Genomic DNA, 109,325 nt, shown 5'->3' with positions numbered 1-109,325 from the left:
AATACCACTATGCTCATGCATAATGGGTTCAATTCAAAACTGACTTTTTGTAGAATGTGTTGCAGATGATGCTAGTGTAACAAGGTATTCAACAACCAGTAGGGTTCCAAGGGTTTTGTGCAAATGCCCCATGTCTCTACCAAATGTACTGCAAAATGTGCAATAAGGGACAAAAACAGCTAATGTGAAAACAAAAATCTAATAGCAACAGAACTTGCAGTGACATAACAGCAGTTAAGGACATTGTAATTTGACCTGTCAAGCTGTTTTTGTTGAGACGAAATGTGTGCGGTTAAAGCGTTCGAGTAAAGATCCAAGTTCATAAAATTTCCGAGATCCTCTGGAATTAACCCAGATATGTTATTACTAGCAGCTCCATGTCATTAAAAATTGAATTAGTATCTTTCAATGAATGTAAAAAACCCATTAGATATACAACCTTCTTCAAGTTTAAGATGGATTACAAACAAAGCCCAGTGAGAAAAGCAAGGAAAATCTGCGCCTTCAAATTATTTCTACTTTTTTTTTTTACCTGGAACGCTGCAGGTTCATCCCAAGTTTAACTCTGACATCCCATGAGCATGTGTTTATAAGAGCCCAAAAGAAGAAAAAGAAAACACGTCACTTTATTTTATTTTTAAATTATCAAGTCAAAATTTTATTATTGAATTTAACCAAATCGAACAGACCGTAGACATAAGAGACAACCTGTATAGTTACCTATAATTTTACTTTAACGTACGTGAGCAAATGAGGATTATCTCAAGCCCATTTTAACATGAAGATGTCCCAAGTTAACAGCACAAAAAACCAATCAAGGCTTTCAGGAAATAGTTTATTTGGTAAACCACCTCTTAGATTCCTTTTAAATTTAAAATTGATTAAATTGGTCCCTTTTAAAAAGATGAATAATTCAATCCATGTCAATTTCGGAAAGGAGCACTTAAGAATAAGAAATCATAATATTAAGGGTAAATCAATTTCGTTTAACTTTTGTGCATTTTTTCTTATTAAATTAAAAAAACATAATATTTAGTCACTTTCACTTTTATTTAATGAAGATAGTCACTGAGGTAATTGTCGTTAAAGTTTTAACGAATTACTGACATGACACCGTAAATATATAAAATTAAAAGAGTAAACTACATAAATGATCATTAATATTTGAGTAAATTTTTGTTTTCCTCACTGAAGTTTCAAAACTAACAAATTGATCACAAATTCAACCATGATACCTTCATCCTTTCGGCGTTATCAACCTCCAAAGCTTCATCATCCTTACACGAAGATCGAGTATATCGCTTATCAATCATAATCAAATCATATACTGCAATATTCTTCTCTTCACAACCATTTTTTCAAGGAGATCGGACTCTCGTCGCCAAATGGTTACAATTTCTATCATGGTTCATTCACAAGTTATGCTACATAATTCCCAAGACCAAACAAAATCAACACATGATTCTTTTCTTTCCAAAAAGCAAAATTTACATTGTTGGATGGCTCTTTCCATGAGTTTATCCACATTCCATAACAATGGATACATATTATATGAAGCAAACTCATGAGTTTAGATTAAAAGGTACAATTAATCGTACATGAACAACCCTAACTTTATTTAAGTTTTATACACTTTTCCTCACTGAACTTAAAAACATAATATTTGATTACTTTTGTTTTCATTTCATTAAGATGTGATCATGTTCATTTTTATTTAATTAAGACGTGATCACTTACCTTATTGACTTTTAAATGTTTAGTCACTGACGTTTGACAACCGTTAATGAGGAAATTAAATGAAAGTGACTATGTTTTAATTAAATAAAAACAAAAGATATCAAATATTATGTTTTTTCATTAAGTGGGGAAAATATACAAAACTAAAACGAAAATGATCAATCATGTAGTTTACCCTTTAATATTTGTATAAATAGTTTACTTTACACTTTTATTTGGAGTATTTTACTCCCTAACATTTCAATTTTTGGTTAAAACAGACATTGTTGAATAGAAATCGTTAGTTAATTAGTGTAATATTTTTACATATGTCCAATTGTTGATATGATAAATGTCACATCGTCACTTTAGTTACATGACACATGACACACATTATCATTTTAATGGCGTGACACATACCACATCATTATTTTGAATGATGTGACATATATCACATCATCATTTTAGATAATATGATGTATGTCATGTCATCACTTTAATGATCACTTTATTAAATGATCACTTTAAGATTTGTTTTTATGAAGAGTTGAAACGTGGGATAAACTATTCCAAAAATAATAATAAAATATAATGTTGATCATTTACATAAACGTTGAAGATATTTTTGTCATTATACCTTTAGTGATTATAATATACACTATTGTTGTCATGAAATACCAATGATTAGGCCTAACCGAACGTTCAACGAATCATTCGTGAATCTTTCGGCAGAAAGTTCTTTTATGATTGTTTATTTATTAAATGAAACGAACATGAACAAGATTCTATGATCGTTTAACTAAATGAACGAACACGAATAAAGTTCATTTATTTATTTACGTTCGTGAATTTCGATAATTCGTTCGTTGTGTTCGTTTGTGTTCATTCTTTACATTTGTTTATATTCGTTCATTTATGTTCATTCATTTATATTCAGCCCAATCTCAAGACCGTTGAAATAGTAAGAACTTAATAAATTTTGACCTTAAACTCAATAATATTTTAAAACCCAAATAATTTTAAAACCCAAATAAAAAAATACTCAAATCATTAAAGAAAATATAAATCCTAAAATTATTTGGAAAGAAAAAACTCTTTTCAAATATAATCTCAATTAATTTTGTTCGTTTATGTTCGTTCGTTCCCTTGTGTTCGTTTATCATTTTAATGAACGAACATGAACAAACTACATTTTTTAATGAACAAACATGAACAAAAAATTATTCGTTTAGTTATTTGTGTTTGTTTGTTTGTTTGGTCTGTTAAAGTTAAACGAACGAACATGACCATACCTTAATTCGTGTTCGTCCAGTTCATTTATAGGCCTACCAATGATGCGTGGCTAACGAAGACAATATGATGTATGTATGTATGTATGTATATGTTGTATGTGTAACACCCATAGATTGATGTGGGTGACCCGATCCGATCTGAGGTGTCACATTAGGGCCACCGGAATGACCCACAGTAAAAATCCCAAAAAATTTAAATTATGTTAAAAAGTGTAAAATCATACAAATATATAATCAAAATACAAGTTCAGAAAATCATTCATATACTACAAACAGAATTAAAATCATACACGTTTCAGACTCAGTTATAAAAATAGAATATAACCTACATGCCCCCTAATCACATGCATTGTACTCCACAAGAAATGCGGTGGAACTCCTTTATTGATGTGATAGCTGCACTGGTATGATTCTTTAACCTGAAATGGTGAGTAAAAGAGTGAGCTTTAGGAAACTCAATATATAGAACTACCAAGTGATGCTGAAGGACATGCAGATAAAAGGAACATCATAAACTTTTTTTATAGACTCAGTCGTCTACAGATTTCGTAACAAACTGAGTTTCTGTTATTTCATTTAGTAAAAGCCATGAAGATTTATGTTGATAGAACATTCAGAGTACCAAGTTTTCAGGAGATCGTAATAGGATATCTACTGTGTTCCAACCAAAACCAGTGTACAGGTGCAGATCTTTTTAAAACAGTAGCAATTTAAAATATTTTTAAAACCATAGTAATTAATTCTAACCGAACACCATTATGCAGTTCCCAGAAACTACATCCATAAGGACTTACCTAAGACACAAACAAAAGAGCCACCCTAAGGGAATGCCTTGGGGCCTATAGGCTACCCAATGGTCACCTTAGATCCGAGGATTTACCAGCTTGATCAGAGTTGAACCTCCATACTCTAGAATCCTACCCATACAATATCCAGTAGAAATCATATTTAACCATAATAGTAATATATGGATTGTGATCCAGTAAAATCTCATAAGTGTGACAATAAAATAAACCATATAATGTCCTCAACCCGTACACTATATATAGTCCCATATTTAACCATAATAGTAATATGGATGTGATCCAGTAAAATCTCATAAGTGTGACAATAAAATAAACCATATAATTATCCTCAACCCGTACACTATATATAGTCCCATGATTAACCCAAGGGAGTGTCTTAGGGACTGAGGGCCTATCGAAGAAAGTTTCTCGATGCCTCGGAGCCTACCCAAAGGTCACCTTAGGTCTGTAAGGATTACCAGCTTGATCAGAGCTGAACCTCCATACTCCAACCTACCCAGATAATGTCCCAATAAACAATTCAAGTAATAACCAATATATTTCATGATCCATAAATCAAGAACAATCATATTTTTTCGTGAACAAGAAACCAAATAACACATTTCTAGTAATCATGGTCATAAACCAGTAGATTCCATGATCCATAAATTAAGAACGATCATATTTTACAGTGAAAACAATAACCAGAGAACATATTTCAAGTAACAATAGTTCATAAACCAATAAATCAGTGATTTCGAAAAATAATGTTTGAAACAAGTAAAACATTTACATGTCACATAAGGAACACACTAGAGGATCCATATATCTTCGGAGGCATTTGGTATTTATTAGGTAGGGAACCATGAAACTTTTGTAATTTAATAGGATTTTAGAATTAAGATCATACATATTCATATATTTTCTTAGGTAATTGAGTATCAGGAAGGCATTCAGAATCTTTAACAATAAATTATTGAAGATTTAGACATAACAAAGTTCCCAATATTCAGGCAAATCAGGGGTATTTTAGACATTTGGTTCTTGGAGAATTCTATTAATTTAATCTAATAGGAGTAGAGCGATGATTTGTGGTATTTAAGAATATATATTGAATTATCAGGATTTCGAGTCCAATTGAACCAACGATGTAACACCCCCAACCCGTACCCGACCCGAATACGAGTCTGAGTGTCACATTGACTTTTCAAACTTTGACTCTTGTCAAAATTCAGAGAAAATTTAAAACTTTCATTAAAATAAAAGCAGTTTATTTACAAATTGACCAAAATAACCAAAATCAATCAGAGCATATTCAACTCAATCAATTAGTACATGCCAACTATTCAATTTAACCAAACACGTTTAATTCATCTATGTTCTGATATAAAATTTTGTAAGGAAGATGCTAACCTGTCTTGCTCTTCTTCTCGCTTCTGTAATCTACGTGTGAAACAATCACACGCTAAGTCTATGACTTAGTGAGGCATTACATTTATAAAAGAACTCTAATTATTTAAACATGCAAGAACATCATCTCATGATGTCATGCCAAAACAATTTAACATTTCATACAATGTAATATACACATATACATATCTCACACTATTTCCATTACTAACCTTATTCCATTATCCATATTTTTTCATTTATGTCTCACAATCATATACTCATATATTCATTCTTTAAGCCACGTATGATTCAATTAATCAAGCAATATACACATCATCTCATATATCATATAACACAATTCATATCACAAAAGCATATACTTTACATGTAATATACATATATTTATTGTTATCTCTTTGTTAGCCCATGTACATCTGTGAGAACTGTAGACATGTGAGTTTATTGAGGTATGCACTATGCTGTCACCACAACTCGTAATGGGTCCCACTAGGGGCTATGAAATTTTTATCCCGAAGGACCACTATGAAATCCCGTAGGATCACTGTATGTCCCGAAGGACCACGTAGACCCTCGACTCTTGGCATGCCAACTATACCTATAGCTCTCGTATCATATAACATGGTCATTTTCACTTATATCATTTCACATACACGTAGTCACATATCTTCTTTTCATATTCTCATAGGATCACATAGTTCATATCTTATACTTTGTTTTCTCATGTTCACATATATCATGTCATATGGATCATATCTTTCTCATGCATTAACATAGTTCAGTTTCACATATGTTCATATATATATATACATTACATAGCACATATTCTCATATCATTACATTCAAAAGCATGTTAACACATATAATCATGCATACATACAATTCATGTCATTCATATACATATAATCATATATTCCTGCATTCTAACATATGAAATAGACTTGTTGCAAGTCTTGTTTTCCATTTAGCACCATAAACTAACTAATATGCACTCACCTTGACCTCACTAGGTTCCAATCCATTTTTATAATTTCCTTTATTGCAATCGAATCATAACTTGATAATCGTTCTGGAACTTGTTCGTGCTCGATATCTATATAATCATACATTGATACATATTAGTATCCAATTAATATACACTAATCTATCATTTCTTAGACCAAAAGAAAGGTATAATTCTATTTTCCCTTGAAGTGCATCGATGCACTACTCATGCATCGATACACAATTCACCTTTGGTGTTTTCATTTTAAGGGGGTGCATCGATGCACTCCTTATGCATCGATGCACTAATTGCATTCGATGTTTCTATTTTTAATGGGTGCATCGATACACATTGAACAATTTCTGGAAATTTACCCTTGATGCATCGGTACATAATGACTGTGCACCGATGCACACTAGCCCATAATTCCAATTTATGCCCGAAAATCCACTCTTTTCAGCTTAATTACTTCATATATCATCCCCTTTCTTATTCTTAACTTACATACTCATATTCAACTCATTTCTATTCATTAATCACCTCTTAACATCAAAATCCTATTCTCCATATGTAATTCAAGAATTACACTAAATTTTCAACATGTTCCAAATTCAATTCTATTACTTCTAACTTCTTAATTAGACCCTTGACAAGTTAAATTCATACTTAGAACTTCAAAACCTTTTATAATAAAAGTTCATTTATAAACTCTTAATAGAATTTCCTTTCTAATTCTCACTTCTTGGTGTTTTAAACTTATATAGCTTTTCTTAAGCTTATATAACCCCTAAAGACTCAAATCCAACTTAAAAGAAATCAAGAAGTCAACAGCTAAATCAAACTTACCTTTGCTCTTGGCTTCCACGTGAAGAAGAAGAAAGGAGAAGAAGAGAACTCTGGAGAAATCTCTCCCTTTCCACGTAGTTCCCTTTTCTTATAAAAGAAGAATACAAATTTTACTTATCAATTGACCATTTTACTATCAATTGACCATTTTACCCTTTATTACTGACTGCTCCAGCTGATTTGATCAATAAAAATCATCATTGATCAATTATTGAGGCGACGAATAAACATTTCATGATATTTATTTCATTTTCACTTTGTACTAATATCCCAAAATGTCCATCGACTTGGGTTGTGCTCCATAACCTTAGAGGCAGTACATTATTTAGGTTCATTGGTGTTCTCATAATCTATCCAAAGACATTCACTTGATTCAATTCATAAAGGTATTTAGGCCATCTTAACATTTAAGGTTATTTTAGTTATTTCGTAGCCTGAGGACATTTTGATAATTCCTTTCAATCCATATAATATGCATTTTTTCTGATAATTTGTAAGTTATTCTTCACCAACAGGGGAAGTCTTGGTCTTTTACAGTACAATGACATTTTCTTAATTCTACCACATAGGGCTATTTTTGGTAATTTCTTATCTAAATATTCTCGGTATTTAACCTTTGAAGAAATTAATCAAAATTTATAGATCTTGAAGTCAATTCATTTATTAATGAATCACTAAACTTAGAATTATTTCCGTTCAATCTTCCAGTTTCTTATGCGAGCCATCTGAGTCTTATATAGCTTACTGCCTTTTTATCGAAATTTTGTTCGAGTCCAAAAATAATAAATTTTACCCAAAGGATCAATCATTTCATCGATGCATTTACCAATTATCAACAAGTTCCAGAAAGCATACAAGTAAAGTATTATCTCGATTTACGAGCCATACCGATCGACCATTTAATATCCATTCGATTACTCTCGAACTTGGATCCAATATCCAATAATTTCTCGGATACATATCAAACGAAATTACGTCAAAAACTAAACTTAATCAAAAAACCAATTTGAATCCAGAGATAAAACATTGAAAAATAGCTTACCGATTACGATTTTGAGAAAACAAACTTCGGATTCGGACTCAAAACGTCGAAAAACATAAAATATAACTTTTTGAAAAAATTGACTTTTCGGGTCAACGGTGAACGTTAAAAGTCAACAGGTTAAAGTCAATGGGTCAAAGTCAACAGGTTGAATCGGAGTTGACTCAGACAAGTTAACTCGGATGAGTTGAATCGAACGATTTGACTCAATTCTGGTTGACTCGATCGGGTCAAACAGACTTGGTTCAGATCAGGTTGGTCGATTTGAGCTGGTCTAGACCAAATGAATCGGTTATAGAAGAAACCAGAGCTGAAGGACGAGTTGATCGATTTGAGGTCGGGTTGATCGGCTGATTACTCCCTGTTTCAATACTTTCCATAATTGATCCAAATTAACATTAATAATCAGCCATAACAGTGTAAAACAATTGAAAAAGATAAATTGGTTTACCCTTAATGGTGAACGATGATTGCAACGACGATGAGTGACGAACCTAACTGGGTTTTGGTCAGAATTCCATGAAGAGTTCAACGACGACGGTTATGAGCTCAACGGACGGACGATTTGACCAGGTAAAGGTGAGTTTTTATTTTTCGACAGACATTCGATTGAAGATTTACGACGAATGACAAGCCTACACAATGAGTGGAGGGCAAGGCTAGGATTAGAATGAGGTGACACTGCCGTTGGTGACAGCGGTGACCCTCGACGGGTGAGTGGTGGCTGAGATTAACGTTAATTTTTTTAAAAAATATCTCTCCATTATTACTCCCAACGACCGCGCGTTTTGGTGCTTGGTGGCCTAGGTTGGGTCGTGAGACGGTGGCGAAGCCATCGATGGTGGCAATGCACTCCTTGACTGGCCAAACAATGGTGGTCAGTGAGGGAAGATATTGGTGCAACAAGGCACAATTTGAACTCCCAACTGGGAAGAAATTGATGAAGGTGATCCTCTTATTCATATAAAAAAATGAATCTTATATTTGTAAAGACAAGTGTTGAACTATATTTTGATATAACAATTAAGGCAAATTGATTTTGGACTTGAATTGAATTTATTCAAAGTTTTTCAAAAATAATTCAAAGTCCATTTAAAAGTGGAATTGAGCATAAAATGATTTTTTGGACAAAAAGTACCGATATTGTTCTTATAGTATCGATACCTCATGAACAACATCAATACTGTTCTTACAGTATCGATACCTCATGAACAATACCGATATTGTTCATATGGTATCGATACCAAAGGTAAGGGAAGTATCGATACTCATTAGGTTGTACCGATACTACCAACATTGCTCAAATTCCAAAATGCAAAAATAGTACTGATACCCAAAGGGGTATCGATACTACTCTATATAGTAGTATCGATACCATAGGTATACTATCGATACCATCAGACCCTAACGGCTAGTTGATTTAAAAATAACAAAGGCAGTACCGATACTCCCTTTACGAGTATCGATACCCTCTGTACTGGGTAGTTTTATTTTGCAGAGATTTCATCCCCAAAAGACTCCAAATCATCCCCAACGACTATAAATGGCCACAACTTCATTCTAACATATAAATACAAGTTGAGGACACTTGAAGAAGGGTTAGAACACCTATCCAAGCAATCAAACACAAGAGAAGAGTTTTCCAATCTTATATTATATCTCTTGTAAATATTTATGTTTTTAGTGAGCTTAAATTTGTAAACACCTACCTTAGAGAGGTTTCTTTGTTTACTTCTTTTATCCTTTTGTAAAAGGGGTTTGGTTCTAGTTTAGCCAAGTGAAAAACTAGGAAATGTAAAGATTATTTCTTTGCCCTTGAAAAAGAAAGAATAAATTAGTGAATTTGTTAGAAAATCCTAAAGTGAATAGCTTAGGTAGTTGATGTAGACTTAGTTGAGAAGTCGAACCACTATAAATCGCTGTGTAAAAAGTTTTTATCTTTTACTCTCCTTACCCCCTAAATAAATTCTTGCCAATTCACCCCCGTTCAACTTTTTCGGTTGTTAATCTGAGCTTCTGCAAATCCTAACAATTGGTATCAGAGCTTGACTCATTATAATGTTTAACCACCTTGAGACGGTCCTAGAAGAAGCTCTACCGATTCTCGACGTAACCGAAAAAAGAGATTGCTTCAACCTCTGGTGCCTATTACATTAAAGATTCACAACCAGTCAATAAGCCACCATACTTTAATGGAGTAAATTATGTCTATTGGAAGAATATGATGATGTTATTCATTCAAGCCAACGATCTAGGAGCTTGGAACTCAATTATGAAGGGTTGCTCCACTCCACCCGATAATATGGACGATTAGAGTGATAGAGAGAAGAAAAAGTTTCAGCTCAATGCTAAGGCTATGCACATCCTCTTTTGTGTATTAGGCCCCGATGAATATGGAAGAGTCTCATATTTTTCCAATACCGAAGAGATATGGGATAAGCTCTAAGTCACTCATGAAGGAACCGATGAAGTGAGGAAACCCAAGATAAGTCTTCTCAACCATAGCTACGAGAATTTCAAGATGAAACCCGATGAAGACATCAAAGCTATGACGGATAGATTTTTCGTTATTGTCAACGGTCTCAAGGGATTTAGAGAAGTAATCCCTAATGAGAAGCTTGTGAGGAAGATGATCTACTCTCTTCCAAAGTCTTGGCAATCGAAGAAGACATCGATCATTGAGGCAATGAATCTAAAGTCTCTCACTCTCGATGAGTTGATTGGTTCTCTTCTCACTTATGAGTTGATGGTGAAGGAAGATGAAGATGATGAAGAAAAGAATGACAAGAATAAAGAAGAAAAGAAAAATGAGGTAGGTTTTGCCTTCAAGTCCACCAATGAGAGCTATCAAGATTCAAATAAAGAGCTGGATGATGATGATGAAGAAGAAGAAGAGATGGCCAAGCTCTTCAAAAGATTCAAGAAATTCATGACTTCCAAGGAAGTGAAGCATGAATCGAGCAAAAAGAAGAGTCCCCCGGTGTACTTTGAATGTCAAAGAACGGGACATGTCAAGTATGAATGTCTATTTGGAATTTGAGACCATGAATTCTAAATACAAAAAATTAATTTCAAAATTTAAAGTTGAAAATGATTTGATTTTGAAAAACAAAGTTGATTTTGAAAATCAAAATGAAATTTGGAAAAATGATTTAGAAATTCAAAAATCAAAATCAATGATTTAGAAAAAGAAAATTTTGATTTAAAAGTTAAGCTTGAGAGCTTAACAAAAGAAAAATAATTAATTTCTCAAAACAACTCATTATGTTTAAAAATGGTAAAATGCTCACATTGCCATTTTCATGGTCATTTGGACATACTTGTCCTTTTAAGAAAGGAAAACGTTTTAAAATTAGACAAGTATGGGTTTTTAAGGGAACAATGGGCATTGAAATTAACGTCCAAGGATCCAAAGCAATTTGGATACCAAAATCTACTTAAATGTCTCTTGTAGGTGTGTGGGAGCAATGGTGGTGAAAATGAAGATATTCAAATGCTCTAGCCACACTTGAAAAGGAATGGGTAACCTCTAAGCTTAATGTTTTTGATTTTGATGATTTGGTTGCTCATTTAGTTTAAGCATGCATGAATTTTGATTTTAAATGATTTTATGTTTTCTATATCATGCACGTTAAAAAGGTGTTATGATGAATATTTTAAAGTTTTTAATGATTGTTCATAATTTTTAGTTTATCATAATGAATTTTGGTCAAAATTGGGTTTAAATGCTAATGATATCTCTCTAACAATTGATATCAAATTTCAAAATGCTTTGATTTTAATTTTTTTTAAGTATTTAAATGTTTATGCATGTAATTTAAAAAATGAAAATGATCTCTCTCTAACAATTGATATCAAAATTTTCAAATGCATAACATTTTTTGAAGGTTTTATGCATGTGCACTTAATTTCAACATTTGGTATGGCATAAAGATTATTTTAGACTTAGATACATTAAATTTCACGTTCTACTAATGTAACATCCTCCATGTCGGGTGAGTGATTAATTTGCAAAGTTTCAACATTTGGTGATTAAAGTAGAATAATTATATAGTTTAAAAAGTATGGTTAGTAAATATGAGATGGAGGTAAGGACCAAATGGTCATTTGTAAGGAAATTTTAATTAAAATAAAATGTTATGGGGTTATATGAGAACCCACGTGTGACATTAGGTTTCCAGAACCCTCCCATTTCTTCCTTATTTTCTTCTCTTCTTCTCTCAACGTGGAGCTTGCAAGTAAAGGTAAGAATCTGAACCTTGGTAGTTTCTTTGATTTTTAAGATTGGAATGAAAGTTTGGATGTTATATAAGCTAAAGGAAAGCTTATATGACATTAAAACAACAAGATAGTGTTTAGAGATAGATTTGGAAAACTGAATTTTAGATGAAATTTGATAGGAATGAGTTTTGAAGTTTGAATAAGATTTTTGACTTGTCAGAAGTTAACTAAGAAGTATGAGGTGTAGAATTCAAATTAGAACATTGGAATTTGGGTTGGATTCTTAAATTCTACATGGAGATTATTCTAGGTTTTAGAGGTATTTAATGGATAATAATTAGTTAAAGTAAGGTATGAAAGCTAAGAGTAGTAAAGAGAGTGAAATATGTATGTTGAGCTGAAATGGGATGATTTCCGAGCTCAAAATAGGATTTCTAGGTTAGGGAACGGTACCCATTCAAGGGGAACCGATACCCCCTCAACGAATATGAATTTCCAGAATACTAGAGGGGAATCGATACCCCCATGGGGAACCGATACCCCTCAACGATATGAAATTCCAGAATGCTAGAGGGGAACCGATACCCCAGGGGGGAACCGATTCCCCATGAAAAAAAAAGAGAAGAAAAGAAAGAAAGACTAAGCTATTAATTTCTTAAATTAATAAGCTATTAAAGCTTAATTGCAAGACATAGACATCTATCATCTTGAAAATTATGTTTATGTAGATACCGAGCCTACACAAGTTCGGGAACAATCTACCAGTAGGATCGATCGAGGAAAAGGCAAAGAAGTATAGGTGAGTGCATATGCATGATTATAGAAATATACTCCATTCTAGACTTGTGATAAGTCTAGATTTTATATCTTGGTACATGAGCATAGTCGGTATTATGAGACATGACATGAATTCATATAAAATGCATTATATGACATGACTATGTGGAAAAGTTATGAGCTATGTGAAAAGGTAAGAATTTACATGTCTACGCGATATAGACTACTTGAAATGTAAAAGCCCATGTTATGTAGATGAGAACTATAGGTATAGTTGGCATGCCAAGGGTAGAGGGTATACTCGGTTCTTTAGGACATATGTATATTCTTTGGAACCTGTGTGAAGTCTTGAAAGACACATACTTGATCCATAGTATATGTATATGATTCTTAAGGAATTCTATGTGGTCCTTATGGACATCATTATATGGCACTACGGTGCAATTCTACGGGGCACTTCGGTGCAATTCTACGGGGCACTTCGGTGCATTATACGAGCTGTGGTGACAGCATAGTGCACAACCTCACATTACTCAAATACCTTAGGTTCTCAATATGCATCATGGGCCAATAACTTATTAATACAGATTCATAAATGTTACAGTCATACGCTTACAGGTATGGGTATTGATGATGTATACTACATGTTAAGTACATGTTTGCATTTCATCATATGATCATGACTTTTCATTACAATTTCCTTATTATTATTGCCTCAAAGTCGATGACTTAGCGTGTGAGTTTCACACGTAGGATCCGAGGAAATAGACGAGACAGGTGAAGCAGCTGACAGTATTACTCCTGCAATCATCAGATCAGAAGCAACTTAATCAGTAGGTCATTTTGTATGTAAATGGCAGTTGGCATGTAATTAAAGAGTTAAGTTGTGTATGCTCTGAATATTTTGGTAAACTTATATTACAGTATGTATATTATTGTATTTTCTTAATATAAGTACAAATATTTTACTATTATTTGTTAAGAGTTGTGTTTTAAAGTCAATGTAGTATCTCTGACTCATATCCGGGTCGGGTATGGGTTGGGGGTGTTACAACTAATATGTTTGTTATTTTTGTTGAAATTCAATTTTGTTTAAGTGTCAAACTTTTAAAGTCAAATTTTTGTTTGGAGTGCACTTTTTGAGGGGGAGCTTTTGATTTTCAAATGATTTTAATGTCAAGTTTTTCACTTACTCTCCAAAGTTATTTTAGAACCTTAAAGTTGAAATATTTTTTATATAACAAAAATGGGGAGACGTATGATTTAAAAAAATTCAAATTCTTAATGAAAATGTGGGAGCTGAACATTTTCATACATTTTCCAACAATTGATATCTTTTTCATTAAACATTTTATTAAGGTGGAGTTTTGCCAAAAACAATTTTTCAAATATTTTGTTATATCAAAAAGGGGGAGATTGTTGAACTATATTTTGATATAACAATTAAGGCAAAATGTTTTTGGACTTGAATTGAATTTATTTAAAGTTTTTCAAAGTTTTAAAAAATAATTCAAAGTCATTTTAAAAGTGGAATTGAGCACAAAATGATTTTCTGGACAAGAAGTACCAATAATGTTCTTACAGTATCGATATCTCATGAACAGTACCGATACCAAAGGTAAGGAAAGTATCGATACTCATTAGGTTGTACCGATACTACCAGCATTGCTCAAATTCCATAATGCAAAAATGGTACTGATACCCAAAGGGGTATCGATACCATAGTTATACTATCGATACCATCAGGCCCTAACGGCTAGTAACGGCTAGTTGATTTAAAAATAACAAAGGCAGTACCGATACTCCCTTTAGGAGTATTGATACCCTCTATACTGGGTAATTTTATTTTACAGATATTTCATCCCCAAACGGCTCCAAATCATCCCCAACGGCTATAAATGACTACAAATTCATTCCAACATATAAATACAAGTTGAGGACACTTGAAGAAGGGTTAGAACACCCATCCAAGCAATCAAACACAAGAGAAGAGTTTTCCAATCTTATTTTATCTCTCTTGTAAATATTTTTGTTTTTAATGAGCTTAAATTTGTAAACACCTACCTTAGAGAGGTTTCTTTGTTTACTTCTTTTATCCTTTTGTAAAAGGGGTTTGGCTCTAGTTTAGCCAAGTGCAAAACTATGGAGTGTAAATGTTATCTCTTTTCCCTTAAAAAGAAAGAACAAATTAGTGAATTTGTTAGAAAATCCTAAGTGAGGAGCTTATGTAATGGAGGTAGACTTAGTTGAGAAGTCGAACCACTATAAATCGTTGTGCAAAAAAGTTTCTATCTTTTACTCTCCTTACTCCCTAAATAAATTCTTGTCAATTTACCCCCTTTCAACTTTTTCAGTTGTTAATTCGAACTTCCGTAAATCCTAACAACAAGAGATAGACAATTTCAGGGTTAGGTCCCTCAACTAACGTCAAGCTTGCAAAACAACCATCATACATCGAAATCCAACATTTTAGTCCTCAATTTCCCCCTCATTATGACTTTAATTTAATATTTTACGTTAATAAAAACTAACCCCTAAACTGGGGTGTGACAGTATGTCACTTATTCGACTCTATCATTTCCATGAACAATACGACGCATTGAAGAATGTGAATCTAATTATAGGTTTTGGTTTTATTATGTTGAAATTGTAGATATACTCTTTTAGTTGAGTATACTTTCTTTTCTAATGATATTTATAATTTTAAATATACATCATTAATAATCGTTATTAAAATGATACATTTATTTAATCATAACATCAATCAAGACCAATTAGAAATCAAACCGTTTTATTAATATAAATCCATAAATCAATTAAATGTTTAGGTTATTTTGAGTTTTGGTTGTTTGTATTTGATATTTTCAAGTTTAATTTGTTTTAAATTTAATTTTTAGAGAGATTTTGAAGTTGAGTGACTTTAATGATTAAAGATAATATATTTTTTTTGTTAAAACTAAAAAATATTTAAGAAATATATTTATCTTATTAATGATTAAGAAAGATTCTGAATGTAAACTACATGAACAACTTTAATTAAAATTTATTTAGTTAAAACTAATTTAAAAAACTAAAGAGATTTAATTTTTTAGTTAAAATTAATTTAAGTTTAAATTTATTTAAATTAAACATCGGAGGCTAAAAAAGTCTCAAAATTATGGGATTTAGTCTATCAAACCCTACATGAACAACTTTAATTGAAATTTATTTGGTTGTCTTGTTATATTTATTAAAATATTTATCTCTTGATTTTTATAAATTATTTTTATTTCTAAAAACATTGCATATATTTTAATTATATAAATATTTGCAATACATTTTATTTAAAATTTCATAAACACTATACAATTTTATAACATTTATTTGAATTTTTATTACATATTAAGTTATACATATTGTAACACCCTTAACACATATACATCAGTGTATACGAGTTAAAGATATGGCACACCAACCATATAAAACATTTTCCTTTTGAAAATGTTAAAATTTTGGTTCTTTGAAATTTTAAAATACATTTCTTTATTTTTAAAACTAATAATCACATAAAACCATAATGTAATATTTAAAAAGATAATTTAATACTTTACTATTTATTTATTTTATTTATAGTACTTAATATTACCTATATTAAAACTTAAATATTATGTTATAAATCGTTATATAACTAATATAAATATTAAAGCAACTAAAATCTCATTAATACACATGTCACTAACTACAAATAAAACAAAACAAGATGTCCTTAATGATTCTGGTGTCGGACTTGATTTCCCCAGAATGAACAAAACACGATGTCCTTATTAATTTCCCCGGAATGATGCTAGTACGCGTTCTACCTTGCTCGCTAGCTTAATACCTACGTGTGGACAATCACATACTAAGTTTTCTACTTAGTGAGACGACATAATAAAATAAATAAAACTGTTAACATATAGAACAAGTGATATCATAAAAAAACTATTATTAAAATTAAACATGTATAAATCCAATTACAATCAATAAAATTATTTGTGTATATGACAGTTATAAATTTAACTGTCAGTTCAAAACCTGTAATAAAAATTTTACTTAAACAGTCTGACAGTCAACAATACTGTGTAAAATCAATTTTGTACTACTCTATTTCAATTCTTATTATTGCTCACTGTATCATCATGAGAATATATGATACTCGAGTAAGTAAACGAGTGAGCGTGCTATTTGCATATCACTAACAGTTTACACTTTTAGTGCCAATAATAGTAATGCACAGGTACTGTAAAACAAAACATCATTATACCAGTAATCCGATATAGATTTCACAATGTCACAACTTCGTTAACCCACAGTGCACATATAATGCCAGTATCAATAATCAGTAAACAATAATCAGTAATCACTATATCTCATGGCATGCCATTTGTACTACTAATTCTCAATCTCATACAATGGGCATAATTCAAAATCATATATTGTTCTCCATATAAAACATCCATATAATCAAATATAAATAAAAATATCATAAAAATCAGTATTGGACAGTTCATACCCAAAATATTCACATGTTATAAAATAAACAATAATAAAATATTGTATTTTTAAAAAAACGAATTAAAAAAATATTTTTCTTTTCAGATCGATTGAGGTTGACACACTGCAAGTTGTCATCGTATCATTTTATATAAAAGTTAGTTGCACTCACTTGTTGCCTCACTAACTTTAATACTAATATCATTTTACATCGGGCTTTAATTCTCTCAAACGACTAAAACTTTAGGCGACGATGACAATAAGTGGACGATAACTTGGTGAACGATAGAGCAAGATTTGAGGATTCCATAAGACAACAAAAGAACGATCAATTAATTGAAACTTGACGATGGAAGGGATGTACGAAGGTGTTTGATCTGACAACGACAAACATAGTTTAAAATTTTAAGAATTTGATGATCAATAATTCATGTTGATTTTGATTCAATTCAGTTTATTTTAAATTTTGGATTAAATTTAACTATCGTATTTAAGTTTATGTCAAATAAATGGATTCAATGGTAACTTAATGATTTTCCAATTAATTTCTGGATGGCGACCAAGAGAAGAACGATCTTTAACAATTGATTCAGGATTCGACAAAGATACTCGGTCATTCCCGATGAAATTTTTTTTCTTCAAAAGGGGTACTTTGTATTAATCAAGAATTACAAAGTACACAACCCCAATGACCTCATTAAAAAACCTCCCTAAACCTATTTGGAGAAAAAAAAGTGAACCTTGGGGTAGAACAAACGATACAAACTCAATCAACCATTACATCATTTACAAACATAGAAACTAAAGACCCCTAATTGTTCACCTGTATCCACAAAATCTTTACCCTTGCCCATACACTCTTCACAGACCTGCATACAAAGATGGGAACAAGACAACCCGTACCCATAGCAATACAGCTAAACAGACCATAATCCCATTATGCAATTGCTACACTTAACATATAAAAAAAATGCAGTCCACGCGACTACATAAGCATCACCTAATCACTAAGATTCCGGGCACCTAACAAAATCTTGCACATAAGGAAATAACGACGGCCAAAGAAAGCTCGCCCATACCCCCATTTGAATTAAAACTTTAGTAAAGATTTGCTCCACTGAGAACACACTTCCATGGAATCTAGATTTATTTCTACATCGCCAGATGACCCAAATCAATCCAAAGAAACCTAGTTGCCACAGAAACCAAAATTTTTTCCTGACTTTTTGCATGAACCAAACTTCTAATAGCTGTTTAACATTCATAGGGATCACTAAATTCACTTTCCACACTTTACACCAACGTTGCCATACTCTCCAAACAATACCACATGTACATAATACATGATTAATCGATTCCGGCTCTTGATTACAGAAAAGACATCTCAGCTGATCGAGGTTCTTAACCCCTCTTTTTTCCAGCTCTACCATGACTGGAATTCTTTTATGCACAACTCTCCACACAAATGCTGATACTTTAGGGGGAGCCCATTTGAACCATACCAACCTTCATATATTATCTTTTACCATACTACCACATGCCAGCTTTAAACAATACGCTTTGGGAGTATACTTCCCATCGACTGCACCCAACCATTTCAATTGATCTCTTCTTTGACTATCAAACACAACATTGTTCAGGATCTGGATGAATTTCAACCATAATGATTTTTCCCATTCGAACAGTGGTCTCCTTAACTTAATCCTCCATAACCATGCTCAATTTTCCCATGTTCCAAACTCACTTATCTTGCCGAGCTTTCTAACCACAATTGCAAAAATTCTCGAAAACGTCTCTTTTAACGACACATGCTCAGTCCAGTAGTCAGTCCAAAAATCAATTCTTTTTCCATAACCCAAAACACATTTGAACTCCGAAATTAGATCCACCTTATGAGAACTCCCCGGGTTCACTATACTACGCCAGATCCAATAGAACTTTCTCTGATTGACTTCCCTCGGAATAATGGAAACAAGATCGTATTTATACTTAGCAACAATAATTTTTCTCCATAAGCTATCCACTTCAGCACTAAATCTCCAAATCCACTTATTTAGCAAGGCACGATTCCTTATTTTAACATCAAAAAATCCTAATCCACCATGTGATTTCGGGCCACAAATGTTTTTCCATTTAACCCAGTGAATGCTCCTAGCTGATTGGGACTTCCACAAGAATTGGCCATACACTTATTAATCTGCTCGGCAATTGAAACTGGGATAAGAAATATTGACATGTAATACACCGGAAGGTTAACCAAGACTGATTTTATCAAAGTGACTCTACCCGCAAAGGATAAAAATTTGCCTTTCCAGCTTTGCAATCGATTCCTGATTTTTTCCAATACTGGTTGCCACAAATTCTTCAATTTTTCCTTCTGACCAAGCGGCATACCCAAATAATTAGATGAAAAATCATCCACACCACAATAAATCAAATCAACCCACCTATTCACAATACTCTTCTCCACATTAATCCCACACATCTTAATCTTTTTCATATTTAATTTTAACCCAGCCGCAACTTCGAAAATTTTGAGAACCCGATTAAAGTTTAAAATCGACGTCTCTTTAGCTTTGGAAAAGATGAGAAGATCATCTACGAATTGAATATGAGATAATCTAACACCACCATCCCCCAATTTAACTCCTCCATAAAGACCAATATCAATTGACCTCTTGAACATAGCACTAAGAGCCTCCCCCACAATGTTAAATAGAAAAGGTGATAACGGATAACCTTGTCTAAGCCCCTTCTTGATTGAGAAATAATTGGACGGGCACCCATTTACTAACACCGAAATCAAAGGAGTCGAAATGCATATTTTTACCCAACTCCTCCATCTCCAACCAAAACCCATTTTCTTAAGGATCAAATCCAAAAAACCCCAATCAATGCTATCATACGCTTTACTGAAATCTGCCTTAATCAAAACAACACCTTTCTTACTCTTTAACAACCCATCAATCACCTCATTTGCTATTAAAATGCAGTTCAATATTTGCTTATTGGCCATAAAAGCAAATTGATTCTCCCCGATGACCTCAAAGGCGCAAGATCCCAATCTCTTGGCTAGAACTCTAGATACTATCTTATACAAACTTCCCACCAACGAAATCGGTATGAAATCCTTCGTATACAATGCCTCCACTTTCTTAGGAATGAGGTGAATAAAAGATTTATTAAACGATAAATCTTGAACTCTGCCCCAATAAAAATTATGCATGAATGTCATGACTTCCCCTTTTATAAACCCCCAAAACTTCTTAAAAAAATCCATATTGAACCCATCCGGCCCCGGGGCTCTTGACCCATCAGCCCCCTTAATAGATAACCACACCTCCTCCTCCGAAAAAGGTCGCTCAATAAACCGCCTAGAAGCAGAATTCAACCTCTTCATATTAATTCCAAATCTTTTAAGCGGGACGGTTAGCACTTCCTTATATCCAAAACTAAAGTGCTTAACAAAAGCCTTCTGAATTCCAACTTGACTTTTTAACACCGAATTCGAGATTTTTAGTTTAGATATCAAATTAATTCTGCCTGTGAAAAAAACTGGTATTTTTATCCCCATCTCTAAACCATTTCAATCTAGATTTTTGCAGCCACTCACGTTCTTCTTTCCTCACCACAGCCCACATCTTTGCCTTCAAAGAATATAACTCATTCTGCAATGCAGTGCTATTACCCTCAGCAATGGCTCTATTCTCTAAAATATCAATCCGCCTGTTAATCTCTCCCACCGAATAAGGGGCCTTCAACTTTGCTGCACTTTCCCGAACCCTGGTCGCCTCCTTTACTAACTCTAAAATCTGATTCATTCCCTTTCCTCTATTCCTTTCACATAATTCCTTAATTTTTCCAACAAGCTCCTAATCTTCCGCCCAATGATTAAACCACTTAAACGGACGATTGAACTTTTTAGCCTTCTTTTCCTTTAAAATAATAGGTCTATGATCGGATCAGCTTCTATGTAGGGTGGTTTGTGTAAGAAGAGGGAACAAGCTAACTATTTATGAGGAGACCAAGAACCTATCAAGCCTACTTGTCGCCACATTCCCTAAACCAAGTAAACTGACTACCCACGTTTGGAACTTCAACAAGATCCCAAGTAGAGATAAATTCGTCAAACATATTCATACCTCCTTGATGATCACAAACCCCTACTCTTTCATCTTCTGTTCGAACAATATTAAAATCACCACCCAATATAACCGGGGAATTCAAATCAATAATCACCGCATTCAAATTCTAAAAAAAACTATTTCCTCTCCCCTTGCACGTTTGGGCCATATACATTAACCAAACCTATATCCATATTGGACCTAACTAAACTACCCTTTATAGTTAAAATTCTCCTGAACATAACTTGATCTCTCATATCAAACATATTCGATTCCCACAACAAAATGAGACCACTAACAGCCCCTTCAGCAGGCGAACACAACATATTCCTAGACTTATTTCAGTACATTTTAGGTTCATTGGTGTTCTCATAGTCTATCCAAAGACATTCACTTGATTCAATTCATAAAGGTATTTAGGCCATCTTAACATTTAAGGTTATTTTAGTTATTCGTAGCCTGAGGACATTTTGATAATTCCTTTCAATCCAATATGCATTTTTCTGATAATTTGTAAGTTATTCTTCACCAACAGGGGAAGTCTTGGTCTTTTACAGTACAATGACATTTTCTTAATTCTACCACATAGGGCTATTTTTAGTAATTCTTATCTAAATATTCTCGGTATTTAACCTTTGAAGAATTAATCAAAATTTATAGATATTGAAGTCAATTCATTTATTAATGAATCACTAAACTTAATTATTTCTGTTATCACCCTTGACTTTCGACTGAGTAGAAATCTTCCGCTCTTCTTGCACTCTTTTTTTGCATACATTCTTCCTTCTAGCATTAATCATCTCATGGAAACACCTTTCTTCACTCGATTTGAAACATTCGACTTTGAAATTCGAGAAATTTTCGGAGAGATATACCCTCCGCTTGGTTCTGAGATTTTGACAGTCCCATCTTTCCCACTTTGGAAATAGCCATCCGAATCCACTAAATAGAAGGATGAAACTTCTTAATTAGCACATCCTGAAGCCTAGAACCATGAGATATGGACTGGTTCTCCCAACTCTATGATTGATCTCTATTAATTTCCAATAGCCCAATGCTCTCATCTACAAGCTGAAAACGGACCATACTGGCCATGATAGGAAATCGTGTAATCTCTCTTTCGAATCCCAAAATTTACATCTAGATCCACAGGGTTGACCTCTACAGCTCCCACTTGGCTCGTTCTATTACCAATACCTTCATCCTTTTCGACTCTCTGACTTGCATATTCAACTTGTTCCATCACCTGCCAACTTTTCACACACTCAGTCTCTACAACATTTTCTTCTTCGAAATCCTGATCTACCACCTCATATTCCAATCCTAAAAACCACTCTGATCCCCCCGCCAATGACCCATCTATAAAAGTATGAATATCCTTATGGGCTCTGTACGGATGTGATTTTGAAATCTTTCCATTTTATATGATGAGAACTTTCTCTGGAATAGAGGACTCAGATTGAACTTCCAACAGAAGCTTTTCAATATCAAATCTCTCCTGTTTCTGGTTTCATCATCTACCTTTAGAACTTTCCCCTATGAACTACCTAACTCCTTGAAAAATTTCACACTCCAAATCGACATAGGCACATCCTTTAACAACACCCATACCATAAAACTGACTTTTTCTCAAACCTTCCAGCAATTCTAAATCATCAAACCAATGGTAATCCAGTCTTCTCTGCACAACCAACATGACTGACGATCTCTTCCACTTTTGAATTAAATGATAACCAATAAGTCATGGCAAGGACTTACTTTCACCTCAAACCCTTTTGCTCTAAACGTTGTTTGAACAATATCAACATTATAACTATTATTTATTTTCCCAACCATACTGCAACCCATCCACAGTAAATCTTATTTGGGATGATATATTTGCACTCTCTTCAGCAACCTTAGGATAAGCATTCAACATTTTCCCGTCTGCTACTAACATGAAACACCCCCTTAGAATAATCTTCGCTCCTGGCTGTTTGAACATTTCTGTTCCATAGCTTTCTCCAACAGGCATCTTCTTCCCTCCCAACACTTCTTTGAATGATCTTGCATCTCTAATGGTTAGTTTCCAAACTTTCTTGACATTATTAACTAGACCCCCTCTCTGATAATAACTATCAGCCACTCTATCATGAAATACCCTAATCTTGAAACCATCCAAAATCCTCCCATCAGCTCTAATCACTGCATTATTTGCTTCCAATTTCTTATTGTATCTGACGAACGCAAAAGTGGAACTCGCATCTAACATTTTCCTGCTATTATAAGCAATGAACACATCTTGAACATCACCATACACCCGAAACGCATCCTTAAGAGTTTGGACCTGAATCCTTTTACTAACATTGCTAACAAAGATCGAAAAGATATTTGGCTCCCTTCTGGTCTTCCAAGCACTTCCATTGACAAAGAAATCGACCGAGAGCAAATGTATAATTATTTCCTATAGGATGACTGATGTTAGACCTCCTTCCCGGTGAAAGAATTTGATTTGATTAATCATATATATATATATATATATATATATATATATATATATAATTATAATTATATATATATATAAATAAATTATAATATATATATTTAACGAATTATATTATTTATATAAATTAAACAAAACTTAATTTAGATGTTATTTTTATTACAAATAAAATATTAAATTTTTAAGTAAAGTTAAGATATTCAATTTTTAATTTTATGATTGGAATAATTAGGTTAGAGAGTACTCCTTCAAAGCATTTGATCTGAATTAATCGATCAATAAATAATGATTAATCTAAAAAATCTAATTATATATATATATATATAATATATATATATATATATATATATATTATATATATATATATATATATTCTTATATATTCTCTTCTAGACTTTTTATATATATTGAATTAACTATGACATTTAATTTATTAATTGACTAATCGGATTTTGTAGAGATTCACTATAGGAGAGACATTTCTAACTCGATTTGTTTCATTCACAATCGTATTTGATCTTATGACATTACTTAAAAAATTCAATATCTCATCCAATATACTAACTGATTTTAAAATATTAATAAGATGTCAATAGCTATTAATTTTTTTAAAAATCAGTTAACAGAAATTGGATTCCATCCATAATCAAAGTAAGCATTGGAAATTTGCAGTGTCAGTGAGCTGTTCCAGTGGCCCCTTTATTATTGATGGCTTGTTACTACTGCACAAATAACGGGTCTTGTTTTCCTTGTAGAAGATCTGCCGTTACTAATGCTCTTTTCGGGCCCCACTGATCAGTTCGTACCTTTTTTATAGCCAAATAGTAGAATTGACTGTCGGCAGACTCTTTTTCGGAACTTGGATTGTCGGTACACTTAATAAACAGTAGTCACTATTTTTATGGATCCTACATTCCTGCATTTTTTAAGAGATGTTTAAATAAATACAGTTTAATATAAAGTTAAAAAAAATGTTAACATAAATATTATATTTTTTAATATTTTTAGTAGAGGTTATTTAAAATATTATTTTTATCAAAATATTAATATCGGACGTTATTTAAAATAATATTTTTTTACCAAAAATGTTAATATCAAAAATATTATTTTAAGTAGCGAAATTAATATTTCCAGTAGAAAAAATAACATTTTAAGTATCGCTCTACCGGAAATGTTAAAAAAATTAACATGTTCAAAGTGCATTTCATTAGCCTTATATAAGGATGTCGTACAGTAGAACTACCCATTTCTAAGATTTATTTCCTCATCATAACTTACTATTATTATGTTATATATAGATATGGGCTAAAAGTATAATTTCTTTATGTATGAAAAACAATGAGTTAATTTTAACTTTTAATTTTCTTTCATCTAATAATATTAAGGAGTATAAAATTAAATGTTTTATAATAAGTGTAAGTAGGTCGTAACGATATATATATATATATATATACCGTATTTTTAACACATGTTTGTCTAATTAGTGAGTACCTTATAAAACTCACATAAGGAAAGCCAACATTGTATGTACAGTGTCGAAACGGTTGTTCTTAAAAACAAAATTTAATTTTAAAATCTAATTTTTAAAAGATTTCGTCTCGAATAATTTGGTGATCTTTTAATAATAAAACGTGGTTTGAGGAGTCGTAAACTCACATAAGGAAAGCCAACATTGTATGTACAGTGTCGAACGGTTGTTCTTAAAAACAAAATTTAATTTTTAAAATCTAATTTTAAAAGATTTCGTCTCGAATAATTTGGTGATCTTTTAATAATAAAACGTGGTTTGAGGAGTCGTCACCAATATTAATTAGGGTGTGATTGGGCACCAAAAAATATTTGTCATTTTAATAAACAATATTAGTTTTAATTAAAACAACAAATTTTTTGTATGCGTTACCAACATTTGAGTTCGGGAGTCGGTTATGGCGCGGGGAATGATTAGCACCCCCATAACGCCCTAAATCGATACCTAGTCGATTAATAGTTGTCTTTGCAATGAAATTTATGAATTCAAATTTAATTTAATTTAATGCCATACAAATAATATTCTTTGAATTTTAGGACGAAACACAATATTTAATTATTTCATATTGAGAAGAATCAACCTCTCATACCTTAAATAGTCGATTCCTACTCCAATCGAAATAAAGAAATATTACATTTCATCCTAGAGTTCATTATTTTAATTCAATGCTTAAATAACAATAAATCAAATTAAATTTAATATTTTCTTTTAAAACATATTCTTTGAATTTTAAGAGAAAACAGTATATTTAATCATTTCCAATCGAGAAGAAATGACCTCTCATGCCTTGAACAATCATTTATTACTCCAATTAAAATAAAAAATATTACTATTTCATCCTAAAATTCAATATTAATTTGAGTGTTATTTATTTTTGAAATCATGAAAATACATACCAAAGACAAACAAACTTACAAACAACATATATCAAACAAATATGATTAATTAATTATTTTCCACCCATTAATGAGATAAGTTCAATCATTTAAATACATCGAGATAGGACTTTAGATTCGATCTAACAGTCTTTTCTTGGTGAATTTAATTAAAAGAACATGATCTTTTTCTCAATCCCAAATTTTAAATGTAATCAATATTAATCATGTCACTTAATGATACATTTTCATTTTAAAATGATCAAAAGTGACTTTCTATACGTTGAGACAATCACTTTACAACAATCTAAAAATGAACGTATATTACCTTAGTCAAATTATTTGAATTGAGTCAAGTAATACTTATGAGGCTTCATGCAATTAAATCCTAAACTTATATGCAACAATACAAAATATTTCATAATATCAACATATATTTTATATACAAACAACATTCAAAACACATACAATTCTATTATACAGTATAGGAATAAATAATAAAATGGAAACTTTACTGTCACAACAGCAAATCAAATAAATAAATAACATAATAAAGAATTATATATTACAAGCATTAATAGTATAATAAACCCATATTTGAGACCAAAATGAACATTTTAACATTACATGCTATAATTATAATAAACACAAATAAATAAGCTATAGGGACCAAAATGTAATCAAATAAAACTGTAGCCAAATCAGAAATAAACATGACCAAAATGCATAAATTGATAATATCACATCAAATTCACAAATAAATAAAGATAACAGAACTAACTATGACTAAAATGTAATTATATAAATTCAGTGATCAATTTTAAATAAATGGCAAAATATAACAATGACTAAATTAAAATAAAATAAATCAGAATGATAAAATGAAATAAATTAGAATGGGAGGTCCAGTGACAAAATGCAAAGGCACGGTAAACATAGGGGGACTTGTAAGAAAATAAGCCAAAAAATTAGTATTAGAACATTAGAATGGTAAAATAACAAAATAAGGACAATTTATTTGAAAATATAACATTATAGTTACCAAAGTGCAAGCTAGAGAAACTTGGAAGGACCATGGATGAGATTAGACCATTGGGGGCCAAAATACACTATCATAGCCCCAAAACGACGCCGTTTCAGGGCGCCTATAAATCCCCACTCTCTTCCTTTTTTCATTTTCCCCCCTCATTTTTCTTTTTCCCCTTTATAGAGAGAAAACTCTATCTTCTCTCTAAATTCTGGCCACTCACCAACCGTTTTGGCCCTCATCTGCCGTCGCGTTGGTCATCGTCGACCGTCGTACCGTCGCCAGTGGTCGTTAGGGTCGAAAATCTCCAGATCGGGTCTCCTCGATGCGGTGGTCATAAGCTGCCCTTGGTTTCACGAAAATCGCCCCAAGCTCCACGAAAAATACCGAAAACCTCTCGGTTTCCAACGCTTCGATCTCCATTGTCTGTTGTTGGATCGGTTGATTCCGGAGTATGTTGTTCTCCTATCTCGTGCGTTCTTCCTCACATTTGAATTCAGCGATGGAGGCCCCGAACACCAGTGAAGCCTACGGCCGAAGGTAAACTTTCCCCTTTATTTTCTTTTTAATATTTAGGCAATATTTACTCTTAAAACAAAAAAAACAACAGAAATTTAAAAACATTTTTTATTTTCTATCCTCCTTTTTCCTGGGGAAGAGATCCACTTTAAATTCATTTCTGGGGGTTTTATAACCCCTGTTCATATATGAAAATAAAATAAAATAACTGATTTGGTGGTAGCATGTGCAGGCTTTGCTGTCGAGTTGATGGCATATGATGGTGGCAGGGGCTGGTGCAACAATAGTGACTGGTCAGAGGAATGATTGATTAAGGTGATGTTCCCCGAATATTCATGATTTTTTTCATTTGTTTAATGGGTTGGTGTTTGGTTAGGTAACTTGATTTTCTACTATGATGTGAGATGATGATGATGATATGTTGAAATGACAAAGGTATGATGATGAAAACTGGTGGCCGAAATAATGGCGACGACGACGGCACGGGAGGCTAGGGTTTCAACAAACCTTAATCTCAGTGGGCTTGGGCCTCCTGTTTGGGTTTTGATTGGGCCCATTGGGTTACTTAGGCCAGTTGTATTTAGGCCCAATTTGGGTTTGTAATTTGGTCTGCCACAGAAATAAATAAAATAAAAATAAAAATAAAAATAAAAATAAAATAAAATAAATGATATAATAATAATATAACGTCTCTGGACGAAAACGGGTGTGACATACAAGTATCATGAATTGAGTTAGATTTTTAGTTTATCCAAACCTTATTTGAATATAATATTTTCATCTATTATTTGACCTGATTTGATTTTTAGTTAATTGTATACTTTTATTTTTAAATTGAGTCGGGACAAGCACAAATCAAGTTACTTCAATGGGTTAAAGGTGTAATAGTTGTCCCTAAAACTCCTAGATTCTAGCATATCGTATGTCAGGAATAATTGAGCATTCATTATCAAATGAATTTAGAATCTTTCGAACATATATTATTTTATAATCATCATTAAATTTATCAAAAGACATTTGAGTGAAATCAAATATTTTCATTTTAAATTCAATCTAACTCAACTTTATTCTTTCAAGTTTTGTCTCAACCTAATTTAAAGATTTTTTTAAAATTATTTAATAAAATTAAAATAAATCTAAATACGTGAAGTTTAAGTCAATAGTCCTTCCTACCTGCATGTGCGTCTGAAAACTGAGTGAGTAGAGGGGTAGTAAAATAGTAGTGCATGTCATGACTATTTCCCTATTAATTTTGTTTAGTTTCTATATATGGTGTAAAATCAAAGACCTTTTTGTCTACCACTCTTTAAAGCAGTATTTACCAATGGAAAACCTAGCGTCGCAGGAGGATCGCCTACTAATAAGGCACGCAGACTTGACGAAGAGCCACCGGACGCAGGCAGCACTTCTTCCAACCATATGGATATCGAGGGGATCAACAAAGCCACCCTAGAAACTTCGCCTAGCCCAACATCCTATCGTGATACTCTACTCAAAGATAATCCCACGGATCCTTCGATTGATGAAGAAATAATGGATGAGGAAGATGTCGAAGTCTTTGAAGACGATGTCGTTCATGGTGTCGTTGATGGTTTAATATCCATTGATTTCTCCGACCGAGTCTAAGCCATGACCAATAAGAGTTTCGATCAGACTGTGGTGGTGAAGCTACTTGGGAGGTGTATTGGCTACACAACCCTTCGGAAAAAACTTTATGATATATGGAAACCATCTCAACCCTTTCTCCTAATAGACATAGAGAACGATTACTTCCTTCTTTCGTTGCGAACGCGATCAGATTTCTTGACAGCCCTCTCCGATGGTCCATGGACAATCTTCAGACATTATTTTACTGTTGAACCATGGTCGTCTGACTTTTCCTCTTCACAGCTATTTCCTCGTCGAATTGTGGCATGGATCCGGCTCTCGGATTACTGGTAACTCTTTATAAACTAGTCTCATCACTGAAATTGGTGAATGCATTGGGAAGGTTGTTAAAATCGACTACCAAACAGAAACGGGGCGTCGAGGACGCTTTACGCTAATGGCGGTGAGCGTGGATCTGGGAAAACTGCTAACCTCGAAGCTATTAATCAATGGTCGTATACAAATCGTTGAATATAAATCACTGTCTACCATCTGCTTCTCTTGTGGCTGATACGAACATGTTAAAGACATATACCCTGAAAACATAGTTGAAGACCAACAAGAATCTGCTCCTCCAAAAGAACAAGTTACTGAGGCACAATTGCCGAATGCCAACCAAAAATCAGAACCCTTCAAACTGTGGATGGTCGTTGAAAGAAGGCAAAGGAAAAACTTTAAAAAACCTCCTACGGATAGCAAGCGAAATATATAAATTAATGGCTCGAGATTCAATCCTCTATATGAATCCACCGATGATGCAAATACTACTGCCAAACCAATCTTCAAAATCCAACCAGGTTACTCATCCTCCTTCTCCGGCACCTCAAGCACAGTCGAGTAAAGCACGCTCCATCGATCATCATGTTACAAAGAGCAAGACTACAACTTAAATCCATAAACCTTTAACAATCCCCAAGGTAACTTCTAGATCCTCCAAAGGTTACTATGGGCAGTCAAGTCATCAACCCAGCCAAAACACTGTGGAACCATGTGTCTCAATACTAGACAGATCGAAACACTTGACTATCGTACTATCGGAAAACACTAATCCGAACACTGCAGATGATATCATCTCGCACGCCACACAAGGGAACTCCCATCACAAGTTAATTCCACGTAAGCCACCGAATAAAAACCACGCTCAAGTAAGTGATGAACCTCATCTTTCTACAGATGGTAAACTCACTGATCCTGCACAATGCATGAATGTCATGCAGAACAATTGCATTGAAAGCCAACCGGTTCCCATACTGGAATGATCTGGTTTTTTTATACTTACCTCTCATTATGGTTGTTAAACTAATAAGTTGGAATGTTCAGGGGTGTGGCCATCCTCGTTTTCTCACAGTCTTTCAGCAATATTTGCGTGACTTTAAACCATATTTAGTAGCTATTTTAGAACCTCGAATAAGTGGTGGCAGAGCGGAGGTTTTTATCGCTGCCACCGGGTTCCCTCGCTCTCATCGTATTGAAGCAATAGGTTTTTGAGGTGGCATATGGTTATTGGCATGATAAATTCAAGTGGATATACTTCTCAACCATATCCAATTCATCCACTGCCGTATCTCTACCACCCAGGAGATTTATCGACTTTAGCGTCATTTATATATACTAATCCAAACTCAACAAAGAGAAAGTTTCTATGGCCTCATCTTCGGTCCCTAGCTGATATTACCACCCCTTGGGTCATTTTGGCAGATTTTAATGCCACACTTACTACTTCCGACAGGAAGAATTTGACGACTACTACTCAACCTTGTAGATATTTTCAGGATTTTGTTTATGATTTTGGTAGCCGTGACATGGGATTCCAAGGTCCTGAATTTACATGGAACAGGGGATTATCTTATGCTCGTCTTGATAGAGCTTTATGTAATAGAAAATGGGATGAATCTTATCCCGAAACAGCCGTACACCACCTACACCGAATGCGGTCTGATCATAGACCACTTCTCCTTTGTGTCGACAGCCCTATGGCCAATATTCACCCATCTCAATTCAGGTGCTTCTCTGGCTGGTTACAACACGATGACTTTAGTCGAATGGTGGAGGATAATTGGGTAAACTCTGAGACTCTTTCAGGCACTATTTCCCATTTAACTGAAGCAGCAGATACATGGAACAAAACAGTGTTTGGTTATATCGGCACAAAAAAGAAGATTATTATGGTGAGACTTCGAGGAGTGCACATAAGCCTTAATAGATTCCACTCGAATTTCCTTATCAATCTTGAAGTTGAGCTCCTCATCGAGTTAGAAAAACTCTTAGATCAAGAGGAAACACTTTGGAAACAACGATCGAGAGTCAATTGGACTGTATAAGGTGACCGCAATATAAAATACTTTCATAGACGTGCCGTACATTGAAAGCAGAATAATCGAATCATGTCACTAAAACTCCCTTCAAATGACTGGTGTTATGACACACATATACTCAAGGAAGAAGTAGTTAATTATTTCATGAATATTTATGCTTCTGATGAGGAATTGGTAGGAAAATTCCCTATTTCAGGATGCTTTTCGGTAATTCCAGCATATCTGCAAGGCTCCATGGTTATCACTCCAAATGATACAAAACTTTTTGAAGCTCTGAAAGATATGGCCCCTCTAAAAGCTCCTGGCCATGATGACCTACATGCAGAATTTTTCCAAAAGTAGTGGCACGTGGTGTCTCATTCTGTTTGCAGCATGGTTAAAAAGGTCTTTGCAGGAGGTGATATTGAAGCCGATATAAATAAAATCATGATGTTTTTAATCCCAAAAATAGAAGCTCCAGTAACTTTTGTTGATTTCTGCCCTATCAGCCTATGCACTATCATGTATAAGCTCATCACCAAAATCATTGTTCACCTCATTAAACACTTGATGCCTATCTTAATCATGCTGAATCAAACGAGTTTTGTCGCTGGGCGCTCTATTACAGAAAATATTATTATAAATCAGGAGGTAATCCACTCTATGCGGCAACTCAAGACAAAACAAGGTTGGATGGCAATTAAAGTGGATCTCGAAAAAGCTTTCGACCGTCTCCGATGGGATTTCATCCAAGATTCGCTCACTGACGCTGGCTTCCCAGTCAGCACCATCCGAGTCATAATGCATTGTATCTCTTTGGCCTCTATGCAAATCCAATGGAATGGTGAATACACTCCAGATTTCAAACCACAATGGGGTATCCGACAAGGTGACCCTCTTTCTCCATATCTATTTGTTTTAGCAATGGAAAGACTCGGTCATAGCATTCGTAAATGCGTCGAAGAAGGAGATTGGAAGGGATTCTCTTTTGCCCAATAAGGACTTCCCATTAGCCATTTATTTTTTGTTGATGACCTTATGTTATACGCAAAAGTTGATATTCCTCATGCTAGGCAAATTGAGAAAATCCTCAACCAATTTGGGCACTTTTCAGGACACAAAGTCAGTAAACGAAAGACTCATATATACTTCTCACCTAACACTGTCACGGAAATGAAAACTGTCATCCTTTCATGTCTTGGGTTCCAAGAAGTTGACCATATGGGCAAATATCTTGGCGTGTCGGTCCTTCATAGTCGTATGAATGCTACGGATTTTGACTTCATCTTCGATAAATTCAGGGGTAAATTAAAAGGTTGGGCAACTTGAACTCTTTCATTGGCAGGGCGTGTTACTCTGGCTAAATCGATCCTTTCAGCCATACCGACTTATTTTATGCAAGTCATGTCTTTCCCAAAAAGGGTCTGTGATGAGATAGAATCTGTGAATAGGCTCTTTATTTGGGGCTCTGAACCCTCTGAAAGGAAAATATCCTTAGTTAATTGGTCTACGGTCTGTACTCCTATTGATAGAGGAGGGTTGGGTTTAATATGTCCTCTTGAGCAGAACAAAGCTTTCCTGATAAAGCTTGGTTATTTTATTATGGTAAAGAGAACTTCTTACTGGGTCCAATTACTCAGACAAAAATATAAAATCCAGGATGCTTATCCTTTATCCATTGAAAGACACATATACACCCCATTATGGCGAGGGATAGCGAAAACATGGAGCCAATTATCCTTATGCTTGGTCTGGTCGATGAGAAATGGAGACACCATAAACTTTTGGAATAATGCGTGGTTGCCACATTTGGGACCATTATAAAGTTATGCACGAGCTAACGCATATGTGCACCCAACTCAGAAGCTACACAATTTCATTGATGAATAAAATCATTGGGACGTGGAGGCGTTATCCCAAGTTCTTGTTCCAGTTGCCATCCCTCACGTGCTTAATGCTCAGCCTCCTGAGGCTACCGATATATCCGATGCCCTGGTCTGGAAATGGGATCCTAAACATCAATTTACGATCAAATCGGCTTACACCTTTCTCATAGAGGATAGTTGGTCCGGGAAGAATAATGTTTGAAAAAACATTTGGTCGATCACCGCTCCTCAACGAGTCTGCATGTTCATATGGCTTGCTTATAAAGAAAAGATCATGACAAACTATGAACGCAGAAGACGAATGCTGACAAATGACTGCTCATGTGCGACTTGTGGCGCAGCCATGGAATCAGTAATTCATGTATTGTGTGATTGCCCACCCAGGCGAAACCTCTGGTCGCGTGTTGTTCCACATTCCACATTTGCTAGTTTCTTCGGTACTGATCTTCAATCATGGATCACACAAAATATTCATAAGCAACAACCCGTAAGTGATAGCGATCCTCCTTGGTCTTCCTTTTTTACTGCTCTTATTTGGCACATCTGGAAGCAAAGGAATGACTATATTTTTAAGGGTGCCACTTACAAAACAAATTCTACAATTCACAGTAGTTATAACTGGGCAAAATGCTATGCAAATAGCTCCAAAGTCTCTGTTATATATTCGGTACAGCATGTGACAAATCCGACGTGGTCTCCACCACCCCGAGGATGGATGTGCTTGAACACGGATGGTGCAGTGGTGACACTTGATGGGCGAGGCTCAATTGGTGGTGTTATTCATAACTCTAACGGAGAATGGATTACATGTTTCACAAAGAATATATGCACAACATCGATACTTCACGCCTAACTTTGGAGCATTTATGAAGGTCTTCTCATTGCAAGAAACTTGGGCATTCATATGCTTTGGATCCAATCTGACTGCAGTAGAGCAGTTAAATTGGTAGGAGAAAGTGGTTCAATCGACATCCATATTCCGTTGCTTCGCGTAATTCTGAAACTTCGACAGTCAGGATGCTGGGTGACAAAAATCCAATGGATTAGCATGAATGGAAACAAGATTGCCGATAGGATGGAAAAGCTAGCTTCGCGGCAACATTACAACTTGGTTCACTTTGACTCCCCCCCCCCGGATGAGCTAGCAGACCTCCTAGCTTTAGACGATGTTGTTGCGCAACAAACTGATGAGAGTATACGCGCATAGCCTACTGTTTTAGGCTTCTTTCAATTAAAAAAAGACCTTTTTGTCTACGGAATATCAATCAAGTTCTCATTGTATCTCAAAATCTATTCATCGCAATCATGACGTAAAAGGATAAATAATATACTAATAATTAAAATTTCGATTGAATTCTATTTCATGAGTTAATTGTTCATTAATTTAATTATAGATGATTAAATTATTTCATTTTAAATCCTAATTAATATTGTTACAGTAATATTTTCAATTTTTTACTTGTATATAATTTTAAAATAAATAATTAAAAATTATGTTTTTCAAAGGTCAAATTCGAGTTTAATATAATTTATATATAAGTTTTCTGTCACAACATTTATAATCATTAGGCAAAATTGATCGGACGTTACTTTGGAAAAAAACTTTTTCTTATATAAGGTGAAATGAATGCTACACTACTCCATGGAAGACACCCAGAAGACACGAGTACTTTCGGAAGACGTCAAGAAGACACAACGTCTTTTCTAAATTCATTGCATACTAATCGCGTCTTTCTAGAATGACATTGAAGATATCGTGTCATCTGAGCGTTTTCTAAAAGTCGTCGTATCTTCTGGATATCTTTCATAGAGCACTATAATATTTTTTATAGATGAAAAATAATTACCCTAACATGTTATATGAGAAAATCATTTTTCCTAAAGTATTATATGATCAAATTTATTATAATAGTTGTTAATTAAATTTTATAAAATATAATTTTCTTTTTTAAAATTTGTATTATGAATGTGACAATATAAAGATGGAAATGAAAAAGGAAAGTAAATTCTTATAGTGCTGATAGCTGATTTTTATTACAAGTAATTTATAAAAGGAGTAAAAGCCAAATCTGCAGCCAGCAATGGTAGAGGAAGGTATACAAAGACTCCACCTACACTTTTTATTTTACATGTGTCCTATTCTCCCTAGATTCCCTATATCCATTTTACCACCATCTTATCTGTCCTTTTGTTTCCTTCCTCTTTATTCTTCTTTGTTCCCTTCCATTCAACAATTACAAATCAAATACAATCCACACAACAAGGCTTTCTTAATAAGTCCATTCTTGAGGTAGACTCACTTCTTCATGGTGGCTCGTACCCGGCACCGCCCCAGACTGACCCTCTTGCGACGAATTCATGCTGTCGGAACCTTCTGCATGGGATTATGAACAAGTTTTTTAACTAACATACCAAAGAGTAAATACAAAAAAAAAATAAAGAAGTAAAATTCTTATTTCTTACTGTTAAAATCTACAGTATTAAATCTTGATGGAACCCCTGTTTTCTCGAAGTGGAGCTTTAGGGCCTGAACAACTCTCGCGGGAATCAGCACAGTAGCACACCCTAATCGAAACAAAATCCCAAGTAAATATATAGGACGAAATACGAAATAAAGTGAAGAATTTTGAATCAATTGAGTCGAGGAAAAAGTATCTGGGAGATTCTTCAAATCTTGGAGATCTAAAAATGAAAAAAAAAGGTCTATTTGGTACTCTAGTCCCAAAGTATTTATATTTTATAAGTAAAATTATATTAGGTGACATATAATAGAAAATACCATGTGACAGTTTGGCATAATTAACAGTCTACTGAACCCTTAACTATCCCCCAACTAATCCGACCAAACTCTGTCTAAATCCTAAAGCGACCCAATAATTAACATAAAAGTAACATTTCAATTACTCTTTCAGATATTTTTTTTTTGAAAGAAAGGTACTTGTTTCTAACCTTGTTTCGTGCGTGAGTTGCAAGGAGTGCCTCCAGTTCCACGAGGCAAGAACACACCGGTTCCAGAAGAACCGTTTCTCGAGCCGGATCCGGTAAGGAAAACCGCCTTCATAACAGAACCGGTTTGTTGCTTGCTTTGTTGCTGTAGAGTATACCATGGAGTATTAGGGTTATTGGGAAGGTGATAGCCATTGTTAAACCCACCAAGGATTTTCCCTTTGCTTTGATGATGCTTGGTCCTCGGCTTTTGTTGCTTCTGCTTCGTTGGTTGTTCTTGTTTCAGCTTGTAAAACTATAAAATTATAACAAGTAAAATTACTGCAATTAAATAAAAAAATAAAAGCAAAGAAAAAGAAGATCCATGCTTACCTGCTGAATAGCTCTTATTTGTTCATCGATAAGTGCTTGTTTTGATTGAAACCCATGGCCATATGTTCCTGTTTCTTCATTTGTTTTCACAGTTTCAAATTTTCCATCATCAGGAGAACCAGATGACTGAAAATCAGATGAAAAAAAATCAGTACTTTCAAAAAACAAGAACCCTGAAGAGAAAGTCGAATGTTTGTTACCTTTTCATGTTTATCTTCATCCTGAAACATGTAGTGAGCCATCTGGCGAGTGAGCTCATCAATAAAACAGTCTTCTTCCTCCTCATGCTCTCCGTGGTGGTGGAATTGAGGTGATCGGAACCAGTGGGTGAACTCAGCTCTGTGCCAGACTCAGACGAGGCAAATAAGTAACGTTTGTTGTTGTTGTTTTGCAGGGCATCAAAGTGATGATCTTGAGAAGAAGGGATGAATAAGGCACGGTCGTGTAGGTCAACAGCCATAATAAATGAGAAAAAGAAGTAAAAAGTTGTGAGGCCTGAAAGTGGAAGAAGAAGCCAGGTGAAGAGAGGGATTAGTTATTCAGGAAGATACTGGGTGGACAATTATTGCCTCAACACTCAAAAGAAAACATTAGATAAATAGACAAAGAGAGCGACAGAGGGAGAGATTCCTGTCCTGTGGGACTTCCAAGCTGATGTTATAAGGAATCGAATTGAGGAATAGGCCAAAAGGGTTATATATATTACTACCACATTTTGACACTTAAATTTACAAAATAAAGTAATTTTAACACTCACTTATTTATATTTTTAAATTAATTAAATTAATCCACTAAAAATAATAATAGATCTACTAAACTGACATCATTTTTTTGTCTTTTTTCCATTTTTAATATTTTAAATGTATATTTTTTATAAAATAAAATTAATTTATGTCAAGATTCAAAAATACAAAACAAATTATATGCGTTGAACAAATGTTATTTTTTCCTTTTAATTAATTTAATTTGATAAAAAAATAAACAATTAATGTTGAAAGAAATAATATATATATATTAAATTAAAGGGTCAAAGATGTAATTAAACCAATTTTTTAGTATAAAGATAAAAGAAGAAGCTGAGTAAGGAATAAGGATTGTAACCCAATCCAGAATACTTTGAGTAGTATATTTTTAAGCATTATTATTTGATTAATTGATTGATTAATTTAAATTAAATAATATAAAAATTTAATATGAGGCTATTGTTTTAATTTAGCTTTTTCTATTCACATAGTTAAATTCATATCTTTTATCTAATTTAAAAAATATAATATATCATCGTACTGAATTAATTAATTATTAATTTTATATAGTATTTTTTTCATCCGTCATGTATGGTAAAAACTGCAATAAATTCTGACAGTACAGTTTGTTCCAACAACGTTATATTGCAAACACACCTGCCATTTGTTAGGGAGTAGTATTCCAAGTTAAACCATAACAAAATAAAATCGAGTTGTTGAATGAGGTACAAAAAAATTGGTGTTTATGCACTTTTCTCATGTCTTGACGTAAATGTATGATTGGATCAATCCATTCTATTTATTAAATTAAAAATCGATTGATCTAATAATTCAACCGTATAAATTAAATTAAAAATTATTTTTATAAGAAAAAAAAGTGTAATGGACTTTTGTTTTGTTTACTTATTAATTTTTGTAATTGAGAAATGGTTTATTAGTTAAAAAAGGTCGAGCAGTCAGTCATGGGATAAATGGATTAGGTGAGAATGGTTGGTTGGTAATGGAGTTAGCTGGAATGGGTTGATTGCAAAATGATTGGAACAAGAAAAGAAGGTTTAGTTGGTTTCGGAAAATCAAACTTCAACTTTCCATACGATGATTTTGATATGCTATCAAAACCTTTTGTTTCTTTTACATAAATTCTTCGCACAAATTGGTTATTTCTCACCTTCATTATTGATGCTTGCCCTAAACCAAGTCAACTTCAATTTTTGCCTCAAGCTTGAGTTTGGAAAGGAAATGAGTAAACGTTATCGTTTTTATTGGATGATTACAATTTTTTTAAAAAAATGGTAAAGCCTTTTTTAAAGTTACAAATACAAATAATATGAATATGAATAATAGTGATCAAAATTAATTATTATAAAATATAGTTAGATTGGTTATCTATGCATGATATTATGAATTTCATTATAATTTCTCCTCAATCTCCCACTGCCTTCAACGTTTCAAAACCAAAATATATATGCTTTCACTCTAATTTTAAATACACACTTTCAAAATGGCAAAACTTTCGAGATAATGTTCTAGAAAAAATTAATTCACGAGATAAAACACTCTCAACATTAATTGCTCAAATAAGTGAAATCCACAGTGTTGGCCGTAGGTCGCCATGCCTTCCGGGCGACCTACTAGGTCGCCATGTCTTCCCGGCGAGCTACAAGAGATTGCATGTGCCATGCACGTCCCAACACGCTGGGCATCCGAGGCCATCCGACCGAGCTATGCGAGGGCAACCGAACGAGCTATGCGAGGGAATCCGAGCGAGCTATGCGAGGGAATCCGAGGGCAACCGAGCGAGGGTAGGTCGCCCGGAGTGCATGGCGACCTACAAGGTCGCCCGGAGGGCATGGCGACCTATGTGTTGGGACGTGCATGTGCCATGCAACACGTTCATTCTCTCTGTTTGAGCAAGGGTAGGTCGCCCGGAGTGCATGGCGACCTTCAAGGTCGCCCGGAAGGCATGGCGACCTACGGCCAACACTGTGGATTTCACCCTATTTGAGCAATTAATCTTGAGAGTGCATTAGCTCGTGAATTAATTTCTTTCAGAACATTATCTCGAAAGTTTTGCCCTTTCAAAATTATCTTTTAAAAAGAGAATTAAAAAAAAAACTTTTTACAAAAGATAATTTTACAGGCTTTCGATTGCATGCTAATCTAAAATAATCGCTGGCGATCATTTAAGAAAATACATATTTTTAGTAAAAGCTATCATCAAACTAAAATAATTTCAATAATATATTTAAAACTATTTAAATTTAATATATTATAAGTAAAAATGAATTATGTTTTTCATCTATTAATAAATCCAAATTAATAACTTTAATTATGCACTTTTATTTTTTTAACGAACGAGAATTTTAATTAATTAAAGAAATTAAAACTGTCCCTGAGACAATACAACCTAAATGTAATAAAAAATTATCATTTAAGTGGGTTGATGAAATAAATAATTTTTATAGGTTAAGACTATAACTGATGTAATATCAGTGCTGGAATTTAAAAGCTCCTTTTTGGGCTGACATTGAAGGCCCAGCCCAAACATTCAAACACAAATACATAAATCACTCATTTGTTAAAAGTGGCATGAATATTAATTTTTTAATTGTAATAAGATAATTTTATTTATCAATTATAACAATTAAATCATTTAATTTATTAATTATTATAATCAAAACACTTATTTATAATTCAAAAATAATATTTATTACATATTCAATGAGAACTCAATTTATAATTAATTAAATATTTTACGGATAAGATCCACTTACATAGAGTAAAACTCTTTTAATTTTACACAGATTTAAAACTATTAATGAGTAAAAACAGAAAATTGAGATTAACGGTATAAAATGAAAGATATTTATTAAAAAATAAAGAGTTAGTCTCATCAATCTATTTTTACGAATCCAATACTTCAAAATTTTTTGTTAAACGAAAAGAGTTTTACATTATATAATTTGATCATAATCTAATATTTTAATTTAATGATTAATTTTTAAATTTACTAATAATTTAATAAGTTTTTAAAAAATATTTTACTTATCTTCATCATTAAGCAGTTATTGTGTGACTATAGATAGAGGTGCACAAAAAATTCGAATATTTAATTTTGCGTAAAAAATATCCGAAACTGGATTTGGGAAAAACCGATTTTTTTAAACCAGATCGGATATTTAAAAATCGGATAGTATAATCGGTTTGGGAAAAAATTGGACGATCGATTTTTTTACCGGATTAAAAATCGGTTTGAAAAAAAGGGATAAAAAATCGATTTTTATCTGAAAAAATCTGGTCTGGGTTTTAAAAACTAGCCGTGGGGGTTTGTGACCGTTTTCTAAAAAAATCACCATTTTAGAACCCTAAACATGTATCAATAGGTTGAGAATATTTGGTTGATTACAACTTTCTCAAATCTTATTACACAATACCTAAACATCTCTCAAATCTTATTTTTGTAATTTTTTGTTCATCATGACTACAAATACCGACCCTAAACGGTTGAATCTTCCGTCGGGAAAAACCTTGAAGCCGTGAGAGTGATCGAACACACTCGAAACAAAGATATTTAGGATCACTACGATTTATGTGAGATGTCAAATGGCTCGAGGAGGCTGCGTTGTAAACTTTGTCTAAAGTTTTTTGCACCGGAAGGAAACACAACGTTGAAGAACCATTTTACAAATCATACAAGGCACTTTGCTCAAGATCGGATCCAAGTTAATCGAATCTTACACCGCAATGTGGTGTTTTTGTTTATGACAAAGAAAAATTACGAGAAGCGTTTACAAAGTTCGTGATTACAAAAGCATTGTCGTTCGACCACTTTGATGATGAAGATTTCACGGCAACAATTCAACAACTAATGTAACCACGTTATACTCAAGTAAGTCGTACTATCCTTAGAAGAGATGCTATAAAAATGTGGAGTACGGCGAGGGAAAAATGATTTTAGGATTCCAAGAACACCGTTATGGCGTGTCGCTTACATGTGACGTTTGGAGTTTCCTCATAATACCGAAATTCTTTTTAGCCGTTATGGCACATTAATTAGATCAAGAAAATTGGCAAATGATGAAAAAAATAATTGCGTTTGAATTATTCTATGAGTCGCATACCGGTGCTAATTTATTTACACTTTTAAAAAGGGTAATTTGTCTTTATAAATTAAAAATAAAGTTTTTTCTATATCCTTTGATAATGTATCGAATAATACAAATACGATTCCAAGATTAAAAATATTACTTTCACCGATTTTAGACGGTGCATTTTTTCATACCCGTTGCGTTGCACACATAATTAATTTATCCGTGCAAGCCGATTTGGAGGTTATTGTGCCAATTAGATTAGAATTTAAAGCAATGATAAAATCGGTTCTTTGTAACAACAACAAAAGACTAAATGATTATAAACAATTTTGTAAGTCGGTTAATAAAAAAGCTTTGGGTCCTAATTTGGATTGTCCAACTCGTTGGAATTCAACTTGGATGATGATGCATACCGCCTTAAGGCAAAGGGAAACATTACAAACATTTCACGATCGGCTTTTCGAGAGGGGCTATGTCACAAACATTTATCCGGATTCGAGTTGGAAACTATAGCCAAAATAACCGATTTGCTTGGGGTTTTTAAAAATACAACAACTTTTTTATTCGGTGTTTATTACCCTACTATCCGTTGGTTCTTAATCAAATATTTTTGTTGGCTAACTGACTAAATGACTTTAAATTTGAAACCGAAGTTTTTTAAAAAATTGACTTTGCAATGAAAGAAAAACTTTTAAAATATTTTAAGGAGATTTTCCTCATTTTTATTTGTGTCGCCGCTTTAAACCCAACGTTAAATGTTGGCAGGGTTGAAACACTAATCGAACAAATTGCGTTTGCTTTTAATCTAACCGATGATGAACCCAACTTTGTCCAAAACCAAATAAATTATTTTAACAAATGTTTTCGAGACATATTTGCAATTTATTTAACTAAATATGGATCAAATAGTGTAATACATGATCAAATGAGAATGAATGTGGAATCATGACGTCCAAGTAACATAAATTTGTCACTTTTTAACACTCTAGTTAATTCCCAATCCAAATGATTACGTACTACCACCCCAAGTAGCGAGTTGAGAAATTACATGTCATGCGATTTACTAATCGTCCAAGCTTATATGATAGTTTCGGAATCTACTTTTTCTATTAGTGGCAGTGTTATATCGCAACGGAGATCAAGACTAAGTCCCAAGTCGGTAGAAGTATGTATTTATTTGAAGGATTATTTGGATGGAGCGGCTCGGAAGCAAAATATCACCACCCTAGAAGATGCAATTGATGCCGATTTGAAAGCAAACTTACACATTGAAGAAGTCGAACTTGGAATATCCCCTCCAAACGAAGAAGGCGAAGATGATGAAGAAGAGATGGCGATGTAGTTTATTTTTAAGCTTTGTTTCAATTATCATAAACTTTGTTTCAATTATCGAACTTGGAAGTTTTTAAGTATTTGAATTTATCGAACTTGAAAGTATTTAAATATTTCAATTATCGTAAACTTTGTTGCAATGGATGACGATGTAATTTTAACATTGTAATATTTATGTATTTTAATTTATCGTTGATGAGTATCTTGTGTATATGCTCTTCACATGCATAAAATGTTTATAAATACACATAATTTATCTAGAATAGTTGTGCTTTGATTAACTTTTGGTTTATAATAGGTGTGCGTGAAATGGAGCTTAAATGAGGATCTAACGCGATTAAGTGGAAGATAATGAAAGCTTGCAAGAAATGTTGATGAATGTGATTTGATGAGAGTATTTAATAAGGAAATAAAGAAAACAGACAAGAGTAGTGTTGCTCAACATTACTTTCGAAGCTTCAGGAGGAGGAGTAGAGACATATTGTACAAGAGTAGTGCTGCTCACCACCACCTGTTTTTTATATTCTGTTTTTTAAAAAAACAGATTTTTTTAAATCGAAACCGGTTACACTAATTACACCATCTGACATTTCATACCGATTAGGATCCGAATCAATTTTTTTAAAATCCAATTTTTTAATTAGGTAAAAAATTCGGATCAATTTTTTATCTAACTTTATGCATATCTAATTATGGACCATATGAAGATTATTTTATATTATTTTTTGGTAGGAGGAGTTTGGTTAGTGTGTAAAGTATAATGACGTTGACGGGCACATGTTGATTAGTTGAATCCATGTAGTTAACTTGTGGTGGTGGGTGGGCCACCTAATCCTCATCTCTGCCTATCCAATTCTGTTCTGAATAGCAATAATTGCTCAAGCCAGGTAATTCTAAGATAGCTTCCCACAAACTACTATTTTATTCGTGCCACGATTCATTGGTTAAAATTATATTTGTTATCCTTATATGTTTTAATTTCGAGTAATATATTTTTTGAATAAATATTATTTTATAATCATTTTAAGATTAATAAAAAATTTCAATGTAATTTTATTTTGGCATTTTGCCTTACATCATCAATGTCCCTCATCTAGGCAACACCATTGGATGCATGTTAATACCTCTCTAGCTCCGGACTTCAAATGATAAAAAATCTTTTCATTTTTCTCTATTTAAAAGAAATTATATTAAGCGTCGACGTTTTTGCTCACTGTTTTCGGTTGCGAGACTATAATGTTATATATATTTGTAGGACCGATAATTAAGGTGGAGACTAAAGCTTTTGCAGAGAATTGTACTCCTTGAGGTTTGCGTTTGAACTTCCATTTGTGTTTTCGTTTTTGCATTGATTGGCTCGATAAGTTTGGGAGGACATCGACTCCACAACAAATGGAAGTTTGCCAAGCTTTTGCAACTCACCTGCACTTTGGAACAAAAGTCGAGCACCCTAGCACTAGGAATGAAATCAATGCATCACCAAATTTCATCATAGTCTAGGGACTGATATCATAATTAGACCTTAAATAAACTTTTATTTAAGCAAGTTATCATATAAACTTCCACAAGTTCATGGAATTCATGGCAAAAACAGAAGTTCAAAACACATAATCTTCACCACTGTCCCTGAGAATTTCAGCATTTTGAAACAGATTCAGCGGCTTTTCGGCCGAGTTCAATCCAATCCTGACGTTTCTCTTTTGGGATCAAGCATTCATTCACAACATCCATTGTCATGAGCTTCTCAATCCATTCATGAATAACTGGAAACTTGTCAGTGGTTAGGGTTTTTTTCCCAGTAATTTCTCCCATCATATGAAACCACAATAATACATTTGCAGCAATGTCCAGGTACCCAATTCTCTCCCCCGAGAAAAATTGCTTCCCTTTAAGCTCATCTTCAAGAATTTTCAGCTGTTGAACAACTTCTTCCATGGCCTGCTCTTTCTCCTTCCCTATACTACGACCAAGCTTGGCCATTGTCGGCAGAAGCTGTAGTGGTAGAAACCGATGAGCGGAAAAATAACTAAGTGAAATTAACATGAAATAAGACTACACGAGACGATTAGCTCTACGGACAGACGCAGGTTGTAGATAGGAGGGGCAATGCCCTCAAACTTTGATGATATAATTACCTTTTAAGTTATTGCTAATTTTGAAACCATTGCAATCAAGTCCGTAATCTACTCAAAAAAATTGGTATAATTTTTTTAGGATATTGTTAGTTTTCAAATTAATGGAATTCAGCCATGACCACAAATTTGTCTAATTTAATTACTTTTTAAGACCTTTGAATTTTAAATTTAGTGAAATTGAACCCTTAATCTCTTAATTTTTTATGGTTAATTTACTTTTTAGGATCTTAACTTTTTTAAAGTTAAACAACTTACCCCTCCACATAGTTCAATCATGGCTTCGTCCCTACCTACCTCTACAGATGAGAATTAGAATAACAATTCATTATAAATATAGAGATCACGAATGATAAAATACATGATATCTCATGTATTCTTAGAAATTCAGTATCTATACAAAAATGATCTGGAACGTAAATCAAAGAAAAATATTACATATTTCCAAAATAATTATCTCTCATTAATTCTCATCTCTATTTATTGAGGTAAATACTTAGTCACCAAGAATTATTAACTATTAAATTTAAACACCAAATAACTTCAACCAATAGAATAAAAATAAAATCAGATTTAATTTCTAATTAAAATTTGAGTAAAATCTAACAAATAGATCAAGTCTTGAATTGTAGCACAATAGAGGGACCAATACCATAATTATACCAAGAAAGAATACGAAGAAAAAAAAGGTTGAATTTTGTTTTTACCTTTTGGTCAATGAATTTAGCATAGAAACGAGCCATTGCTCGTTCATAAGATCTCGAGGCAAAAGAGGATTGCTTTCCCAGGTGTCATCGAGGTACTCGAGGATGACTAATGATTCGGCCACCGGCGTTTCGTTATGCACTAAAAGGGGGACTTTCTTATGGGTGGGGTTGTACTTTAAAAGTAAAGGGCTCTTGTTTGATAAGTCTTCTTCAATGTACTCGTAGGGTATTCCTTTGAGTTTGAGTGCTAATTCTACTCTGCGGCTGAAAGGGCTCGCCCACATGCCCAAAAGCTTCACTTCTTTAGCCATTGTTGTTGCAGTCTTGAAGGTATGTGGATGGGTATGAGGTCAATTGTTTACCCTTTTGTAAACCAATTTTCTTGTTGCATGAAGCCGATTCCTGAATGATTCCAATATGAATAATCCGAGCATTTGGATTTTTTTATCTGCTAGGACTGCATTGCCTTACAATCATCGAAGAATTCAGGATGACACCAAAAATGATCACAAACCATGAAATAGATATTTGAATGATACAGATTCTTTTTAAGCTACCACCCTTTGCAAAAATAAAGCATTTGTTGTTAATGTTGTATCCTAGGCGATAAACATTTGTCTTAATAAACTGTTTATACATACCTCAGCGAATGTCGCTATCGATTTAATTTTGATTTGAATTGTTTTATATTTCCGAAAGATCCTTTGTACAAATTCACTTGAAGATTCCGAAAGATTGTCTATTCAAGTGAACCTTAAAGCCTCCAGAACCCTTATCTCTAGACGATTTTCTGTTTCAAATTAATATTTTCTGAATAATAGTATTATTTACGTTTAATTGGATTATTAATTATTACTAATTTATCTAACATTTGTTTATACTTGATCTACATAACCATGAATTCACTGTTAATCGGAGAGTGGGATGCATTTGTGTTACTGTTGTATGTATGCATGCATTTTGCTTTGTTCTAAATACATGAAACTTCTTTCAAAACATTTAGGTGGTGTTTGTTTTTGAAAAGGTAAAAGGTATGCAGTCTGCGGACCACATCTGCAGGCATTTGCAGCAGAAGAGGTAGACCAAAAGTCTGCAGTCTGCAAGAAGAAGATTGTTTGTTTTTTAACGTCTGCAGACTACTAAAATAAACTGAAATATAAATAAATTGATTTTTAAACTTAAAAGAGTTTTGCAATACTGAAATTTAAATAATTTTAGTTTTACAATACTGACATTTAAATAATCCATAAACTACAATAATAATTTTTTTAAATAAATCAATTCATATTTTAAAATAAATCAATACATACTAAAATATAAATCAGTTTGCACACGCCTTACTACTGAACCAAACTGGATGTTTGTGTCATGAATTACACAATTCCTTATATATTGAACCTATATCACATGAAAAGTTTAAGACTAGACCACTAGAACAAGATTATATATAAAATTTTTTAATTAAAAAAATAAAACCACTAATTAAATAAGAAAGATACAATTTAAAATTATATATAATATTTGAATTATAAATAAAAATAAAATATTAAATTTATTTTAAAAGAAATTAAATGTTCTTTGAAGAGGTTAGAAGAGCTTTGAAGACATAAAGCCACGTCTGCGTCAAGAAGAGGACGCGCAGACGTTAGAAGAGCTTCTGTCTTCTAAAAAAAACGGTATGTGAAGCCAATGTCTGCGTGACGCAGACATAAGAGCTTTGAAGACCTTTAACAGTGAAAAAAACACCACCTTAGCTTCAAATAGTTCATCATCAAATAGTTTTTGCAGCACTTTGTGTGCTCATCTGCAGCTGCAACGGCCAAAGGTACATACCCTTTGCACTTCAACACAATAAAAAGCTTATTCTCTTCAACAAGCAGAACATATACCATAATAGAAACCATATAGATTCATTCTAAAGGCTTCACTTGGAAGCAGACTTTATGGCTTCGAGTCGAGTCCGGATATAAACGAGATGTCTCTTTCGGGATCCGACATACTTCGATAACATCGATCGTAACCAGCTTTTCGATCCATTTAAATATGATTGGGAATCTCTCTTTAGTGAACATATTGATTCCCAAAGCCTCTTGTAGGTTTCTAAACCAGAATACTAAGAAATTGGCAACAACAATATCAAGGTATCCAATAGCCTCGCCTGCAAAATAAGGCTTCCCTTTGAGTTCATTCTCTAGCAATTTAAGCTGCTCAGTTAGCTCTTCCATGGCCTGCTCTTGTTCCTTCCCTGTTGTAAAACTAACCTTCCTTGTGGTGATCAAAATCTGCAGACGAGAATACATCAAACAAGAAAATGACTCAAACCCGAAGTGGACCGACTCGAAAATCAGACCGACAAACTCGAATGGTTTACATGCATAACTGAAGGTGACATAACGAAAGGTTTAAAGTCAGGCTGTCTGTACCTTTTCGTCTATGAACTTAGCCTAGAACCGATTCATGGATCTCTCATAAGGATCCTGAGGCAAAAGAACCGGATTGTTTCTCCAGGTTTCGTCGATATACTCGAGAATTACTAATGATTCTGGTATCGGTTTCCCATTATGAACAAGGACTGGGATCTTTTGATGAACTGGATTATACTTTAGAAGCAAAGAACTCTTGTTGGACAAATCTTCTTCAATGTATTCATATGGTATTCCCTTAAGTTCCCTCCATTGCTGTAACAACGAAGAGATATTTGCATGAATCTTGGCCGTGGAAAAAAAGGCACTGGAATCTCAGCCTTTTGAGTTGCACAATGCAGTCTAAATGGATGACATTGAAAAACAAAATTGAAAGTTAGAGTCTAAAGTTTTGGATTAGGCCGAGATTTTCAGCCAATTTCTGTGTATTTTTATGTATGCTCAAGTCTACAATCCCATGATTGGTGGCTGTGGCTCATCGCTTCCGATTGATTGGTTGACCCAGGCTCATCACCTCTTTCTTCTTAATTTTAAATATTAACTAAACAATCTATCATAGACAAGGTATTGGATTTCTTTTGAGGTTTTATATTTGAGTTTCAACTCAAAAATAAGTAGATTTTATAATTAGTCAGATTAGTTTTACTTATTTAATTTAATGTTAGTAATAATTAATTTTGATTTAGGGTTTAAGGTTATAACACATACCGTAATATAGTCCATTTTTCTTGTTCATAGGCCACAAATTATACCCTAGACCAATGAAAATTATAACACAAATATTATCTTATATTTATCCCGAACTAATAAAAAATATTATTTTCTATCACTTTTAATTGCGGTGAATATCCATAATGTACATTCGTAGGTAATAACTTAATTGAGCCCAAAATGCTTCTCATGGTGGTTTGTAGAAAATTAGTGGTATATTTTTCTTGGTTGCCACCCTTCATTCCTTTCGGTTTTCAAGGTTTTGTCTTGATTAATTTGAATCAATCCGAGTCACACACCTAGCTTTGGTAGGCGAGTCTCACAACGAGGGTTTTATGCATACATAAGGACTTGAACTCGAGATCTGCTTAAACGATATCAAACTGCTTTTGCCAACTCCCATTGGTAAATCGTACGATGTATTTTTTTTTGTGTTGAGTTAATCGATCGACAAAATAGGCAAGAGGGAGGTGAATTGCCAATTAAAATTTTGGTGGAAGCTTTTGCAGAAAATAGAAAATATTTGCACAACAATTTAGAGTTGTTTGACTTTCTCAACCAAAGTCTACGTCCACTACCTTAGCTATCCACACTAAGGATTTTCCAACAAATTCACTAATTTGTTCTTTATTTTGAGGACAAAGAGTAACCTTACAACTCCCTCAAGAATTATATCCCAAATTCTTGAGAACACTCTCTCCCAAAGAGAAATACACAAATTTGCAAACTTACAGAAAAACCTCACTAGGCAAGATGTTTGCACAATTTTAGAACAAAGAAAAAACACTAAAAATGAATACAATTGAGCACAACAAGTGTTATTGAAAGCAAAATGAATATTGAATCAAAATTTGGCTTGAAATGTTCAAACTTGAGGTTTGATAATTTCTCTTTGATTCTCTAGTTTCTTTTCTTAATTCTTGTTGATCAATGGCTCCTAAGCTTGTTTAAATACACCTTGAATCACTTTTGAACATTGGGGATCATTGATGAAGTCAATAGAGTCTTTATTGTGTAATTATCATTTAAAAATCTGGTTGGTAGCGTGTGTGCATCAGTACACCATCAAGGTGCATCGGTACACTGTGTGTAAAATTCAAATATTTCGACCGTTATAAGACTTAGTGCATCGGTACACTAATTACATTCGATGTTTCAAAAGAGCCAGGAGTTATTTGCTGCATGGTCTGTGCATCAGTACACAAAATGCATTCGATGTTTTAATAAATTAAAGAGTGCATCGGTACACAAAACACATTCAAAATAGGGTGTGCATCGATACATCAAATAATACATCGGTACATCCCTTTGAAAATTTAATTTTTGGCTCGATTTTGGTTCGAAATACTTTGTAAAATTGTTTCAAAAATAATTTAAGTTTAAAACACAATTTTACACTTTAGTAAGGATTGAAATTGATCTTTGAAAAACTTGGAGTAATATTTTGAAATTCGAATAATTTAATCGAATATACTTTGAAAAAGATTGTAAAATCTTAAAATTCATTTATACTTAATTTGTTATATCGAAACATCAAAATGTTTTCAACAATCTCCCCCTTTTTGATATAACAAAACACTTGAGTAATTTTAAGATTTTCTTTGAAAATAATTTTTGAAATCAATTTTGAAAATTGCTCCCCTTACTATATTCTCCCCCTTTTTGTTAAATCAAAAAGACTCTAATACATTTTTAAACAACATTTGAAAATTTAGCCAATTGATTTTAAATTTAAATATAGCTTAAGCTACTAAGATCACAATCAAGAGAAAAGTTAGCCATTAGTTCCATAAATCAATATTCATAAACAATGTGTAATGATAAATTGGTCATATTTATCTAAAATGTAAATGATGTAAAAAATTAATAAACTAATATAAATTCAACCAAACCAAATATATAAATATAATCATTCAAGTTTAAACATCCAAAAACATCCATAACAAAACAATCCAAAAATGTTCTAACAATGAGTCCTAAGTTCGATCCAAGAAAACTAAAGCAAGACAAGGTCTAATCATCAAAGGGAGGATCGGGAGGAAGATGATAATGTGCTCGCATCTCGAGTGTGAGCGCATCGAAACGTTTGCGCATCTCCCTTTGAAATTCCAATTGTTGAGCCCCCATAGCAGTTAGATGAGACTCTATGGATGCAAACTTTAGATCAAATGACTCCACAAACGATCGAAATTATGGAGGCATTTGTTCCTCTTGCTGTGTCGGCTCGTCCTTGGGTACATGATCGTCATATCTTGAAATAGCTCTTGAAGTTCTGGATCATCGTCCGCTTCCGGTGCCGGTGGAGGTGGAGCTCGTGAAGAACTAGCTCCCGGTGTTTGCTCAGTGGATCGAACCCATTGGTCACCTTCCTTTTTCCATCCCGATTTCTTTAAGGAATTGAGATTGATTTGGTTCTGAGAGGGATGAGAATATCAAGAGAGACCATAAGCCCGATTTTGATAAAAAATTACTAAGGAGACAACCGTAAACTAAAGTTTTGACATTTTTGGATGTGACAACGTTTACGGTATCTACTAATTCACTAAAAATGATATGTGGCAAGTTTATTTTCTTGTTATGTTGGATACAATGTATCCACCATAAATCTATAACTCTAAGGGAAGAGTACCTACCTCCGGATGGTCTAAACCACCAAGAAATCATCAAATGAAGGAATCACTCGTGATGAGTTCTTAGGATACTTACACTATCCTTAGATTTATAGGGTGTAGCCACTATCTCTTTTTCGTTATCTAAACCATCATTGTCTAGTCCAAAGGTGTTTGCGATAGTGTCGAGTCAATATAAATGAATTGACCTAGAAGATAGGATCGAATTCCTATGGTTTCAGTTTGACGCTCGTTTTGGACACATACCGCATTAGAATAGAAAATGCGAACTAATTGATGATAGACAATCGATTTAAGGTGAAAAAGTTTATCAAATTTCCAGTATGTAAGGGTATGAAGATATTGAAAATTCATATCAACCATAGCTTGAAGTGAGGGAATACGCTCTTCCCGATTTTGTATGACTCAAAACAATTATGGTACCTATGGTAGAGATCTTGTTTATGACCAGGCAAATTAAAACATGAGTTTAGAATAGTCATATTTGGATCATTTGGATTTGGATTTGGATTGGGTGGAGGAATATGAGGTCGGTTTTGACTCGAACGACTAGATGATGTCCTAGGGCGTTTAGACATGGTTCAAGAAATCGGAATAGAATAGATACCTGCAATTTTAAAAACATATGTATGCAATATAATCAATCCCAAAACTCAATAAGAGTCTACAATATTCAAGGTTCTCTAAACAGAATCCAATAGGCAATTTTGAAAACTATGTTTAAAAACGATGTTTGAAAATCAATATGAAGTTTTAAAAACAACATAATTAAATCAAAAACAACAATTTTTAAAATCAAAACAAAAAAAATTCGAAATTAAAAAAAATTGAATTTTGTTTTGTGTTTTTGATGAAATTAGTTGTAAAATCTAGTTTCTAAACATTATACAAGCAATGCCCGATACTTAGTTCAACCTAGAACTAATCAAAACTAGTCTTAAGTTCAAAAATCAATAAAACAGAGGTTTTTGAAATATTACCTTGAAAATTCAGATTTTGTGAGAATGAGATGTTGTTTGCACTGATTTAATGATGTTAGCAGGATCAAAGGTTGAAGTACGAACGAATTCCGACTAAAATGGTTCGTTTTGGGCAATTTTGAGAGTAGAGAGAGAGAGAGGGAACGACGACAAGAGGTGTTTTTAAGGGTTTTTGACAAAATGAAGAATTTTAGGGATTATATGCCTAAAACCCGACGAGTGTATCGATGCACTTCATAGTGTATCGATGCACATTCAAGGAATGCATCGGTGCACATTCATAGTGTATCGATGCATATTCAAGGGATGTATTGGTACACTTTCTAATGTATCGATGCATTGCACATAAAAATGTTAAAATCCATTTTTTAATTATTCAAAATGCTAAATTAATCAGCTCTAGTGGTATTGGCAACTCATATATAAAACATTAATAATGTTCGATCAAATCTATATTTAAACATTATTTGAACATACAATTAATTTTCACTAAGAATCATAAACTCCCCCTAACTAATAGAAAAGAATGCAATCAAAAGTTTTATTTTTATGAGCATTTTCAATTTTAATTAAAAGTGCTAAAATTATTTTAAACACTAAGTCAAGGTAGGTTGGTTAAACCTAATTCTCTCCTAAGTGTCCAAAATCTTTCTTTATCAAGAGGTTTTGTAAAAATATCCGCTAATTGATGCAAAGCATCAACATATTCTAGAACTATATCTCATTTCATGACATGATATCTAATGAAATGATGTTTAATTTCAATGTGCTTAGTTCTAGAGTGTTGGATGGGATTTTTAGTAAGACAAATAGCACTAGTATTGTCACACTTGATAGGAATGATACCTACTTCAATTTCATAAACTAAAAGTTGTTGTTTCATCCATAAAACTTGTACACAACAACTACCGGCTGAAATGTATTCCACTTCAGTGGTAGATAATGCAACACAATTTTGTTTCTTTGAAAACCATGAAATCATCATATTTCCTAGGAATAGACAAGTACCAGAGGTGTTTTTCTATCTATTTTGCATCCTCCATAATCCGCATCAGAGAAGGCATGCAAGCTAAAGCTAGAGTCTCTAAGATACCAAGTCCTAAACTAGGAGTGTCCTTAAGGTTTCTAAAGATTCTCTTAACAGCTAGTAAATGTGATTCTTTAGGGCATGATTGAAATCTAGCACATAAGCAAACACTAAACATTATGTTTGGTCTACTTGCGGTTAGATAAAGTAAAGAACCAATCATTGACCTATATAATTTAACACCAACATATTTACCTCCTTCATCTTTATCAAGCTTTGTAGACGAGCTCATTGGAGTGGCATGAGATTTCTCATTTTCTAATCCAAACTTCTTGAGCATATCCTTGACGTACTTGGCTTGATTGATGAAGATTCCATCATTTCTTTGCTTGATTTGGAGTCCCAAGAAAAATGAGAGCTCCCCCATCATACTCTCTCGAATTCACTCTGCATTAGCTTAGAAAATTATTAGCAAATAGCATCATTAGTAGAACCAAAATTATATCATCAACATAAATTTGAACTACTAATAAATCTTTACATTTCTCTTTAAAAACAATGTAGTGCCAACCTTCCCTTTTGAAAAACCTTTTTCGATTAAAAAATTGACAATCTTTGATACCAAGCTCTAGGAGCTTATTTTAAACCATAAAGTGTTTTTGTCAATTTAAAAACATGATTTGGAAATTTTGAATCTTCAAAACCTGGAGGTTGTTCCACATACACTTCTTCTTTTATAAAACCATTTAAAAATCACTTTTAACATCCATTTGATATAATTTAAATTCATTGAAACATGCAAATGCTAATAACATTCTAATTGCTTCCATCCTAGCTACAGGAGCGTATGTCTCATCAAAATCTATACCTTCTTCTTGAGTATAGCCTTGAGCAATAAGTCTAGCCTTGTTTCTCACTATATTACCACTTTCATCAAGTTTATTCCTAAATACCCATCTAGTACCTACAATAGATTTATTACTAGGCATTTTAACTAATGTCCATACTTTACTTCTCTCAAATTGATTTAACTCTTCTTGCATAGCCATAATCCAATTTTCAGCATCTAATGCTTTTTCATAATCTTAGGCTCTATGCATGAAATAAATGCACCATAATTACATATATTTCTAAGAGAAGATCGAGTTGTTACCCATTTGGATGGATCACTATTATTTCACAATCCTTGATATAGTTGTATTCTCTAGGGTAAGAGACTTCCCTTTCTTCAATGGTTTGATTCTCGAGAACATCATGAGTTTCCTAATCTTTCACTTCTTCCTTTGATGATGGTTCTCCAACGTCATGTCTAACGTCATTTGTGTTTACAATACCTACATCATCATTCACACAAGAATCCTTCCTCGGAAGGGGATTATCATAAAAACAACGTGTATAGACTCTTCTACAACTAAAGTTCTTTTATTAAATACTCGATAAGCTTTAGAATTTAAGGAATAACCCAGAAAAATTCCTTCATCACTTTTAGCATCAAATGTTTAAAACAAAACATTTACATCCAAAAGGATGAAAATAACTAATGTTAGGCTTTTTATTTTTGAAAATTTCGTATGGAGTTTTCTTCAAAATTGACCTAATCATTACTCGGTTTATAACATAACAGCGGTATTTGCGGCTTCAACCCAAAAATATTTTGGCAAATTGTTTTCATAAAACATGGTTCTAACAATTTTTCTAAAGTTTAATTTTTCCTCTCAACAACTCCATTTTGTTGAGGGGTTCTATGTGCTGAAAAATTATGGCTAATACCATTAGAATTACAAAAATCAGTAAATCCAAGATTTTCAAATTCAATACCATGATCACTCCTAACACTAGTTATGGAGTAACCTTTTTCGTTTTAATTTACTTTTGAAAACGTGATGAATTTTTCTAATGCTTTATCTTTGGTACTTAAAAATATAACCCCAAGTATATATAGAATAATCATTTACCAATACAAAACAATATTGTTTTCCACCCAAGCTAACACTCCTAATTGGCCCAAAAAGATCTATATGGATCAATTGTAATACTCTACTAGTTGATACATCATTAATGGATTTAAAGGAAGCTCTTTGATGTTTTCCTTTAGCACATGCATCACAGATTTTATCTTTGTCAAATTTTAGCTTTGGCAATCCTCTTACTAAATCTCCTTGAATTAGTCTTTGTAAAACACTTATGCTAGTATGTCCTAGTCTCCTATGCAATAACCAACTATCATGTTCATCCTTAGCAACTAGGCACAAGTTAGTCATATTTGTTGTATCTAAATGCACCATGTAAATGTTCTCTATTCTATGACCAACAAGAATAATCCGATTAGATGCAATGTCGATTACTTTACAACCATTAGTTTCAAACATGACATTGTATCCCTTATCGCATAATTGACTAATACTCAATAGATTATGCTTTAATCCATTCACATATAACACATTTTTAATTTTTATGGAAGAGATATTACCTATAGTACCTTTACCTTCAATGTGACCTTTTGAATTATCACCAAAAGTCACATCTCCTCTAATTTTGTCGTTAAGCTCTATGAATCGGCTCTTGTCTCCGGTCATGTGTCTTGAGCATCCACTATCAAGGTACCATGAGTTTGAATTTGTTTCCGGTGCCTTGTAGCAATGCTTATTTTCCTATAAACATAGATTAATTTTTTATTTTTGGTACCCAATTTCTTTTGGGTCCATTCATTAGTCTCCAAAATTCTAGTCCCCTTAGGTATCCATTTGTGTAGGATATCCTTATTTTTAGCAGTAATGAGTTCTTTAGGAACCCATATACTTCTAATAATTTTTCCATTAGAGGATCTTTGTGGACCTCTATGATTGTAGTTTTTAAAACTTTTTCTAACTGTTGAGTTAATCGATCGATGGAATTGGCCAAGAGGGGGTGAATTGGCAATTAAAAATTTGGTGGAAGCTTTTACAGAAAATTGAAAGTAATTGCACAACGATTTAGAGTGGTTCGACTTTCTCAAACAAAGTCTACGTCCACTACCTTAGCTATCCACACTAAGGATTTTCCAACAAATTCACTAATTTGTTCTTTTTTTAGGCCAAAGAGATAACCTTACAACTCCCTCAAGAATATACCCCAATTCTTGAGAACACTCTTTCTCAAAGAGAAGATTACAAATTTACAAACTTAATGAAAAACCTCACAAGGAAAATGTGTTTACACAATTCTAGAACAAAGAAAGAACACTCAAGAATAATACAATTGAGCACAATGAGTGTTCTTGAAAGCAAAAATGAATATTGAATGAAATAGGCTTGAAAGTGCTCAAACTTGAGGTTTGATGCTTTATCTTTGATTCTCTCTTGATTCTTGTTGATTGTTGTTTCTTGTTTTTGATCAATGGCTTCTAAGCTTGTTTAAATACTCCTTCAATTGATTCTGAACGTTGGGGATGATTAGTGGAGTCAATGGAGCCGTTTAAGTGTGGCACAATTATTAAAATCAGTTGGGAGCGTGTGCCCATCGATGCATAGTCAAGGTGTATTGATACATCAAGTTAAAATTCAAATATTTCGACCGTTGGAACACTTAGTGCAACGGTGCACTAAGGGTGCATCGATGCGTGAAATGCATTCAATGTTTCAAACAAGCCTGAGTGCATCGATGCATGGTTTGTGCATCGGTGCATAAAATCAATTCGATGTTTTAATAATACATGGAGTGCATCGATGCATGGTATGTGCATCGATGCATGGTATGTGCATCGGTACATAAAAGCTATTCGATGTTCAATTAAAACAAGGGTACATCGATGCATTGATTTATGCATCGGTACACTTACCTGAAAAATTGATTTTAGGCTCGTTTTTGGTTCCAAATACTTTGTGAAAATTGTTTCAAAAATATTTTAAGTATAAAACACAACTTTACACTTTAGTAAGGATTGAAATTGAACTTTGAAAGACTTGGAGTAATATTTTGATATTCAAATAATTATATCGAATATACTTGAAAAATCTTTTGTAAAATCTTAAAATTTATTTGTCTTAATTTTTTATATCGAAACATCAAAATGTGTTTTCAACAATCTTCCCCCTTTTTGATATAACAAAACACTTTATTAATTTTAAGAAAAAAAATCTTTTGAAATCAATTTTCGAAAATACTCCCTCTTACTATATCTCCTCCTTTTTGTTAAATAAAAAAGAACTCTAAAACGTTTTTAAACAAGAGTTTGAAAATATAAGCCAATTGATTTATTAATTTAAAGTTTACGTTGCTAAGATCACAATCAAGAGAAAGATTAGCCATTAGTTTCATAAAACAATATTCATACATAAAATGTGTAATGGAGAATTGGTCATATATGTCTAAATGATGTAAAAATTAAGATAAAAATTCAAACACACCAAATATGTATTAAGTTCAAATATCCAAGCATCCAAAACATAAATCCAAACATATAATCATCCAAAATCAAACAATCCATAAACATTCAAAATGTTAAAAACAATAAGTTCTAAATCCACGAAAGCAAAAGCAAGGCAAGGTCTAGTCGTCCATAGGAGGATCGGGAGTAGGATAATGTGCTCGTACTTCAAATGTGAGAGAATCCATACGTTCACGCATCTCCCGTTGAAACTCTGTCAGTTAAGATTCCATGAAAGCAAACCTCAGATCAAATGACTCCATAAATGATCGAAAATATGGAGGCATTTGTTCCTCTTGTTGTGCTGGTTCTGGTGGTGGCTCATCATCTGGTACGTGATCGTCAATATCTTGCATAAGCTGTTGAAGCTCGAGATCATCGTCAGCAACCGGCTCCGGAGGAAGAGGAGGAGCACGTGAAGAACTGGCTCCGGAAGATTGCTTATTGGGTCGATAAACCCATTGACCAGTTTCCTCGTCCTGTTTCCAATTAGCTTTCTTCAAGGAAGTGAGATTAATTTTGTTTTGAAGAGGAATGGGTATATCAAGAGAAACTCTAAGATCGAGTTTGATAAAGAGATTACTAAGTAGACACACATAAACTAAAGTTTTTACTTGTTTGGATGTGACTATATTTATGGCATCTACTAGTTCACTAAAAATAATTTGTGGAAATTTATCTTTCTATTATGCTGGATACAATGTATCCGCCATAAATCTCTGACACGAAGAGTGAGTACCTACCTCCGGATGGTCTAAACCATCAAGAGATTATCAAATGAAAAAATCAATCGTGATGAGACCGTTAAGTACTAACACTAGCATTAGGAATATAGGGATATGCCACAATCTCTTTCTCATTATATAAACCATCATCATCTAGTCCAAACTGTTTAGCGATAGTCTCGGAGTCCACATAAACAAATTTTTCTAAGAGGTAGGATCTAATTCCTATAGTCCCAGTTTGACTCTCGTTTTGGACACATACCGCATTAGAGTAAAAAATGTGGACTAATTGGTGATAGACAATGGGTTGAAGATGACAAAGTTTATCAAACTTCCAAGAGCGAAGGACTGAAGATATTGGAAATCTCGAGCATGGCTTGAAGGGAAGGAATACGCTCTTCCCTAATTTTGTAAGACTCGAAGCTATCATGATATCGATGAAAGAGTTCTTCTCTACGATGACCAGGCATATTAAAACAAGAGTTTAGAATGGTTATATTGGGATCGTTTGGATTTTGAGATTGAGGAGGAATAGGAGAGCGATTTGATCGACTAGAAGAGGACCTAGGTAGTTTTGGATTAGACATGGTTTAAGGAATGAAATGTAATAGGTAACTTGCAATTTAAAAAACATGTATGCAATATAATCAATCCCAAAACTCAATTGAGTCCACAATAATTAAAGGTTTTATAAACCGAACCCTAATGGGTAAAGTTTTTGAAAGTTTTTGAAAACAACGTTTGAAAAATCGAAGTGTAGTTTTCAATTCAACATAATGAAAACAAAAACATCAAATTTGAAATTAAATTAAGATTTTCGAATTTTTTTATTTCAAAATTCTTAAATTTTTTGAGTAATTTAGTGTTTTTGATAAAATCTAGTTTCTAAACACAAAACAATCAATGTCCGATATAATGTTCATCCTAGAACTAATCTAAACTAGTTCTAAAATCAAAATTTGATAAAATAGGGGTTTTTAGAAAAATACCTTGAAAAATTCAGATTTGTGAGAATGAGATGTTTTGCACGATTCAATGATATCAGCAGGATTTGAAGATGTAATGCACGAAGAATCCGACTTGAAACATTTGTTTTTGAGTCAAATTTGAGAGTAGAGAGAGAGAGGACGAACGGTGGTTTGAGAGTATTTTAGGGGTTTGAGAAAAATGAAGGAAAACAAGCATTTTATCCCAAAACCCGACGGATGCATCGATGCATGGCAGTGTGCAGCGATGCACATTCAAGGAGTACATCAGTGCATCTTCATGATGTATCGATGCACATTCAAAGGGATGCATCGATGCAGCTTCATAGTGTATCGATGCATTATGCAAAAAATGTCAAATATTCGTTTTAAATACTTAAAATACTAAATAATTTAGCTCTAGTGATATTGGCAACTCATATATTGAAAATTAATCATGTTCAATCAATCAATTTTATTCTTAAACTACATTTGAACATAAAATTAATTTTCACTAAGAATCATAAACTCCCCCTAACTAATAGCAAAGAATGCAATTAAATAATATTATAAGCATTTTCAAATCTAATTTAAAAATGCTAAACTTATTTTAAACACTAAGTGAAGATAGGTCGGTTAAACCTAATTCTCTCTAAGTGTCCAAAATCTTTCTTTGTCTAATGGTTTTGTAAAGATACCTGCTAATTGGTGCAAAGTATCAACAAATTCTAGAACTACATCTTCCTTAGTGACATGGTCTCTAATGAAGTGATGTCTAATTTCAATGTGCTTAGTTCTAGAGTGTTGGATGGGATTTTTAGTTAGACAAATAGCACTAGTATTGTCACAATTGATAGGAATGGTACCTACTTCAATTCTATAATCAAAAAGTTATTGTTTCATCCATAAAACTTGTGCATAACAACTACCTGCTAAAATGTATTCCGCTTCAGTGGTAGATAATGCAACACAATTTTGTTTCTTTGAAAACCAAGAAATCAACATATTTCAAGAAATTGGCAAGTACCAGAGGTGTTTTTCCTATTTAATTTGCATCCTCCATAATCTGCATCAGAGAAGGCATGCAAGCTAAAGCTAGAGTCTCTAGGATACCAAAGTCCTAAACTAGGAGTATCTTAAGGTATCTAAAGATTCTCTTAACAGCTAGTAAATGTGATTCCTTACGGCATGATTAAAATCTAGCACATAAGCAAACACTAATCATAATGTATGGTCTACTTGCGATTAGATAAAGCAAAGAGTCAATCATTGACCTATACAATTTAACATGCACATTTTTACCTCTTTCATATTTGTCAAGCTTTGTTGATGAGCTCATTGGAGTGGCATGAGGCTTCCCGTTTTCCAGTCCAAACTTCTTGAGCATATTTTGACGTACTTAGCTTGATTGATGAAATGCCATCTTTTCTTTGCTTGATTTGGAGTCCCAAGAAAAATGAGAGCTCCCCATCATGCTCATATCGAATTCACTTTGCATTAGCTTAGAAAATTTTGGCAAAGAACATCATTAGTAGAACCAAATATTATATCATCAACATAAATTTGAACTACTAATAAATCTTTACCTTTGTGCTTTAAAAACAATGTTGTGTCAAAAAGTTTGACAATCTTTCATACCAAGCTCTAGGAGCTTGTTTTAAACCATAAAGCGTTTTTGTCAATTTAAGAACATGATTTGGAAATTTTGAGTCTTCAAAACCAGGAGGTTGTTCCACATACACTTCTTTTTTTATAAAACCATTTAAAAATGCACTTTTAACATCTATTTGATATAATTTGAATTCATTGAAACATGCAAATGCTAATAACATTCTAATTGCTTCCATCCTAGCTACAGGAGCGTATGTCTCATCAAAATTTATACCTTCTTCTTGAGTATAGCCTTGAGCAATAAGTCTAGCCTTGTTTCTCACTATATTACCATTTCATCAAGTTTATTCCTAAATACCCATCTAGTACCTACAGTAGATTTATTACTAGGCCTTTCAACTAATGTTCATACTTTACTTCTCTCAAATTGATTTAACTCTTCTTGCATAACCATAATCCAATGTTCATCATTTAATGCTTCTCTAATATTCTTAGGCTCTATGCATGAGATAAATGCAACATAATTACAAATATTTCTAAGAGAAGATCGAGTTGTTACCCCTTTGGATAGATCACCTATTATTTCACCATCCTTGACATAGTTGTATTCCTTGGGTAAGAGACTTCCATTTCTTCAATGGTTGGATTCTCGAGAGGATCTTGAGTTTCCTCATCTTTCATTTCTTCCTTTGATGATGGTTCTCCAACGTCATGTCCAACATCATTTATGTTTATAATATCTACATCATCATTCACAAAAGAATCATTCCTCGGAAGGGGATTATCATCGAAAACAACATGTATAGACTCTTCTACAACTAAAGTTCTTTTATTAAAAACTCGATAAGCTTTAGAATTTAAGAAATAACCCAGAAAAATTCCTTCATCACTTTAGCATCAAATTTGCCAAGATTGTCTTTACCATTGTTTAAAACAAAACATTTACATCTAAAAGGATGAAAATAGCTAATGTTAGGCTTTTTATTTTCAAAAAGTTCATATGGAGTTTTCTTCAAAATAGGCCTAATCATTACTCGATTAATAACATAACAAGCGGTTTTGTGGCTTCCGCCCAAAAATATTTTGGCAAATTGTTTTCACAAAGCATGGTTCTAACCATTTCTTCTAAAGTTCAATTTTTCCTCTCAACAACTCCATTTTGTTGAGGGGTTTTAGGTGCTGAAAAGTTATGGCTAATACCATTAGAATTAAAAAATCAGTAAATCCAAGATTTTCAAATTCAGTTCCATGATCACTCCTAACATTAGTTATAGAGTAACCTTTTTCGTTTTGGATTACTTTTGAAAACGTGATTAATTTTTCTAATGCTTCATCTTTAGTACTTAAAAATAGAACCCAAGTATATCTAGAATAGTCATCTACCAATACAAATGCATATTGTTTTCCACCCAAGCTAGTAGTCCTAGATGACCCAAAAAGATCTAAATAGATCAATTGTAATACTCTACTATTGGATACGTCATTAATGGATTTAAAAGAAACTCATTTTTGTTTTCCTTTAGCACAAGCATCACAGATTTTATCATTATCAAATTTCAGTTTAGGCAATCCTCTTACTAAGTCTCCTTGAATTAACCATTACAAAACGCTCATGCTAGCATGTCCTAGTCTCCTATGCCATAACCAACTATCATGCTCATCCTTAGCAACTAGGCATAAATTAGTCATGTCTATAGAATCTAAATGCACCATGTAAATGTTTCCTATTTATGACCAACAAGCATAACCTGATTAGATGCAGTGTCAATGACTTTACAACCATTAATATCAAACATGACATTGAATCCCTTATCGCACAATTGACTAATACTCAATAGATTATGCTTTAATCCATTCACATATAAAACATTCTTAATTTGTATGGAAGAGGTATTACCTATAATGCCTATACCTTCAATGTGACCTTTTGAGTTATCACCAAAGGTTACCTCTCCTCTATTTTTGGCGTTGAGCTCTATGAACCGGCTTTTGTCTCTGGTCATGTGTCTTGAGCATCCACTATCAAGGTACCATGAGTTTGAATTTGTTTCACGTGCCTTGTAGCAATGCTCATTTCCCTACAAACATAGATTAATTTTTCATTATTGATACCCAAATTCTTTTGGGTCCATATTCATTAGTTTCCAAAATCCTAGTCCCTTTAGGTATCCATTTGTGTAGGATATTCTTATCTTTAGTAGTAATGAGTTCTTTAGAAACCCATATACTTCTAATGATTTTTCCATTAGAGATTCTTCAGGGACCTTTATGATTGTAGTTTTTAAAACTTTTTCTAACAAAGTTGGATTTTGAATTTTCTCCATTTTCAAAACGTTTTGTTCCAACTTTATCAAAAGAAGCTTTAAGATCATCAATTTTCTTTTGATGATCATTATTTACCTTTAAAAGTAAATTTTGCAAATCAAAATTTTTCTTTTCAAACTCTTCTAGTTTGATTTGCAAATTTTTTATTTTACTTTCAAGATCATTGTTGGTCTTGGATATGAGATTATTTTTATTTTTCAATTTCGAAATATCATTTTTATACTTTAAAAATAATTTCTCATAATCTGAAGCCAACCCATTATATTCTTCTAATAGCTCATCAATGAATAATCTTCAAAATTAAATGAGCTAGAGGTTACCTGAGAATATTCCCCGAATGCCATCAAGCACAAGTTTGCTACTTCTTGTTCCTCTTCATCGCTCCATGTAGCCATATGAGCCTTGTGCTTCTTCTTGGATTGACCATTTTTTCTTTAATTGAGGGCAATCGTATTTGACATGCCCCGGTTTTTTGTATTCGTAGCAAATGATTGGGTCCTTCTCCTTTGGTTCAGTTTTGAAGCCGTCATTTCATTTGAATTTTCTTCCTTGGTTGGGCCTCATTAATTTTCTGAATCGTTTGGCAAATAATGACATTTCCTCGTCATCATCATCTTCATCTGAATCATTCTCATCTTTTATGGATTTGAGAACAACTCCAACGTTCTTCTTCTTCTCTTCTCCTTTGGTGTCTCATCAGTCTTATCGAGGTCTACCTCATCTTGAAGCATCATTTCATGAGTGAGGAGTAACGATTAGTTCTTCAAGGGTTAAGGACTTTAAGTTCTTAGCCTCGATGATAGTTGTCTTCTTTGATTACCACGATTTTGGAAGTGAGTAAACCAACTTCCTCACAAGTTTTTCATTTGGAATGATCTCTCCATATGATTTGAGACCATTGACAATCGTGGAAAATCTATCCGTCATAGCTTTGATGTCTTCATCCGGTTTCATCATGAAATTTTCATAGCTATGAGTTAGAAGACTAATTTTAGATTCTTTTACCTCGTCGGTGCCTTCATGAGTGACTTGTAGTTTGTCTGATATTTCTTTGGCGGTTGTACAAGATGAAACTCTTCCATATTCATCTGGTCCAAGAGCACAAAAAAATATGGATGGCTTTGGAGTTGAGCTGGAACATTCTTGTTTCTCCTTCACTCCATAATCTTGGATGAGTAGAAGGTTTGATGTATCCGTCCTCTATAATATTTTATGCTCCCATGCCACTTGCTTGAATGAAATGCATCATAATATTCTTCCAATAAGCATAATTAGCTCCATTGAAGAAATGAGGCTTGTTAACGGGCAATTAATCAAGACCGAAGTCGGAGTTTAAAGTGGAGGCCATTGATGACTTGATTATCGATGTAACTCTTCTCAGATCTACTCAAGGGTGATTAAACCTTCAAATGAGTCAAGCTTGATATTAATTGTTGAGTTAATCGATCGATGTAATTGGCCAAGAGGGGGTGAATTGGCAATTAAAAATTTGGTGGAAACTTTTGCAGAAAATTGAAAGTAATTGCACAACGATTTAGAGTGGTTTGACTTTCTCAAACAAAGTCTACGTCCACTACCTTAGCTATCCACACTAAGGATTTTCCAACAAATTCACTAATTTGTTCTTTTTTTAGGCCAAAGAGATAACCTTACAACTCCCTCAAGAATATACCCCAATTCTTGAGAACACACTTTCTCAAAGAGAAGATTACAAATTTACAAACTTAATGAAAAACCTCACAAGGAAAATGTGTTTGCACAATTCTAGAACAAAGAAAGAACACTCAAGAATAATACAATTAAGCACAATGAGTGTTCTTGAAAGCAAAAATGAATATTAAATGAAATAGGCTTGAAAGTGCTCAAACTTGAGTTTTGGTGCTTTCTCTTTGATTCTCTCTTGATTCTTGTTGATTGTTGTTTCTTGTTGTTGATCAATGGATTCTAAGCTTGTTTAAATACTCCTTAAATTGATTTGAACATTGGAGATGGTTAGTGGAGTCAATGGAGATGTTTAAGTGTGAAAAAAATTAATAAAATCAGTTGGGAGCGTGTGTGCATCGATGCATAGTCAAGCTGTATCGATGCATAGTCAAGCTGTATCGATGCATCAAGTGTAAAATCAAATATTTCGACCATTGGAACACTTAGTGCATCGGTGCACTAAGGGTGCATCGATGCGTGAAATGCATTCGATGTTTCAAACAAGCTTGAGTGCATCGATGCATGGTTTGTGCATCGGTTCATAAAAACAATTCGATGTTTTAATAGTATATGGAGTGCATCGATGCATGGTATGTGCATCGGTACATAAAAGCTATTCAATGTTCAATTAAAACAAGGGTGCATCGATGCATTGATTTATGCATTGGTACAGTTACCTGAAAATTTGATTTTAGGCTCGTTTTTGTTCGAAATGCTTTGTGAAAATTGTTTCAAAAATATTTTAAGTATAAAACACAACTTTACACTTTAGTAAGGATTGAAATTGAACTTTGAAAGACTTGGAGTAATATTTTGATATTCGAATAATTATATCGAATATACTTGAAAAAGCTTTTGTAAAATCTTAAAATTTATTTGTCTTAATTTGTTATATCGAAACATCAAAATGTTTTCAACACTAACAAAGTTGGATTTTGAACTTTCTCCATTTTCAAAACGTTTTGTCCCAACTTTATCAAAAGAAGTTTTAAGTTCATCAATTTCTTTTTGATGATTATCGTTGACCTTTGAAAGTAAATTATGAAAATCAAAATTTTTCTTTTCAAACTCATCTAGTTTGACTTTCATATCTTTAATTTTACTTTCAAGATCATTGTTGGTCTTGGATATGAGATTATTTTCAATTTTCAATTTTGAAATATCATTTTTGTATTTTAAAAATAATTTCTCATAATCCGAAGCCAACCCAATATATTCCTCTAATAGCTCATCAAAAGAATAATCTTCAAAATTAAATGAGCTAGAGGTTACCTGAGAGCTTTCCCCGATGGCCATCAAACACAAGTTTGCTACTTCTTGTTCCTCTTCATCAGAACCTTCATCATCGCTCCATGTAACCACGTGAGCCTTGTGTTTTTTCTTCGATTGACCATTCTTCTTCAATTGTGGGCAATCGTATTTGACATGACCCGACTTTTTGCACTCGTAGCAAATGATAGGGTCTTTCTCATTCGGTTCATTTTTGAAGCCTTCATTTCGTTTGAATTTTCTTCCTCGGTTGGGCTTCATCAATTTCTAAACCGTTTGGCAAATAATGCCATTTCCTAGTCATCGTCATCTTTATCCGAATCACTCTCTTATCTTGTAATTTGACAGAAACTCACACATTCTTCTTTTTCTCCTTCTCATTCTTCGTCTCGTCAATCTTCTCGAGGTCTACCTCATCTTGAAGTAGCATTTCATGAGTGAGGATTGAACCAATTAACTCTTCGAGAGTTAAATATTTTATGTTTTTAGCCTCGATGATTGTCGTTTTCTTTGATTGCCAAGCTTTCATAAGAGAGTAAACTAACTTCCTCACAAGCTTATCGTTTGAAATGATCTCTCCATATGATTTGAGACCATTGACAATCATGGAAAATCTATTTGTCATAGCTTTGATATCTTCATCCGGTTTCATCCTGAAATTTTTATAGTTATGAGTTAGAAGACTAATTTTAGATTCTTTTACCTCGTATGTGCCTTCATGAATGACTTGTAGTTTATATCATATCTCTTTGGCGGTTGTACAAGATGAAACTCTCTCGTATTCATCCGGTCTAAGAGCACAAAATATAATATGGATAACCTTTGAGTTGAGCTAGAACATTCTTGTATCTTATTCACTCCAAGATCTTGAAGGAGTAGAAGGTATGATGTATCCATCTTCTATGATATTCCATGCTCCCATGTCACTTGCTTGAATGAAGTATCTCATTTTATTCTTCCGATAAGCATAATTAGCCCATTGAAGAAATGAGGCTTGTTAACGGGCATTGAATCAATACCAAAGTCGAAGTTTGAAGTGGAGGCCATTGATGACTTGAATATCGATATAACTCTTTCAGAATCGACTTAAATGTGATTAAACCTTCAAATGAGTGAGGCTCTGATACCAACTGTTGAGTTAATCGATCGACGAAATAGACAAGAGGGGGTGAATTGCAATTAAAATTTTGGTGGAAGCTTTTGTAGAAAATAGAAAATATTTGCACAACGATTTAGAGTAGTTCGACTTCTCAACCAAAGTCTACGTCCACTACCTTAACTATCCACACTAAGGATTTTCCAAAATTCACTAATTTGTTCTTTCTTTTGAGGAAAAAGAGTAACTTTATAACCCCCTCAAGAACTATACCCCAATTCTTGAGAACACTCTCTCCAAAAGAGAAATACACAAATTTGCAAACTTAAAGAAAAACCTCACAAGACAAGATGTTTGCACAATTCTAGAACAAAGAAAGAACACTAAAAAATGAATACAATTGAGCACAACAAGTGTTCTTGAAAGCAAAATGAATATTGAATCAAAATTTGGCTTGAAATGCTCAAACTTGAGGTTTGATACTTTCTCTTTGATTCTCTAGCTTCTTTTCGATTCTCTAGCTTTTCTTCTTAATTCTTGTTGATCAATGGCTCCTAAGCTTGTTTAAATACACCTTGAATCACTTCTGAACGTTGGGGATCATTAATGAGTCAATAGAGTCGTTATTGTGTAATTATCATTTAAAAATCTGGTTGGGAGCGTGTGTGCATCGGTATACCATCAAGGTGCATTGGTACACTATGTGTAAATTCAAATATTTCGACCGTTGTAAGACTTTGTGCATCGGTACACTTGGGGTGCATCGGTACACTAATTACATTCGATGTTTCAAAAGAGCCAGGAGTGCATCGATGCATGGTCTGTGCATCGGTACACAAAATGCATTCGATGTTTCAATAAATTCAAGAGTGCATCGATGCATGGTTGTGCATCGGTACACAAAATGCATTCGAAATAGGGTGTGCATCGATACATCAAATAATGCATCGATACATCCCTTTGAAAATTTAATTTTTGGCTCGCTTTTGGTTCAAAATACTTTATAAAATTGTTTCAAAAATAATTAAGTTTAAAACACAATTTTACACTTTAGTAAGGATTGAAATTGATCTTTGAAAAACTTGGAGTAATATTTTGAAATTCGAATAATTGAATCGAATATACTTTGAAAAAGATTGTAAAATCTTAAAATTCATTTATATTTAATTTGTTATATCAAAACATCAAAATGTTTTCAACATTTTGATTACCCTCCCTGAATGGTATATAAGAACTTTAAAATGGAATTCAACAATTTTGTATTATAGTGATAAGCATTCCCACCTGCTAGCTTTTCATAATACTAGCTTGTAAAATAAATTTTGAATATTAAATAAATGTTTAAAAATCGTTTTAACAATGTTGTTGTAGTATAGTGGTGAGTATTCCCGCTTGTCACACGGGCAATTTGGGTTTGATCCCAGCTACGGCGTTTTTGTTTTTATCTTTTTTCCGCAAAAAATGGCAAATATTGTTGGGATTTTCAATGACAACTTGCTAAGGCTGGTCTATTTACTCCTTCGAGAGTGGCTGGTTTCATGGATTCTGCTCCTTTTCTTATGCCATGTGCTAGTTCCTTGAATCTGAAACTAAGTCCAATAACTTTTCATCTTCATTCAGATGTGTTGATAGGCAATATCTTTTGTAGGAACTTTTCATGGCAAAGGGTGTGATTACTGTTACCATGTTCAGGTCCCATGATTTCTACTGCATTTTCTTTCATTTCAATCTTCTTTTGGTCTCATTTTTCCAGCAATTGCTTTTCCATAAACCTTATAATGATGCAGAAGCAGAAGGAAGTCATTGATTTACTCACGTTCCCTTATTCTTGGAATCTTCTTTCTCTACTGACCCTCCTCGGATCCTTAAAATTGCTCTTTTAGTTAAGAAATGGACTCATAGATCTCGTGCACCGGGAGGGGGGGGGGGGCTCGAAAATCATGCCTTGACTCTACACCTTGACCGGAAGACCGTACGATGTGATCCACACCGAGAGCGTCGGCCTGTTGCATACTCGAGCGAAGAATGTGCCGAATCTAGCTGTTACTTGGCATGGGATTGCATAAGATCTGAATTTGAAGCTTTGAAGCAAATATTCATGGAAAATAACACATTCCAACAAATTGTGGAATGATGGCAGAGCAGTATTGGAGAAGAAAGGCAAGACCGCAGGGAAAGTGGGATGCAATTGTTCACTGCCACTAAAATGGCAGCTGCATATGAAGGACTATCTCTGCATATCAAAGGAAGGATATTACACATACCAAAAGTCCAGTTAATCAGCTTAGTAATGCTGGTTCCACATTCATGTTATAATATTATAGTGTTTGATTGGTTGTGACATTAAGGTTTTTTTTAATAACCATTTGTATTTGATTTATAGGACAATTAATTCAGATCATAAATTATAGAAATTTATAGTAGGGACATGTACAACATTAAGATTTAAACCTTGAGTGCTATTTAAGGGATCTAGCGTCTTATTAAGATAGACCAACATTTTTATAATTTTCTTTGAATTATCATACAAAATGAGACATTAGATCTCTTAAACAATGTTTAGAGTTTGAATCCTAACATTATAAATAAAGCATGTTGGAATGAAATGATTGATCTCATTATAAATTTCTCCAATAATCTATTTAGATTAGTCATTCAATAGATTACATACTTATATATATAAAAGAATATTACAACTAATCAACACTAAGATAATTATACTTAAGTTTTATAATTTTTATAATTTCTTATAGATATTTTAAGATTCTTTTAGAATTATTATAATTTATATTATAATTTTTTTATTATTTATATTCAAAAACTATATTTGTATACTTCTGTATGCTCTTAATTATTTTTTAGTTTTCATTTTTCCCTTAATTTTTTGATTTTTAGAAAAATATTAGAGCTATTATAAATTTTATTATTATTTTTTTATTTATAAGTTGAATTAATTTTCTATATGATTTTTTATTTTTCAATCATTTTAAAATAAAATAAATTTTAAGATGTTCAATCAGCATGTTCAACGATCAATAGAAAATACCTATCATCTTGATAACGTTCAATCTATATAAAAACTTAGTTGAGATACCATTCCATTTCAAATACTTCTTTGATAGCTGTTTTTAAAATTAAATATTAATTGATATATCACTTCACGTGTAAACTTATTTAAGTATTGTGTGCAATTAAATAATCAAATTTTAGATAATTTTTTTTTAAAAGTGAGAAATTTGATGTCATAGTTACAACTTTTTATATTGTTGTTACTAAAACAGAAACAAGATCAAAACGCAGTGACTAATACTGTTGTTTATCCTGAAATTGTAGCGTATTACATTATGTGTATTCATTCATCCACTGTCGCAGCATAACAGCTGCCATGCCAGCCTGATTCTATTCATATTTGTACATTTCCGATTTGTCATTTTTCCAACTGCCCACTTAAACGGCACCGTTATACGTCATTTCCCTCACTAAAAGCCAAAAATCGTATCTATATATTAAATCGGCCGTTTCAAAAATCAAAATCAAAGTCCCCCTTTTCCACCTCTCTCCAATGGTCATCGTTTTTTCCATTTCTTTTCAGTCCACAACTCTTCCTTTTACTTAATTTCCTTTTTCTTTAAACTTTCAGTATAATTTCTCCAAAACTATATTTTCTTCTTCTTCTTCTTCTTCTTCTTCGATTTTCTCTTCTCGATCTATCCACTCCGAGTAAGTTCAATAGCTTCCGTATCTATGTTTTCTTCTTTTCTCTTTTTAGATTGATTGATTTTTTTTGGATCTTGCAGGTTTGAGAGAGAAGGGGAATGGCGCATAGAGTAGATCACGAGTACGATTACCTGTTCAAGATCGTGTTGATCGGCGATTCTGGAGTTGGAAAGTCGAATATTCTCTCTAGGTTCACCAGAAACGAGTTCTGTTTGGAATCTAAATCAACAATTGGCGTCGAGTTTGCTACTAGAACCCTCCAGGTTTATCATAGTTTCAATCAACTCAATCATTGATTCGTCTTCGTGCATGTTTACTTTTTCCTGCTGAAAAATTAGTTGTTCTCGAAGTTCCTTGAATTTTGAGTGATAAATCATCCTCTTGATATTTTATTGTCTTAGAAATACTTATGATCTAATTTACTTCAGGGGAACTTTGCATGATTAAGTTGACCGTGAACTTTATGCTACTTAGTTGCATAATTAGGAGTATCTAAAAGAGACATCTCAGTAATGTTAAATTAGGAATCCGATTGCCTTTTCTTGCTCTATGATTTTAAATTTTGAAGTTTGTTTAGAACACAACGTAGTTAGGCAAGAAAAAAAGATGATCGGAGAGTGATGATCGTCGACTTTAGCATTGTAGTTTAGTTCAGAAATATGATATGAATATAGGAATTATTCAGTCTAATTTTTAGTAACAGTTTCTACATGTAAGAAATGTGGGAGAGTTGATCAATTCAAAGCATATTGAATTGAAAATTAAGTTATTATTATTGATCCAGGCCTTTATTATGCTGTTTTATTCCAATGTTAATAATATGGAATATATTGTTGTTTCTTACGGACTTATGACATAATTGATTTGGTTCTGAAAAAGTCCAAACTGTGATTTGTTGGCTTGTCATTGTAGAGTTGTTAGGACCCCTTAATATGATCCATATTTTCTACCCTTTAATCCAAAGTATTTTTTTTATCTTTGTTAGTTAGTGCTCATGGTTATGCAGTTTGGTAAACTGTTGGTTTTGCTTGTATTATGCAACTAATTTCTATCATTTTTCATGATTTAGGTGGAGGGAAAGACTGTTAAGGCTCAGATTTGGGATACAGCAGGCCAAGAGAGATATCGAGCTATCACTAGTGCTTACTACAGAGGAGCTGTTGGTGCTCTTCTTGTCTACGACATAACTAAGAGGCAAACCTTTGTTAATGTTCAAAGGTGGCTGCGCGAGTTGAGGGACCATGCAGATTCTAACATCGTAATCATGATGGCCGGAAACAAATCCGACTTGAATCATCTCAGAGCGGTTTCTGAGGAGGATGGTCATGCTCTAGCTGAGAGGGAAGGTCTTTTGTTTCTCGAGACGTCGGCACTGGAAGCAACAAACATCGAGAAGGCATTCCAAACCGTATTGAATGAGATTTACCATATCATAAGCAAAAAAGCATTGGCAACCCAGGAAGCAGCTGCTAGTGTTGCGCTTCCGAGCCAAGGAACCACCATTAATGTCTCCGATGCCTCAGGAAACACTAAAAAAGGATGTTGTTCTACTTAACAAGGTGGTAGGTTATATTTGAGGAAATGAAAAAAAATCGTTAGCAAGTTGTCCTTTTTCTTTTCCCCTTTTTTTTGGCTGAGAAAGATACATGTAGAATACTGAGCTTTTTTTTTTTTGCTTTCTAAAGAACCATCTTGTTTGTTAGTTGTATGATAAGGCCGGCTTATACTTTCGATCTTAGCAACATAGAAGCATAATTGGTTATTTTGATGGGAAGTCGCTATTAGAAACATAGAAGCATAATTGGTTATTTTGATCAAGTCTTTAACTTGTAATAATAGTGCCTCTCCTTTTATACTTCATATTTTGTACTTTAATGGTTCTGAGAATTAAAAGGTTCAAATTAGAACTGACAATTTGGCCAATTGGGTCTATTTGAGTTGGATTTCGTGTCCGGTCATTTCAAATTTGGTTGAGTTTGGGTTTTATTTTTAGGTTTTGGTCGAGTAGATTCGGATTAAACTTGATTGAGTGAGGTTTCCGGGTTCGGTCCAAATTTGGCAGGTTTGATTCAAATGGATCTTTCATTGAATCAGTTGTAGGATATTGGCTTTGTTAAAATGAAAACAAAACAAAAAGCTCAACAAAGTAAAGAAAGATGTGCTAATGGGGTAATAAATTAAGAAGTTGATATGCATACACTTGGTAGGATTCGAAAATCCGATCTTTCCTGTCACTGACACCTTGTTAAAATTTACCTCTGTTATAACTGCTCGATTTGTACAGTTATGTGATGAATTTTATATGTTTTTTCACAGTAATCCCTGATCTTGCTAATTATCTCCTTAGACTCGACTCCTGGCTTAGCAGCTACATGGCAGGACAATACAAGTTTCCCTACAGTTACTGCCCATACGTGGAGGTCATGAATGTCTTCGACTCCATCGATACCCTTGATACCACTTTCCAGGATCTCAATATTAATGTCTCTCGGTGTCCTTCCCATCAATATATCGAAAACATCTCTAAGCATCGGTAGAGTGGTACTTAGGGCCAACGTTGAGAAGACAAGGGTGCAGAGTAGATCAATGATCAACCACTTCGGTTTTAGCCAAATAACAGCTCCGGCAATCATCACCCCGACAGATTGAATTAGGTCAGTCACAACATGCAAGTAAGCTCCTTGGAGATTTATGTTCAATATCTTCTTCGTTGTACTACTTGGCACTAGACTAGTTTCATCTTCCTCGCCTAACTCACAAGGTTTACCACTGTCATGGTGATGGCAGTGGTGATGACTGTCCCTGAAAACATGGTGACTGTGGTCGTGACCCAGCCAAAGGACTAAAATTGAGTTGATAACAAATCCAAGAGCTGCAACTGCAAACATGAGTGCCCCATTTACCTCCTTTTTATCGTGGAGAAGCCTGTCAAGCGCCTCATAAATTAAGAGTAAAGATATGAACCATATGAGCTGCACAGATATAAGAGCACCCAGGACTTCAAGACGACTGAATCCGAAGGAATGGTATGATGTTGCCTTCCATGCTGAAGCCCAGACCGTGAAAAGAGATATGGAGAATCCAGCAACATCAGTGAGCAAGTGGGCAGCATCTGTCAGAACCGCAAGGCTATGAGCTTTCACTCCACCAATAATCTCTACTAATATCACCATAAGATAGAAAATAATAAGCCCAGAAAGTTGGGATGCCGACTTCCATCGTTCCTTTGATTCCAAAATAATGTTTTCTTGCAAGGAAGTAGAAACAGAGAAGCATTTTGACTCTACTGGAATCAAAATGACAGTGTTTTCTTCAGAGATCAGTGGCAACTCGTTTTTCATTTGATCCTTAAATCTCAAAATGGGGTCTTTTTCAGCATTCATCCTCCTTCACAACAGGACCATATTGAGTCAAACAAATAAACAAGATGAAGTTAAAACCCTTAACACAAAAACTTTAGATTAAACATCTTGTAAAGATCAAGGGCATCAATAGAAGCTCGGAGCAATCGATCAATTCCTTTTGAGTTTCACTCACAGTTTTAACTTGATGGAAAGTTTCTCCAAATTTTATGCACAACCAAAGCTCTTAAATCAACAGGACTGAACAGCCAAAGAACTAACAATATATATCATCCGTCTCTTCTAAATTAAAAGACAGATCAGATTACACACAATAGCTCACAAACTAAACCAAAAAAAAAAAAAAAACTATGCTTATTGATATCCACCTCCTACAAGAACATAGGCTCAGCCAGCCAGATCAATTTTCACCCTTCAGATACTACTCAAGTCACACATCAAAATCAACATGAGAAGCCCTTATCTATGCGTCAATATTGTTCTTTTAATCTTTGCAGCTTCTCAACTCAATATAATAGAACAACTATAGAGGGGACTTATATTTTACTCTCATAGTGACAGGCTAAAGTTAAATTCAAAAGGTGAATTGATGCATTAAATGTAATGCTAAAGGTATATATGCACCCCAAAATTTACTTCTCTTGTATGATAGCTGTTAATACTTTTGAACCTCAAACTTCTCAATAACAATCATATACTGAAATTTTTTTCTCGATTTTCTTTTTGGGTTCTTCTTGTTCCTTGACTTCACATCCCTCCAAGTCGATGCATAAAAACCTCAAGCATGAAATTGGTAAATTGAAGGTACTGAATTTATTCATTCAATGTTGAAAATTTCAGCATATGATACACAAACCTAGCAAGGTAACTGGCCATGAAATCAAATCCACAAAGAAGACAAGTCTTTACTTACTAAGGCATTAAAGATACATGGAAGAGGGGGGAAAGAGCTTAAGGTTGTGTCGAGACATGGGAATATGGGTTTTGATTTTAAAAGTGCAGTTTTGTAATCAAATTCATAAATTTGTTAGAGATCCCTATTCAATGATGAATTTGAGAATTTGAAATTATATGATGTATGCATTTCCTTGTCACAGTTTACATAAATAACAAATGAAATCTAAATTTCGTATTCCCAAAATGCATAAAAATCCCCCCCCCTTTCCTGTTCCAGCTAAACATATATCTCTATAGCTACAATTCGAGAGCAACAAAACAAATACACATTCCACAAAATCTCATGAGAAACGCTAAAAAGAACGGATAAATTTACCAGAGAACCAGAGCTGAAGGATCCAGAAAAGAGCAGAGGTCCGATCATGAAAGGAGACAATTCAAACAATTTTGCTGTATAGATTGGGATTAGGTCAAATTCTATAGAAAAAGGGAAATTTCTGATGTGGGAATCAGCAATGATGCAGACATTGAAACATTATTGGGAATCAGCAATGATGCAGACATTGAAACATTATTACGAGTTTCCAGAAAATAATATATTCCTTCTCATAAGACGTATTTTGAATTTATATAGACTTCCTCACTTTTCAGTTCCGCAAGAAATGGAAGGAAAGCTTACATTACACGCGCCAAAAATCGATTGAAATGGATTCTGCCGACCAGCCTGTTGTCCCCTCGTATAAATAACAAAAAGAGAAAATCGTCTCAGTGGCCAAAAAAAAGTTATAATATACGATTTTAACCAACTTTTTTTGGATTTGCCAAAATGACCAACAAAATCGCAACGCGAAATAAAAATCGCAACGCGATCCCCAGAATCGCAAATCAGTTTCCAAAATCGCAACGCGATTCTTGAAAATCGCAATGCGATAGTACAAATTCGCATTGCGATTTTCCAAAATCGCAACGCGAATATGAAAATCGCAACGCGAACACATAAATCGCAACGCGTATCCGTAAATCGCAACGTGTATCCGTATATCGCAACGCGTATCCGTAAATCGCAATGCGTATCCGTATATCGCAACGCGTATCCGTAAATCGCAACGATAATCCGTAAATCGCAACGAGAATCTGTAAATCGCAACGATAATCCGTAAATCGCAACGAGAATCTGTAAATCGCAACGATAATCCGTAAATCGCAACGAGAATCTGTAAATCGCAACGATAATCCGTAAATCGCAACGAGAATCTGTAAATCACAACACTGAAATTTTGGGTATATAACACTGAAATCATAAACTAAATCCCTAAATCGCAACTCATTCCATCTCCATCTATCACTCTCTCCGGCGACATCCGTTCCTATATCCAACGACATCCTTCCCAATCCGGCAACAGGTTTTAGTTTCGAGCTCGTCTGTTTAGTAAATTAATTTACAACCATGAAATCATCTAATGTTGATCATGTTTGGATAGATTTGTGTTTTGGAGGGTCATGGGATAATGTTCATGGTGTTTTACAATATATGCCTTTACCCATGAATCTTCAACTAAAATTGTCTTTACAAAAGTTAACTTATGAAACTCTAATGCTACGTGTTTCAAATAAATTGAATTTAGAGCCCCTAAGTGGATTTAGGCCATCTTATCAGAGAAATGGTAAAGTTTATTGTTAACCGACAATGAAGATGTTGAACGATTCATTGCTTACATTAGTGTTTCACAAGATGATGTTACATTGTATGTTGTTGAACCTAGAAGTAGTATTGTTGGGTCAGTAGCGGGTAGTAATCAACTAAGTTTTTCTCAAAACCCACAACCTTTCTCTAATCCAAATCCCAATCAACTTTCAGCACCAAATTCCGGTTTCGTATTGACCAGTTAGACGATGATGAGCCAACAGAAAAAATTGTGAGTACTAGTCAGTATTCGAAATTTGGTCTTGGTCAATATCCGGACTTTGATATTGGTCAATACACGGATTTTGATGATGTTTCAGAAGAAGAAACAGACCCTGCGTGTAATGATTTTGATATTGGTCAATACCCGAATTTTGATGATGAAACAGCCGTTGCCGAAGAATGTATTGTTGATGATAATGAGGAGGAAGTTACGACTGTGAATGAACATGTTGAACATCCATTTGTAATTCATATAATCCTGAAGAAGAAAGAAGAAGAAAAAATCCCCGAAGAAAAGAAAATGCCACGGGCGTATAACTGGAATATGCCAGAATTACTTCAGATACCGGAAGAAGAGTTGGTAAAGAAAGCAGTTGATTGTTACACAAAAGTTATTCGTATCAAGAAAGATGATTGTTTTGATACAAAGGAAGACTTGAAGATAGCTTTGTATACGAAATGTGTGGAAGATGGCTATCAACTAAAAGTTAACAAATCAAGCAAAGATCGTTTCGAAACAAGGTGTATGATTGACAAAAACTGTATGTGGCGAATGATTGCAAAGAGAATAAAAGATTGCGAAATGTTTCAAGTTAGGACTTTTATTGATAAACATACATGTTCAAGAACCCAAGTTTTTCCTCACCATAGACAGGCAAACAAAAAGGTGTTGGGTGGTTTTCTGGCTGAGTTAATGTTTTTGAATGGCAGGGTATATCGGGGACATGAAATTATGACTGACATGAATGCTCGGTTCAAGATTAGTATATCATATTCTCAAGCTTGGAGAGCCAAATGTTATGCCTTGGAATTGTTGAGGGGGTCGCCAGAAGCATCGTTTGCCCAACTGCCGGCTTATTGTCACAATTTAAAGCTGAAAAATCCTGGGTTAGTAACTCATATCAAAACAGATAGAGATGGACGCTTTGAGTTGCTGTTTATCGCCATTGGTGCTACGGTTAGTAAATCAATATAATTTTGTTGACTCATTTTTGTTAGTTACATGCATTCACATTTAAATGATTATATTTCTTGTGTATATTATTTTGTAGATTCGTTCGTTTATTACTTGCATGCGCCCAGTTATTATAGTTGACGAAGCACATTTGAAAGGTCGATACCTTGGAGTAAACTTATTAGCAGTAGCCATGGATGCTAACAATGGGATATTGCCAATAGCTTACGGGGTTGGCAAATCTGAAACCTCTGATTCATGGACATGGTTTATGGGGCATCTTAGGGATTGCATAGGTCCTATTAGCAATCTGACAATCATATCTGATAGGGCAAACTCAATTGACAACGCTGTTAGAAGGTGTTTCCCAGATGCTTTTCATGGACTTTGTGGTGTTCATTTGTATAGAATCTAAAATCAAGGTCTGCTGGTATAAAAAAGCACAAATGGACATACTGGAAGGCTGTAAAAGCTTATCGGGAAGTGGATTTCAATAAGCATATAAATTGTTTAAGACGTGTTTTGCCTCAGTGTGCTCAAACACTAGAAGATGTCGGGTTTGAAAGATGGTCAAGAGTACATCAACTTGGAGCAAGATATGGTTTCATGACGTCTAATAGTGCAGAATCAATCAACGCTCTAAGTCGTCATTCCCGGAAATTACCCATTACTATGTTAATGGAGTTTTTTCGAGCCTCTATTCAACAGTGGTACTACAAGAAAGAAACCATGCAGGTATTATTTCTTTGAATTCGTAACTTATCATATTTATATATTTTACTAAGTATTGTTTATTTAAATTTACAGGAACATTGGAACATCGTGTACACCATGGACTGAAAAAAAGATAACGAAACGTGTTGTGAAGTCAACGTCATGGAGAGTTGAACCATGTTCAAACACTTTGTTTCAAGTACTGGATATAACTTAAATGGGCTAGTCGATCTAAATGCAAAGACGTGTAGTTGTATGAAATGGAAACACTGGTTATCCGTGTGGCCATGTTATAAAAGTTGCTCTTCATTTAAACCAAGATGATTCAAGCGCATACGCTATGGATTGCTACACTACAGAAGTTTATCGACAGACTTATGCCGAGATTGTCTACCCTATTCCACATCCTTCTGAGTGGGACATACCAGATGACTTACAAACAGTTTTGCCACCAGCCATGGACAGAAGGCTACCTGGCCGACCAAAAAGTCACGATCGTATACCGTCTAAGGGTGAAGAGAAGAAGAGATCGACATGTAGTCGGTGCAAGGAAAGTGGTCATACAAGGTTGACATGTGGATCACCAGTGCCATCAAAATCATCTTTTCCTCTACCAAAATATGGATCCTCATCAAAATCACAATTGGCTTCACCTTTTGGGACTGTTAACTTAGGTGATTTTTAAATGCAAACGTTGTATTATGTGGATTTTATGTGTGAACTTTTAACATTTTCAGTTGAATTAATGACTCAGGCCAACCATTTTGACTTAACCAACTCTTGTTATTCAGTTGTTATCACTATTAGGCATGCATTTGACTATCGCAACACGGAAATTACAATCGCAACGAGAGAATCGCAATGCGAAATGAAAATCCCAACATGAAATCGCAATGCGGAAATGAAATCGCAATGCGAAATGAAAATCGCAACGAGAGAATCGCAATGCGAAATGAAAATCGCAATGCGAAATGAAAATCGCAACGAGAGAATCGCAATGCGAAATTAAAATCGCATTGCGATTCTCCCGTTGCGATTTTCATTTCCGCATTGCGATTTTCATTTCGCATTGCGATTCTCTCGTTGCGATTTTCATTTCGCATTGCGATTTTCATTTCGCATTGCGATTTTCATTTCGCATTGCGATAGTCAATTTTTCCTTCAACATAATGCAGATTGAAATCAACAAAATCAACCATTACATTTCAATCAATTAAACAAGCACAAATAAGAATTATATTCGCATCAATTACACAATCAACTTTTACAAATCATCTTTTACAAATCAATTAAACAATCAAAAAATAAGCAATAATTCTTATTTCCGATCATCTACTATTGAATCAACTTTTACAAATCAATTAAACAATCAAAAACAATCAATTAAAACTATTGAATCAACTTTTGCAGCCATACATCATTTTCACGCAGTTCACTTCTGAGATTAACCTGCAGAAACCAAACATTTGCTCAAACACTTTCTACACATCTAAAACCTACAAACATCAAATTATTGAATTCTAGGTACTTAACCAAACATTTTCAAACCAAAAGTATATAAACTTACCAATTGTTTATGGACATTTTTATAACGCGGATGCAGGTAGGCAGCGTCTCGTATATATCGATTTAGCCATATAATGCCGAAACCACAAGCCTACTGCAGCTCTATCTCTATCGGTGGGAGGTAGATACTTGATGCTTCCCGTCGTCAAACGCTCCAACACCAAGCATACGAGAGGACCACAATCTCCTCTGGCTCCGCTCGTTTGTTGTGGCGTGGTCTCGTCTCTAATAACTTAATATTGAGCTTCTTTGGCTTCTTGTTTCCAGAACGAGTCCAATAATTGATCGCATCCAAGAATTTTAGCCAAATGAGAGCTCCATCCCTTAATAACATCTCTTAAATCAGCCAATGATATGTAATTTATCATGCTGTCATACACTATTGTCTTAAGGGATGGGAGCTGAAGCTCGACGAGAATCCAATGTTTACGTTCCAAAACAGGGATAAACACCTGCAATCATAAGTAATAATTCATTCATTTGCGCACTTATTTCATAAAACCTTTAAACTCAATCTAAAATAATACTAACCTTATCGACCTCCCACCATGCAGGATAAAGTTTAGCTGTCCATTGCCCAAATCAAATGATTCATCTCGTGCTTCTTCAAGTGAACGGCGTGAAAAGACGTCGGCATAATTGTATATCGTATATTTTTATTTTCTTAAGTTTTCTTATTATTAGAAGATGTGTCACCCACGCATCGATATGCTGTTTTACAAAAAAAGACATATATTAGTGACTTACATAAATTTAAAAAAAAAAATTAATCAAATTGAAATATAAGAAAAATATAAGACTTACCCCTCCATCGAAATAGCCATTGTCTTCGACCCCTAATAATACGCCCCACCAAGACCGATCAAGCAACAAATAGATATCATCGGTGAGCTTGCATATGTCAGTGAAACACCCCTGGCTCTGCTCATGTAGATAAAAATCAACAGCGGTCTTAGCCCAAAGGGTGTTATCCAGAATTGTGTCCGGTAGTTGATCCCTCTCCTCTTCAGATACCGGTATGGTACTGGCCGGTAACTCATACGAGAGCCAACTTGAATCCATCATGTCCGGCACGTTAGAGGGTTTCTCAAGAAGCCTACATATGACGCCATGTGAATCGGGCTCTTGAATGGTGGGAGGGACCTCTTCAATGATGACAGTGGCCTCTTGAACGGTGGGAGGGGACTCTCGAGGAATGATAGGGGGGGCCTCTTCAACGATAGGAGTGGACTCTTGAGGGATGACAGGCGAGTCGGGCTTCTTCTTGCGGTGTCTTCGCACTATTGGGGTGTACGGAGACTTAATAGCACGTGCACGCTGTCTGATGCGTGAACTCCGTCGTGCAAGCATAACCCGACGTAAAGCATCCACTCTATCGGGCCGCTAAATAATTAAATACAAAAATCAGTAAATAAACAGACATGATATTTAAACAGTGAAAACAAAGACAAATATGTTTCAAACTTGCATTGTATTCACCCAAGTCATTATTCTATCATAGTTCACAAAATGCATCAGATAACAAAGAAAAATATGTTTCAAACTAATACCCTGAAGTTAGTATTTGTCTTTGTTTTGTCTATTGGTTGAAGTAATGCAATCCATTCAAGTTTCAATTTGCAGAAGAAGAAATAGTTTACTTTCGCAACACGAAACTTAAAATCGCAACGCGAAACCAAAATCGCAACGCGAAATAAAAATCGCAACGACAGAATCGCAATGCGAAATGAAAATCGCAACGAAAGAATCGCAACGCAAAATGAAAATCGCAATGCGATTTTGGTTTCGCGTTGCGATCTTGTCGTTGCGATTTTGGTTTCGCGTTGCGATTCTGTCGTTGCGATTTCATTTCGCGTTGCGATTTTGGTTTCGCGTTGCGATTTTAAGTTTCGTGTTGCGAAAGTAAACTATTTCTTCTTCTGCAAATTGAAACTTGAATGGATTGCATTACTTCAACCAAAAGACAAAACAAAGACAAATACTATTTCACAGTGTTAAAGAATACACAGTTTAGCAGAATTGGCAGCAACCGAACAAATTTACTTTCAACCAAAAGACAAAACAAAGACAAATACTATTTCACAGTGTTAAAGAATATACAGTTTAGCAGAATTGGCAGCAACCGAACAAATTTACTTTCAACCAAAAGACAAAACAAGACAAATACTATTCACAGTGTTAAAGAATACACAGTTTAGCAGAATTGGCAGCAACCGAACAAATTTACTTTCAACCAAAAGACAAAACAAAGACAAATACTATTTCACAGTGTTAAAGAATACACAGTTAGCAGAATTGGCAGCAACCGAACAAATTTACTTTCAACCAAAAGACAAAACAAAGACAAATACTATTTCACAGTGTTAAAGAATACACAGTTTAGCAGAATTGGCAGCAACCGAACAAATTTACTTTCAACCAAAAGACAAAACAAAGACAAATACTATTTCACAGTGTTAAAGAATACACAGTTTAGCAGAATTGGCAGCAACCGAATAAATTTACTAAGCAATCTAAGTGAAATGGCTAATCTAAGTGAAATTACGAGTAAATTTATCATTAAGTTAAATATGGAAAATCTTAAACTTACCTCGTTGCGTAGAGTATGAACCTCATTCTGCAACGATACTATCATCTCACGTAGAGCGGCAACCTCACCACGTAAAGTTGACACCTCCACACGCCATGCACCATCGTTATCGCGTAGAGTACCGATCTCCTCACGCAAGGCATTGACCTCATCACGTAACTCCCTTGACTCATCCCGTTGAGGTGGAGGTAGAGAACAGGGAGATAGGAGTCGTGGCATCTTTGCCGGTCGCCTATCATGAGGTGATGGTGGAGAAGAGGCTCGATGATGTGACGGGATAGGTGATGGCTCTCGTTCTAGAGGTGTATAGTCGGGTCGATCGGGTGATGGCTCTAGGTGAGGTGATGGCTCTCGAATTGGAGGAAGTGGATGCTGCTCATCATCCGTGCCATCAAAAAAACTCTGACTAGCTTGCCACCAATCAGTGGCAAGCTCTTCCTCCGTGGGTGTCAGTCTTTGTAATGGAATGTTGGCCTCCTAAATATAAAAACTCAAACAAAGTTAAACGTCTACTATTAATAACTTGTTTATATATTATATGAAAGTATTTGTGTTAACTTACATTATTTATTGTCGCATATGGTATTAAGTCTTCCCAATCCAACAGAGTTTTCCTCTTCCAGGAAATAGCCCTGGGAATATCATTTGACGTTTTTATTGCATATGTACGCATGCTGGGGAAAGCCTCGAATTCCAAATCTACAAACAATATAATAACAAAATTAGTAATTGTTAAAAATTAATTATAATTTTAGAAACATTATATAGAAATTCTTACCTTAAAGGCCCAAACAAAGCCTGACAAAGTGTATTTGGACCCATCGCCCCGCAACTTTTGCGGTCATCAAAGGCAGACGACAACTTAGTCCAGGTAGCTTTCCATATATACGAACCCCACGGAAACAGATTCCATGCATTCAGGTCCTCTACCAATATTATTAGCTCCCGATGAATAGGTTGTCTGGCCTCTCTGCCTAAAAAGCCGGCATACACAAGTAGTAGAAGGCATACTCGGACAACATCGACGTCATCCATCCGAGTGAAACCAGCTTTCTTATTAAACAATTTCTTCAGGTCGTCGACATGTAGGTTCGGCTTCTCCATTGACTCATCCGGAAAAACCCGGGATAACCATGATGGGCGGGCGATATGACGAGTGTACGGCCTACATCATCGTGTCCGAATCGTAGACCAGTGATTAAGCAGAACTCCTTCCGCCCAAAACAAGTATACGCTGGTGGAAAATGAAACCATATCTCTTCCTCACCACGTTGTATACTGTCGGGTAGATTTGATGTCATGGTCTGAAGCCACAAATGGGTCAAATTAGCATCTCCACCCGGATGCTGTACTCTCAGCCATGGCCCGAAGCAGGTTTCCTCAAACAATTGTCTTTGAGCAGGTGAAAGCTTCGAAGCAATTGTAGTGGCCAGGCTGACTTTATTTCTCAAGGTCAATTGAGCCGAAAAAAAATTTCTACAAAAACAATAAACATACCAAGTTAGATATACCAAAAACTACACTGTGAAGATATACCAAAAACAAAACATAAAAGTAGTAGTTTATTCTTGAAACTAAAATTTGCAACACTGTTTTGTCTTTTGGTTGAAATGAAATCGCAACGAGAGAATGGCAACGCGAAATGAAAATCGCAACTAGAGAATCGCAACGCGAAATGAAAATCGCAACGAGAGAATCGCAACGCGAAATGAAAATCGCAATGCGATTTTGGTTTCGCATTGCGATTCTCTCGTTGCGATTTTCATTTCGCGTTGCGATTCTCTCGTTGCGATTTTCATTTCTCTCGTTGCGACAGTCATTCTCTCGTTGCGATTTTCATTTATCTCGTTGCGACTCTTCTGCAAATTGAAACTTGAATGGATTGCATTACTTCAACCAAAAGACAGAACAAAGACAAAGACAAATACTAACTTGAAAATCGCAACGAGAGAATAGCAACGCGAAATGAAAATCGCAACGACAGAATCGTAACGCGAAATGAAATCTAAGTGAAATGGTTAATCTATTATTGAAATGACCAGTAAACTTATCATCAGTTTCAATATGAAAAACCTACAATAATGCAAACATTTCAAAATAAAAATAATTAAAAAAACTAACCCTCGGAGGTTGATTTTCCATTTCTGAATATTGTGAGGGATTTCTGACCGTGAATGGTTGTGAGGGATTTCGCCGGAGATGGGGACGGAAATCTTCGGAGATGGGGACGGATTTCTTCGCCGTAGAGAGTGAGAGATGGAGATGGGACTGAGTTGTGATTTTAGGTTTTAGGTTATGAGTTGCGATTACGGGATTTTGTCTTAATATTGGTTTTTGTAATTTGAAAATAAAATACGCGTAGCGATTATAATGGCGCTTTAAATATCGCGTTGCGATTTACGGATACGCGTTGCGATTTTATGTATTATCGTTGCGATTTACGGATACGCGTTGCGATATACGGATACACGTTGCGATTTACGGATACGCGTTGCGATTTATGTGTTCGCGTTGCGATTTTCATATTCGCGTTGCGATTTTGGAAAATCGCAATGCGAATTTGTACTATCGCATTGCGATTTTCAAGAATCGCGTTGCGATTTTGGAAACTGATTTGCGATTCTGGGGATCGCGTTGCGATTTTTATTTCGCGTTGCGATTTTGTTGGTCATTTTGGCAAATTCAAAAAAAGTTGGTTAAAATCGTATATTATAACTTTTTTTTTGGTCACTGAGGCGATTTTCTCTAACAAAAAACATAGTTTTTTTTAATAGTCTCCCTGTTCGTGTTCGAAGAATTCTGATTGGGAAGTATTCCAAACTTTCGATAAAATTGTGGTTTTCGTGCTTCTACTTTATTTAAGTTTAAATTTTGGTTCATGTACTTTTATTTTACCAAATTTAAACGCTTCTTCTAATATAGAGTAAAATTCACATATCGGTCATCGCCTACTACTAATATGTTACCTTTTAAAATGATATTTGTACCCCATCACTCATGGATAAAGTTTCATTTATTATCTATAACATTTCAAAAGTTTTAGGGTAAATTATCTTGGGTAAAGAACACAAATGGTCCCTCAATTATAGGGTGATGCTTTATTGTGTTCATCGACTATTAAAAGTTACAAAATGATCTATAGACTATATGGGTTGTTTTGTTGAGTCTTATGACTATTAAAAATTGACTATTCATATGTTCAAAACTCGTCATTTTTCGTTAAAAAATTGACAGTCGTCTAAGTTTGACATTAACATGTTGAGTGAGATATGATAAAATATTATCTCATAGTCGTTTAAGTTGTATTTTATGGATTGACTATCTGTTTACATTATATTATCGAGAAAGTGCTTGAAAACAATGGTGGTCCAATAAGCATTATTAAAATATGATTTTATCTTATCTTAGTCAAAAAGTTAATGTCCAACTTAGACTGTTGTCATTTTTTAACGAAAAATGACGGGTTTGGAACATATAAATAGTTAGATGACTATTTTGTAACTTTTAATAGTTATGGGATTCAAAAAAGTAACATCCTATAATTAATGGATTATTTTGGGACTTTTAATAATTAGAGGACTCAACAAATCATCACCCTAAAGTAGGGGGACCATTTGTATACTTTATCCAATTATCTTTTAGCTCGTTAAATTATGGATATATATTTTTATTCTGATAATTAAATTAAAAATATTATCAATTAAATTACTAAATTTTAATTAAATTATCTGTCATTAAAAAAATAAGTGTTGGAGATAGAAATAAATAAATAATATGGTAAAGTTGATAACTATTTAAAGAAATGTTAAAACCAAAATCAGGCCTGACATTTGGCGGTAGAAGGTAATTGGGAAGTTATATAGTACGAAATTTAATATACTATTAAGGAAAAATGTTATTAGTTTTGTTATTATTTTTTAATAAAATTGGTAAAAAGTTACCTAAGACATTATTATTTATATTCAAAACATTAATATTTTTTTAACATTTTCAGTAAAGTATCTAATAATAATAAAACCGATAGAAAAAAAAATAATGTTTTAGGTAGCTCTTTGTCGGATATGTTAACAAAACCAGTAAAACTCTCAATAATAATAAAAATGATATAAATAATAATGTTTCCAATAAATTTTTAATAATTTTATTAAAAAATTAATAAAATTAATAACTTATTTCCTTAACCGTATATTAACTCTGCATCATACTTTCCTTTAGAACTTTTAATAAAATGTCATTTTGACATCCAAACTTTAGAGAAAATATCATTTTGGATGTTAAATTCAACTAATATCTCTCGTCGTTGACACTCACCATCTTCATTTTCTGTCAACATTGATTGTCATCATTGTTGACCGTTGAATTTGTATCCCATTCTGAAAATTTAAGGTCATATTCGTATTCTATTTAAAATTCAAGGTCAAATTAAACATTTTAAAATTTTAGTTTCAAATCAGGTTGTGTCAGAATTGTTTAGGGTGAAATGAGGTTAAATTCGAATTTAGGGTAAGAAACTTGAATTGGCCTGACATAGTTTATAATATCTCTTATATATTTAGAAATTATTGTAATGATATAATTTTATATTTTATTTTTAAATTAAATATTTATTTTACTTAATAAAAATGAATATTATAAATATTTCAGTCTACTCAAGGCGGATATGAGTTTTTACCGAAAATATCATATTAAATTTTGTGTAGGTTGAGATCCTCCTAAATCCGAGTCGAGTTAAGAGGAGAAATTTAATTTTCTGACAGGGTTCAAACGAGTAAAAAATGAATAATCATTTGAAATGATTTGTCCTCCATTTAGGGGCGCCCAGTCTGGCTCAATCCAATTTTAGATGTAAATAGGATATATGTGATTAGGTAAGAAACTTGATGTCCTTGAATTACAGTATTTTATAATTTTTAAGAAATGTATACACATTTTTTTAAAAAAGTTATGCCTTTATTTTTTTAAAATGTAAAATTTTAAGATTTTTTTTTATATTTTTAATTTTATTTAGGAATGCAATTTACAAATTATTAGTGATATAATAAATCGATAGTGTTATTAATCAGAATATAATAAGTCGAAAAATAACTTTTTAAATGTTAACGGTAAAAACAAAAACATAACCAAAGTTGAGTACCGTTTGTATAATTTACCCTCAAAAGAAACGAATTGGGGCTCTTATGAAAAATTTGTAACATCAATGAATGGTTAATCATAAGAGTATATTCATCGACTCCGACGAATAGAGATATAGACTTCTCCGCCGTTTCGGAGTTGCAGTAGCCACCGCCACCACTTTTAACAATTTTATATGCAGAATAGTTATGGTTTTAGAATTTTTTATTTAATATAAAAGGGAAAGGCAGGCCAGGCGACATTCTTCTCCGCCTCTTCCTTTTCAAAGAACGCCAAAAATGAAACCAAGTTGAAGAAACCCAGAAGAGAAAACAAAGAATTTTGACGAATTTTTGTTTTGGACCAATTTTGATTATTTGCAATGGACCCTGCCATTTTGGACAATATCATATGCCGTTTATTGGACACTAAGCAGGCAAAGTCAGGGAAGCAGGAGCAGCTGATGGAAGATGAGATCCGTAAGCTTTGCATTGTTTCTAGAGAAATATTTCTTCAACAGCCTACTCTTCTTGAACTTGCAGCTCCCATTAAGATCTGCGGTACGCCTTTACGTTTTCATTTTTTGGATATATATTTGATTCTTGAATTTTCCATTTGAAAAACGGTGGAATTTATTTTATTTTTTGGGGGGGGGGGGTGTGAATTTTAGCTTTAGGATTTTGGCGTTTCAAGTTTTAGTTTGATAAGGGAAAAGTTGAAAACTTTTAGGAAATGTTATTAGATAAGGAAAAAGTTGAATGCATTGAAGGATTCTGTTTTTTTTTTAATGATTATGTATGTGTTTAGGAGCTGCATTGAGAGAGTTCTTTATTTCTTCTTCAAAATTGCATTAGAAATGAATGTTTATGATGTTGTTCTTGGTATGATTAGTATTTTATCCTTCCTATCAAAAAAAAAGTATCTTATCCTGATTTCTAATTGAGGTATAATGGAAGTATGTGATTAATTGTGGTTTAGAATATATTGTAAATGAGGTCAAACGCTTTGTTTCTTAGCTATTAATCAACTCTGCTATGAATATAATCTGAATTAGATGAGAGCTCTTGATGGTCCGAACTTGTTACGGTCTTGATGCATTGTATCCTTCTTTAGGTTTTCTCTGGATTTTAATGCTATAGGAGGAAAAGAGGGTAGTAGCTACAGCCTTGGTACAAGAATGATTTTATTCTCAACTGCTTCTTTTCAACTTAGTTACTTGAGGATGCCATGAAATGACTGGAAAGTCCAAGGTTGATAGAAGTCAGCCATTTCAGAGGAATGGATAGGGAAGATAAAATATTTATGTTAATAATCAATGACTACACTTAGATTCGTTGATTGTCAAGAAACCATTTATTATGTAGAAATGTTTATCTTGGACTTGGGCAATTATGAGGTCAAGAAAAGAAAAGAAAGTGAAAGTTATGTTATCGTTTCTGTTCACTTGTTGGGAGGGTAGAGAAGATTGTTGTATATGAAAATTTATAAATTCTATAAGATCATAAACTGATGAGAAGGTTGCTTTTTGTAGGAAGAAAAAATTATTAATTTATGCACTCTAAAGGAGTTGAAATAAATATTTGTAAGCAAACACCTTATTTGATCTCATTTTGTAGCTGATCTTCTCTCCAACCAAGGTATACAAATTAATTTGGTCACATCTGTATATAAATTATGTGCTTTGGAGATTGTCAAATCTATGCAATAATGCAAATATCTTCCTGCTTGCATTTTATTTCTCTATTTTATATGCATGAACCTTTGGCAATGGCTTCTATAGGAAAACTAATATTGAATGATTAATTGGGCGACCTCAAAGTTCTTAGGTAGTGTGAAAGCTAAACCTAGTTTTAATGGAAATCAATGGTGAGGAATCTCTCACACTTTTGTGAATGTGTCACGTTATAAGTAAATAGTACCAAAAATAGATGAAAGGATACTTGTGTGGTGCAATTGGTTAGTTTCAATTATCGATAGGTAAGGCAATGCAACCTAAATAAATATTGTAAAGCTGTTTATTAGTTTCACACGTGGAACAATTTAGAGTTCTAATTGAACTATCACTTTCAATTTATGCGGAGGAGGCAACTATACCAAAATGGTAAAGTTAAGACTTAAGAAACATTGAATACATCTCACTATTTCATGTGCTATTTTGAACATGGTTCTGGATATATCTTCCTAATTTTGACAGATGGTTTAAACTTTTTAAAAGAAATTTTTAATAATTTGTGTTCTGTTTTTCCTTGTTCAGGTGACATTCATGGGCAGTACACTGATCTCCTGCGGCTTTTTGAGTGTGGGGGTTTCCCTCCTAATGCTAATTATTTATTCCTGGGGGACTATGTTGATCGTGGCAAGCAGAGTCTAGAAACAATATGCCTTCTGCTGGCCTATAAGATCAAATATCCTGAGAAACTTCTTCTTTTGCGAGGGAATCATGAATGTGCTAATATTAATCGGATTTATGGATTTTATGATGAATGCAAACGAAGGTTCTCTGTGGGAGTTTGGAGGACCTTTACTGAGTGTTTTAACTGTCTTCCCGTGGCTGCTGTAATAGATGATAAAATATTGTGCATGCATGGCGGCCTTTCCCCTGATCTGTCAAATTTGGATCAAATTAGGACTTTAACCCGTCCAATGGATGTTCCAGAGTCTGGTTTGCTTTGTGATTTACTTTGGTCAGATCCTGGTAGGGAAATCAAAGGGTGGGGTATGAATGATCGGGGAGTCTCATACACCTTTGGCCCAGATAGAGTTTCTGACTTCTTAATGAAAAACGATATGGACCTTATTTGCCGTGCCCATCAGGTTAGGCTCTTTGCTCACTTTTTTCCTTAGTTATCTGTTTGAGTGTAAGCTAAACAGCCGACCATAATGCTGAATTCAGGTTGTTGAAGATGGCTATGAGTTCTTTGCTGACAGACAGCTTGTTACAGTATTTTCGGCTCCCAACTATTGTGGTGAATTTGATAATGCAGGTGCAATGATGACTGTTGATGAAACCTTAATGTGTTCTTTCCAATCCTGAAGCCCGCAGAGAAAAAGTCCTCCTGGTTCCATTGAGGAACTTGACGACTGCTGGTCTGTTCCTATGTAGAATGCTGATGTAAGTTTCATTCTATAACATGAAGCTAATGATCTATTTTTGAGAGTTTGAAATGTTGGTTTTTTTGTGCTTGTAGTTTAGGTTTTATGTTGAACTTTTATTTTTGTTTTGGTGATATTTGGTTTCAAACCTTCTTTTCCTGGTTACGAGAGACCTTCAACACTAATAATATCTATACATATTATTTATTTGTAGTCATAAAATTGGTAACGACTTGACGCATAGGTCACCTAGGTCACGTATCCTGATGCTTTATAACCTAAAACTTTTGCTTTTGATTTGTTATCATTTGCCATCATTTCTTGTGTTTATATACATGTTTTCATGGAATTCTTGCAAAATCTTACACATTTTCATGTTGGTTATTAGCGTATAGCTTGTCGTTAACAAACATGTAATATTTGATGCACTGTCGGGGAACGAACGAGTTTCATGTTGTTAACAAACATGTAATATTGGACGCATCTAATATAATCCCTTTTATTAAAGCTTGTAAAGTTTTTCCAAAAGCTGTTTTCAGTTGTGATTGTGATTGCTTGTTTGTTACCCTGTAAATTTTTGGTTATCCTACTCATTCTTGTGAAGCTATCTTTTACTTTGCCTTTGTTGGTTTTAAGTTTTAACATTTCTTGCAATGCAGCTGTGATTCGAGACGACGATCTTCGGCTCTTGAAAGTTTATAACTGAAAAACAAGACATGCTTGTTCCGCATCGGGTTCAACTGACGTGTGACACGTGATACTTCGATTTAAATAAATAAATAAATAAAAATTGTAGTGGTACGGGCATTTCGATATTTTTGAATGTTAGATGGCAACAATTGCTACTGAACAGGGATGGGAACAATGGGTTCCTCCTCTTTGTTTGTAGCTTCTGTTCTTTTTGGGTACGAAGGAGATTGTAATTTAGGGATTGCATTTGAATCCCCCTCCCTCTTTTAAAATGTTGTTTGCAGCTTATTTGTTGCTTAAATTTATGTTGATTTTGATCAATTTTGGTTAGATAATTCTCTGTGGGTTACTAACGCACTTGTAATAAGAAATTGGGCCAAATGTTGATAATAATAATAATAATTAGGCAGGTCGAAAAATTTAGTCATCATTTGAAAATTTATTTCAAGATTTAAAATAAGAAAATGAGATAAATTATTTTTTCTTCTCTTTGCAAAAACACTAATTAAAATATTATAATTTTAGCGATTTTGATGTGATAGCTAGCATGACAATTTATGTATATTGTTGGTATGACATCATTTGTTTAATGTATTGTTATTGAGGGGTGAATAAAATTTGATTTATTTTTTTAATTGATATTTTTCTAATTTTGATTTATTTAATTTATTTAATTTTTTATTCGAATTTTGAATTCAAATCGAGTTTAAATTTATAAGGCTCTAATAATAAAAATGTTAAAAATTAAAACAATCAATTTGGTTTTTAATTAAATAATTTGGTTGATTTTATGTTTTGATTTATAGTCTTCTTATTTTTTTCAATTCCCTCCTCACTTTAAGTTTTTTTTTTTTTACCAAATTAGAGTACTTTTATAACCTCAATTTCTTTTTCAAAATATTCTTTTTTATTTTTCAATTTAATCATTTAACTTTGTATTTTATTTGATTTTGTCCTATTGCTATATCTCTTTACAAATTCTTTTTTCTCATACTTTATTCAAAAAACTCCTTCAAAAATAATATTAGAAATATAATATAATTTTAGATGATGTTTAATTTATTAAATAACATTACGAATCTTATTTACACATATGAAAAAGTGTGAATATTTATACATGTACATTATATATGATTAGAGAGATTGGTTTAAATTGAAAACCATCAATATTGTAACATTATAAATAATTATATTTGAATTTGAATAAAAAATTGAATAAATATATTTGATTAAACTAGACTTGGATTTAATAAATTGACTCATAATTTTTTTAAATCAAATTTGAATGATAAATGATATACATAAACTCGATTAATTTTTCTACTAGATTGAATACTAATACCAACAAATAACTTCATAATAATAAAAGAAATTAAAAATTCTATAAATTTAACATGAAACATATGTAATTGTCATGTATGATGAGATTTTTCGAGTACTTCATAAAGACTTGGTAAGTCTTTCCATGCCTAGTATGGTGCTTGCGTAGATTATTTGTAATTTTTATTTTGAAAAACTGTTATGAACGATTTCATACCAATACTCATAATGTTTAAGGTAACATTTCCATTAAAAGGAAGAAAGACCCAAATTTAACATTAAGAAAAAAGGATCAAATTGGTAAAAGAAATTTACGATTATGCCTAATAATTATTAAAAAGTTCAAGTATTAGCCTTTGACGTATGTAGTTATAACATGCGACTGCACTGCTCGATGGATATATGCTGTAGGAAAGCCTCCATCACCGCGCGCCACCATTATACAATTACCCTCTCCGGCCCTCCCTACGGCGGCAGCTTTATTTCCCACCATCTAAATACACACACCACCCTCTCGGTAGACTAACCATCCGATATCCGCTACATCTCAAAGGTATCTACCACCTCTTTTATCGGCTTTCCACCTCCTACAACCACCAACATTTTACAGGCATCAAGCATCCTCCCAGGAGGTATTCATCACTAACTGCTAAAAAGTGTAGCAACATCTTTGTCGTCGTATAGTCTATTTTTTCCCTTAACCTAACATCATCATAACAAAAGAGCTTATATTCACATAACTAAAACACACAAAAATAAAAAGATTTAGAAATCTGAAATAAAAGATTGAGATCATGTAACCTGACACAGAAATATGAAACTGTTTAAATTTTTCGTAAACGAAGTCGAACTTATCGTGCTTTCCTACATATGTAAAGTGTATTATGTAAAAAAAATTATGTTCTGCCTCTTCTTGCAGCCAATAAGCAACAACAAAAAGAATCTAGAATTCAGTAATCAACCCGTGAATCATAAAAGAGTATATCAACTTTTCTTTCACAATACATGCACTTACAACCCAACAATCTGGAAGCAGCCTTCAAGTAATGCAGATATAGTAATCTTCATTTATTCCACTAAACATGATAATCAGCACTGATTTGCTCTCACTTCATTAATATGCAACAACAATGCAGGACTTTTAGTCGAAGAAATCTGGAAAACTCGTATAAATAAAAGATCCCTAAACATCATACCTAGAGTTCCTTTACCTCTGGCGAGTCACTCCAAAGTTTTTTTTTTTTTTTGGGAATTGGAATATATAACACAATAATACTGCAAAAGACCCTGCCTTAGAATAACGTTAACTAAAGCAGATGGGGCACGGTTTAAATCCGAAATCTGAGCACCAACAGTTGACAATAGAAACAGTGTCAATACATAATATTTTCAATCACAATAGAAAGAGATCGATTTATGTAAGACTCCAAGCAAACCTCATTGCTCATCCTGAAAGAGTTAAAACAGCATAAAAACGAAGATCCTAGACCCTGATATCAATTTAGAATACCAAATATATCGAAGTTTATAAAATATTATAATTGAGCCCCATAAATATTACAAGGTAAAATAACCCCTCGATTACTTTCTTAGTATTCTGCACCAAACAATGGCAGTCTTCAGGCAGCTAAATGGTTACTAATGGTAACAAATGGTACAAAATTATTGGACAGCTACCTAGAAGCTTATGAAATCAATGGAACAAATATGTAATCGTATTATCGGGAAAAATGTTGATAATTTACCTTTGTAACAGCTAGCTCAGGTCCAGAGAATGACATCAGAGATGAAGCAGATAACCAGAATAATGCAATATGAACACAATAACTTCCGTTTTTCAGTGTACGGACAAAAATGTTCAATCCACACTCATAAAACCTATTTAATTGCAAAAGATGAGGAGGCTGCAGCTGCCTCTGCTATTAAGGAAATTGGCTGGCGAGCTTGCAGACAAGCAGCTATATCAAAGGGATGCAACTCAGCTCCATCAAAAATAGGGTTCACACCAGGAAGGATTACTTCATAGTTGTCAGAGTCATCGGGGTCGACCTTCAGTGTGGTTGTTGGGGTGGAATCCTCAACAGTTCTTGTGGCAACTTCATTGGCAGGAGTTAGGGCATATCCTCTGCAAATATCATTCAACAACACGAATAAATAAATACATAACCAAACACTAAAATTAGAATAAAATATTAAGAGGGAGAAAAAAATGTACACTTATTTAACAGACCTAAGAATGTTACCGTCAAAGCTCAAAACTTCAGTCCGACAACGCTGTCGACCGGAAAGCTTTAACCTTTGACGCTCACTAGACGCTCCAGAAATGGGATAAGAAGGATCTAGAAGTGGATTCTACTTCCCACTAGCATAAGTCATGATTTGCTTTGGTTTCTTCGACTCCTTTAAATGCTCCTTTTGGTAAAGAAGTTTTGCTGCAGGACTTGTTGCCTGATACTCTGCACAAATATCACTCAACATTTTACGTATGCTTTGCATTGAATCATGATGCTCAGAAAGTAAATCTGCTTGAAGTAACTCTGACGAGACAATCCTTTCACAAATTCTATTGCTTAACTTAGGGTTGAAAAGTGGCATCCCGAATTCAACAGACAATGGAACCCATTCATATTTTTTCTCCTCATTAGGGCCAAAATAATCCATATCTCTTTCTCTAAAAAGTTTATTAGTACGCGAATGTAACCAACTGTCCATATCTCCATCGTCTGAGCCAAACCAGTTAATAAATCATTCAATTTCGAACATCCCCTCTGCACATAGCCCTAGCTCATCCCCAACATCAGCAACTGATCCATCAGAATTCTCAAGGGGCAAGGGTATGTCAAGTGTAACAACTTCCCCAGAACCATCAAGGTCATATTTGCTGAGGGCTGAACTATAACAGCGGACTATTTGAGAAGCGAATTCAAACGGTGTAGAAGTACACTTCCCTTAACTAAATTTCCTTCAAACTTGCCACCTAAGCCTCCTATTGTTGAATCATCCCAAGACCATATAAGTGCTTTCTCACAACCAGCTAATAGTGCAGGCAACAAGCATAGACATTGTACTTTCATCAGAACAACTGATATAGGCCCACTAGCCATTGTTGAATATAGCACCAATTTCATCCAAGTTGACATAGATGAGTGAGAGGGAGGACCAAAATGAATAGGACAAGTTGAACCAAGAAGACAAATGAACGTGGAAGAGGAATCATAGACACAATAATATCATAGTCACAAAGAAATAACCGATCTAAGGTTGCCTTTGGCAAAGCAGCCAAGCTTTCAAAGCGGAAGATATCCAATCTATATTTCTTTTTCCTCCTTGAAGTTCCTTTTCCAACGTCAGAAACTTCCATCCGTATCATTTTCTCGTCAGTCTGGACAGTCAGATCTAACTTGGAAACCTCACTCAAGGGCTTACCATCTTCTGATAGGGTAGCAGATCTGTTATCGCCAGTGGTTTCAGGTACATAGTCATTTGCAACAGAGTCTTCCTGTGATGTTTCTAAATTATTGGTACTTTTAATGTTTAGTTCAATTTCATTAGTAGCAGAACGATCTGATATATCAATCAATGTAGTGTCAGCAATCAGAGTAGAGTTATCATGACCTGAAGCTGACACTCTCGTTCTATCCGTCATTCCAACAGCTTCATTATCAGTGGCAACACCACCTGATAGTAGACATTCCAATACACAGCGGAGACTAAATGCATGGTTTGCAAATTCCTGCAACTCTCCCTCAAATTTTGCTCCCTCCAACGTGCTCAGGTCTTTGCAAAGATCTGCAATGATAGCATGGCCTGATTTCCATGCTTCATATAGAGTCACGGCATGAGATTTCAATCCTGCAAAAAACCCAGTCAGAGGAGTATAGGGGGAGAAGAGGGAACAGTCAGCACATTCAAACTAGAATTTCTTAAAACCATGATCAACACAATTCTAGAACTTGTCTAATCATAGTTGGTTCTTCCTCTAACGCCACCACCATGGAATAATAGTTGGTTCTTCTTATCCTAGCTTGGAGCACCTTCTCTACTCTATAGACAGATGTTGTGCCGTTTTTAAAACAAAAACCTTCCAATAAAAGTTCAAATTTATTTTGCCCAGTCGTAGTTTGCATTTATGGTTATGATGTTCAATAGAAAAACGACAAATGGGACTGGGGCATATAAACTAGACATTCAAAATAAGGGGAACCTCTCAAAAAAAGTGTAAAGAGAAATTAACTAACCCGGTGAAACAGAGCCCATCGTAAGATAAGATTTATATTAGTAGACATTAATTTTTCATCATATTTATTATTATTATTAAATTATTATTATTATATATTATTATTAAATAAAAATATAGGCCCAAACCTTAGGCCTATTTTACAATAAACCTAAACCCGTTTACATGCCAGACCCAAACTCTGGCCCAACAACCCGGATGCAGAGGAACCCTAGGGTTTCACATTCTCAGCCGCCGCCTTGTTTCTCTACCGTTGGATCTGGCAAGATCCAACGGCCCAGATGGTTCCAGCTTGAAACCTAGGGTATCATAACCCTAGAGCCACATCCCAGCCGCCGCCGTTGATTCCAGAAGGCCACACGTCTGCTGCCGATGCTTCAACTGCTAGGCGTCGCTCCAACCGTTGCTGTAATGCCACGCAGCCCCCATCGAAGCCTCCAGAAACGCCTCTTCATCGCCCCACGTCGAGCTCTATGGTGAGTCACCACCATAGCTATGGTGACTCACCGAGAAACCCTTCTGTGACCGGTCCGAGGAGCGTTTCGTCGAGGCTATAAAAGCCTCGACTCACCTGCAAAATAAGAAAAAAGGCAGAGAGGAAGAGAGGAGACAGAAACCAGAAAAAAAGAGACAAGCAACCACGACAGTAAACAAGCAACAACACACCCAACAGCAGCCAATAAAGAAGGAGAAGAGGAAAGGAGACTTACCAAGGAACTGCTATCATCGGAGCCTCCTACGTCTTTGAAACGAAAGGTCGAAGGGTAAAGAACCTTAGATCTACACGTTTTGGTAGTGATCTAAGCTAAAATATCCTCGGATTTTGCTTTAGGGAATTTTGAACTTCAATTTGAGGTAGATATGTAATTTTCCGACCACCATTGACGGTGGCCGGCGGCGGTAGTCGATGCCGGATACAGACCGGCCGCCTTCTGATTTCCCTCCGATGAGGGAAAATAAGAGAGAGTCGAGAGAGCTTCTAAGCTCTCTCAGTTAAGAGAGAAGAGAGAAAGGGAGAAATGAGAGAATGGCGTAGGGCCAGTCATAAAACGACGCGTTTTTTTTGGGAGGGGTATATCTGTAATTTCGCGCATGGCCAAACCATACGCGCAGTCATCCAAGTTTATAATCTTTTCAATTTAGTCACTAGAATTGTTTTTCTGGATATTTTAATTGTCTTCCAATATTATTTTATTATGTTTTAGTCCTTTCCTTATCAAGACAAATTGCTAATTTTATTAGAGATTAAGTCGGTGTTTTAAATTATTGAATATCTTATCTTTCTAAAATATTCAGATTAATAAATTAAATTTCCTTTGGTAGAATAATTTTTTTTATATGGAATCCTTAGGAAAAATTATTATATCTTTTTATTTCAGTTGGGAAGAGAAATATTCGTCCTAAAGTATTTTAGGGAGTATTTTCTCTTCAATTGGAAATAAGAGAATATTTTATTTTCCTTAGAATTTTGTTCTATAATATTGTATGGTTGAATTAGGAATAATGGAATCGCGATCTAAAATATATTCGAATTCTTAGATTTCTACTATTTAGAGACAATATATATCAATGGTACCAATTTTGGGCGTTGTGGGGGTGCTAATCCTTCCCCACACGTAATCGACCCCCGAACTTTTTTTTATTATTAAAAATGAATTTTGGTTATACGTGGATCGATGCATCTTTTAAAATGAGGTTTTTTTCTTAAAAAAAAAACTCTTTAAAAGAAGATTTTGGGTATTCGGCCTACCTAACCCAAAAGGTCGATGGCGACTCCGAAACATTCTTTTACAAAAATCGGGTTTTCACGAAATGAGTCGAGACTCGTCGTATCGCCGGAAATCGGTTACGACAGGGTGTTAATCTTTCCCTAAACGTAACCGACCACGAATCCCTTTTATTATTAAAAAGAACGAATTTTTGGTTATAAACGCAGATCAGTTCATCTTTTAAATGATGTTTTTCTTAAAAACTCTTTTAAAAGATAATTTTTAGGTATTCGACCTACCTGACCCAAAAGGCCGATGGTGACTCCCAAAACATTTTAAAAAAACCATTTATTCACATCACTTTTCCGCCTAGTAAAATTTTCGTGCCCGGACGAAAACCGGTTATGACAGCTAGCATCAACAACAAAAGCAACCCTCGAATCACCAGAACGAGTCCCATAGTTCTTCCCCCAAGATCTCCTTGTTGAGCAGCCTCACCATCAGTGGACACTTTTTAGGGATACTTTCAATCAATCAAAGGTAATTAATTCGAATTGAATTTTTAAATTTTAATTTAATTTTCGCGATTAAGACAACCGAGAAATTAAAATGGTACCGAAAGGGCAGTTAAAGGGTGCTAATCCTTTCTTGACTGTAACCGACTCCCGAGCCCGACATATTTCTGGTAAAACGCAGACCAGGTAAGATGGTGTCCGAAAACCTAAATATTCTTTTAAATGATCGGTGGCGACTCTAACCCATTTATTTCAAGTCAAAGCCCAATTCGAGGCCCAACCGAAAGACGATTCGACAATTAGGCTAGACAAAAGCGTATCTTTCTTCTTCTTCTTCTTCCTTCTTTCTCCGATAGAATTCCTTTCTTATCTCAAAAATACTTGCCAAGGTAAGGATTATGTAAGAATAGGGAACAAGCACTAGGACTGTTCCGTACAATGGGTGGTTATATGCAGTCACTCCAAAGGTAAGAACCTGTGATTCTATATCTCTCTCCTAACCAATCGGTTGTTGGTGCAATTATTTGGTACAAGGCCACAAAGGAAAGTTGAATAATTTAATAACCTGAAAGTTAAGTGGGAATTTACATTTCCATAAGGAACTGATCAAAAGGCAGAGTGATCTTAAGTTTTTCTGGCCCAAAACAATGTACACTTTTAAAGTAGCACCAGCTAACACTAACGATGATACCAGTACAAAAACCAAACATGAAGAGATTTTAATGTCAAATGGACTCAGCAAAGCAACCCTAGACCATAAAAGACGAGTAACAGCATTAAGTACATCTTCTTGATGTAAATTGTTTGTGATTGTTGAAGAACAGCTTACTTCAAGAGTTACTCACCTACTACATGCTTTGAAGAATATGAATTCACAAAGAAAATACTTGTGTATATTCCTAATGCACATGCATAAAAGATAAGTTTTGAGTAATAAATGGAAGGAGTCTATTTTTAGCCCTGGCAACTGAAAGAAATGAAAATTTTTATTAGTTTAATAAAGTGGTAAGGATCAATAAAAGTAGAGATCCTAGTTTGGAAGAAAATCTTAAAGCAAACCACTAACCTTTAAACCTGTCATCTAGGAACATCAAAATAGATCAACCACCGTCGATAAAGACCTTTTACAATATCAGGATCAAATAAGATGAATGCATTAGCTTCTTCTTTGCAGATTTTATCTATTGTTGCCATTTCTCTTCTGAAAGTTTCTATAAAAGAAACAAAGAATGTGAGGATGCGAAATATACCAACTAAAAGACTAGTATATGCATCTGAACAGGGTGTGATATCAAGCTATTCTAATGAAACTCTTTAGATAAGGGCCATCAGAAACCTTACCTTAAACTCTTCCAGAGTAAAGTTAACAAGACAAATTTCCCACCAAGGTTTAGTTTGAAAGTCCACAGGTTGGGTAGGTAACAACTCTTTTGCAATCGACTTGTTGAGCTTCACATGATTTTCTGGATAGCTCCAAATAAGTAAACAATAGGTAAGATGATAACAAAAGTACTACACTGGATATATAAGTATGTCTAACTTGTTTAATGTAGGAAAAATGTTACCGTAAAAAATTACTGCATAAACACAAGCAACTTATTTTGTCCATTAGAATGGTATCTCTCGAAACGACTGAAATAATGAAAGTTCATCAAACATATCTACAACCAATGGTACAAGGGGGAATTATTAGAGATTAGGCAGTATGCAAAACAAAGTTGATGTGTACTCGATCAGGAAGAAAGTCTATGCTTAAAATAATGTTATATTGCCTTAGTTTCTTGCAAGTAAAGAGTTAGGAACATATTTGTCAAAGTGAGATTTCAAATTATGTTCTGTAGGATAGTTGGTTTAAACATCACATTCATGAAACAATGCAGACCAAAATAAATACTATTTGCAAATCTGCCTACAAAAAGAATAATAAAAGAATGGTTCAAGTTACAACTGCCACAATATCATGGCTTGAGGATGAGTGCAAGCATTTGACATGGGTCACTCATGCAGGCATATGAGACAGGAGCGAGGACATGTGGAAGCAACTGCAATGGTGCTACCAGCACATATTTACACGTGCATGAATTCGGAAGCAAAAATGATCTATTACCTTAGACCTGCATTTGTTCATGATATCAATAAATTCATTTCTTCCAATTCCTGTAAGTTTCAAGGCATCGGCAGCACTGAAATTTGGGATACTGTCATAAGGTTGCTCTGTCAACAACAAGAAATGCCTGGAAATGGTCAGTCCCTATCTAAATATGAAGTCAATACCAATTCCTAAAGCAGTACCTATTTCTGAAAGGTCAATGCTGCACAAAATCTGGATAAATGCACACATATTTATCTACAAAGCAAATTTCAACCAATCCAATAAAAACTTAATAAGAACAAGTCAAATGTATTATAAATAGTAAATCTATACACTAGAAATCAAGATTGGGATGTGACCGATGGATTTCTATAGTATATAATTTCATTCCAAAAGAGAAAAGAAACCGATAGACAGATTGCATAAATCTACACTGCCAATTGCCATATATGAGTATTTCTTCTGAGATTATAAGGAATCTTTCAAGAGCCCTCAAAACAAGCAGTCAAATGAACAGCCACCGTCATTCTTAATTAGTGCTACTTTCTACCAATAAAATTCGGAGGCAAAGAGCAGAAAAGAGAAAACTACATTTGTAATGTATCTAAATCATCTTGAGCTGCTCAATTCTTCAAGCAATCATTTTATCAGGTGTAAAGTTTTTTTCTAGCAATTAAACCATGTCTAGATTTCAGTCGCTACTGTCTCATCAGCACATGGCTTTAAGTTTCAACAGCCTAAAATCTGTACCACACAGTTCATGCTATTGGTAAATTGGCAGCTACCTAGTAAATAAAGGTCCATTACACAACCATGGAGGATAGTTTTACTGTTGCATCTTGTCTCCTGACTCCTTAGCACCCTGGATGTCAGTTTTATTGCACATAATTCATACTTTTATGCTAACGAAAATAGACATGTTTCAGTTCTTACATATACCTAGAAATACTTAATCACAAACCAGCCCCTGCTAACCAATACTGATTTATTTATTTTATAACTAATTGCATAAAAGATATAGTAAACTATAACAATAGTATCTTGGGAATTATCACTTCAATAATGGGGTTCAGTAACTTAATGATAGATATGCTTAGTATGAATGAAAATCTTTGAAATACAAAGAGAAAAATCATATATCTAGGGAGATGCCGTATTTGAGACTTCTCATCAGATCCATCAGCTATCTTCAGCCAAAACATTTTTCCATCATCATCCATATATCACAAAAAAAGGAGGATGCAGGAGAAAACGAAATAGAAGAGAGCAATTACCATTTTTCATAACCTCAAATATCATATCACATTAATATCGGAAAGGAGAAACCCTCATTACATGGCAAACATACTACGCAAGACAGTAAGGGAATATCTACAATTAAGAAGTTCAAAAGTGAGCTGCAAAGAACCACTAGAAATGTATCAGGTGAAAAACTGAAGGGCTGAGTCATTCAACATCTTTTACAAACTGCAACTGACAGGAATAGATTTTATCATGTATTCAAGAGTCAAACTATGAATGACATTCTACATGACCAGAAATGTAGCTAGTAATATTGCTCTAATGCTCTTAAAGGAAGTTTCTTACTATAATAGTTCTGCTTCTACTTCAAAAGGGTAATTTTATTCAAGTTTGAAATCGAGAGTTGAAAATTTATTCATTTATCATCAAGGAACAAGATATAGATCATATGCGGAAAAAAGTATTTCTGAAAACTTATTAAAGAACAAACTGTACTAAATGAAATACAATGAAAAATAAACTTTATTTAACAAGAACCGCTAGATTCCTTCGCAAGGAATGCATCATCTCCTCATAGTATTCTCTTTCTTTGCATACTTTGCGAGCAAATGAAGTGTTCCATTGGAGTCTTTTCTTGATACAATGGACAACAATCCTAAATGGAGTTAAAATTCAGGGGGGAAGGGTAAGGTCAAGCAATGGAAAACAAATCCCAAGAGCTCATAAATAAATGTGCATTTAAATCTAATGACTAATCAGGATAAAATACGAAGGTGCTTCAGTTTCAACCTGGGACTAAAACTAAAAATTATTTTAGAATCAACCAAAACCATTATGTGCATGCTTGACAAAGAAAATGAAAAGTTCGTAATAGTAAGTGAAAACTGAAAACTGAGAAAACGACAATATATTAAATAGTCTGTGGAGCTACAATCATGTTAGCATCCCAAACCAATTTAATTTTATTTAAATATACCAGAAAGAATACAAATTACAAATGACGATTACAAAACGGTTCTTTACGAACACGGTAAAACCAAAAGCAATTAACCAAACCATAGATGCACAATGCAATGGCTATAAAAAGAACAGTGCCTATTCAAATTCAAACTAAAAAGCAACAGATCCTAAATTACTCTCTAAAACAAAACACTGTTCTTCAAAGCAAAAAAAAAATGAAAAAACTAAATGATCCTAAAAGTTGAAGGGGAAAAAAGGTAAAACGAAGAGTGAGCATCAGAATCCAAACTAACCTTCGGTGCCATTCTTCTTTAGATTTAAGATTGACCTGTAGCCGCTTAGGCAAATTCTCCCAGGGGCTTTCTTCCTTAATAGCTTTAAGATACAGCTGTTCCTCGAGCGTAGACAGAATGTGGGGGATTTTTATAGATCACTCCACTTCCTCTCTGTACGTAAATGAATCAATGTGATGGTAAACAATTAGCAAAAGAGAAAACACAGGATAAATGAGCATATAGGTGGATAGAACCTGAAAGGGAGAGAACAAGAGAGAGCTTTGATGACACGAAGGGAGATCTCAAAAGAATTGACAATTCAGAAATTCGAAATGCTGGGATTTACTTCAACTTGCGTTGATTTGGAATACGTAACGTAACCCACTGTAAATGTCAAAAACTGGCAAGTTGGGAATAAAAATGGTCAAATAAATAGTATAGTATCAGCAAAAGAAAAACAGATGAATATATACAGTGATCTATTTGGCAAGTCGGATTTATTTGATCTATAGTATAGTATCACGTGAGACAAAAATCCGAGCCTAAGACCAAAAGCACAAACCCTACGTTATGCAACGATACATAATATGTGAGATGAAATCTTCAAATACAATATATATATTTAGTTATCGACTGATGCGGGCGTTTCACACTCCCCAGCCTACACAGCCACCGTCACTTCTCGACCCACCTCGTGCTCTTACCTTAAACCCCTCGACCTCCACTTCGACACCTAACAACAATCAACTAATCCAATCCTTATTCAAACAAGGCAACCTTAAACAAGCATATGTTCATATCTTAAGACATAGGTTCGAAGCATATGTTCGTGTTATGACTACTTTGGTTGATATGTATGCGAGGTTTGGTTGTGTTGCGCACGCGAGTTTTGTTTAGAGAGAAGATGCCTTTTAGGAATGTGGTTTCTTGGAGTGCAATGATTGCTTGTTATGCTAAAAATGAAAAGCCTTTTGAGGCATTGGAGCTTTTTAGGGGAATGATGATCAAGACTCATGATTTGGTTCCGAATTCAGTTATTATGGTTAGTGTTCTTCAAGCTTGTGCAGCTGTCTGCTTTGGAGCAAGGAAAGTTTATCCATGCCTTAGGAGAGGGCTTGATTCGGTTTTGCCAGTTATAAGTGCACTTATTACAATGTATTCCCGATGCGGTGAGCTTGAATTGGGGCAACAGATTTTCGACTGGATGGAGAAAAGGGATGTTGTGTAATGGAATTTTTTGATTTCAAGTTATGGTATTCTTGGATATGGGAAGAAAACTATGCAAATTTTTCAAGAGATGATTGATCTAGGTGTTTCCCCAAGTCCTATAACTTTTGTCAGTGTTTTAGGAGCATGCAGCCATGCAGGTCTTGTTGAAGGGGGGAAAAGGTTATTCGATTCGATTAAAGTACACGGAATGATTCCTAGTGTTGAGCACTATGCTTGTATGGTCGGTCTTCTTGGTCGTTCCAATAGGTTAGAAGAGGCGGCTAGGATTATAGATGAAATGCGGATGGAACCTGGAGCTAAGGTTTGGGGTTCACTTCTTGGCTCGTGTAGGATTCACTGTAAGTCTGTAACGTAGAGCTAGCAGAAAAGGCTAGCAAGAGGCTATTTCAACTTGAACCCCTAGTGCAGGGAATTATGTACTTCTTGCTGATATTTATGCGGAAGCCCAGATGTGGGATGACATAAAGCAAGGAAGCTGCTTGAAACTCTCTCGCAGCGAAAAGTAGCAGGCAGAAGTTGGATTGAAGTGAAAAACAAAATGTATTCATCTGTTTCTGTCGATAAGTTCAATCCTCAGATTGAACAGATCCGATCTTTGTTGATTAAACTGTCTGCAGAAATGAAAGTGAAGGTCTTTATGATCTCGATGAAGGCAAGAAGGAACAGATTCTATTGGGTCACGGTGAAAAACTAGCTGTTGCATTTGGACTCATCGATACAAATAAAGGGGAAACCATTAAGATAACAAAGAATTTGAGTGTGAAGACTGTCATTCGTTCACAAAGCTCAATTCCAAGTTTACAAATAAAGAGATTCTGGTTCGTGACGTGAATCGATTTCATCATTTCCAGAATGGAGTTTGTTCATGTGGGGATTATTGGTAGTTATATCTTTCCCTTTTATTTATTTTTAAGTTATGGAAAATAAGTCATCAAACAACAGAGAGATCATATAGATATGTACAGCAGACTTACCCCAATTGGTTTGTCATCGTTGTGTATATTTTTAACCCATAAACTAATACCATGGAATCAGAAAAATAAAGTTCGAATTTCAATTAGGAGTATTCAATCAGTCGGTTTCGTTATTGCTTTACTCATTTTCATCAACAACAGACTATCCAAAGTTATAAGTGAAGTTTACTAATGGAACAGAACTAATTTTATTAACATATCTAATAAAAACAAACCAAAATTTAAATCTAACTGTAATAACCATCAAATTATCCGAAATAATCATAATCGATATTTTCTTTAAATCTCTTTCAAACTGAATTAAATTTCAATCGATTAATTTGATTAAAAATGACAAATTAACCCCTGATTTCAATCCAGTTATTTTGGTCCTTTCATTTATAAATCATGGCCAGGGTCATAAAAATGGTACCTAAACTATCAAACGGGTAATTTTGATAATTAATTTTGGTCGATTCGATTCCATAGCCCTTGAGTTCCAACGCTCCTCTACATTAATAGTCTCATAAAAATAACGAATGGCTCATTTCAAACGAAAAAGAAAGCCTGCAGAAATTTAATCCTCTGTCCAAGAAACAAATTACACCACACAAAACTGCGCCACTGTATTCCCCTAGACAGTAATGTGGCCGTCTTGCTTCATTTTGATGAGACTGCTTTCAATGTTGCGGAGAACTGGTTTATAGCTGTCGCGTTTTGAATGAAGTTAGCATCTAAGAATCTCGTCGGAGATAAATTCATAAGTCATTTGAAAGAGAGAAAATATCTTACAGGCGTGCAAGACTGTTATATGCTTGTGTCGCTTGCTGGAGACGTGCTGAAAGCTGCATTACTTCGGCTGATAGTGAATCTGCTCTGCTCTGCTCTTGCACAAGTTGTCCCTGGAAAGGAAATATTGCACAATTGAGGGTATATTATTATTTGAAGGCCAAAGGTCTATCGGAAGGGAAAATAGTAACTCATGAATTTTCCATTCTAACCTACTAACCTTGAGGGAGAGAATTTCAGTTGTATTGGCCTGTAAATCAGTTTCAGTAGCCCCGCCTTTATGGACCCCTAATGAACCATTTGTAGACAGCAAACTAGCCTGCTCTGCTCTCAAGTTATCTAGAACTCTACGAAGCTCTTCATTTTGCCTGAGACAGTCTTTAACCTGCAAACACTCGATGTTTATCAATCAAATAACGCATACAGTGGCAATACTGATTGAAAACTAAAATAATAAAGTTTATGTTGTTTAAAGAAAAGTTTCTGGAAACAGTTTGCATAGATCCTGCAGATTCTATGACTGATTTTTACCTGATTCTCCCACTGCTTTGCTATGGCCATAGCCTCTTGATAAGAGGACGAGAGATTAAAATTTTCCTCAAAGAGCCTTTCAATCTCCGTAGATTGGTTATCAATCTGTCGATGCAAAATGAAATTTTTCCTTAACATGGAGAACTGTAGTTTACATTTCCAACACACACCGGACAACTAGGACTCAAGAAAAGGCTGTACCTCCTCTAGAAGTTTTTGTCTACTATTTTCAAGCCTCTCCACTGCTACAGCCATATCATGTAGCTGTCTCTCGAGTTTTTCTCTGTCTTCCTGCGCAATAGAAAAAAGAGTAACCTTAATGAAGCATAAGCCTCTTTGGAAATGAATCTAGTATCAACATATTAAATTATGAAAACAACCATGTTTTATTCAGAAGCTGATCAGCAGTAGAAAAATAAGATGAAATAAGAAGGTAGGCGCTTGAAGGCAAAAATTTTCCAATCATGGAAACAACAAAAGGAGATGAATTCTCCGTTTGGGGGGAAAAGGGAGGGGGGTACATAATCAGCATGCATCTGCATATAAGCTAATTAACAAAAGTGCTACAATTTATCACGAGAATCAACGCCCTAAAACATTTCCTGAATATGTTAATAACTTAAAGGAACCCACTTACCGCTGACAATTCCTTGTGTGCTACTTTCTCTGAGACTACTTCTGATTTCTCTGATACCAAGAAGTCAACAG

The 109,325-nt window shown here is 34.1% G+C and overlaps 4 protein-coding genes, 1 long non-coding RNA gene and 5 pseudogenes across 5 annotated transcripts in view; 3 read left to right on the top strand and 7 right to left on the bottom strand.

Annotated features, from left to right (window-relative positions):
* Positions 1 to 35,957: 35,957 nt before the first annotated feature.
* LOC120144081 lies at positions 35,958 to 37,863 on the bottom strand. The gene is made up of 5 exons (XM_039158232.1): positions 37,487 to 37,863; positions 37,287 to 37,412; positions 36,918 to 37,209; positions 36,432 to 36,533; positions 35,958 to 36,342 (listed from the first exon to the last, which is right to left on the bottom strand). Exons 1-5 carry the CDS (start codon positions 37,526 to 37,528, stop codon positions 36,239 to 36,241), a joined length of 666 nt encoding a protein of 221 aa, XP_039014163.1. The 5' UTR covers positions 37,529 to 37,863; the 3' UTR covers positions 35,958 to 36,238.
* Positions 37,864 to 45,047: 7,184 nt separating this feature from the next.
* On the bottom strand, positions 45,048 to 46,602 carry LOC120144078 (annotated as a pseudogene).
* A 1,463-nt stretch (positions 46,603 to 48,065) lies between these two features.
* On the bottom strand, positions 48,066 to 49,437 carry LOC120144041 (annotated as a pseudogene).
* A 22,273-nt stretch (positions 49,438 to 71,710) lies between these two features.
* On the top strand, positions 71,711 to 73,617 carry LOC120144076 (ras-related protein Rab11C-like). The gene is made up of 3 exons (XM_039158230.1): positions 71,711 to 71,882; positions 71,960 to 72,142; positions 72,949 to 73,617. The coding sequence occupies exons 2-3, from the start codon at positions 71,978 to 71,980 to the stop codon at positions 73,432 to 73,434; spliced, it is 651 nt and encodes a 216-aa protein (XP_039014161.1). The 5' UTR covers positions 71,711 to 71,882; positions 71,960 to 71,977; the 3' UTR covers positions 73,435 to 73,617.
* A 417-nt stretch (positions 73,618 to 74,034) lies between these two features.
* LOC120144029 (metal tolerance protein B-like) lies at positions 74,035 to 76,530 on the bottom strand. The gene is made up of 2 exons (XM_039158192.1): positions 76,515 to 76,530; positions 74,035 to 75,266 (listed from the first exon to the last, which is right to left on the bottom strand). The coding sequence occupies exon 2, from the start codon at positions 75,260 to 75,262 to the stop codon at positions 74,141 to 74,143; it is 1,122 nt and encodes a 373-aa protein (XP_039014123.1). The 5' UTR covers positions 75,263 to 75,266; positions 76,515 to 76,530; the 3' UTR covers positions 74,035 to 74,140.
* A 12,616-nt stretch (positions 76,531 to 89,146) lies between these two features.
* LOC120144073 lies at positions 89,147 to 92,982 on the top strand (annotated as a pseudogene).
* Positions 92,983 to 95,661: 2,679 nt separating this feature from the next.
* Positions 95,662 to 100,513, bottom strand: LOC120144027 (annotated as a pseudogene).
* Positions 100,514 to 101,892: 1,379 nt separating this feature from the next.
* LOC120144028 lies at positions 101,893 to 104,335 on the bottom strand. Its single transcript, XR_005518009.1, has 3 exons — positions 103,912 to 104,335; positions 102,653 to 102,759; positions 101,893 to 102,008 (listed from the first exon to the last, which is right to left on the bottom strand). It is a non-coding gene; the product is annotated as an uncharacterized LOC120144028 (long non-coding RNA).
* A 1,415-nt stretch (positions 104,336 to 105,750) lies between these two features.
* LOC120144090 lies at positions 105,751 to 107,360 on the top strand (annotated as a pseudogene).
* Positions 107,361 to 107,753: 393 nt separating this feature from the next.
* LOC120144064 (autophagy-related protein 23-like) overlaps positions 107,754 to 109,325 on the bottom strand; it is a 3,819-nt gene continuing 2,247 nt past the window's right edge. Inside the window, exons 10-15 of the mRNA XM_039158217.1 lie at positions 109,255 to 109,304; positions 108,819 to 108,908; positions 108,618 to 108,722; positions 108,307 to 108,471; positions 108,090 to 108,199; positions 107,754 to 108,004 (exon numbers count right to left, since the gene is read on the bottom strand). Coding sequence (XP_039014148.1) covers positions 107,932 to 108,004; positions 108,090 to 108,199; positions 108,307 to 108,471; positions 108,618 to 108,722; positions 108,819 to 108,908; positions 109,255 to 109,304 — 593 coding nt within the window. The 3' untranslated portion in view covers positions 107,754 to 107,931. The remainder of the gene's footprint in view (positions 108,005 to 108,089; positions 108,200 to 108,306; positions 108,472 to 108,617; positions 108,723 to 108,818; positions 108,909 to 109,254; positions 109,305 to 109,325) is intronic.

Source organism: Hibiscus syriacus, unplaced genomic scaffold (assembly GCF_006381635.1).
Source record: "Hibiscus syriacus cultivar Baekdansim isolate YM2019G1 unplaced genomic scaffold, ASM638163v2 tig00110879_pilon, whole genome shotgun sequence".
In the NCBI taxonomy this organism is placed as follows: domain Eukaryota; kingdom Viridiplantae; phylum Streptophyta; class Magnoliopsida; order Malvales; family Malvaceae; genus Hibiscus; species Hibiscus syriacus.
This window is presented reverse-complemented; position numbering and strand designations above follow the sequence as displayed.

Coding starts and splice junctions, on each gene's coding strand:
- LOC120144076 (XM_039158230.1), top strand. CDS start 71,978: ATGGCGCATAGAGTAGATCACGAGTACGATTACCTGTTCAAGATCGTG. Junction 72,143..72,948: donor TTGCTACTAGAACCCTCCAG/GTTTATCATAGT, acceptor TTCATGATTTAG/GTGGAGGGAAAGACTGTTAA.
- LOC120144081 (XM_039158232.1), bottom strand. CDS start 37,528: ATGGCTCACTACATGTTTCAGGATGAAGATAAACATGAAAAG. Junction 37,210..37,286: donor AAATAAGAGCTATTCAGCAG/GTAAGCATGGAT, acceptor ATAATTTTATAG/TTTTACAAGCTGAAACAAGA. Junction 36,534..36,917: donor CAACTCACGCACGAAACAAG/GTTAGAAACAAG, acceptor TGTTTCGATTAG/GGTGTGCTACTGTGCTGATT.
- LOC120144029 (XM_039158192.1), bottom strand. CDS start 75,262: ATGAATGCTGAAAAAGACCCCATTTTGAGATTTAAGGATCAAATGAAA.